This window comes from Tiliqua scincoides, chromosome 12, assembly GCF_035046505.1.
Source record: "Tiliqua scincoides isolate rTilSci1 chromosome 12, rTilSci1.hap2, whole genome shotgun sequence".
NCBI classification, from domain to species: Eukaryota; Metazoa; Chordata; class Lepidosauria; order Squamata; family Scincidae; genus Tiliqua; species Tiliqua scincoides.
Window position 1 is genome coordinate 1830729 of NC_089832.1, and position 140325 is coordinate 1971053.

At 49.8% G+C, this 140325-nt stretch overlaps 5 protein-coding genes and 3 pseudogenes across 9 annotated transcripts in view; 6 read left to right on the plus strand and 2 right to left on the minus strand.

Moving 5' to 3' along the window:
* The first annotated feature begins 3220 nt into the window (after positions 1–3220).
* Positions 3221–53283, plus strand: PLS3 (plastin 3). 2 transcript variants are annotated; one of them, XM_066640266.1, is made up of 17 exons: positions 3221–3296; positions 31364–31455; positions 36118–36205; positions 37444–37607; positions 37763–37892; positions 39063–39195; positions 40040–40121; positions 41078–41243; positions 42673–42815; positions 44868–44963; positions 47652–47847; positions 48767–48845; positions 49007–49121; positions 50373–50510; positions 50641–50760; positions 52132–52256; positions 53032–53283. In XM_066640266.1, the coding sequence occupies exons 3-17, from the start codon at positions 36139–36141 to the stop codon at positions 53162–53164; spliced, it is 1887 nt and encodes a 628-aa protein (XP_066496363.1). In that variant the 5' UTR covers positions 3221–3296; positions 31364–31455; positions 36118–36138; the 3' UTR covers positions 53165–53283. The 2 variants fall into 2 exon arrangements, with proteins under 2 accessions (XP_066496363.1, XP_066496364.1); XM_066640267.1 differs by lacking the exon at positions 3221–3296 and adding an exon at positions 14329–14348.
* Positions 21840–21959, plus strand: LOC136663387 (5S ribosomal RNA; annotated as a pseudogene).
* Positions 53284–56636: 3353 nt separating the features above from the next.
* On the minus strand, positions 56637–58479 carry LOC136663267 (nyctalopin-like). The gene has a single exon (XM_066640268.1). It carries the CDS (start codon positions 58401–58403, stop codon positions 57129–57131), a length of 1275 nt encoding a protein of 424 aa, XP_066496365.1. The 5' UTR covers positions 58404–58479; the 3' UTR covers positions 56637–57128.
* On the plus strand, positions 56841–72877 carry AGTR2 (angiotensin II receptor type 2). 4 transcript variants are annotated; one of them, XM_066640269.1, is made up of 2 exons: positions 56841–57182; positions 70530–72877. In XM_066640269.1, the coding sequence occupies exon 2, from the start codon at positions 70591–70593 to the stop codon at positions 71737–71739; it is 1149 nt and encodes a 382-aa protein (XP_066496366.1). In that variant the 5' UTR covers positions 56841–57182; positions 70530–70590; the 3' UTR covers positions 71740–72877. The 4 variants fall into 4 exon arrangements, with proteins under 4 accessions (XP_066496366.1, XP_066496368.1, XP_066496369.1 ...); XM_066640271.1 differs by lacking the exon at positions 56841–57182 and adding an exon at positions 57192–57371; XM_066640272.1 differs by lacking the exon at positions 56841–57182 and adding an exon at positions 57842–58055.
* Positions 72878–107629: 34752 nt separating this feature from the next.
* Positions 107630–124043, plus strand: SLC6A14 (solute carrier family 6 member 14). Its single transcript, XM_066640176.1, has 14 exons — positions 107630–107656; positions 107958–108120; positions 110684–110815; positions 112866–113030; positions 114267–114405; positions 114684–114816; positions 116849–116989; positions 117540–117768; positions 118755–118880; positions 119541–119659; positions 120783–120882; positions 121779–121888; positions 122595–122762; positions 123894–124043. The coding sequence occupies exons 1-14, from the start codon at positions 107630–107632 to the stop codon at positions 124041–124043; spliced, it is 1902 nt and encodes a 633-aa protein (XP_066496273.1).
* LOC136663512 (5S ribosomal RNA) lies at positions 120218–120340 on the plus strand (annotated as a pseudogene).
* An 8225-nt stretch (positions 124044–132268) lies between the features above and the next one.
* On the minus strand, positions 132269–132385 carry LOC136663299 (5S ribosomal RNA; annotated as a pseudogene).
* Positions 132386–139027: 6642 nt separating this feature from the next.
* The window catches only part of LOC136663193 (protein FAM162A-like), a 2502-nt gene continuing 1204 nt past the window's right edge, over positions 139028–140325 (plus strand). Inside the window, exons 1-2 of the mRNA XM_066640177.1 lie at positions 139028–139074; positions 139519–139617. Coding sequence (XP_066496274.1) covers positions 139028–139074; positions 139519–139617 — 146 coding nt within the window. The remainder of the gene's footprint in view (positions 139075–139518; positions 139618–140325) is intronic.

A 140325-nucleotide genomic window follows, 5' to 3' on the forward strand; every position in this document is an offset into this window, starting at 1 on the left:
ATTGCAGCACATCTGTAGAGCATAAGAACATGAGAACAGCCCAACTGGATCAGGCCATAGGCCCATCTAGTCCAGCTTCCTGTATCTCACAGCGGCCTACCAAATGCCCCAGGGAGCACACCAGATAACAAGAGACCTCATCCTGGTGCCCTCCCTTGCATCTGGCATAGCCCATTTCTAAAATCAGGAGGTTGCGCATACGCATCATGGCTTGTACCCCGTAATGGATTTTTCCTCCAGAAACTTGTCCAATCCCCTTTTAAAGGCGTCTAGGCTAGACACCAGCACCACATCCTGTGGCAAGGAGTTCCACAGACCGACCACACGCTGAGTAAAGAAATATTTTCTTTTGTCTGTCCTAACCCGCCCAACACTCAATTTTAGTGGATGTCCCCTGGTTCTGGTATTATGTGAGAGTGTAAAGAGCATCTCCCTATCCACTCTGTCCATCCCCTGCATAATTTTGTATGTCTCAATCATGTCCCCCCTCAGGCGTCTCTTTTCTAGGGTGAAGAGGCCCAAACGCCGTAGCCTTTCCTCATAAGGAAGGTGCCCCAGCCCCGTAATCATCTTAGTCGCTCTCTTTTGCACCTTTTCCATTTCCACTATGTCCTTTTTGAGATGTGGCGACCAGAACCAGATGCTAATTATGACATTCACATAATAATATTAGCCGTTTTGTTCTCAATACCCTTCCTAATGATCCCAAGCATAGAATTGGCCTTCTTCACTGCCGCTGCACATTGAGTCGACACTTTCATCGACTTGTCCACCACCACCCCAAGATCTCTCTCCTGATCTGTCACAGACAGCTCAGAACCCATCAGCCTATATGCGAAGTTTTGATTTTTTTGCCCTGACGTGCATGACTTTACACTTACTGACATTGAAACGCATCTGCCATTTTGCTGCCCATTCTGCCAGTCTGGAGAGATCCTTCTAGAGCTCCTCACAATCAAGTCTGGTCTTCACCACTCTGAAAAGTTTGGTGTCGTCTACAAACTTTGCCACTTCACTGCTCAGCCCTGTCTCCAGGTCATTTATGAAGAGGTTGAAAAGGTCCCAGGACAGATCCTTGGGGCACACCGCTTTTCACCTCTCCATTGTGAAAATTGCTCATTGACACCCACTCTCTGTTTTCTGATCTTCAACCAGGTCTCAATCCATGAGAGGACCTGTCCTCTAATTCCCTGACTGTGGAGTTTTTTCAGTAGCCTTTGGTGAGGGACCGTGTCAAATGCCTTCTGAAAGTCCAGATATATAATGTCCATGGGTTCTCCCGCATCCACATGCCTGTTGACCTTTTCAAAGAATTCTAAAAGGTTCGTGAGGCAAGACTTACTCTTACAGGAGCCATGCTGATACAGAAGCCAGCATGGGTGGGTGGAAAGACTACGGGCCCAATCCTATCCAGTTTTCCAGTGCTGGTGCAGCTGTGCCAGTGGGGTATGCATCCTGTGGTGGGGAGGTAGTCACAGAGGCCTCCTCAAGGTATGAGACCATTTGTTCCCTTAGGTCAGGACTGCACTGCGTCTCCACTGGTGCCGAAAAGTTGGATAGGATTGGGCCTTTAGGCTGCAATTCTAGCCACTTACCTGGGAGTAAGCTCCACTGAGTAAAATGGCACTTACTTCTAGAATTACACAGGTGTAGTGACACCTTTGCACTAGCAGTACAAGAGCGAAGGAAGCAGGTGACTAAATGCTGGTTGCTATAGAACCAGTTATGGCCTCCATGCCCCACCTGGGGCCTTCCTGTTGAGCCACCTGATTGGACGCTGGACAAGATGGACCCTTGGCCTGATCCAACAGGGGTCTTAGGGCCCAATGCTATCCAACTTTCCAGTGCTGATGCAGCCATGCCAACAGGACACGAGCTGCATCCTGCTTGGGGTGGGCAGTCACAGAGGCCTCATCAAGGGAAGGGAAGGTTTGTTCCCCTACCATGGGGCTGCATTGGTGCTGGGAAGTTGGACAGGATTGGGCCCTTACCTTCTCATCCTGCTACTTGCTTGGAGCTGTAATATGTGGCCATGAGTCTCAGCCACCTCTTACTTACTGTGGCCCATAATAAGGTGACTGTTGGCTGGGTTAGGGGGCTGTGAACGTCCAGCCATCCCTCATTTGCTGGGAAGGGAAACTGGACACTGTGAATGCGTTATTGGGTTGCAGCTGCCGTGTAGGTGATATGAGGGTTAAAGTGACAAATGGAAGGAGCTTAGGAGGAAGGCCCTGCAGTAAGTAAATAAATAAATAAGCAAGCAAGCAAGCTTGGTAAAGATTAGGAAGTGAAGGCAACAATTTTGCAAAGCAACAATGAAACACTGAACAAGGGGAAGACTTTGCTGGGGGGATGTGGAAAGTAAAAAAAAAAAAAAGCACACAAACCAGCAAGAATTCAGACTTCTGAATTTCCTGGCCTCTCAGAGCTGTAGTGGGGAGGAGGGGAAATGTAGTTCCTTCTCCCCCCCCCATCAACAGGGCAATTATATCCACTTCTACTTGCTATCCAGTAAGGGTTGCTGTAGGAAGGAGATTTGGGCCAGGCGGAGGAGGCAGGACTTCTTCACAAGGTGTCTAATTAGCCGTAGAATTCATTGCCACATGATTTGGAGTAAACCATGGAGGCCTTGAGGGGTGCCGCAGCAGGAGCCAGGGGTGCCTTTTTCTTTTCAGGCTTGCTGGTGGGGGGCTGAGCCAGAAGGACCCCCCTGGCCTGACCCAGCTCGATGTCCAAGCACAGTCAAAACATGAAAGCCCCAGAGAGGGGAAATCAAGGCAGCTGCTTGCTCCAGGCACGGGGGTCCAGCGCGTCCCTGGAGGAGGAGCGTCTCTTGGGTGCTGGGTGGGTGAGGGGCACCTCCGTCGGTGGCGTAGCCGGAGGGGGGAAAGGCCTCGCAGGGAAGCTCCCCTCCCCTTCGGAGCCAGGCGTTCGCCTCCAGATGGCCCCCCGCCATGAAGAGCTCCGAGGGGGAAGGGCCCCTTGCGCGCTTGCCCCCCTCCGGCTACGCCCCCGCCCGGGCGCACCAGCCGGAGCAGAGCCCCGCAGGGCGGGAGGGGGCGCGGGCGGGCAGCCGCTCGGCGCCCTGCTGGACGGGGCGCCCCGAGGCAGGGCTGGTGCCTGGGAGGGGCGCCCCGCGGTGAGTGGCGCCCCGCCGCCCAATGGCCTCCCTCCGCGGCCGGGCGGCGCGCAGCCGCGCCAATGGGCGGGCGGGCGCGGGGCGGGGACCGGCGAGTGCAGGGCGCGCCGTGCCAGCCGCGGGCAGAGCGCCGAGGAGCAGCAGCGGCAGCGCGGCGGTGAGTGGGGCGCGCTGCGTCGGGACCCCGCGGGGATGGGGAGGGGGCTGCGGCTCTGCCAGGGACGGGGCGGGGGGAAGCGCGGGCGCCCCCCTTTCGCAGCGCCCTGGAGGGGAGGCTCGGCCTCCCGAGAGGGCTGCGGGCTGGCGGAGGGGAAGCCCCGTCGAGGCCTTGCAGGTCTCCGCTCCCGAGGAGCTTGCAGGGCAAGGCAGACCGCGGGGGACCCAGCCGGAGAGCGGGGGGTGCGCGCCCTGCGGAGCCCTGCCCCCGGCTGGGTCCTGCCCAAGGTCTGCGGGCTGAGCGGTGCGTGCAGCACCTCGGGCTGTCTCGGGTGCAGCCAGCCTGGCTCCCCAGCCAGGCCCCCGCTCGGTGGGCACCCTCCTCTGGGAGGGAGGGCGGGGGCTGCCCCAGAGCCGCTGGCACCGCAGCCTCTGGGGGCTCGCTTGGGGTCACCCGCTGCTCCCCCCAGGCGGAACTGCCCTGCAGCTGGAGGCGAGAGGGAGCGGCTGGGCCTGCCCCGAGGTGAGTCAGTGTGCCAGGACAGCTCTGGCTCCTGCGATGGGGTGCTGCCTGGGAGGGAGCAGGCCAAGCCCAGCACGTGCCCACCAGCGGTTCTGAGCATGTTGTTTCAAGGAGACGGATGTGACTGCAGGCTTTCCAGTGTGCCGTGAGCCTGGCCGGGCCGGGCTTCTGTGACTCATGGGCGGGCTTCTCTCTCGGTGTGACCCATTCCAAAACTCCTTGGAGTTTTCCTCCTCCTCTTCCCCCACCCTGATGCCAAGTGACTCAGGATTACCCCTGGGCAGGGCCTGGGTGGGGAATGCGCAGGTCCTTGGCTGAGCCCCAGGCGGGGGCTGTCTCCCTGCTTCAGCCCCCAAGCCAGCCTTGCACCTCCTGCGCTTCCTTCCGGCTTGCTGGTTGACCAACCTCCCCCTTCGCTTCAGGACAGCATCTTGGAGGGAAGTGTTTGTCAGTTGAATGACTTGCCCTTGCCATTTCCATCTCTAGGTGGAGGCACTTGGGACTGCTCAGGTAGGAAAGAAGTTGATAAAAAAGACTAATCGGAAACATGATGTAGTTTTTGCAAAAATTGGGTCCCAAAAAGGAAATGGAAGTCAGCTGGACCCTTCCCACGCGCTGGAGCATCTGTCTTTCTGCATCTGTGGGAGGGAGTGACTGAAGCCCAGTGGCGGAGCACATGTATTGTAGAGAGTCTCCAGCCAGGCAGGTTGGGAGGAATGGCCTCCTTAGACACCACGGAGCTGCTGGACCCTCGCTTGACAGCAAAGCAGCTGTTTGTGTCCCCATGTCTTGACTGAGCTCTTGCTGAGCCCTCCCAGCAGGAGGGAAGACTCCAGGCACACAGCCAGCCCTTCTGAAGACCCCAGGAATCCTGCCCCACTCCCCTTCCTCTCAAGGCTTCTGTGCACATGGCTCTCATAAATTTCAAGGTGCTCCTTGTGTTTTAATTTGAAGAGCCTTCCTCATGAGGCGCCTTCTCTCCACTTTCTTCCTCAACGGGGGCCAGTGTTAACGTCTGCTCACTTTCTGCCACGGGGCTCTGTTGGGAGATGCTGAGCTTCAGCATCCATGGCGGTGCTGGAGAAGTCCTCTGTGAAAGGGCTGATTCATGAAGGGCTCTGTTCACAACTGGGCTGTTGCATGAGATTCCCCAGGGCAGTGGGCTCCAATAGATACTTGTGTGCAGAGTGGCTGCTGTGAAGGAGGTGAGAATGCTCCAGTCTGGAGGAAAGTGGAAGCACTTTTGGAAACTGTAGGGGGGTGGGTGGAGAGAATTCTGATTTCTCCAGCAGCTCAAAGGGTGGCAATTCTTTTCTTATTGGAAAGCAGCATGTGGCTACACCCAAGCTGTGGGGTGGCTGGAAGAAGTGCATTAGGCAGTTTCCCAGATGAGTGTGTCTGTCTCTGCATCCACACTCTTTTTAAGAAGCATCTGAAAGCCCAAATTGGCATTGATCCAAAGGCATTAGGTAGTTCAGGTTAGTAGCTGAGCATCAACTTCAGAGGCATCTGAAGGCAGACAAGTTTGTTCCTGAGAACAAGCTGGTGGGGCAGCCCATCTCGGAGCCTCTGTGGTCCCTTGAGGTGGGTGAAAACACTCTTAGGAACCTGTGATACCTGTGTGTTTAGTAGGTTCATCCTTTATTCTTTCTGTTCTCTCTCTCATGTTAGAGAATTATTGACATATCCCCGAGCAAAAGTGGCAGAGTTACAAAAGCAAGCTGCTGTTACATATTGCATAATCCCAGTGGAATGTGGGTGTGCAACCCAAACCGTGCTTCCTGTTTTTTTTTCTGTTTTCTGCAGTTAAAGACCACTAATTAGAATAGATTTTAAATCTATTTCACTAAATAGAATAGATTTTAACTTCTTGAAAGCAGTTTTATTAAGGAGAACCAAATCTGGATCCTCTCTTAAAAGGATAAGGTTCTATGCCCAGGGGAAACAGCCAGAGAGGTTGCTATGTAGACATTATTTTTAATATTATTAATTTGTTTCTCACTTCTCAACAAAAAAGTTCGTAAACAGTATACAATCAAATAACTAGATGGCTCCCTGTCCCCAAAGTGTCCCCAATGCAGAAGACACACCAGCAACAGCCACTGGAAAAGAAGCTCTGCAGGAGTAAAGAGGGATAGTTATTCTTCCCCTCCCCCATTAAGTATAAGAGGTGCACCACTTGGGAAAAGTGCCTCTTTGCCCCATTAGGGCTGTGTCGCTCAGTGCCAGTGTTTCAGTTTAGAGAAATGGTTAAGATCTGAATGAAGAGACTTGGCTCCAAAGGAACCAGTGTGTATGGTGTCGAAAAGAAGGACTGCAGCTTAAGGTGGAGCACATTTGCCTTTGGCATGCAGAAGGTCCAGGTTCAATCCCTGACATCTCCAGGTAGAGCAGAGAAAAATTCCTGTCTGAAATCAGGAGCTGGTGCTCAGCTTTGACAGTGCTGAGCTAGAGAGATGGATGGACTTCTCTGTGTAAGGCAGCTTACTTGGTTTCAGCTGCTTGTGGAGCTCTGCATGTATAAGAGTGCCTTCATTTCCTCCCTAGCAGCACTAAAATGCTCCATGCACACAGTGGGGAATCCCTAGCCACAGATCCTTCCCTCAGCAGACAGGCAGATGGGAGGGAATCCTGAGTGGAGAAGGGGGTTTTGAACTGTGCCCAAAGGCTCCAGCACTGTGCTCAGTTTGCATGTGTAAAGGGACTTGCCTGCAATTGACTGATGACAGGATTCTGCCCAGTATGCTTTGAATGTTAATGGGTGGAGGAAGCCTTGGTGCTTTGGGGAGGTCCTTCTGTCCTTGCTGTTGGATGTTGATGAGCAGCAGTTTTGCATAACTCACAGGAGGTTAGGAAAGGTACTTTTTACAGCTCAACCCAAAGCACACCTATCTGGGAGAAAACGCCATTGAACAGAGTGGAATTTACTTCTGAGTAAACACAAGCAGGATCCGCTGTTAGTTCCATCTCTGCAGCTAAGCAGGTTTGGGGCTGGTTTGTAACTGAAAGGGAGACTGCTTGGGAACCCTCCTGCATGAAGGGCATGAAGTAGGTGTGAAATTCCTAAAACTGTAGGAAAAACTGAGCCCTGAACCAGAATTCAGCCAGAAATCTTCTGCTGTCCATCTGCCCATCTCTATCTGATCTAGAAGCATAATCCTTCTCTGTAACAAATGGTCTTACAAGCTGACTAGAGATGGGAGCACCTTCCTTAAAAGAAAAAGCTAAAGCATTGCGCTTCTTTAGTTTAGAAAATCAGTGGTTTAAGACAGGGGGCATGATATAAGCCCAGAGAATGATAATAAGAGACAAAAAAGACATGTGTCATTATCATTCTAGACTTAGAACCTCATTGGGCCATCCAGTAAAATTACTGAGCAGGACAGAAAAGGAGAACTTCACACACATTTGATAAAATCTGCTGCCACATGCATCAGCAACTGTTACCCTGCACATGCCTGATCTCGTCTGATCTCAGAAGCTAAGCAGGGTCAGGCCTGGTTAGTACTTGGATGGGAGTTGTTGGTATCCTTCAGTCTCGGAAGACTATGGTGTCATGCTCTGAATTGTGGTTCTAGAACAGAGTGTCCTCTCCAGTGTGCGAAGCCTGGGTAAAGTAGATATGGAGGATAGACTGTTACCCATGCAGCAAATCCCCCCTCTCCACGTCGCTGAAATGGTCCAATGGAAAGGCAGAAGCCAATACGGTTGGTTCCAGCGGCGTCGCAGGAGTTGCCAGAACGTGACTGTGTTCAGCCATGAACTGCCTCAGGGACTCCGGCTCCGGATTTTGCCTGGAGGTTGACTCCTGAAGCCTTTTCCATAACTGGATGTAGCCACAAGGCAGTGGAGGTTTGGCATCAGAGTTTTCCTTCTCTCAGATGAGCTGCCTTCCCAAGCTGATGAGTCCCATCTACCCAGTTGGATGGGAGACCGCCTGGGAATACCAGGTGCTGTAGGCTTATACCATAGTCTTTCAAGACTGAAGGTTGCCAACCAACCATGCATGCTGCGGTGGTAGTCACTTGTTGAGACAGACCTGGAAAGGGGATTAGACAAGTTCATGGAGGGGGAGAAGTCTGTCAATGCCTGTTAGTCCTGATGGTTAAATTAGAACCTCCATATTCAGTGGCAGCCTAGCTTTTGGTGCTGGGCCAAATTAACCCATTTTGGTCTATCCAACAGGACTTTCCTAGGTGTGTGTGTGTGTGTTATAGACCAAATTCAACAGAAAATTGATCAGCTTTGCTGTTGTACAGTCTCCTAACTTAACTCATTTCTTCCCAGCCCACAAGTGTACACATTTGATTCCTGTTGTGTATATGCAACGTTGGGCAGAAATGGCTTAAATAACTTTGTTCTAGTTGCCAGTTGTTGAATTGCAAGTATGGCGGTTTGCTGCTTATAGGGTTTTTCTAGGGTAGAGTAGGGAGGAGGAAGGAGTGAAATTTCAAAGCACTTCCCCTCACTTGACTCCCCTTCTGGAACATCCAGTTTGGAGGCCTTATTAGAGGTTCCATCAGACGTAAGTTTATCATATGATGTACTCAGTGGCAGTTCCCATCTTTTGTAATTTCCTTCCTAGGAAGAATTGCCAGATCAGTGTTGTTGACATTTTATAGGTGTGCTTAGAGACTTTGTGACAGGCCTCTAAAATTGGTTTCTGCTGGTCTTCTGCTTCCTCCTGCTGGTGTATTTTTGGTTATGCCTGTCATTTAGAGTTGTTAATTTTCATAGCTGTTTAGTGATATTTTTAACTACCATTGACCACTTCAATGGGTCAAAAAAGGGACAAATTTAAATTAAATGTAAAATGAGACATTAAAATCCTGCACATTTTTGGTTGTTTAAAGTACTATTTCCCCCTTCTGCTAGAAGTATTAACTTTTAAAATTATTAATCACATCTCCCGTTGCATGAGGTTTTTTAAATTTAACTTGCGTACTTAAACTCACTGCTGGGGCTGACTGTGTCTGTTTTTGCTTTCAGAAAACTACATTTGCAATGAATTTTTCCCAGAATTGCTCTAGAAAAGTAAATGGACTTGGGTGGGTAGGAGTTTCTGTGATGCACTTAGTTGAGCCGGGATCATTGCAAAATTGGTTCCAACAAACTGTTCCTCATGCTCTGTTGGTCAAAAGCAGATGTGGAATACTGGATATGCAGTTAAACCTGAAATCCCATTTCTGAGTAATAATTCTGCACTGAACATTTGCGTGGCGCTTTTGGAGCGCCCAAAGTGCTTCAGACATCTTATCTTGATGTTGTCTTCAAGAGGATGCAGGCAAGCGTTATCATCACCGCATTGCAATGAAGTTGGTGGCTTGCTAACCCCACCCAGTGAAAATCCATGGGTGGAGGCCAGATTTGATAGGAGGTAGGGGGTCCTGACTTTTTGCTGTGGCACCACCATATCTGCCATCTGTGATCGTGGTGCTTCACGCAGATTGAGAGGACCAGTCCCTGCCTCAAGAGGTTTACGCTGTTGATGTACGCAAGGAAGGCATCTGAGGAATGGAAATGAAAACTGGGTAAGCAAGAACAATTATTTAAGCTAGGTGCACTGAGGCTTAGTGGCAGTATTGAGGAAGTTCTAAGGTGTTGGGCTGAAGCCTTCATGAAACAGGTGGGACTGGGAGAATGCACCCTGGAAGCTGGACTAGATGGGCCTATGGCCTGATCCAGTGGGGCTGTTCTTATGTTCTTATGTTCAGCGGGCAACTCCAGGCAAAAAGGGGAAGCATTATTACTATTTCTGTGTTGTTGATGTGTTGAGAACTTGTGGAGAAAATCTCCAGCTTATGCGTGTCTCGGAGTAGCTCTCTTTTACCTGGCTATCGCTGAACACTGTAGCACTTGCTTATTTCATACACAAAGGACAATATTTACTATTGGGTGCAAAATATTGTTTTAATGTTCCATCTCCTCAAGTACTCAACCTCTGGATTCTGTCCGTTTCTGCTTGTATTTGGCAAACCCCTGGCATGCTTGCACGTATAGTTGCCCCATAAGCCTGAATGGTTCAAAGTATGTTCCAGAACAGTCTTAACAAAGAGCAAGCAACTTACCCACGGATCAGTTGTCCCCTATAAGGAGCTGGCCAAAGAAAATCTGTTCCTTTACTTTGAGCCACAGCACAGTTTGCTCTCTTCTCTCTCCCCCCCCCCCTTGTTAAAAGCATCTTCTATTCTTAGCCCTGGGAGTTGCTGTGGTGCAGGTGGCTGCCGGAGTCTTTATAGAATGTGTACATTTTGCCGAGTTTTCCTGCAACGCTTTAACTGTTGATTCAACTGAGCATTTAATTTCCTCTGCCGGAGCTGAGGTGCTAATAAGAAGCGAGGTTATGCCATGTGTCTTTCAGCCTGCCTTCCTGTCAGCTCTTGACAGTTCGAGCTGCTGGGGCTGGTGGTTCTAACAGCAGCTGCCAGGAGCTAAGAAGAGCAAATGTGAACATTGCAGGCAGCTGTGTGTAGACAGAAGAACTTAGAGCTGGGAACTTCTGGGGAGCTGGAAGGGGCCCGAGGATTGGGGCAAATTCTCCTCCTCCCGGACAAGCCACTCTCTCAGCTGTAGGATGGGTGCAAGGCTAAGTTACCAGTTGGAGGGTATAATATCAATTTACCAATACATCAAATAGGGCTGCTGTCCAATTAAAGGTATCTTTGTTGATTAATCAAATGATGTTTGTTTGATTAAGAGCCCAATCCTGTGCATGTTTACTCAGAAGTAAATCCCATTATAGTGAATGGGGCTTACTCCCAGGTAAGTGTGGATATGATTTTAGCCTCTCTCTGCAAATGTTCGTACATGACTGAAATATAGGTGGGCCCCCGTATCCGTTCCAGACCCCTCCACAGATACTGCGAATCTGCAGATACTGGGGACCCACTTTAAAAAAGTTTAGAAAGTGGAAAAAAAGCCCTGAATAGCTTTTCTTATGGTTGTGCAGGAAGTCTGCTGAGTTTTGAGGACACGGGAATCATGGTGTGTTCTGGGGCGAGCCTGGGTGACGGGAGGGGCCTCTGCGTGACCCGGAACAGGCTGCAGGGAGTGTTTTAAAAGTTTTTAAAGTGGGTCTCTGGTATCCGTGGGAAATGCAGATAACAGAAACAGTAATGCTGTATCCATGATTACTGGGGCCCGCCTATAAACGTTTTGAAGAAAAATGCTGCTTGTGATGGTTCACCTGTGTATTCCACAGAGGGTGGTCTCTTGGTTGGAATGTTCCCTGTGTGAGAATTTAAAGGGGGGGGCTGAGGAATGCCAACTGCAGTTTTCATAGCGTGCATTACATTACTCTGGGGTGCCTCTGTGATCATTTAAGAATATTTTCGTTCTGTTAATTGATCTGATTAAAAGTTGCAGCCTGAAGATCAACAGCAAAACCACTGCGGCTTACCAGTCCTTGTTCAGTTTACTGGGATTTGTGCAGAAATAAAGTTTGGTGGATTTTCACACAGTGCACCTGCTTGAACAAGCGTTTCTCAGGTTCTGAAGTTCTTTCAGCCTTATGGAGTGCTATATGTAATGCATACTGGCTTCCCAGTCATATGCTTTATGAATTCTTGACACTAGAGCATGTGGATTTAACAAAGGTATCAGAGGTTGTCCTCCACCCCTTTCTAGTGTTCGGAGATGTTCTTTCCCTCCTACTCCGGTCCCTGAACAAATGTTGCCGACAGCTGCCTTGTAATATTCACATGCCCCCAAACCCACCACCTGTTACACAGTAGCAGATGCTAACCTGCATTCTTTGAGTACCATCTGAGCAGTGGCGTTAGTGAATTATTAATTTGGAAGATGTGAGACACTAAATTAGTCAGTGGCTCCAACTGTGACCAAACTCAACAAATGCAGGCGCATGAAAACTGGAGTTGGTTCCATGCCCCTAGGAAACAGCATCCCTGATCTAGCAAGCCTCTGTGGCTGCTTCTTGCATGCCTGGTGGTCTGTTTTGCTGCTTTGGATCAAGGCCATGGCTTAGTTTTAAATATTCTGGTTGGGAATAACGCCGCTGTCGAAGAAGAACTGTTCCACTCACATGCTGAAGATGGAAAAATGGCCGACTCTGAGACTAGATGTAGGATGGTGATTTTTGCAACCTCCTAAGATTTGACAACCGTCATTCGCTCTATTCCGGTGCATTTTAAAAGCAACTGCAGAGGTGGAATGCACAGCAGCCCATCTGATGGAGATGGGTTGTCTTATATTTTTTTCCTCGTTATTTAAATGTTGAAACTTAATGGTAATTAACAACAGAACTAAACAAGACATGAAATTCCCAGATAGAGGCCTGCGTCAGAGAAACAAACACACACCTTGAACCAGGAGGTGAATGAGTCCCCAAATGCACCCGAAATAGTTTTCACTTGCCACCAGAAGAGTAGAGCAACCGGGGAACAGATTACAGGGAGGGAATTCCCGAGCTTTGGTGCCACCATGAAGAAGTCTCCGTCCCAGGTAACCTCCTGCCCTTTCTCATATGAATGGGCAGGTTCATATGGGAAGCAGTGGTAGTTGGGTTGGCAGAACCCAGATGCTGTTGGGTGTTTGGAGCTTATTATACTAGTTCTCCAGGGCTCCTGTTGCCTGTTGGGAATCATTCACAGTTTGTTCCATAAATCCAAAATGGCTTGAGTATCTAGTGTGCTTTTACTGTGTTCCAGTTGGGGGAGGGGGTCTTTTCCCTGCCTGATCTAGCAGTATTGCTCTGTCCCATCTAAATGGGGAGGTCTTTTGGGGAACCATCCTTGGTGGCTGTTCCTCATCATTAGAACCTCCTTCTCTTGGAGCACTGTGGAGCTTGGAGCTTCACTCGTGGTGTGAGTGTCTTCCTGAAGTGTTGTAAACAAGTCTTATTGCCGGTGTTTTATACCACTTTTTCCAAAACCTCAAACAGAAAAAGGTGTCATATTTAAAAACAACACAAGCACCATACATAGCACCCCCCCCCCATTAAATGCAGTCAGAAGGGGCTTCCCTACAAACCGATGAACAGAACAGGGGAGAAAGATGATAGGTTTTTAAATATTTAGTATGAATGAGTTAATTTGTACTTGCTGTAGGCTGTGTTAAGCTTAACAGCTTGTGGCAAGGAGTATATTAATAAGAAAAATGAATGGTGACTTTTCATGGTTCGACAGAGGGTCAGCTAAACTTCCCACGTGCCAGCGGGGCTTTCATTTCATGCATGTCATTTCTCCTTCCCTGTAGAGTTAGCATCATGTGTTGGTTTCCTTGCATTTCAGTTCTCCGTAGTCACGATCACCAGACCTTTTGAATAAACAGGGACAATTCTATTTGCATTTCTTATTGCTGTCGCAGATTCTTATGCACAAACATCTCCTGTCAATGCATGGAAAACATGACTGTACAGATGCACCTGTCACATTTGCATAACTTCTCAGATAAGGTGTTCTGGGGTTAGATTTGTGCCTCTGCAGTGCTGAACTTTTACTTGTGGGCTGAGGTGGCTGCACACCCTCCGTGCAACCTGTTTGGGTCTGGCCTGTTTTCATGCAGGTGCCTTTCAGAACCAGATCACTCTGTTGCTTTAAACACCCAGATCCTACACATGGAAATATGTATTATTGATTTTAGTGGATTATGTCTCGAAGTATATTTGATTGTAATTTAATTCTCTCTTTGTGTAGAGCCAGGCTAGGAAAGTCATATCAGCCCAAGAGTGTGGATTCTGTGGGTGGTGGGTGTGTGAATGTGGAAATGGACAGACATGTCCTACAAGAAGACACACCATTTAATTTTTCCTGTGAAGACCTTGAGCGCATGCTTCTATCTTTCAAGAACCACAACATTCAGATGGATCTTTTGATCTGGTATCACATTCTGGCCTCTGATTTCCTCCCATGCAAGAAACAGCCAAAAGCTGTTGGCTCCCTGTGTTAATATATAATTTTGGTGGCCCCTCAGCTTTTGGAAGGGGAGAAACAAGATTATCTTTCAGTTTCCTGTAGCTGCTTTTGCCTGGTCGCTTAGATGAGATTCTTAGTGTCATCTGCCTGAGTGAAATTTGCAGGCCTGCTGTTCATAGGTTGTTTCAGCTCTGATTCAATAAGATAAGTTTGGTGTTTCTGTTCTGCTTTGTAAGGAATAGATTGTCCTGACCAGTTTTTAGTGCAGTGCCCATAACAAAATTTTCGAATTCCAAACTGTCTGCACCGCCCACCTTCCTGTAGCCAACAAATACAGAAGCTGAATGGATTTTCCTCCTTGTTGGTTCTTCTGCAGATGTTGTTGTATTTTAAAAACCTCAGAGGTGAGGTCACTTTCCCTAAATAACTGAAGATGTGGGTCTATAAATAAAGGTTGCCAGACGTTGGTCTTTCTGGAACATAATGGTTGTTTTGGCCTGGGCAGAGTCTGAGGCACACCCAGCCTTGTACATTGCAGAATAATATCCTTTCCCGTAAAGCCAGGGGCCATCAGTGCTCTGCTCCCACAGTGGGAGAGAATTCGGGACAGAGTGTATTGGAAACCATCCTGAAGAGCATTCAGCATTTCTAGGTGAAGGTAATGCAAGGAGACAAGTTAAACACTTGCTGTTCGGCTTTCCTTCGGAGTGTGTGCTTGGGGGGTGGGGAATCTAGATATTTCTGCCTTGATTAGTGCTTTCTTCTGCTTTGCCTCACCGTATCTTTCCTATTTCTTCCAAAAAGAGGAGTGTGGGTCTTAATTGTGCAGTTCTTAAATCGGTAGATGGGTTTGATGAATTTTGGCTTGCATCCTCATAAGGCAGGATGGTGAAAAATAGCCCTGCTGGGTCTCATACAGATCCATTTAGCCAACCTTTGGTTTCTCATAGTGGCCAACCAAATGCTTTTATGCTCCACTTGTCACCTGTACCTATATCTTCAAGGCCTCAGCATCTGTCCTCAGAGGTATCCTGAACACTGCTGAAACAAAGGGATTTTGTTTCCAAGTTGGGGAGGGGGATTGAATCTTGTAGGCAGATCAACAGGTTGATTGGGTGACCTTCCGTTAGTAGTATTTGTTTTTTAAGAAGTCCTTGGAACCTAGCTGTGCAATAATTCTAATTCTGAACAGGGTTTGCCTTCCTCGGATTGTTAGGTAGGGCAGCCAGGTTCCAAACACACCAGTTTTCAAAGAGGTTAATGCTTGGTTTTAAGCAGCTCAAGATATTACTCCAGACCCCTCCTTGTGGAGTTGGCTAGTCTGAATATTTACATTTAGGAAAGAAATTGTCATGGGCAGGATCTTTGCAGAGGCATCCTGAAGCAGACACACATTTGCTCCCTTTAACCTCTCTTCACAAAGAGGTCGGGTATCATTGCAGTTCTCTGTTTATGCAATGCAACAAATGCAGGGTAGGATGTCTGGGAGGGAAAGAGCTGAAAAAAAGACTCATTCGTTTTGACCTAGTACAATGGAGAAGAGAATTCTGTCTCAACTGTACCATTTCAAACTGCAGGTGGGGACTTGCATGATGGAATCTTTCCCCCATTGTGCATCCAGAGAAGGCAAAGCTAAAATCTTTCTTCTTGATGTGCTTGCTTTCCATGTGCAGGGATTTTTTATTTTTTTTTGGTACATGGAGGGGCCACACAAGTCACACAAGTCTGTGTGGAGGAGTGAAATTGACCAAACCAGATGGTCTGGTCAGTTTCATTCCTATGCTAATTTTGTGCCTGAGAAAGACAACACTGTGCAAAGAATTAAGAAAATGATTTCAAAACTGTTGGGTGCTGCTTTTTGGGAGTGAGTAGTTTTGCAGTGTGTTTGTGTGTGCATGTGTACAAGGTGAAGGAAGTGCTATGCAAGGTGAGCATGAATTGATAATTGTTGGTCTAGAGCAGGGGTGTCCAAAGTTTTTGGCAGGAGGGCCACATCATCTCTCTGACACTGTGTGGGGGGCCGGGGAAAAAAAGAATTAATTTACATTTCAAATTTGAATAAGTTTACGTAAGTTTACGTAAATGAATACATTAAAGATGAACTTATATGAATGAATGAAGGTCTTGCAATAGCTCAAGGCCTATAAAAGGCCATGCACAAAGCAAGGCCAGCCTTTCCTTTGCTGCCACTGCTGCATCACAGACGTGAAACAGCAAGCAGTGGAGGAAGCCCTCATCCCACAGCTCCTGCGAGAGGTTAAACAGTTGCCCTCACGCTGAAAGCAGTTGCGTCGGGCCAGTGCGGGCTCCAACAAATCTCCGGAGGGCCAGAGACTCATTGGAGACTGGGGGCTCCCTGAGGGCCGCTTTGGGTGTCCTCAAGGGCCGCAAGTGGCCCCAGGGCCGGGGTTTGGACACCCCTGGTCTAGAGCAGGGGCCTCCAAACTCCAGCCTGCAGGCTAGATCCAGTGTTCCAGAAACTCAGTTTGGGCGTGGCATTGGCAAAGTCTTACTGATCCACCCCATTGCCTCCTGCCTTGGTGCCCAGTCTTTACAGTAACTTGCGCTTTGCAGCCGCTTCCCCCAGGAAATCAGGTGCAGAGCCTTCTGGGGTGATGTGTAATGGGAGCAGCTCTCTGGAGTAAGTTTCTGAAAAGATCAGGCTTGGAGACTGGAGGCTGTTGGGTGGAATGGTAAGGCTTCGCTACTGCTTCCAACACACTCAGGTTGATAATCCCAGCATGCTTCAAGCCGGTTTGGAGACCGACAGTCTAGAGCAGCCATTTTCAACCACTGTGCCATGGCGCACTGGTGTGCCGCGAATGCTCCCCAGGTGTGCCACGGGAATTTGGGAGAGGGTAGTTTATCAATAAAACCATTGGGGGATGTGAGCCCCCACTGACAGCACGGTGTGCCTTGTCAATTGTCAAAAAGCTGATGGTGTGCCTTGACCATTTTAGTGCCTTGCCAGTGTGCCATGAGATGAAAAAGGTTGAAAATCACTGATCTAGAGGGTTAGTAGTTGGACCCCAAACAATCCACTGTGCCAGTGCACTTTTATTGGAATCAAGCTTAGTTTCCATCCCTTGTTCTTGAGAGCTTTTTGGGGATGGAGAGACTTGTGCCAATAAGTGGCAGGTTCCTGCTCGGGCAAGAAGCCTCTTGCCTGCCTCTTAGAAAGGTAAACATGCTGAAACAAGAGCATGGCACTCACCTTCTGCCTGGCCTATCATAGAAAGGTACAGTTATGAGATTCCCAACCATCATCCCTTGCATTGCGTAATTGGCCCCCTGTGGCAACTGTCCTTACTCATCCCAAGGAAGAGCTCCTGCACCTGGTCCTCGGCTTGAGGTGCTTAAACTCCTCTACTTTGTGCCCGGCAAGGTCACAGGGTTTTCTGCCACCCGGTCGTTCTCCTCCAAGTTCTTATGCTGATGTGCCACTATCAGGAAGTCTGATAATCTGCATGGGCATTTGCCCCCACTGGTGCTTGGAAAAGCAGTTTCAAAGTTTTCACACTGTAGGAAAACAAGATGTGTTTCCCTTGTCCCTCTTGGTGTGTAGCAGTAATTGAAAAGGAAGAAACCTGAAGGTCTTCGAAAGCAAAGCGTAGTCCACTGGAATGGAAGGCGAAACCTGGATGTCCTCTTTCTGCACCTGGTCCATCAAGTTCTGACTTGTCTGCCCTGTTTGGCAAGGTTCCCCAGGGCTTCGGGCTGAGACCAGTCTTTCCCAGAGCCTCCTGGAGATGCTGCCTCTTTGGCATGCAAAGAATGTGCTCCACCACTGTGTTCTGGCTCTTTTCCCTAATGCCAGGGTGCAAAACCTCACTCAGTTGCCACTCTCACCCTTGGCCATTAACCTGCTGTAGGGTTTCTTCCCTACAACCTGCTCCCTTCATATGCTGATTGAATTTTCCTGATTGTCCACTGCTAATTCCGCCCCAGTGTCTTATCAGTTCCTGCCTGTGACCAAAGACTCAGAAGTACAGAAGTCCACAGCCTGGGCCCCTGCCTGGTTTTTAAGGAGAAGCTTCAAACAAATTGAGGACCAGGAAAATAATGTCAGGGTGCCACCTCTGGACCCTGATTGCAGATGTCCCAGTTATGTGATCTGTCTTTTTATACTTTTCATCCTCTTGTGGATATTCTGCTGCAGTAATAGAAGCAGCAATTGCTAGAGAAGGAGAATTGTACTGACATCTCCACAGTTTGGAATGTGTGTGTTTCTTTTGAACTTTGGCTTCTTTTTATGGACACAAGAGAAATGCAGAATTGTAGACTGAAAGCATAATCTGAGCACAATGCAGACAAACGTTTCTTCTGGAGCCTTTAATAAGCTCCTTCTACCCATTCATTTCCTGATGCTGACGTGCCGAATAAAGCGGGAGATGGTTTAAATTTGGCTCTGCTGCTTTTACTATGTGACCGGACTTGGGGTGAGTGTGCAGAGAAGCAAAACCAAAAGTAGATCTGCTGTGGGTTTGTGGTCTTTTTGCGGGCTTCTGTGCCTCAGGAGAAAAAGGAGAGAGATCTTGGGACCCCCTTTCTAGCCTTGGGAGATGCACACGAGGGCTGCAGTTGACTGGGGTACCTAGTGGATTTGCAGAGAGTTGCCTTTTGACCGTCTGGCCCCAGTGCTACTTACCCTGACTAAAGATGGTATTCTGTGGTCTCCAGCAGATGCTTTCCTCAGTCTGTGGCTCCCCTTTGAAGGAGATCCTGGGGGGTTGACCTTGAGACCTTCTGTCTGCAGTGCATATGCTCTACCATTGAGCTACAGCCCCTCCCCAAAACTCTGGACAGCAAAGGCATTTAAGTCTTACTGGGGTTTATGCACCCCACTGACTCACAGATGCCAATTATGTTTGTGGCCCTATATGGTTCTAAGCAGACTGGCTGAGCCAGAGGCCTACAGGGAGAGCCACCAGTCACTCAGGGCCCAATCTTATCTAACTTTCCAGTGTTGATGCCGGGGGGGGGGCCATGGGTGTGTGGACCCCCCCCCCCACAAGCTGTCTACCAGCAGGGAAGGGCACCCACCAGTCTGGGGAACAAAATCGGGCACTAGCCCAGGTCTACCCACCTGGATGACGTGGACTCTGGAGTTGTTAGTGCTCGTTCCCCCCCCAGACACAAACACTGGATCCACCCTGGTTGATGCAGCTATGCCAGTGGGGCATGTGCTGCATCCTGCTGTGGAGGGACAGTCATGGAAGCCACCTCAAGGTAACGGAACGTTTGTTCCCTTACCTCAGGGCTGCATTGCAGTGGCATCAGCTCTGGGAAGTTGGATAGGATTGTGCCCTCAGTCTCTGCAGAAAAATGCTACCTTTTGCAGCTTCCTGACCCTGGGTATGTATACCCCCTGTGCACAGAACCCTGAGGTTTGAGTGGCTGTAAGAAATTATTAACCTCTTCACCTCTCCTCTCAAGTCTTTCTTGATGTTCTGTTTGGCTGCTTTGATCCTTTGCCTTCTTGTAGGTTAATTATTGCATCAGTTTTACTCTGTAACTTCTTTGTGGCATCTCTTTTTTTGTCCAGTCGTGAGTCTGTAGGCAAGGACCTGTTTTCGTCTTTAATTTCTGCGCAGCATCTAGCATGTGTCAGGTATTTTTTGTAAATATATGGTGGTTGTTCCGCTTTCTGTGTATGTGCTGGGACATTGTAGGTCTCCTTGCAATAACTTGCAGAGGGCTCTCATAATTGTTCCCCTGGGGTAGTTGTGCTGCAGTGGTGTGAGGGTGGTTATTGTTGGAGGAAAGCACGGTCTGCTGAATGTTGCCCTAAAGAGGCTCCCCTAGGGAGGGAGGGGGAACTTCCTCCCCCGGGAGGTCCACCTGGACCTCCAGTCACCTGATGTTACCTTGATCCTTTCTTGCCGCAAAGGGCTTTGGGGATTGAGGGTTCTTGTCCTGTTGCTGTCTTCGCTCCTTGTGGGTTTGGTTTCTACTGTCTTGTTCTCCTTGTCTTTTGTCCTGAACCCATTTCATTTTTGATTGCATTCTGTTCGTTTTCCTAATCTTGTAGGCAGCATTGGATGCTGTTTGTTAGCAGAAAAGCAGGGTCTGATCTTTAAAGTAAATGACAAAACCTCTAGGAGTGGGGCTGAATGCTGCCGCTTGGCCAAAAGGCCTTTGGTGACCGACCAAACACCTGAGCAAATCGGAAGGTGGCCCTGACATTGCCACCTGCATCTCTGGCTCCTGGAGGTGCGGTGTGGTTGGGAGTGGTGCGTGCAAACAGAGTGCAAAGCTGTGGTTCTCTTCCCTGCAAGAGAAGTTCAGCCTGCCCAGCCCTGCTCCAGAAAGTGCAGCCTGACACTCCCATCTCCTGTCAGTTCTCCTTCTCTGGGGTGTGGCTGGGAAAATGACGTGGGATGTTCAAGCTGGCAGTCTCTGCAAGCCCCGATGTTGGTTCCAGTGTGTCATTGCCTTTTGTGTCGGTGGTGCAGATAGACAACTGACTATCTCCTCTGTGGAGACTTTCCTTTGTCCCTTCCAAAGTGCCGATGTGTGTTCGGAGTCTTCCCTGTTCCTTCACTGCATGTTCTGGCCTTGCTGATTCTGAGCTTGGAGAACCTCCTTTGTGCCTCCAAGCCAGACTGCTGCTGATCTGACCATGTCCAGCTAGGGCTGAGCCCTTGAATTCTTTCATTGCCGAAATCTCATCAATGGCTGTGCCAAGCTCCTGCCAGTGCTTGGCTCCTCACAACTCTGATAGGTTTTTGTGCATCCAGGAAGGACTGGGTTGGCAGGGGGTCCCTCTCTCTTATGGTTCTATTAGAAGCTGAGTGTGGGGGAACTGGGATTTAGGTTGGGGGATTTAGGTTGGGGAGAGACCCCTTTCTCCTCTGGTCCTGCTTCGCAGCTCTGATTGATTTCCAAGCACCCTATGGCTGCATTCACGTACAAAGAAAGTCAAGCTGATTGTGGATCCCCTGTGTCATGTATGGTTTATTCATCAGAGGCAGAAGTTATCCATCAAGGGTGTTCTTAGCAGTTGTCTTGGAGGTGAAATCCACTGGGCAGCATCCTGATTACAGGAGCTCTGGCACTGTTTGAAAAGCCACATGGTACATCCACAGTAGATAGTCCCGTTATGGATGGCGTCTTCGCGAAGACCAGAAATGAATACAATTTGCAGATGTCTGACCTTGCTAGAGATCACCTCTGTTCTCGCTGCAGAGCCTAAAAACCAGCTCCAGTATTGATGGTGACCACAGTGGTGAGGCTTTGGGGTTGTAGGGAAAATACTGTGAATAAATCTTCAGAGTGTGCATGGCCTGTGTGTTCCAGGATAGGACAATGATTTTCAACCTTTTTCATCTCACGGCACACTGACAAGGCACTAAAATGGTCAAGGCACACCACCAGGTTTTTGACAACCGACAAGGCACACCATGCTGCCAGTGGGGGGCTCACATCTCCCATTGGCCCTATTAATAAATAACCTTCTCCCAAATTCCTGTGGTGCACCTGTGGACCACTCGCGGCGCACCAGTGTGCCACAGCACAGTGGTTGAAAATGGCTGGTATGGGAGAATGAATTGGCCAGCAACTTACTTACCCCTCCTGCAGAATTTTGAAAGCAGGGGAAAGGGAGTGGGTTGTTGTTGCCAGAGTGTAGATGCAAAATGCTTCCTGTTTATGGATTCTCTTATCTCAGATAGATGGCTGTAAAATGAGAATAGGTCCCTGCACCATGAGGAAACTGGCCTGGGTTTCCAGCCAGCGGTTTTTGCTTCCCATGGTGCACCTGCCCCTCTCCTTTTCTCTAGTCTAGTACACAGGCAGCCTCTCAGGTTCCATGTGTGGAATCGACCCTCTGGGGCTTGTTAATCAGCTGTACATCTGTCCTGGTTTTACCCCAGGGAGTTGGCCTTGTCCTCGGGTATAATGGCAGGGTAAATACACAAGCTGGTGGAAAATGCTCTTTGTAGAGAACCTGTTGGCTTTGGGCTCGACTGTCGGGTTTTTTAATTGGTTGTAGAACTTTGGTAGAACCAAAAGCAATTCCGGGGCGGTTTAAAAGGACCCAGATGGGAAAGGGGCCTCAAGGGGATGGATTTGGCCAACGGGCTTCCTCTCCTCCTAAACCCATTAACGGGATGCCTTTGCTGCAAGCTCCTTCTGCAAAGTCGAAGGTCTGTGCAGCAACTGTTACCCTGCACATGCCTGATCTCGTCTGATCTCAGAAGCTAAGCAGGGTCAGGTCTGGTTAGTACTTGGATGGGAGACTGCTTGGGAATACCAGGTGCTGTAGGCTTATACTATAGTCTTTCGAGACTGAAGGTTGCCAACCATCTGCCAGTGGGCTCTGCTGACCTTTTGTGATCATTGGCTTGGACTCAGAGCCCCCCTTGTCCAAGTAGAAGCAACTTCGCTTCTATGTGGGATGACAAGTTTCTGGAGGAAAAATCCATTACGGGGTACTAGCCATGATGCGTATGCGCAACCTCCTGATTTTAGAAATGAGCTATGTCAGAAGGCCAGATGCCAGGGAGGGCACCAGGAGGCAGGTCTCTTGTTATCTGGTGTGCTCCCTGGGGCATTTGGTAGGCCGATGTGAGATACAGGAAGCTGGACCAGGTGGGCCTATGGCCTGATCCAGTGGGGCTGTTCTTATGTTCCAGTTTCTCTTCTCCATGTCTGTGCCCCATTACCCTGTTACTGTACTGTTTGAGAGCATCTCCGGCATTCAAGAGAGGCTTTTTAGGGGGGCATGAGAGACTTCAGCAGGGAAGGGGGCAGAAAATCCCTGTTGCATCCCTGGTAATCTATGCCAAGTTCTTTGAGTCCAAGCCCTTCTGCTTAACGCTGCTGCCCCCCTCTCTTCCGAGCCACTTTGGCAAGCATCGACCTCATTTTTGGAAACAGGCTGCTGCAAGCTCCATTTCTAGGTCACAATGAAGGAATAAAAATCAGGAGGTGACTCACTTTCCTGGCTTCTAAGAGTCCTAATATTTTTTCCTTAAGAAAAATGCAGCAGGAGAATGTTTTGGCTGGATCCCTTTTGTCACCGCTACTTTTTAGCAGTGTGAAATCTTCAGTTGCTGGGGCGGTCTGGCGCCATCCTCCTGTGTAAACAATAGAAGCCCCAGTGCATTGCTCAGAACGGCTATTTTGTGTTCCCGCTTGAAGTTAGAAAGTGCAGCAAAGGTAAGGCCGTATTTTCTGTTCCTTGGAGTCATGTTTGGGAACAATGTAGATGAACGTAGTGAGATCCTAGGCTGGGCCCTCTCCTTGCAACCAGACTTTCCTTTCATAGAAACGTACAGTTTAACTCACAAAGCAAATCTCGCACAGCTGGCTTGGATTTGTGGACTGTCTGCATCAGGCTAAGGCAGGATGGATGAGGCTTTTTGGGTTGGAAGTTTTGCTGCGTAATGCAAGTTTCTGGAGGGAGGGAGGGAAAGGGGGAGGCATACTTCAAATGGCTCAGCCTGCTTGCATTTTCTAGCAGGAAGTGACTTACCACTTAGAATCACAATCGGGAATGCTGGGCTTCCAAATTAACTTTCTGGGCATGGGAGAGAGTTCTGCCTTGGGCCAGGGCTAGGCTGGTGGAGGGAGCAGGGTCTCTCCGAACCCAGGCAGGGCCAGGTAAGTGAATGAAGTGGGGGGGACTTAGACCTTCCGCTTATGGCTCGGCAAAGACCGCTCTGAGACGCCCCACGCTGCCAGATTCCTCTCCCTGATGCAGGGCTGTGTGTATTTTCCTGCCTGTTTTGGTTTTCCAGCAGTGGCTCTTCTTTTGATGATGTCGTGCAGGGCATGTGGGTTGCGTGGAAGAGAAACTCGAGAGTGGGGGGAGCCAGGCAGGTGAGGAGGTTGCCTTCGATCTGAGTGTTTGCCTCTGTCTGCTTTAGAGCAGGGCATGGCGGTGGGTGAGGAGTCTTGGGTTGCTTCCTAATGAATGTACTTCGGCTAATCTGTGTTTTCAGGGAGGGCAGCATTGTAGTTACCTATCAATAGGCTCAGTTAAAGTCGGGACTCTCCTAATCATCCTTCCACTTTATGATTGTTGGCTTTGGAGGAGAAACAGGGGAGGCCTTGCAGGCGCATGGGGGGGGGAAGAGAAACTAGAGGAGGGACTTCTTTGCATGACTTGCAGTTTTGAGGCTTCTTGTTGAACAGGAGGGTTGCAGCCCGGCCTGCTCGCATTCCAGTGGCTCCAGTGGGCTTTGAACTGCGCAGCTTGGCAGCCTGTATTTTGTGTGTCTCGTCCAGCATCAGGTGTCGTGGGGCCCACTCTTCTTCCACCAGAAGTTCAAGCTTGTTGTTATGAACCCCTCTATTCCTCTTCTCTTGTTTGCCCCATTAGCAACTAACGGTAGGTGAAAAATAAATGTAAATTATCCCGTTGCAAATGGAATGGGGATTTGAGCAGAAACAGTGTGCCCCAGAGAGCCACTTTCAGAGACCAAGAATTGAACTTTGTAGATTGGACAGCTTAATTTTTAAAAAAAATGTTGAGTGCCAATAACACCTCCTGGGACAGGAGACAGAGGCACTCCTCATCTACAAGCTGTTTTCTTTGCAGCTCCGTTCTTAAAAGACTTGAAACTGGAGCCGTCGGTCAGCTCTCCCCATGTCAGACCCAACAGATCTGTAATCTGGTTACAATATTTAGAACCCTCCTTTGTCTCTGGAGTGAGCTGGAATATGGGATCCAGCTTCATATGGGATTTTTCAAGATTCCCTTTTGGTTGTTTTTAAGTTTATGTTCCTGCCAAGATGTTCTGGTTTTAAAAAGAAACATATAGGGCTGTAAACGTGGCAATTCTCATGGTTTGAAAACAAAGCACAAAGGATTCTTTTTAACCCAGTCAGTAATAGGACTCATCCCAAGGGTTTGGGTAGGTTACACTGTATCCTTTTTGCTTTACCCTTTGATTCCACTTTGCTTGCTCGCAAGGTAGCTGAAGGGGAGGACGCAGTGAAATATAAAGCCCCTCTGGCAGGACTTTCAACCTGGGCCTCTTGTAACTAGACCCGGCACCTTCTCCTTCCCTTTGTGCTGTCTGGGTGAAGGCACCTTTTCTCCCAGGAGGTTCTCACAACATCACCCTGATGAATTATCCTGCTTGTCTGCCCCTGTCCCATTGGGATTCATGCTTCGGAGGCCAACTGCAGGTCAGTCACTGGGCTGCCTCTCTGCCTGTCCTTATTGCAGCCTTCCCCCAATCTGGCTTGCAAATAGCATACGATGTGGGTGCCAGGCAGTGTCCAAGACAGCTTGCTTGCTCTTTCTCTCGGGGCTATAGCAAGCCCTGGGCGGTGTGGGTGTGCCTCCTCTCTGCTAAGAATGCTTGTGCTGGACACTGGGAATTTCTCTTCTGTTAGAAAGTATTGTTTTTAATCTGTGTGGCATTTTGTGCCATCTCGCTCCTGTCCTTTGCGGTCTGAAGACTGCATCTGGCCGGTCCTTGGGTTGCTGGGATGACCTTGCTGTGCAAAAATGTTTCCAAACAACATTTGTGTTTTTTTGTTGGGGGGGGGTTGTTTTTGAGAGGCGATGCATCACCAGCAGTTTCCAGTAAAGTTGGAGGGGAAGCTGCGGGCTTCAGGTGCAAGAATGCACAACGTCTCAGTTTTTATAGTCTGAAGAAGCTTGTGTAAGCAGTGACCCCCTCCGCATGGTGTTTGCTGTGCCAACTCTTTTTAATCTGCCCTTGTTGCTGCTGTTAAAAGTTTTGACAGTTTGGGAGCTTAACTTTTTTGTCCTCTACTGGAAGAATCCAGACTCAGTTGATTGGCTTGCTGCTCTATATGGGGTCAGTTCACGTGACATCCCATATCTGCTGTGGAGAAGTCGGGGAGGAGCCGTAGCTGCAAGCAGACCTTAGTCCAGGATCAGTCCCAGGCCAGGTCTCCAACCTCTCTCTACCTGTGACCCTCCCTGCCGGCCAGCGTAGGCAGGACTAGGCTAGGTTTACCCCGGGTCTAATTCAGTGGAAGGCAGCTTAATAATACAGGGACAACAATGTTCAGGGACAACATCTGGATTCCAAGACTGTTCTTCCATGGTGAGCTTGTGCTATGCACCAAAAAGCCAGCCAGCCTCCCCCAAACCATTGCCGCAACATGTTGGAGATCACCATGTTTAGAAATGTCCTTGTACAATGACAATAAAGTATTTATCTTAACTTATTTATCTTATCTTATCTTAGAAGAAAAAACTAAGGCAGATTCTTCGAAAGCGATTAGGTGTGACAACAAAGAAAGAAACCTCCATTTACAGAGGCCAGAGGAGCAATGATAAAATGGTGATGCTTAGTATTTATTATTATTATTAACTTTGTTTTTACCCCACCTTTCTCCCCGGAGGGGCTCAAGGCAGCTTACAAACAAGGTTAAAACAAATTTAAAAATCTAATTTAAAAACAGATAAAAACATAACGACATATCATAAAAACAGTAGTCAGATAAAAAAGTAGTCAGGTAAAAGAGCATAGCGCAGCAAATTAGAAAAGAATCGGGCCTGTAACCGGATGTTAAAAAAGATATTAAAAGATGTTAAAAAGGCCAGGAACTCAGAAGGCTTGTCTAAACAGAAGGACCTTCAGGCCTCGCCAAAAGTTTCAAGAGAGGGAGCAGTTCTTAAGTCAAGGGGAAGGGAATTCTATAGTGTTGGTGCCACTACTGAGAAGGCCCTATTTCTTGCCGCTGCCCCAAGTACCTCCCTAGGCGGCGGCACTTGTAAAAAGGCATTCTCTGATGACCTGATTTATACTGTATAAATTGATTGTATTGTATTTTGATGACCTCTGATTTATATTGTAATCCTGTATGCTCAAACTGCTCTATGTACTTTTAATCAATGGACTTTGCAACAACCCTGCAAGGTAGACCATTTATGGTTTCCCTGTGACAGGTGGTGATAAAGGCTGAGCTAGTAAGGTAGCATCCAGCTGGTGACTGCTTTGGTGAGCTTGGGCTGTAGAAGTGCTGAGCCAGGGATGCTGTGGCTCTTAGCTCGCACCTTCACTTCCTCTCTGTTCACCTCCACTTCCATCATGGCCTTAATTTTTTTGTTGTGTTTTAATGAAGGGTGAGCTACCTTGTAAATATTTATAGTCAGGGTGAAGTATAAACTTTTAACAATGCCAGTTGTGCAAAGGCATCTAGCTAAAATAGGCAGTGCCGTGGACCATGGCTGTAAGCGCCTAAAAGCGATTTGGCTAATTGGCCTCTTCCAGCATCCTCTTTTCAACCACAGCTCAACTCTGGGAAGCTCAGGAGTGGGGCAGAAAGACAGTGGTTGCTTGCCCCACTGTTTGCCCCTAGCATCCGGCATCCAAAGATGTAGCCTCTGTATGTGGGAGTTCCAGTCAGCTCTCCTTGGTCTTTACATTTTTGTCTTGAAGCACCAAGACCCTGCTGGGCTACAGACTTAATTTTTTTAAAAAAATTATTGATAAAAGAACACAAACATATATAACCCCCCCCCCCCCCACACACACACACACACTCCGGTTGCTCACTCTTCAGCCATGTGACTTCTAACCGAACAATGTCTGTACACATACAACAATGCACACCTAGTTGCAAGCAGCTTTTAAAATGTGTTGCACCATCAGGACATGCATAAAATGAAAGCTGCAGCAAGCATTGCCAGAGCAGGGAAACTCCCTTTGCCTTTGATCATAATAGGGGCAATGAAAGCTCCTGTTCACAATGGATCTCCTTGCAGTTTGATGACCCATATTCAGTGGCGTAGCTAGAGGGGGTGCAGAGTGCTAAGTTTTGCAGGAAGCCTCACCACAGCTGCAAGGGCCCCTCCCCTTTGAAGCCATTTCAGGTGGGGGAAGCAAAATGTGTAATTTAAAGTTACTGTTGGCATCTTTCAGTCTCAGAAGACTATGGTGTCACGCTCTGAATGGTGGTTCTGGAACAGTGTCCTCTCCAGTGCGCGAAGCCTGGGTAAAGTAGGTATGGAGGATAGGCTGTTACCCATGCAGCAAATCCCCCCTCTCCACGTCGCTGAAATGGTCCAATGGAAAGGCAGAGGCCAATACGGTTGGTTCCAGCGGCCTCGCAGGAGTTGCCAGAACACGACTGTGTTCAGCCATGAACTGCCTCAGGGACTCCGGCTCCAGATTTTGCCTCGAGGTTGACTCCTGAAGCCTTTTCCATAACTGGATGTAGCCACAAGGCAGTGGAGGTTTGGGATCCGAGTTTTCCTTCTCTCAGATGAGCTGCCTTCCCAGGCTGACGAGTCCCATCTACCCGGTGGCTGTTTAGTCGCCTCTTACGACAAGTACAGCCAAACTGAGGGCTTTAAATTTAAATTTAAAGTAGAATGCAATTAAACAAACCGCTTCGAAACATCTCTGTTCTATCAAAAGGTATGACCAAAAAACCAGTGGGACGGGGCAATGGTGCATCACCACACTCACCACCCGGGTTTTTACCCCACTCAGTGCATGGGAGGAGGTCCATCTTGGGGGTGATGTGCTGGCTTCCCGCACCGGGTGTCCCGAACCTTAGTGACGCCACTGGTAAAGTTTCTGTAAATGTGAATTGTCTGGGAAAGTAGAGTTTCCCCACAGTAGCAGCTAGAAAGGTAAAGGATTTTGATGTGTAGGAATACTCTCTTGTGCATTAACCCATTTTTGCCCTGCCCACAGGTGTACACACTTGGTCCCTGTTGTGTATATGCATGTTGAGCAGAAATGGCTTAATGTGTCCCCATGTGCAGGATTGCTATCCCCCCCCCAGTCCAGGGCAAATTGTGATTGCTTGAAAAGAGTTTGTGGCACTGAAGACCATCTATCAGGGCCCTCAGCCATAAAATGTGGACTGCACTTCTTGCTCTTGAGACGTAGTGGGTAGAAACCAAAGCACTGGCAGTCGCAGCCTGTTTGGTGGGTGCCTTGGAGCGTCTTTTGGTCCACGCCCCATTAAGCAGGACAGCTACAGTGCCTTTTGCCTTGGTTTGGCAGGGCTGATGATTCGGGCCTGAGTCAGCACAATCTGATTGGGCTTGGCTGCCGTGGCCTCCAGTTGGGCGTTCCCTGACCTTGCGACTGACTCCTTCCCCTGGCAGCCGATTGCATCCAGCCAGTGAAAGCAAATGTTTGTTCACAAATGAGTTAAATACCTCCGTTGATTAAATAAATAGCAACTTTGTCAGTGAGACACGATGTTATCGCTCTGTCAACAGTCACCCTCCTTCCCATGGGTGGATTCTTCTCCGCCTGGCCAAAACTCTGCGGCACAGTCCTCAAGTGCCTTATTTTTCTTAAGGCAGGTTATGCCTCCAAATGCCTTCAGCATTTGCCCCGAGCAGTTCTATATTGTGAGATTTGTTGCTGGCAGAAAGACTTTGCAGTAGTGCCAAGACGTTTTTCCAGATACCTTGAGGGTTTCTGGGAGAAAGTCTGCTGTCTGATTAATTGGGAAACTTTTTAGTTGATCAGAATGTTTTCTTTAAGAGACTCGGGCAGTGTTTCTCAAAATGCGGGTCAGAACCCACTAGGTGGGTCGAGAGCCTATTTCAGGTGGGTCCCTATTCATTTCAATATTCTATTTTTAATATATTAGGCTTGATGCTACTGTGATATGTGACCGCATCTAGGGAAATGTTACAGCTCTGTACTTTGAACAGGCTACTATGTGTATGCTTTTAACAATGATAGTCAATGGGACTTACTCCTGGGTCAGTGTGTGTAGGATTGCAGCCTCGGATTGTTAAACGTTGTCCTGCTTGATGATGTCACTTCTGGTCATGACATCACTTCAGGTGGGTCCTGACAGATTCTCATTCTAAAAAGTGGGTCGCAGTGCTAAATGTGTGAGAACCACTGGACTAGGGTCATCGGACAAGCACCCTGTGCCCCTGTTGTTCACCGTTCCATGGTTAGATGTTTGGGAATGTACCAGTTTATGGTCTCTGGGGGGCCCTTGCAAAAGTAGGAAGAAGTGTGGATGGAATTGAAAGAAGCAGCACTGAGAGGAGATGGAGTGACAGCAGCAGGGAAATGAAATAAAAATTAAGGGATCAGGAAGCAGGCTGGGAAAGGGAAGGGCTGTTCTAGGTGAGGGGTTGAGGGAAGGGGTGCTGGAGCAAACCAGGACTCTTAATGGGGTGTGTGTGTGAGTCCACTAGAAGCCGGGTTCAGGCTCTAATGGTAGATGTCATCATGTCAGAGCGGGACTGCAGGACTCCCCTCAAGTCAGAGCTCAGCTAGTTAATGGGGTGGTCCTCTGTGTTCCGTTCTGTCCTCGGAGCTCCAATTTCTCCTTAAAGGAGAGGAAAAAACATGCCTCCAGCAGAGCATTTCAGAGTGGTACTGCAGCCACAAGCAGTGCCTCTGGCGTGGAAGGAATTTGGCAAACAAGGAAGCAGATCAGTTCTTGGGCCTGGAAGTGGTCCCAGCAGAGCTGGTTGCCCTGCAGATGCTCTTTTCTGCCTCGCTGGGCTTGGGGCACGCACCCTGCCCTGACACAAACTATGTGCAGTCAGGCTCTTCCCACCCAAAGGCTCCTTCGCACGTCCTGACCCAGAAGGGGGTCTCTCTGTGTGAGTGTGTGGTGCTCACTGAGTCCGAAATCTGGGTCTGGTGCACAGTGACAAGGCACGTACTTGACCCCAAGAAGCCGCTGCTGTGGCTCCCAAGTGGAAATGTTCCAGGGAAACACCGAGCATCTCATTCTCTGCAAAGGGAGGTAGAATCAGGTTTAGTTGTGACTTCGGAATGGGGCTGTTGTATCTCTGGAGTCTGGCCAAGGGAATGCTGCTGGACTGGATCTTCACTCCTTTGAGTTCAGGCTGGCCTTTGTCGCAGGGGGCCCTGGAACTCTGTTTCCCTTGGGGCATTGAGGAGGAGGCCTTATTCTTGGAGATAACATTGCTAAGCCAAGGAGGCCCTGTGCAAACCCCCAGGGCTGCTTTCAGTAGTCGCTTTGATTCTTAGAGACTCCAGGCCCTCCTGGGGGGTGGGCGGGCTGCTTTCAAACAGCCTAAAGCCCCCTTCTGTGGAGTTGGTGCCTCTAGGCCAGCCCTGTGTGCTGCCACCACCTCTCCAGGGCAGCCCTGCTCTTCTGGAGGTGGGAAGGATTGAACCTGGGATTTGTTTTGCATTTGGAGCAGAGGCTGTTCTCCAGAGTTGTTTGTCCTGAACTGGCTCAGGTCAGAACACTGGGCCAACGAGTCACGTCAGTCTTGCGTAGGTTCCTTCTGCGTCTTCTGCAACCCTGTGTAGGAGTGGGCTGTGCATGTGCTCTGCTTGGGGCTTCCTGGAGAGTTTTTACAGCCTCTGTGAGCTCGGAAGCAGGAGAGAGTGAGACCAGGAGCGTCTGGAGCTGCTGCAGAGGAGAGCCTCATGGCTGTACTTGGTTCTCATGGGGGGGGGTGTTCATCTGCAGCAGCCAAACCTTGGCGGAACCTCACGACAGAAATGGGGCTGTGGCGAATAACTTGTGTCCCACCCCATCGAGAGTGGAACTTGGTGGCCTTCAAGGTCCTGCCCGACGGCAGTCTTCCCCACCTGACCCCGTCCCACAAAGCCTCTTCCCGCCGTGTGTGAAAACAAGCAGGGTGGTTTTATGAGCGCACTGGGCTTCCAAAAGGAAAGCTGACCTCGCTGTTTTCCTGTGTTTTAATAGCGTCGGCCAGGACAGGCATTGTTAACGGGTGCTTCTGTCTCTCTCCACCCCTCCCAGGCCCTACAACCCTGCAGCCGGGATCTCTGGGTGTCGACAGCAGCTTCTATGTGTTCCTGATTCAACGAGTGACCCTGTTGCAGAACATATAGGTAAGGAGAGCCTTAGAGGTGCCTGTGGTGGCGTTCATGCTTGTATGATTTAATACCTTCTTAAAACCCACTCCCGTGGGGGCTGGGGATCAGAACAGACTCTCAGTTTGGCTGTACTTGTAGTAAGAGGAAGGCAGCTCATCTGAGAGAAGGAAAACTCTGATCCCAAACCTCCACTGCCTTGTGGCTACATCCAGTTGTGGAAAATGCTTCAGGAGTCAACCTCGAGGCAAAATCCGGAGCCGGAGTCCCTGAGGCAGTTCATGGCTGAACACAGTCACGTTCTGGCAACTCCTGCGACGCCGCTGGAACCAACCGTATTGGCCTCTGCCTTTCCATTGGACCATTTCAGCGACGTGGAGAGCAGGGATTTGCTGCATGGGTAACAGCCTATCCTCCATACCTACTTTATCCAGGCTTTGCGCACTGGAGAGGACACTCTGTTCCAGAACCACCATTCAGAGTGTGACACCATAGTCTTCCGAGGCTGAAGGATGCCAACAACAAAACCCACCCACCCCCCAGGAGCTCAGAGTGGTGTTCGTTGCTGTATCTCCCGTCTCCCTCCCCCAATTTCCTGCCCTGTTGCACAACTTCTCCTCCCCCTGGGTTGGCCTTGGGAGCTGCCTTGCCCCGAGTCAGCCCCTTGGTCCCTCACGTTCAGCACTGCTGATGCCGTCTGGCAGCGTCTCTCCAGGGTTTCAGGCAAGGGTCATTCCCAGCCCTCCCTGGCACACTGCCAGGGATTGAACCTGCATGACCACAAAACTTGGCCACAAGCTGGCAACTGGGAGTCAGAAATGATCCTGGCTCTAATCCACGACTCCCAGTTACTAACTGGTGGCCAACACATCTCTTACTTGGCCAGAGTCTGCCCTGGATTTCGGTTGTGAGCTGGGCTGCCTGGGCAATGAAACCGCAGCAGCAAGTAGGGCTTGCAAACTCTGAGCTGTCAGTCCCAGCGGCAGAGCCCTGTTCGACATCTCTGCAAAAAGCTCCCTGCGAGCTGTTTACCTGCAGTGTGCTGAGGCTTCCTCGGCCTCTCTCCCCTGGGCTGCTGCGTAACCTGTGTTTGAACTGTGGGTTGAACCGGTTTATTTTCTACAGCTGTATTACTGCTGTGCTGAGAGAAATACCACGTTAGTCCTTGGCGTATTCGCCTACATGCTCCCTCTTCCTTTAATTATGCACAGCCGTTGAATTGTCGGTTGCTAAATTGAGCTGTCCAGTTGACCAGCATCTTAACTGGGGCTGCTTGTGCCAGGATGAAGTGCAACCTCCATCCCCTACTCTTGCTCAACCACTTTTAATCTGTTAAACAGATAGATATTATCAGCTTTCACCAACAGTAGGAGCGTGAGGCCTGGCGGAAAATAAGTCTTCCTCTTCCCCCCAGCTTTCCTTTCGTGCAAATGTTGTGGTTTCACTTCACATTTGTGCGTGTGGGGAAACGATCCGCTTTTGTATTTTTGTGAGAAATCTCCTGGCCTTTGGTGAAGGAACTTTCATCTCTGCGTGTGGAGTCATTTCAGCCAGAGGAATTGAAACTGCCCTATATTTGTGTGTGTGTGTGGCCCTGTACACAGGGAGTGGCTTTCCAATCCAGTTGGAATCCAGATCAGGATGTGCAGGACATGCTGTTGGCCGTCCAAGCAAGATGGTGGAAGGAGAGTTCTGTTCTTTGATGTGATGGTGTGAGTTTCTGGTTGTCCCCATGTCAAAGGCATCCTGGAGCTGGAGAAGGGCACCCAGAGTAGGTCGAAGCCCTTTCCAGAAAAGAATGGCTGAAGCATTTGGGGGCTTTTTGATTTAGGGAAAAGAGGACTGCAGAGGGAGCAGGATGTGATGGGCCCTTGTACAGTCATGCTGGCTACAGCGAAAGTGAATATAGAAGCTGTTTCTCTCCGAGACTAGAACTCAGGGTTATCTTATCAAATTAACTGTAGATATAGGGCAGGTGAGGAAAAAGTGCTTCACACAACACAGAACTCATGGAATTTGCTATGTAAGGTCAGGTACTGGCATCTGGTTTGGATGACTTTAGACAAATTATTAGATTTTTAGAAACCACTTTTTGAAAACTTTACAAAGAGCCCTGTTAGCCAAGTTAGTAGGTGGAACCTCCAGCTCCAGAGGCAGTATACCATTTAATAATAATAATAGTAATAATAATAATAATAATAATAATAATAATACAGGTATTTCTATACCGCCTTTCTTGGTCCTCAGATTTCTCCTTAGACTTTATTCAAGGTGGTTTACATAGGCAGGCAAATTAAATCCCCGTAAGGATTTTTACAATTTGAAAGAAGGTTTCTATCTTTCAAGAAACCACAACATTCAGATGTTTCTTTCTTGATCTGGTTGCACATCCTGGCCTCCATCCTCCCACGCTCAGAGCAGATGGAATAGCTCAGCTCAGCTTGTCAGCTGCTTCAAGGTTTCACGGTGCCGGCCTCAAACTGGCGACCTTCGGATGTTATCTTCAGGCAAATGGAGGCTCAACCCTCTAGACCAGACCTCCTGCCCTGTAGGAGGTGCTGGTGCATTTAGTAGGTGCTGGTGCATTCAGCTCCTACTTGTAAGTTTCTTACTTGAGGTTCTTGGTGTTGGCCACTGTGAGAAGCAGGTTACTGGCCTTGATGGACCTTTGGCTTAAGGGAACAGGGCTCCTGACCTTGCTGTGATCGGCTGATATTCTGGGCCACCCTGGATTCAGCATGGCACACCAACCCACGAGGATGGAATGGCAAGACTCAGCATAAAAACTGCTTGTGAACAAAGCTGGAGACCTACAGCCAATGCTTTCCTGATGGAATAGAAGCACAGCTTTCCTTTTGTGAAATCGTCAGCATGGCAAGAGCCAGGGTGTTGACAGGTTTCTCCTCCCTTTCCCCCAGCCCAAAGGCAAGGGGTCGCACAGCCAGACTCTGAACCAGGCCACACTTTGAGAGTTCAAGGAGAGCAGCAAGGTTGATTGTCGTGCTGTGTGGACACTGCTAGGTTGCCCAGGAACAGCGGTCGCCAAACTTGCAACCATCATCTGACAAAAATGCGGTCCTTGTTCAGATTGGAGCTTACCGTTCTGCTTCTGTGCCTCATATGTGTCCAGTAGATCTGGGCATCAGGACGCTCTGGGCAGTTTGTCTATTGCCCGTTGTCCCAGAAGGCTGTGCAACTAGACATCTGTGCAGACACAGCTGCTCAGAGCGTCCCGGTACCCAGATCTACTGGAAATACATGTGGCGTGGAGGTGGAGTGATAAGCTTAGCTTATGGGGATTTCCCCAAACCCCGAATCCGGTCCCTGGGCCGGGGTTTGGAAAGCCCTGCTCAAGAATGTGAGCCATGCTGCAAGCAGTTGTTCACTCTAGCCACCTTCTAGTATGATCTGAGACTGAGAGGGGAATTCCCTCCTGACCTCACAGGAGAGCTCAACTCTTTCCGGGAAGCAAACCTGGCCCTGTGGCTTCCCCATATATAGTAACGTTTTTGCAGGCGGGACCAGACCTGCTTCTTGTACGTAGCCTTTTCTTGCTCAGTGTCTTTCTCATCCTTCCCCTGAGTCTGAAGTAGCTTCTTAAGCATACAACGAAGGATACCAAGCTTCATGTTTGCAATTCCTGGCAAATATGTATTCCAGGCATGTTTGCCAGTAAACAGGCTCTAAAGCTTGAATAGCAAAGGGAGCTTATTTAGTTGCTCTGCAAACACAGGCAGGGGAGTTTTCCTGGTGCCATTTCAAACAGAGGAATCTGGCAGGGAGCCGAAACTAGCCAGTGGATGGTCTTGGAGAGGCCCTGAGAGGCTCATTCCATAGTCAGCCTAATGCACATCCTCTTTTTAGTGGAGGATGTGCATTAGGGTGACTATGGAATGGGCCTCTCAAGGCCTCTCCAAGACCATCCACTGGTTAGTTTTGGCTCCTTGCCAGATTCCTGTGTTCCTTGGACACATCCAGTTCCTTACTCATAAATTCTGCTGTGGCAAATTCCTGTGTGGCTGCTGGGAGGGGGTGGGCAGCTAGCAGCAGGTCCTGCTAACAGCAGGTGTACACATTTGGGGAAAGGTGTCCTTATTTCCTTGGAGAAGAGAACAGGAAGGAGCAGGACAGGAAGGGAAGGTGAGCTGAACAGCAGGAGATGCCCGAGAGAGGAAAAGGTCGGGATTCCAAAGAGCTGTAAGAATTCAGGCCAGGTGTCTTGTCCAGTTTTAAGGGGCCAACATTACTGACTGCCTAGATTTCTTTGCACCCAAGTGCTACCTTTGGCCAGGCTTAGTGGCTGCAGCGGCACTGCTTTCGTTGCAAGGGAATATTTTGCAGGTTTCCTCTGCTGCTTTTCCTATGTCCAGTGCACGTGGCGACAAGATTCTGAAGGGCAGTCAGTCTCTGTTCATGTTGTTTTCTAGCAGCAACAGATGTGGCTAAATATTAACGATGTCCATGGCTTATCCGGCACGTGGGGGCAGCACGCCCCTTTTGCGGTTGAAGAAGCTCAGCACCGAGAGGTATATAGGGGGCAGCAGTAGCAGCAACTGAAGTTGGCCCTCTGTGGGTTGCATTGCAGAGTGTGTCCATTTTGTGAGGCTCTTTTAGACACTGGAGAATGTGCTCCCTATCCAATAATGCCTTGCTCTCTCTCTTGTCCCTCCACTTCTTCAGGTACTTATTTTAGTGCATGAGATGGCCAACGTCACCCAGATCTCCAAAGATGAGCTAGAAGAACTCAGAGAAGCTTTTGCCAAAGTCGGTAAGTGGTTTGGTGTCTGGGGGAGCTAGTGGTGTGTTTCCTGCCAGGCTTCTTCCTGGTTGTGCAGTAAAGAGGGCATTTTTGGGGGGTGTCAACTAGCATGTGTTTGCCCTGTTCTTCGGCTGTATTTACACAAGATATTTAAATGTCAGTTTAGGGACAGAGAGGAACTCTGGGGGGCTCTCCCCCACCCCACGTGGCATTCTTTTTGGTGGGGATCAGGTTTCTCTTGCGCTTGATCTGCACCATTGAGCTGTGGATAATATGCCCGCATCCAGTAATTGACCCTCTCCACTTCCCATTGTCTGGCACCCTGAAGTGTCCTGGTATACCTTGAACCAAGTCTTAGGCATCACCTCTGGGCTGTGATCTGACTCCAGAGCAGGCAGTTTCAGGGGTGGATGGATGGACAGTCAGTCAACCCAGGAGAGGCTCTCTGGCTGAGGCTGTTTCTTACAGTATACTACTTAATCCTTTGAACTGGAGAAACGAAGGATTACATTGGAGAGCTGGTGTATGCAAAGCAGGTGGGCCTTCCATGAAAGAGTAAACGGGCATTTCTGGGCCCCATCACTTGCTTTATACGAAATCAAGCCAGGAGGTCCATTGCACTCCATATTGTCTGCCCTCCACTGGCAGTAGCTCCGTTGGACAAAGAAGGGCCCTTCCCTTTATCTGCTGTCTGAACTTTTTAACTGCAGGTGTTGCAGGGGACGTAGTATAAGGCAGTTCATCTGTAGTGGAGGAGGGCATATGAAACTGTGAGGGGAGCTGCAAGGCCTAAGAGGTGGGACTGCACTGAGAGTGAGGTTGAGAGAGGTCTGCGCTCGGATGAGAGTTGACGTGAAAGAGAAGGGGGACTGTCTCAAGTGGAAGTTGGCTTGGTGACTGGATCTGGAAAGCTCTCCGGCGTGTGCTCTTGAGCATGAGCCTGCAACCTGAACAGGGTTTGCAGTGCCTCGGTCTGAGCTACCTGAGGGGAGCCAGTGGAATAAAACGGGTGATGGTGAAGTTTGATCCTCATCCTAAAGTGGCACCAAGATTGGAACTCTGAGGCTGCTGGATTGGCAAACGTGGCATTGGTTTGGAAGGAGATGATTGCTGGCCTTTGAGGGTGGGAAGGTGGTGTGGACCTATTGGGATCATCAAGTTGGAGAGGGCAGTGTTGCCAGGGCAATACTGGGCGAGTCTCAGTGTTCTGTGCTTTCCTCTCTCTGTTTCCGCCTTCCACATGGAAGATCTCAACAGCAATGGATTTATCTGTGACTACGAGTTGCATGAGCTCTTCAAGGAAGCCAACCTGCCTCTCCCTGGATACAGAGTGAGGGAGATCATTCAGAAGCTCATGATCGATGGGGACAAGAACAAAGATGGGAAGATCAGTTTCGAGGAATTTGTTTACGTGAGTAGTCGTTGTGCTTCTGAGGTGGCAAACCTCAGCACCCACCTCCAGATGACTCAGAAATGGCTGGAACCCCATTTTGGAAAACACACATTCTCACCATTTACTCAGATCCATCTCCAGTGCTAGACCCACAGTGTGTTTTCTGCTTGTAGATCTTTCAAGAGGTGAAAAGCAGCGACATCGCGAAAACCTTCAGGAAAGCCATCAACAGAAAAGAAGGGATTTGTGCCATCGGTGGGACGTCGGAGCTCTCCAGCGAAGGCACCCAGCACTCCTACTCAGGTACTCCAGGGACTTGCAAAGCTCAGGGTGTGCAGAACAGTCCCTGTATCAGATCTGAAACATTAGATAGTCCCCTGCCTGTTCTGCAGTCTGTATGGTACAGTCACATCCTACTCCTTTGCATACTTATTCTTAAGGAAGTCCTACAAAGTTCCGTGGGACACGCTTCCCAGAAAGTGTGCATAATCCTGCAGCCCAAATCTTGACATGATGGCTGGATGGAACCTCCAAGTTCAGGGGCAGTCTACCTCTGAGCAACAGTTGCTGACTCCTGGAGGTGTCCGTATGGCCACTGTGGGAAGTTGGATGCCGTGCTTGGTGGATCCACCTTGATTTGATCCAAAAAGGGCTTTTGCATTCTTGGGTCCCAGCTGTGTTTAAACTGCCAGTTCCCAGCTTGTGGCAGGCTCCCAAAGACTCTAAATCCCATGCAGTTGCCCCCTCTGTACCTTTCATTCTCAAGTGGTGCTGGGGGGAGACTGTCCCAAGGTGGTCTGGTGCTTGATGCTGTGCTGAGCTCTGGGAGTGGTAGGTTTTGGTATAGGATTGGGCTTTTGGTCACACTTTTTTTCTCAAATACACGAGCAGGCAATTGGCACTTCTCTCTCCTCTTCTCCCCCACCCTGCTCCCTCCGACAGGCACGTTCCCCCCAATCTCATAATTGCAGTTTATGAGATGAACACCTCTCTTACAGTCCCTGCCCTTGCTTGTCCCTGCGTTCCAAAGGTCCAGAATCACTTGCCTCACATTCTCTCTCTCTCTCTCTCTCTCTCTCTCTCTCTCTCTCCCCCACACCCCCAGTTAAATCCTGTACTTGTTTCAATCATTTCCCCTCACCCCACATTTCTCCTCTATGTGCTCAGTCTGACATCTCTTTGCCAACACTTTCTGGCATAACATTGTGATAACAAGTGGATCACCCTTCTTCAAAACATTTTTCCGCCTTTCCAGGAACAACATATACTTCCCTCTCCAAGCTTCTTGTGCATTTCTTTAATTGTCATGATTTAATTGTGTGACTTATATTAATTAAAAATTAATTGTAATGTAGTAATTCAATGTAAGTAAAAAACCTGGTAGTGTGCCCTGACCATTTTAGTGCCTTGTCAGTGTGCCGTGAGCTGAAAAAGGTTGCAAATGGCTTACTTACAGTCTCTCTTTTCTTTTAGAGGAAGAAAAATACGCCTTTGTGAACTGGATAAACAAAGCCTTAGAAAATGACCCCGACTGCAAGCATGTTATTCCAATGAACCCAAATACAGATGATCTCTTCAAAGCTGTGGGGGATGGGATTGTGCTCTGGTGAGTGGAGAGAGAGGTCTTTGTTCTGGCCAGGTTATGGCTGTAACTGGGGAGGAGAAAGAGGTCTGGAATTATTGCTGCACAAAATTGATCATAAGGTGCTTCATAGTGGATTTCTGCAAACCATTTTACAAGGAAACCTCACCGTGCGCTGAGCTCCCCTTCACTTCATGTTTTTATGCTCCAAATTCAGTCATGGGGGGGGTAGGGGCTGTTCTGGCCTCCCCTAGGAGTGTGGGCTTCTCCAAAGCGGCCCCAGTGTGGTGGAGATCTGCACAGGTGATGTTCCTGCAGCTCACCCACTGCTCGTTTTCTGCAAATGGGCAAAATATTTTTTCTTTTGGTTGACTTGAAAATTAATGGATTGTCCTTCTTCTGCCCTTAGATGGATTGATGTTTCTGTGCTGTTGCTTTCTTATCTTTGCCTGTTGGTTTATTTAGATTGCAGTTGTGTTCAGGATTTTTTTAAAAAATTGAACTGCTTATCAGATTAAAATAGGGCCGGATAAAGATGCAATCCATGTCACCTTCACTAGTTTAAAATAGTATGTGACATTTCAGTATATATCCTCTGCACCAAATGCAGCCATTTGCATGTCTTGTGGTTGACGTTTGATTTCATTTCCCACTAAACGGTCCTGAGGACGTGCTTCTGGCCTGCCACAGTAGAACCTAGATGTCTTGCATTGACCCTAGTGGTGAAAGTCCAATAATAGGTCTTAGTTAGTTTTAAAATATGGTGGGGAATGCATGTTCCTTCAGGAGAAGGGGCAGGAGTGCAAACTGTTACCAGGAACCTTGTTTAGCCTCCCTCTGGAACACTCTTCTTCATTTTCCCCCCCAGTAAGATGATCAACCTTTCTGTTCCCGACACAATTGATGAAAGAGCCATCAACAAGAAGAAGCTGACCCCATTCATCATTCAGGTGAGGCAATCTGCTCTTCCTCTCCTCTTTCCAGAGGCTTAAAATAACACTGGGATTTGTTCATTGATCCCAGGAAATTGCTCTGAGAGAGACGAGTTTTGTATGCTATCAGTTATTAAAGGGACTTTTGTACTGTCCTCCTTGTCTTCGATTGAGCCTCACTTTAAAGGGGCAGTGATCTGTAAACATAAAGCAAAGTGCAGGAAACTGATATGCAGCTGACTCCAGCTTCCTGTGAAGCTTATTGACGTGGACAATTGGTTTGGGACCCAACTTTGAGAGGGGATTTGCTGTGGGCTATCCTAAGCATTACATTAAACACATTTTCCATTTTGTGTTGTGTTCTGCAAGTATCTTTTCTGGAAATGGCCGAATTAGGTGTGCAGGAGGAGTTAACTCTATTCTCCCCCTTCCTTATGCCGTGGTCCTGATGAAAATTCAAACAGCACCTGGGGTGACTTTCTTTGGGGGGGGGGTGTTTGGGGGAGGGAATGCTGCACTCTCCCAGCATCAATTACTTGTAGTTGAGCTGCTCATGTATACAGGAGCATTCGACCTTGATGCCCCTGTCTGGAGTCTGGAGTGGCATGGTCCATTTTGCCGTCTCCTGGTTCCCTCTTCTGCAGGCCGGAATCTGGCTCAAGTCTGGCCACTGATTTTGGGAGAACATTGTGGGGTTTTAGTGCCAAGTTGCACACTCAGACTGGAACATGCATTCCCCCAAAGACTGAAGCATCAAAGTTGTCTGGTATTTCTGAGCTTCAGCAATCCACCCAATTTCAGAGATTGCTCATTTTGAGAGGGGAAGGATTCCTGGTCATTTTGGTGCGTGGTCCATAAGTGTGCCACGTATCCAGTCAGCAGAAGAGGGAGCCAGGCCACTGGCCAAGAGGCAGGTTCCAAGTCGGGAGTTCCCCACATGACACCCTCTTAACCGAGCCCCTCTGTCTCTGCAGGAAAACCTCAACCTGGCCCTGAACTCAGCCTCGGCTATCGGATGCCACGTGGTGAACATCGGCGCAGAGGACCTGAGGGAAGGGAAGCCCCACCTGGTCCTGGGCCTGCTGTGGCAGATCATCAAGATTGGCTTGTTTGCAGACATAGAGCTGAGCAGGAACGAAGGTGAGCCGACCTTGAGCACTTCCCGTCCAGCCTGCCACGCTGCTTGTGCTGTTCATTTGTGGAGCTGCACTCATGGCTTTTGTAAGGGTGGTGCACGGGGGAGAGAACCAGAGCGCTACAGCGCCCTGGACTGAGAATGGCGAGCAACCTACTTTGCCCGCAGAAGGCCCCCAGTTTGGGCCTGGCAGCATCTCCAGTTACACAAGGGGCTCTCCATGACTGGATGGTAGGGAAGACCCCTTCTGAGACCCTTCTAGTCAGGCCAGGAGATGCTGCACCAGATGAACCAGCAGTTCTCACACAGCCCACTTTCAGATGTCCACTCGGCCCCAAAGCCTTCAAGGCAGCTTCAATGGCACCTGAAAGGGTTGGTGACAAGGATAAAAAACTCGGCTCTTTGAAGAAACAGCGGGAAAAAGTTTAATGGATGGGTGGAGAAAGGAAAGTGCTTTGCAGCAGGTCACGGAACCTGGGTGTGGGTCTGTGTGTGTTGACTGAACTTGAGTTCATCCGGAAGCCGTACAAAGAACGTAGAACAGCTTACACGACTAGATTGGTAGTTCCCAAACTTTTTAGCACTGGGACCCGCTTTTTAAAATTGCACTTGATTGGGCCCTTCTAACTTTATGAGACATAAAAAAAGGGTTTCACCTTATTAGCTGCTAAAGCCTCTGTTTTTATCCTTTCTACTATGGTGGGGGGGCACATTCTAGAGTGTGTGTTTGAGCTTCATGTTCATCTGATCAAGACCATCCTGGTGCTTTTGCATTCCCCTTTGCCTGGGCCTTCAAAAGGAGCCCACGCATGTTCACTTACTCGTGAGGTAAATGTGCATGTGTGGCTCAGTTTCATGTTCCGCAGGGCTCAATACATTTTCCTTATCAGCTTGTTGGGGGGGGGCACTTCCTTCTCAAGAGATTTTGGGGCTTGCATTCATTGGATTGGGACCTTTCTGGTGGCATCACATTCCTTTCAGCCTGCCCTTCAAAATGAACCGAGGCACGCTTGCCTACTCAGAAGTAAACATGCACGTGTGGCTTAGTTTCACTTTCCATGGGGCTCAATAAATTTTCCTTCTCAGCTCTCAGCTTGTCATTTTCCTGACCCACCAACAATCAGGTCGTGACCCATTGGTAGGGCCTGACCCACAGTTTGGGAAACACTAGTCTAGGTATGTTCTTATTAGATAGAATAGCTAGAATGCATCTATTGTTGGTTTCACCAGAAAGTACTCATTTGTGATTTTTTAAGAGGACTTACACCAGGGAGTAGACCAGAGTTGAGAACTGTAAAGACTCCTCCCTCGCCCATTGCGGTATTTTTTGAGAGGAGGCCTGAGATTTTAAAAAAGGTGTCCCATCAGATTGACAGGACTGAAATGTGTAACGAACATCTTCATGTCTGTTTGCACTTTTTTCCCTGCTTTCAGCGTTGGCTGCTCTGCTTAGAGAGGGGGAGACGCTGGAGGACTTGATGAAATTGTCCCCAGAAGAGCTGCTCTTGAGGTGGGCCAACTTCCACCTGGAGAATGCAGGGTGGCACAAGATCAACAACTTCAGCTCGGAGATCAAGGTATTGTGAGACGTGTGGTGTTGTGGAAGGCGGGAAGGCTGGATTTATTCTGTGCCGAAATAAGCTAACAGCATACACTGAAGGAAGCTAGAGACGTAGTCTACCTTGTGCACTAATGCTCCAACATACTCTGATGCTTCTATGTGCCACTCTGGGTCCCCTGCCAAGGAGTTGCCTTTGATGTGTTTGCAGTCTGGTTGCATGGGCTTCATTGCCCATCCCTTTGCCGAGCAGAACCCCGGTCAGGCTGTCTTCCAGCCCGAGACCTAGACCATGTATGCAAACTGTGGTTCTGGAGGCGCCACCTTGTGGAGGCAGATTCCCTCCTGCAGCCACATCCGGGGATTGCCCTCTGATTTTGTGGTTTTGCATTGTCCTAGTGGAAAGTGGCAAGGAGCAGGTTTGGGTGAATGACCTTCCATGCAGCTTAGTTAGTATCCAGAGCTGGGCAGCCAGCGAGCAGGTGCAGGCTTTTATTTTGTGCCTTCTGGCTTGCATTGGAGCCCATGGTCCTGAAGTTCCCTCAGTACCACTGCAGGTGGCTGTGTTGATCCTCCACAAACAATCCTGAGTTGGGAAGCATCTTGCTGCAGAGCAGGGTGAGGACAGGACTGTGTGTGCTTCATTTCAAAAAGAAGAGTTGCATGCTGCATCGAGAAAAATGGAATAGAGGCCTATCTCAGTCGTAGCAAGGGGCAAGGAAGGGCAGCTAATGGGCATTCCCTTCCCCAGGCGCTAGGCATTTTATTCCACCATCTCTCTGGCTTTGGAGATTCAGCTGTTGGTGGCCCAGTGACAAGTAAGCGTGAGGTCTGGAGACGCTTGATATTTTGTGACTTTTGGAAAAAGAAAGCTGGAATTCTCATTGTGCACACACAGAGCTCTGGCTGTAGATGGCTCATATAAGCTTTAGTAAAGGATATTTAGTATTCCTCTTTCTAATTGTGTGGGTAGTTTCTGGCTTAGCTTAGTCATTGCTGTCTAGGACAGCTGGCTTTTTTATTTATTCTGTTCTGCATCTTTATCCCATCTTTCCTCTGAGGAGTTTGGGATTGCATGCAGACTTCGCTCCCATTCTTGCCGCTTTATCCTCCCAACAGCCCTGCAGGGTAGGTCAGTTTGAGGAGTGGCGATTGGTCCAAGTGAGCTTCATGACTGAGCAGGGATTTGAACCAGAGTTTCCCAGATGCCCTAACCCCTACACAGCACTGTCTCGCTGGCCTCAGTTATCATAGCAAGTTGGGGTGTCTGCAGGGAAGGCAAGGTATAAATGTATATTGCCTAGGATTTAAGTAGGGCTGTAGTGAGCATTTGAGAGGGAAGTGCTCAAAATGCCAACTCTCTTTTCCAATTCAGGCCCTTTTGTTTTGAGTTGGATAACTGGGCCCAACTTGAATTGGGCCCACCACCTGTTTTGCACCCTCCCCCAAACCAAAACAGGGCATCAAGCTTGGAATGTTGTTTCCAGCCAGGTGTTGTGGGGCTTGTAACTGTGTCACCCATTGTCCCTTCTCATTTGCCCATCTAAAACCCCTTACATGGGGGAAAGGTAGGACTGGTAGCTAACTTGGACTGTTGGAGAGTTTCAACTGGGCCCTAGAAAACCCCCAAGGACTCTGTTGCAGCACTCAAAGAGACACATTTGTGTGGTGGAGCCAGGCAAGAGCCCCCATTTTAACGTATTTGCTGCCTTGTGTGCAAGGGAGGTCATGTTGTGTTGACCGATGATACTGACGTCTTTTGCCTCAAACACAGCCATGAAATGTCTAACCGACTGTAATTCTCTTCTCTTCTTCTTTTTGTGCTTCCCGGATTTCTGCTGTTCCTCCTTTCGCTTGCCTGCCTTCCCCATTTCCTTGCTTTTGCATTTTTTGGTTTTGCAAAGCTTACTGACTTCAGTAACTCTGTCAAGGTACAGAAGCAATTAATTCTTCCACAGTTGTGGCTTGGCATTTTTTAAACATCAGCTGTTTGACTAAGTTTAATGGAATAAAGTACTGCGCTTGTGTCAGTGTTGTCACTTGTCTGTCCTCCTTGCTTCATTCACTCCAGGACTCCAGGGCCTATTTCCACCTCCTCAATCAGATTGCACCCAAAGGGCAGAAGGAAGGAGAGCCGCAGATTGACACCAATATGTCTGGTTTCAATGTAAGTAGCATCTTTGTTGAACTGCTGTGAACCTATCAATCAGTGCAGCAATTTTCAACGACTTTCTTCTCGTGGCACAGTGACCTCTATGGTCTTCACTTCTTGTGATGTCACTTCCAGCTTCCAGGAGACTTTTCTGGGTTCTGCAGCTCTGTTTCTAGGGCAATTGTCTGTAGTCATAAGAACATAAGAACAGCCCCACTGGATCAGGCCATAGGCCCATCTAGTCCAGCTTCCTGGATCTCACAGCGGCCCCACCAAATGCCCCAGGGAGCACACCAGATAACAAGAGACCTCATCCTGGTGCCCTCTCTTGCATCTGGCCTTCTGACATAGTCACAAATTGTCTGCCCCCTCTTCTTCCACCGGGCAATTTGTGACTACAGCCAGTTGCCCTAGAAACAGCTGCAGAACCCAGAAGAGTTTTTCATCGCTTTAGCTGTTGTGCTGCAAACTCCTGTGCTGCACCTGTGGCACACCTGTGGATCTTTTGCAGCACTCCAATGTGCCACAGCACACTGATTGAAAATCCCTGAAGTAGTGGAGCTTGGTGCTTTGTGCTAACTGGGGTATTTGGGAATGGTGACCTCTCATACTGCAAGAACATGGTTCATCTAGTGAAACCCACTGACTGGAATTGGCTCCTCTGAACTGTTTGAAAACCGTTAAAAGTTGAGGCAGACGAGAGAAGGGGCTCCTTCACACAGTGCCAAAATTGGTTTATGGCATTTAATGCCATGACATTTGATGATGGCCTTCAGCTAAGTCAGCTGTAAAAAAGGATTAGATGCATTCAAGGAGGAAGGGATCTCTCACTGGTTACTAGTCGTGATGGCTCATTGGAACCTCCATGTTCTGCTGCAGAATACCTCTGTATGCCAGGTGCTGGAGGTGCAACCCTGAACATAAGAACAGCCCCACTGGATCAGGCCATAGTCCCACCTAGTCCAGCTTCCTGTATCTCACAACGGCCCACCAAATGCCCCAGGGAGCACACCAGATAACAAGAGACCTGCAAGGCTTCCTGGGAATTGTAGTTAAGAACATAAGAACAGCCCCACTGGATCAGGCCATAGGCCCATCTAGTCCAGCTTCCTGTATCTCACAGCGGCCCACCAAATGCCCCAGGGAGCGCACCAGGTAACAAGAGACCTGCAAGGCTTCCTGGGAATTGTAGTTAAGAACATAAGAACAGCCCCACTGGATCAGGCCATAGGCCCATCTAGTCCAGCTTCCTGTATCTCACAGCGGCCCACCAAATGCCCCAGGGAGCACCCCAGATAACAAGAGACCTGCAAGGCTTCCTGGGAATTGTAGTTAAGATCATAAGAACAGCCCCACTGGGTCAGGCCATAGGCCCATCTAGTCCAGCTTCCTGTATCTCACAGCGGCCCACCAAATGCCCCAGGGAGCACACCAGACAACAAGAAGACCTGCAAGGCTTCCTGGGAATTGTAGTTAAGAACATAAGAACAGCCCCACTGGGTCAGGCCATAGGCCCATCTAGTCCAGCTTCCTGTATCTCACAGCGGCCCACCAAATGCCCCAGGGAGCGCACCAGGTAACAAGAGACCTGCAAGGCTTCCTGGGAATTGTAGTTAAGAACATAAGAACAGCCCCACTGGATCAGGCCATAGGCCCATCTAGTCCAGCTTCCTGTATCTCACAGCGGCCCACCAAATGCCCCAGGGAGCACCCCAGATAACAAGAGACCTGCAAGGCTTCCTGGGAATTGTAGTTAAGATCATAAGAACAGCCCCACTGGGTCAGGCCATAGGCCCATCTAGTCCAGCTTCCTGTATCTCACAGCGGCCCACCAAATGCCCCAGGGAGCACACCAGACAATAAGAAGACCTGCAAGGCTTCCTGGGAATTGTAGTTAAGATCATAAGAACAGCCCCACTGGGTCAGGCCATAGGCCCATCTAGTCCAGCTTCCTGTATCTCACAGCGGCCCACCAAATGCCCCAGGGAGCACACCAGATAACAAGAGACCTGCAAGGCTTCCTGGGAATTGTAGTTAAGAACATAAGAACAGCCCCACTGGAGCAGGCCATAGGCCCATCTAGTCCAGCTTCCTGTATCTCACAGCGGCCCACCAAATGCCCCAGGGAGCACCCCAGATAACAAGAGACCTGCAAGGCTTCCTGGGAATTGTAGTTAAGATCATAAGAACAGCCCCACTGGGTCAGGCCATAGGCCCATCTAGTCCAGCTTCCTGTATCTCACAGCGGCCCGCCAAATGCCCCAGGGAGCACACCAGATAACAAGAGACCTGCAAGGCTTCCTGGGAATTGTACTTAAGAACATAAGAACAGCCCCCCTGGGTCAGGCCATAGGCCCATCTAGTCCAGCTTCCTGTATCTCACAGCGGCCCACCAAATGCCCCAGGGAGCACACCAGATAACAAGAGATCTGCATCCTGGTCCTGAGATGATCCTGATTCTGATCCTGATGGATGGTCAGGATGGTCCTGATCCTTATCCTGGGATGAGGCTGCTGTCCTAATGCCCTGCTTCTAGACATCGTGGAGATCTCTATTGGCAGGCATGCTACCCCGGGAGCACTTGCCCACCCCCAGTACTCTAATGGAGGCAAGTCCCCTCCAAGCCAGGCCTGGAGTCCTGGTAGCAGCTCAGGTGGCTCTGGGCTCTGACAATGCTGTATCTGCCCCCCCCCCCGCCCACAGGAGAAGGACGACCTGAAGCGGGCGGAGTGCATGCTCCAGCAGGCCGACCGGTTGGGCTGCCGCCAGTTTGTGACCCCTGCAGATGTTGTCAGCGGCAACCCCAAGCTGAACCTGGCCTTTGTGGCCAACCTCTTCAACAAATACCCAGCACTCACCAAGCCTGAGAACCAGGACATTGACTGGACGCTGCTGGAAGGTGAGCAGGGTGCCAGGGAATGGCGGGAGGGAGGGGGTGGGTGGGTGCAGCCCTGTCTCAGGCTGTCCACAGGCGAATGGCTGCGAGACTCGTCTCCTGTCCTCCCCTCCGAAAGGACAGCATGTTCAGGTGCTTGTTGGTGACGGGCCTGCAGCTCCAGGGCCAAGCCTTTGCTGTGAGTGCAGAAGGCCCCCAGCATCCACCTCCAGGCTGGGCTGGGTTGGGCGCCTTGCCTGGGAACTGTGTTCCGGGCCAAGTGTGTCCCTGTCCTTGGCTGCATAAGACACCTTTGTACACCTCATTCCGTCAGGAATGGGGCAGGTGACCACTGACAGGGAGAGGATCTTTTCTGGTGGTTGCCCCCTGACCCTGACCCTGGAGGGAGGACCTGGAACCTCCCTCCTTTGTAAGCCCCCTCTCCAGCGTACTTGCCTGGTGTTTTCATGTCTGTCTCTGAGATGTCAGCCAGAGTCTCTCCCGTTGGACTAAGTGTTGAATACAGATTATGCTGTGTAACAAAACTTGGAACATTTTTGTGTTCATCTCAATATTTTGTTGTTTCTTTATTGATTTTTGGTGCAAGGATTTGAAAAAATGCCTCTATTTTTGGCATGGCATCAATATTTATGCTACTCTAAAATCTATGCAGTTGTATGATACTCGTTACAATGCATTAGGCTATAGGATTTTTAAAAAACTAAAATTTAAGATGACAAAGTTTTGCAAAAAACCTAAGGTTACTGTTTAAATCAGCGTCTCTGAATTGTATAAGAAACATCAACAATTTTTGTGTTGCACGTTGTTAAGTTTATTGGAATGTTTTGTCGGAGTATATAAATAGTAGTGTTTTGTGCAACATGTAAATCCCTTTTAAGTAAAAATAGGTTCCTCTTCACTCCCCCCCCCCCATCTTGTTTAGGCGAGACCCGAGAAGAGAGAACCTTCCGCAACTGGATGAATTCTCTGGGGGTCAGCCCCCACGTGAACCACCTCTATGCGTAAGTTTTGCGCTTGGTCAGACTGGCTTGCTGGAAAGGCAGTTCTTACTAAATCCTGAAAACTGACCCAGTTTCCTGTTGGCTTTTAAGAAAAGCAAAAAAAAACAAAAACAAAACACACTTATCCTCAGCAGTGCTAATTGAGGCTCTCTGTTTTTCAGTGACCTGCAAGATGCGCTAGTGATTTTACAGCTCTATGAAAAGATCAAAGTCCCTGTAGACTGGAATAAAGTCAACAAGCCCCCATACCCTAAATTGGGTGCAAACATGAAAAAGGTAAACATAGTTGGGTGTCCTTTCAAAGGCTTCAGGAGTCAACCTCAAGGCAAAATCCGGAGCCGGAGTCCCTGAGGCAGTTCATGGCTGAACACAGTCATGTTCTGGCAACTCCTGTGACACCGCTGGAACCAACCGTATTGGCTTCTGCCTTTCCATTGGACCATTTCAGTGACGTGGAGAGGGGGGATTTGCTGCATGGATAACAGCCTATCCTCCATACCTACTTTACCCAGGCTTCGTGCACTGGAGAGGACACTCTGTTCCAGAACCACCATTCAGAGCATGATACCATAGTCTTCCGAGACTGAAGGATGCCAACTAGCTTTCCTTTCCAGGGTTTTCAAATTTCCTTGTCCCTTGGAAACCTTGATACGCCTGGGGTCCATTTCATGCTTAAAGAACCACGAATCCATTGCTTAGTGTTATCAGCATGTGATATTCAAAGCTTCTGTTCCTCCCTTGGCATAAACTGCAGTTTCCTGTTTTCATCCAAGCTCTGGAAACTGTGGCTTTGTACAAACCACAGTTAATTTACAACCTCAGCTGTCAAACAAATTTGAATGAAATTAGAAAAAATGCAGTACACAACAAACTAGAAATGGAAGCTTTGTTTGCTCCCTTGGTGCACAGGACTTGACATTCATGTGTGCGTGTGCTTCTCATGCTAAATCATAGCTTGGTGTGTTGTCCAAAGCAAGGCTAGGTTTTTGTTTGCTGAGAAACCCTTTTGTGCACAGCAAAGGATTCTGTTCCTAAGGCAGGCTTCAGAATAGGAGCTCATGGTGGGACTGCCTGAAACTGTGGCCCCACCCTCAGCTCAGAACACCCAAATGCTCTCCTTTCGTTGCACAATGCAATGCTTGTTGTGCTTCCTTCTGGGAGTAGCTTATCCATGATTACTGATCTCACTGAGAAATCCTGATGGAAAAACCCCAGAGTTCCCTGTACACATTTGAAAATCATGGCTGTAATCTGTAACCAGGCCTTTGATAGAACTTTGATAGACTGAACGCCTCTGAATCTGTTTTCTGAACATCTAAGTAGCCTTGGAAAATCAGGAAGGACCCACAGTGTCGTAGACAGTGCATCAGGTTCATCTCCAGTTGAGAAGATTTGGGGCTGTAGGGAACCTCTGGGCTCCCAGACATCAAGCTGCTTGAACCAGTGCGATAGAAAGCATTCTCCTTTCACAGCACAAAATCTGACTGATTTCTCTCTTCCCCCAATTCCCCTTTTCTCTGTATCCAGCTAGAAAACTGCAATTACGCTGTTGACTTGGGGAAGCACCCAGCCAAATTCTCCCTGGTTGGCATCGGTGGGCAAGACCTCAATGATGGGAACCAGACGCTCACCCTGGCCATGATGTGGCAGCTGATGAGAAGGTACCTTTTTCTGGCTCTTGAGCTGCCACCTCCTCAGTGCTGAGCTTCAAACTGTGCAGTTTTATTCCCTGCAAAAGTTGTTCCCTGTTTTTGCCTGATAAGCATCACCGTCTCCCCTTTCCCTGCCCAGGCACACTCTGAACATCCTTGCGGATCTTGGAGATGGTCAGAAAGCGAATGATGACATCATAGTGAGCTGGGTCAACAGGACTTTGCAGGAAGCCGGGAAATCGAGTTCCATCCAGAGCTTTAAGGTCAGGACATGTGAGCCTTTTCCCTTCCTCTTTTAAAGGGTATGGGCTGGATTCCTAGCTATCATGCTTGTTAAAAGATGCCTGCAAATCTGCATGCTGGATCTGTGCAGTGAAGGTGTCCGTGACCATTCATAGTGGCCTCACATACGTTGCCAGCCTAAGAATTTGTCGACATTTGGATAGCAGGCAAAGGCTTTTCTCTCTTGGAATAGCATGTCCCCTATTGGCACCTCTACTGTGAACAGTTTGCCAAGTCCCAGAACCCATTAATGGTATAGGCCAAGTTCCACCTGTCTTTGTATCGCACCGCTTCAGATTGTGAGGAGAGGGCTGGAAGGTCCTTGCATGAGTGAATGCTCCTTCATACAAGGTCAAAAACAACCTCAGATCAGTTGGATAGCTACAATTTTAAGGGAGAGGACTGGCCTGTCTATCTTGGAGCAGTTCTAGCACAAAACGCTCCGTTGTGCAGTCTGGAATGGATCAGCCCACTCACAGTTGATTTGTCCTGACCATGATCTCACTGAGAAATTCTGATTAAAAACCCCTGAATGCATCTGAAAACCATCACTCTAGCCTTTGACCAGGCCCTTAATAGAACAAGTCTTTGAACTCCTCTGAATGTATCTGTACATCTAGTAACCTTGGAAAATCAGGAAAAAAAATCTGCACCATAGCATGGGTCATGACAATTATATTTCCAGAAAAACCAAAGACAGTATGTGGGTAAAATGACATAGGGCCCAATCCTATCCAGTTTTCCAGTGCCGGTGCAGCAGTGCCAGTGGGGCATGCACTACTACCTGTGGTGGGGGAGGCAGTCATGGTGGCTTCCTCAAGGTAAGGGGATGATTATTCCATTTTAGCAGGGGGAGAGTAACTGGCCCACCTCACCCCAGCAGTGTCTTTTCTAGTGGCTGTCTGCTGGGGTTCTTTTTGCATCTTTTTAGATTGTGAGCCCTTTTGGGACAGGGAGCCATTTGGTTGTTTGATTTTTCTCTGTAAACCGCTTTGTGAACGTTCAGTTGAAAAGCGGTATATAAATACTGTTAATAATGTTAATAATAATAATCTCAGCACTGAATTGTGGTTGCACCAGTGCTAGAAATTTGGATAGGATTGGGCCATACAGAGAGGAAGTTTTGCACATATGTAGCTGTGGACGTTCATCTCTTGAGCCATTGTCACAAGTAGTCTGGCTAAGGTCTAGAAGTAGTTTGAGCGCCTGTGTGAGATGTGGCTGAAGGAGACACCAGTTTGCACAGGCATGTATGTTCCTTAGTTCAGCACTAGAGGGCGTGAATGTACAGTTCTCCCTTCCATTCCTTTGGTGGATTTTTTTTTTTAACGTGTGGCCATCTCTCCCTCTAGGACAAGACTATCAGCAGCAGTTTGGCAGTCGTGGATTTAATTGATGCCATTCAACCTGGTTGTATAAATTATGACCTTGTGAAGACTGGAGATCTCTCAGAAGAAGACAAACACAGCAATGCCAAGTGAGCCTCCCTGCTTCTGTTGATATTGCGTGGGGGGGGGGAGGGAGGGAGCGAGGAAGTGTGGTGGAGAGGTGTGTGTTTTTCCCCCCATTTTATCAAAGTTGAATTTGAGCTGACCCAGTGAAGTGTCTTAAGTCTGCCTTTCTCTCCAGCCTGTGGGCTTTCCAGAGGCACCTGGTGAGACACTGTGGGTAGTGGGGGTCTGGCCTGGATGGACCCTTGTGGCCTGATTTAGCCAGGTCTCTCTTTTGGACAGTGGATTCTGAATGCTTGGCCCATGGCACAGTTAATTTGTGGAGTTTCGCTTCCCCAAGATGCAAGGACAACCACCGGTTTGGATGGCTTTAAAAGGGCATGAGACACACTCTGTGCCTACTAGTTGTGGCAGTGACAAGAAGCCTCCATGTTCCATGGCAGTGTACCTACTGCTGGAGAGCAATAGCTGGGCAGGGCTACGTTGCTTCATCTCATGCCTGGAGGTGACCTCACATTGGCTGTTCTGGAAAGGTGGATGGTGGGCTGGGGTGGAGCTTTGGTCTGATCCAGCAGGGTCCTTATATTCTTAACTGGACCTGGAGCATACAGGGTCATGTCCCACACTGACATTTGCCCTGTCCTAAATTGCAGCTTTGAGAGTCGAGACACAGATACTTGGGGCTCTAAATCAGGGCCCCAGATCCAGCATGCCCAGATAGTTGCCATGTCTCTTTTTTGCTTTGACTGCTCAGGAAAACCAGATATGAAAGCTTTGACTATCCCCTTGCTTTGTACACAGGTATGCTGTGTCCATGGCTAGAAGAATCGGAGCCCGTGTCTACGCTCTCCCAGAAGACCTGGTAGAGGTGAAACCCAAGATGGTCATGACAGTGTTTGCCTGCCTGATGGGCCGAGGAATGAAGAGGGTTTAAGAGCAGGCCGCAGACCAAGGCACCCGGTCGTCTCCCTCCCACCCCAGTCTGTGTCTTGCAAGATGAGCTGTGTCCAGACTGAAATGCTGTTGGCTTAACGAACTGCTGACGTGTGTGTGTGTGTTCTTAAAGAAGGACTCTCTGTTTTGCTTTGCAAGGTGAAAATGCTTGAGAATTCTCCAGGAGGGAAGCCTTAAACAACCAAACCACTCAGCCTCCCAGGAATTAAAAGGGTTTGTCTACTCAAGTGCCCAGGGAAGTGGCTTCCCAGAGCAGGCTGCCGGCACAGCGACTGGCCCGTTGCTCCCCCAAATGCCCAGTTCTTTGGCAGACTGCCAGAGGTGGTTGGCGTTGGTCTTAATAGTGACACATCTCGCTCTTCCGTCTTCTTAAACAAGCCTTGTTTTTAATTTTGCGGCTGGTGATCCATGCGTGTGACTGGCTGAGTTTTCATTGAACTTGCTGTAACCTCATTTGTTGCAAAGGCAGCAACCAGAGCTGCGGGTATTCTATGCATTTTTCATTTTAGAAAAAAGACTCATCACCTCCATGTTCTGGCTAAGATGATCTGAATTTTGCATTCTGTACACAAGTGATGCAAACGGGTGGATGTTGGAGAATTATGGTGGGCATCGCCTGCTCTGCAAGTTTAGAGGACTTTGCATCACTTGACACTGCATAATTCAGGCATGGGGTGGGAGGGAGAAGCCATACAGGCCCCCCCACATCCCATTGCGAGGGAAACCATGCTGTTCTCCTTCAACTGCCTTTATCCACACACTTTTCATGCATATCTTCGGGGCCTTAACTGTTGTTGTCTGTGTAGTTGTCCTCTTATTTTTTTCTTTTTTGAAAGCTTTGATTCTCAGGAAGCTCTGTTACATGCCCAGTACCGCAGGCTGTGCTTTATTTTCTGTGCTCCCTGAGGAATTGCAGCCCCCCCCCCCATGCAGCTCTTGCAACCTTTTGAAGGTAGGGTGAGGTGGGTGGAAACGGTACTTCCAAAGACGAGTCTTCCGGCAGTATTCGGCATACATGGTGCTGCTTTTTTTCCTTCCTGTACAACCAAAACTATTTTTTATCCCCTTTCCAAGACCAACGTGCATAGCATGTTTATTTTTGCTAGTGTTCTTTTTATACAAAGTTTTTCCCCCCATGAGAAGCACCACCTTTGAAAGCTTCTCTGTTGCCAATGGCGTGATTAAATCCGGATAACCAAAATGGGTGCATTTTTTTAATACTGTCATCTTGGTTCTGTTGTACTTGCCTAGACCACTTTTTTCCCCTCCCAGAATCTGCATGAGAAACTCCTTAACTTTTTAAAGAAATATTTAAGATGCTGTTAGATGTATGTTAAAACTGGGGCTGGGGGGGTGGGGGGCTGAATCAATGGGACCAGGGTCAATTCCACAAAATAGCAGGGACCAGTAACTTGAAGAGCGGAATGTGCCGAGATCTAAGAAACTATTTTTTTATAAATAAAAAGGAAACCTTGTCACCAAAGAGAAAAAAGGCATTTTATCCATAGGAGCAAACCTACTCCAGCTTAGGCGAGCTGTTAGCTGGTCCTCAAGGTCCTACCGCGATCCTTCGCTACTCAAAGCAATGTAATAATATTGGTGGCAAAGCAATAGATGAAATAAACTCATTTAAATACAGGCCCATCTGGTTTCTGTCGGCAAACTCATCACAATCTCTCTGGGGTGAGTCCTGGGTTCAGATCCCGACATAGCTGATGAGCAGCTTCAGTCCTGCCTCCAATCCCATATGGAATATGGGGAAGGCTACAGTTGGCCAAGATTTCTGTAAGGCTTGTTTTCAATCATATGTGTTATCTTTCATATGCGAACTCACTGTCTGCAAATCTGGGTATCCATGAGGGGCAGAATTGCTCCCTACCTGTCGTTACGCACAGACCCCTTAAAAATGGCTGGCAGAAGCCACTGGCCATCATTAAGGGGTCTGCACTGGTCACAGGCTCCATTCTGAAGGTCCCTGCAGCCTCAAGAAGGTCTCTCTGGCATTCAGAGACCTTCTTCCTGCTGCACTCTGCTGGCTTCCTGAGGGTCTCCACTGGATTCTTCTGATGGCAGGTAAGGTACCCCTTCCCCCTTAGGAATAGTCCTTGCACCGAACCCCATTAATCCCATAGTATCAGTCGTTCATTAGCTGCAAATTCACTAACTGCTAGGGCTTCCAAGAACCCGACCCTAGTGGACAAGAAGAACTGACTGTGTATGAAAAGTTGGAATCTCTTTGGAATGTGTTATCAGAAGGTGATGCTCAGAATGAGGGGCTGGAGTTTGATGTCAAGAGAGGGCGTGAATATAAGAACAGCCCCGCTGGATCAGGCCATAGGCCCATCTAGTCCAGCTTCCTGTATCTCACAGCAGCCCACCAAATGCCCCAAGGAGCACACCAGATCACAAGAGACCTGCAAGGCTTCCTGGGAATTGTAGTTAAGAACATAAGAACAGCCCCACTGGATCAGGCCATAGGCCCATCTAGTCCACCTTGCTGTATCTCTCACAGTGGCCCACCAAATGCCCAGGGAGCACACCAGATAACAAGAGACCTGCATCCTGGTGCCCTCCCTTGCATCTGGCATTCTGACGTAGCCCATTTCTAAAATCAGGAGGTTGTACATGCACATCATGGCTTGTACCCCGTAATGGATTTTTCCTCCAGAAACATGTCCAGTCCCCTTTTAAAGGCGTCCAGGCCTGTGGCAAAGAGTTCCACAGACCAACCACATACTGAGTAAAGAAGTCTTGTCAGCACTGACAAGAAGGACTGAGCAGGACGTCTCTTCTCTGAAGCCTTGGAGAGTCATTGCCAGTCACTACATCAACAGCAGTGATGTGTGGTCAGGTGAATGGCTGGAGAGGCACTTGCAGTCTGGAGGCTACTCAGAAGCTGCAGGGCAAGTGCACAAGCACAGGCGAGTCTGAGCTCTGGCAGCTGCAAGCTCTAGTCTCTAGTCTAGCGTAGTGTAGAGGCACATGCCTGTTAGTGTCTAGAGAGAGACTAGAGCTGTGGCAGATGAGAGCTCAGCTTCCCCTGTGGTTGCACAGTCACTCAGAAATGCAGTGTGATTGCACACACACTCCGCCCAGTTTCTGAGTTGTTGCGTAATCACAGGGGAGGCTGACTTCTTGCCACAGCTCCAGTCTCATGACAACAGCCCTCCCTCCCCCCATGATTGCGCAACCCCTCAGAAAATCATAGGGGACATGGAGGCTATTTCCTTGGCATGTGACCAGTGAAGCTCTGCCTTCTCTGACCACACATGTCCCTGATCACCAGTAGCGAGCTGGGTGAGCCAGTGGTCTCCCTTGATCAAAGGCAGCACTCTCTGCCCCTCCCATGCCAGGCTGCTGCTTTTGGAAGAAGAGAATGTTGCCATGTCTCAGGCCTGCCAGAGAATCTGCAACTTGGCCTTGGATTCAGGGAAAGGCCAGTGGGGGGGGGGGGGTGTGTGTGAGGATTGAGCTGTCAACACAGAGAAAACTAAATTCCTCAGTTGTTCATTTCTGGCTGTTGACATTGGAGGTGGTTGTTGCTGTTGGACCCCCCTCCGTGCCTTATCGCTGTTTCTTTTTTTGGATGGCATGTGCAGGAACTGAGTTATCTTGGCTGCTGAATGTGTATGGGGAGGAGGTCGGGTTCCCTGGCAGAACCAAGACTTGCAGCCAATCCAAACTGACTTTCCAGCACCAACAGGGCACATGCTGCATCCTGCAATTGGGGGGGGGGCAGTCACGGAGGCCTCCTCAGGGTACAGGGATGTTTGTGCCCTCATCTCAGAGCTGCGTTGGTGCTGGAAAATAGGCTTGGATTGGGCTGTTCGCTGGCTGACGACAGAGTTCATGAGCAGCTGCAGCGTATACAGAAGAAGAAGCCCGTCCCTTTTTTAATAGCCGCCTTGCAGCAAACCAAAGAACTGTTTTCCAACTGCAGCTGGTCACCCAAGCAAAGAAGGGGCAGCGAGGAGGCAGCCCCACCAGACCAACAGGAGGCAAAGCCCTTTCTCCAGAGCAAGCAGGGGGCAGGAAGCATTGCTTGGGTGCAGTCCGTTGCAGGCCTCCTCTGGCACAAGCCCTGGTGCCGGGGAGCAGCTGGACGAGGCGTCCTGGGCAAGGAGCGTGAGCAGCGACTGGTTGCGCACGGCGGGGATGGCGCAGTGCATGCCCTCTATCACGCCTCGGTAGGTCAGGATCCAGGCGGCGAACCACAGCATGCCACAGTCACACTGCCAGGGGTTGTGGGACAAGAAGACGTACCTCAGCTTGGGCAGCTCTGTGAGCAGGTGGCCCGAGAGGCGGCTCAGGTTGTTCCTGTTCAAGTGCAAGAAGCTCAGCTCCTGGAGGTGTGAGAAGGCAGAGCCCGCGATGGACCAGATCTGGTTGTTGTTCAGGTAGAGCTTCCTCAAGCTGTGCAGGCTGTTCAAGGAGCAGTTGATCTGGGTGAGCTGGTTGGCCTCCAGGTGCATGGTCCTGAGCTGGGTCAAGCTACTGAAAAGCTGATTAGGCAAATCGGAGAGGCGGTTGTGCCCTAAATTTAACATGCTCAGCCTGTCCAGTTGGAGGAAGGCTTCCTGCTGGATGGTCCAGAGGCGGTTCTTGCGGAGGTTCAAGTCCGTCAGGGCCCTCATGTCTTTCAGGGAATCTTTGCCAAGAGCTTCGATGTGGTTCTTCTCCAGGGAGAGCCGCGTGAGGCTGGTCAAGCTCCGGAAGGCTTGGGGGACGTGGCGCATGTTGTTGGCGGTCAGGTCGAGTGCCTCCAGGGAGCGCAGGTGGGAGAACACCATGGGGTGGATCTCAAAGAGGTTGCAGTGGGACAGATCCAAACTGATCAGGTTCTCCAAGCCCAGGAAGGTGTTGGCGTGAAGGTAGGTCAGCCTGGGGTTCCTGCTGAGATACAAGACCCTCAGGTTGCAGAGGGACTTGAAAGCCCCCGGGTAGAGGAAGGTCAGGTTGTTGCGATCCAACCAGAGGCTGTTCAGGAAGGTCAAGTTGCTGAAGGCGTCGGCAGTCAGGAGGCGCAGGAAGTTATTGGACAGGCTCAGGGAGACTGTGGAGGCTGCGATTTCCTTGGGCAGGCTTCTGAGTCCAGCTCTGTTACAGTAAATAGTGGCGTCGGGAGAACATTTACACATGGGAGGGCACACCGTGGCGCCTGTGCCCGGGCTGTGCCTCAGCGCACCACCGAGGACAGCAAGGAGAAGCACGCAGAGCATGTCCCGGCATGGGCCAAAAAGCTGCGCAGCTCTGTCCAAGAGAAACGGGACAGCACCGTAGGCAGCCCTGGTGGGAGTGAAGGAGCCCGGAGGAGATTAAGCCGTCCACAGGCCGGCCAGCAGGGATCAAGTTCTTAGTCAAATGAGAGCTAATGTGGTGCCTGTGTTTTGTGAGGCTGGGGCAGCTTCTGGGCCACAAGCAGTGGGGAGGGTAGTGCAGCTGCAAAAGCAAGGCAAGAGGTGGGAAAGGAGGGTGCGTGTCACGGAGGTCCCCAAAGCCTTTAGAGCCGGGCACCCTCTCCTTCCCCCAAAGCGACAGCCGCCCCTGCCCTTCCTTCCATCCTAATCCCTGTTTCAGCCGAGTGCTTACCTGCTCTCAAGCAACTCCCACAGCCTGACTTGAACTCTGGCTCAGCCTGCTGGTGGCAGCTTCATGCGCCTTAAGCCTGGATTTGCTGCGTAGGCGGCAGGAGGGGGGCAGCTTCAGGAGCAACAGTGAGGACTGTGGGACCAGTGGCGTAGCCAGTGGGGGTGCAAAGCACCACAGCGGGCAAGTGGCCCCTCTCCCTCCCCTTCAGAGCCATTCCGAGTGCTGGGAGCAAAAGGGAGGCATAAACACAATGGCTCCAAAGGGGAGAAAGAAGGGCGAGAGCTTTTGCTCTGGCTATGCCACTGCTGGGAACCTTCCTCTTCCTCCAGCCTGTGCCTTCACCTGCTATTGACCCAGTGGTGTTCCCCCCCATCCCAGCTCTGTTATGGGAAGTTAAGCCACTGAGCGACAGAGAGAAACATTTGGGTGACAGGGATGAAAATAGTGGGTGGAGGAGGGGTCAGTACCCCCCCCTTTTTTTTTTGCATTAAATCAGACCCCACCCCCTGGTTCCCACCTGCTGATGTGAACCCAGATCTGTGCCACACCCTTGAGAGCAAACAGCTCCTGGAGGACTTTAATTTGGCACTAATTCTGCAAGACTTGGCTCAGATTTGCAGTTATTTGCAGACTTGGCTCATTTGCATCTTGTGCATCTGCATTCATGTTCCAAACAGAACTGTGGTTTTGAGGAAGACACCAGAAGACTCCTGCTCGCTCCTAAAGGCCCTCTTAGTTTAGCATCCTGCTTCCCCCAAGGCCTGGGGGGCAGGGCACAAAGGCAACAGTTCTCCCTTAGTCTTACCCCCACTGAAATCCAAAGGTAGACTGCCTTGGAATTAGATGCTCTATTTATGTGTCATGGCAAATAGCTGCTGTGAAGTCTGTTCACCATGACTTTGCCAGTACAGTACTCATGGGCTCCTTCTTGTTAACCCTAAGTTGCTCCCCAAGCCCCCAGGCTCCTGTTTTGGGCTATGAAGTGGAGGACAGAGTGGCAGGTAGAACAAGCTGCTCTATCTGCCCCCCTCCTCTGCAGATAGACACAGTCCCCATATTTCACTGTCTGTACAAACTTTGTACCTAGTCCTGGAACAGGTGTAGGTTGGTTGGTCGACTGCCCACTTGCTTGGCTTCCTTCCAAACTCTGCAATGTGCTTAGCCTAGGGCAGTTCTGATGATCACAGGGAGACTCAGGAGCTAGGCTTGCATCACACCATGAAAGAACACAGAGGTGGGCATGAGGACAGGCTGCGAGGGAGGGAGGGAGGGGACAGGTGACAGTGGTGTGATCATCACATGAATGGCATTGATAGAGCTTTGCGGGCTGCAGCCATCTCTGCAGTGGGTGACCTGGCCCCTTGCTTGCCTAGGGTTGAGGTCTGGGTGCAGTAGGATCAGTTCTGCAGTCTGGTTCCCAGCAGTAAAGGGGGCCCATTGCTCCAGGAGAGAGCATCTCCTGGGATGCAGAGAAGGTCCCACTTCCAAGCCCTGATAGTATCTCCGAGTAGAGTCAAATTCTTGCACGAATCCCTGAAGAGCAGTCTTGACAATGCTGACCTAATGGTCTGATGCAGGAATGTAGAAAGCTGCTTCACGCACCCTCCCTCATAAATCAGTGAAGTACTGCCAAAAGCCCAACAAGCTCCACAGGGGTGGCTTAGTGAATCTCATTAAAATCTTGTGAATTTTTGACCTGGGGGGGGGGGAAGCTGAGCTGGCTCACCTACCCACACAAGCAACTTATTAAAGTATTGCCCAAACACAATCTCTGCACAGATTCGGATGGGCCTGAGGTCTGTTCATTCCTGCAAAGAGGTCAAACAGTCGCCCTCACTCTGAGAGCAGTTGCGTCCGGCCGTGTGGGCTCCAACAAATCTCCAGCGGGCCAGAGGCTAATTAGAGACTGGGGACTCCCTGAGGGCCGCATTGAGAGGCCTTGAGGGCCGCATGTGGCCCCAGGGCCGGGGTTTGGGCACCCCTGTGACCTAGGGTGAACGGTCCACTCTTCTTGCTGGCTGCATTCCTCCAGTGTATCTATATCCACCCCCTTTCTCTAGAGGACACTCTGCTCCCTGCACTCCAAGAATTCCACTCCACTTTTGCCTGCAGCAGGAGTGAAATGAGCTAAATTTAGCACAGATTCTAGAACTGTTCAAAATTTATTATGTTTCATTCTGATTTAGTTAGCCACTAAGGTCCAAAATGTCAAATTTATTTTTGTTTACGGGATTTTGGATGAGCAGCAAATCCACTTACAAGTTCAGAAACTAGGAATAAAATGCTCAGAACTGCCAACCAGTCCTCTATAACATTTAGCACTGGGACCCACTTTTTAGAATGAGAATCTATCGGGACCCACCAGAAGTGGTGTCATGATGGGAAGTGACATCATCAGGCAGGAAAAATTTTTAACTAGGCTGCAATCCTAGGCTGCAATCCTACCCACACTTACCCAGGAGTAAGTTCCATTGACTATCATTGTTAAAAGATTATACATAGTAGCTTGTTAAAAGTACAGGTCTGTAACATTTCCCCAAAAGCAGTCACATGCCATGGGACCATCAAGTCTAATATATTAAAAATAAAATATTGAAATGAATGGGGACCCAGCTGAAATTGGCTTGGGTCCCAACCCACAGTTTGAGAAACAGCTGTTTGGTTTAAGGGATTCTGGGTAAGTGGTAAATCCACTTACAAGTTCAGGGACTAGGAATAAAACGCTCAGAACTGCCAACCAGTCCTCTTTAGCAAGCCCTCTGCATGTGTATGTGGCAGATAAAACTGGAAGGAGAAAACCAGGAGGCTTTTCCAGGACAAACTGCTTTGTTGCAGGTCAGTTTCAGTAGACAGTGAACCAGACTGCCTCTGACATTTAGTCCAGCCCAGCCTGGCAGAATCGGCCTCTTTGCCGTCAGGAAGGAAACGCGGCAGTCCCCCGACAGCTGTACAGATGTAAACATGTTCCAATGACCTACATATTGCTCACTGAGGTCTTCAGGGTCTGGTAAATCTGACTTTTTCCCCCCAGCTCCCTAACAGTGAACTTGCAAATATGCTTTTGGCATCTGGATCCCACATGCAGGACTTGGCATGTCAGGGTATTTTTGAGCTCAAGGGTGCGATTTGGCAGTCTTGCTGGAACATTTTGAAATATTGCATTCTTTGGAATAATCTGTGGAAGAGAAATCGCACGGGTTGGGTGACCTCCCTGCTGGTGGCTGGAACTCCCTCCCTTCAAGTGTATTCTCTTAAGTTAGTGAAGGGCAGAAGAAGTTGGATCTCCAAACTGCATTGTAATTGAGGGTTAAGAACATAAGAAACATCCCCACTGGATCAGGCCATAGGCCCATCTAGTCCAGCTTCCTGTATCTCACAGCGGCCCACCAAATGCCCCAGGGAGCACACCAAATAACAAGAGACCTCATCCTGGTGCCCTCCCTTGCATCTGACATAGCCCATTTCTAAAATCAGGAGGTTGCACATACACATCATGGCTTGTAACCCATAATGGGTTTTTCCTCCAGAAACTTGTCCAATCCCCTTTTAAAGGCATCCAGGCCAGGTGCCATCACCACATCCTGCGGCAAGGAGTTCCACAGATCAACCGCATGCTGAGTAAAGAAATATTTTCTTTTGTCTGTCCTAACCCGCCCAACACTCAATTTTAGTGGATGTCCCCTGGTTCTGGTATTATGTGAGAGTGTAAAGAGCATCTCCCTATCCACTCTGTCCATCCCCTGCATAATTTTGTATGTCTCAATCATGTCCCCCCTCAGGCATCTCTTTTCTAGGCTGAAGAGGCCTAAACACCGTAGCCTTTCCTCAAAAGGAAGGTGCCCCAGCCCCGTAATCCAGTAAAAAGAGGGTTTTCTGAAAAGTCATGATTGAGCAACGTCTTTGAGCAAAACGGTACGTTTGGTTCTTCTGCCAGGCAGTTTTGTCCCTTTTTGGAAATGGAGACAATTCCCCCTCCTGACTCTGTCCCTCAAGCTCCTGGCATCTGAGCAAGTATGTCATGAAAGTGGCCCCTCCCACTCGCCCTTGGAGCCATTTTGGGCAGCGATGGCAACACACACGTTGTCATTGCTGCCCAGAAATGCTGTGACCACAAGTGGGAGGGCCGCTTACACAGCGCATTGCAGCACCTGCAATACTTACTGTGGTGCTGCCCCCTTGTAGCTGCGCTACTGCATTTTGCTTCCCAGTTTGAGTTGTTTACAGAAGCCTGTCATTTGCCAAAGTAAAGATAAGCAATGAGTCTCAGAGCACCTTAAAAAGAACCACGTTATCTGGATCCGCAGGGCATGCTATCCTCAGGTGGGAGGGAGCCGTATCGCACAATCTGTGTGTTGGGACCAAATTTCCCCATTTCTCTTGGGGCTGCCCTGGCTGCAGTAGCATAGCTACGGCGGGGGGGGGCTATGTTTTGCAGGGTGCACTAAGTTTTGCAGGGTGCTTCACCTTGGTGTACAAACTTTGCAGGGTGCCTCACAGCACTGTGCAAGCAGCCCCTCCACTCAGGGCCATTCCAGTTGTTAGAGCTAAACAGAGGCGTACACCCAGAAGGCCCCTCTGGAACACCTCCAGAAGGTGTATGCCTCCGTATTGCTCTAGAATGGCTCTGAAGGGGAGAGGCTGCTTGCACAGCATGGTGAGATGCCCTGCGGAACTTAGTGCTTTGCCCTCCCTGTAGCAACGCTACTGCCTGGTTGTGTTTCAGGGCTCAATTTGTGGTGCTCTTTCTTACCTTGAAAGCCCTACATGATTGGGACCCTGGAGACTCAAAGGACAAACTTCCTCCTTAAGTGTGTGCCTGGCCTTGTGCGTTCCCCGTTCAACAGCTCAGGCAAGTCCTTTGCCAAGTGAGATGCAGTAGCCACCTGCAAGGAGCTCAACCTCCTTGGCATTAGTGTTGTTTTGTCCCCATCCTTGTGCCCCTTCAGGAGCCAAGTGAGAATTCTGCTGTTTGGGAAGAGCCAAGGGCCTGCTGCACGTGGTCCTGGGTTCAGTCCTGAGTAACACCTTCAGGTAGCGCTGGACACCCTTTTTGTCTGCAGTTTTGCCAGGCAGCATCAACACTACTGACCCCACTGGCCCAACGGACTGACTCTGCAGAAAGCAGCTCTCTGTTCCAAGGTGGCATTTGTGTTGGCAGCTGTCCAATTTCATGACTGTTCTGCTGAGTTAGCTGCAAAAGGCTTTAGGTGCCCTTGTGGTTCTGTTTTTCCAGTAAATAAATAACTGCACCTGAATTCAAAGAGGATTGTAGAAAATGGTGAGTGGCACAACTCAAAGACCCTGAAACACAAGGGGCGGCATCTTGTCTGTGACATTTCTATGCAGTTCCTACATGTGTACAAGATTAAAACATCTTATAATAAATGAATATATAGAATCCCCCCCCCCTACAGAAAAAAAATGATTTATTCTTGTGGTAACTTAAAAGCATGAGAACAGGATTGCTCCAATAATTAGATCTCATCATTTTGAAAAAGGAATGCCCTATTTTTAACTCCATTTCACAGTGTTGGGGGGGTGAGTGGGGGGGGGAGGAAGAGGCAGCATATAATGTACTGAAAACATTTCCTGCTGCCACCCTTGGAAGGCAAATGTGTTCAAAAACTCTGTTGATGCTGACAGTCCAACATCCCACCCTGGCCTCCTGGAGAAGAAATGCTCCATGCTGCTCTCGGGTTCTCAGTGCGGATGGGAGGAGTTTTCTCCCTGACTGCAAAAACTCGTGCTGGTCCCAGCGCACAGGAAGCATTCTGGGGCACACAGAAAGCTGGGAGGGCATTCCCGCTGGATCGTGCCCCTTGGAGGAAAGGTGGCCTTTGATGCTGGGGAGACCCAAGCCAGAAAGGTGGTTGGCATCATTCCCAATATGTAGGAGAAGCCACATTGTTAGAGCGTGCAAATGGCCCTGCCATGTGTTATCTGTTTGGACCTCTGTTTCCCTTTGAACAGAACGGCCCCCCCCCCCCCCCGTGCAAGATCAATGCAAATTCCACACATTCATCATCCCTGCTGGGAGAACAAGAATCAACAAGAAATTGGCCTGATGCCCTCATCATTTCCCCATTAATCCTCCACTGCTTGGACTCCCTGCTGTGTTCGTTCTATCTCTCTCTCACCCTTCCAGTAACCAGTTGCCCCTTGCACAACTTCCTGCATGCTTTTGTTGATAAATGTATCCAGCTCCCCCAACTAATTGAGTAAAAAAGTGATTTTTTCAAGTAGTGCCTCTCCTCTTATATTTAGCAGTGGGAGGGGATCTGAGCCTCTTATGAGGAAGAGCCTTATATTATGAGGAAAGGCTACGGCGTTTGGGCCTCTTCAGCCTAGAAAAGAGACGCCTGAGGGGGGACATGATTGAGACATACAAAATTATGCAGGGGATGGACAGAGTGGATAGGGAGATGCTCTTTACACTCTCACATAACACCAGAACCAGGGGACATCCACTAAAATTGAGTGTTGGGAGAGTTAGAACAGACAAAAGAAAATATTTCTTTACTCAGCGTGTGGTTGGTCTGTGGAACTCCTTGCCACAGGATGTGGTGATGGCGACTGGCCTGGATGCCTTTAAAAGGGGATTGGACAAGTTTCTGAAGGAAAAATCCATTACGGGGTACAAGCCAAGATGTTTATGCGCAACCTCCTGATTATAGAAATGGGCTATGTCAGAATGCCAAATGCAAGGGAGGGCACCAGGATGAGGTCTCTTGTTGTCTGGTGTGCTCCCTGGGGCATTTGGTGGGCCGCTGTGAGATACAGGAAGCTGAACTAGATGGGCCTATGGCCTGATCCAGTGGGGCTGTTCTTATGAGCCAACTTTTTCAGAGCTGATGACCAGCCTCAATGCAGCCTTGATGTTAGTTAACAAATATTCTCTTGCTTCAATGAGGCCTCCGTGACTGCCCCACCACCGCAGGATGCAGTGCATGCCCCATTGGCATAGCTGCATCAATGCTGCAAAGTTGGATAGGGTTGGGCCAGCCTCACAGGTCCTCTTCACCACAGCGTCTTTTCTGGTGTCTCTTCTGCATCTTTTTAGACCAATGTTTCTCAGGCTGTGGGTTGGGACCCACTAGGTGGGTCATGAGTCAATTTCAGGAGGGTTCCCATTCATTTCAATATTTTATTTTTTAGTATACTAGACTTGATGCCAACATGGTATGTGACTACATTTGGAGGTGGGGGAATCTGTACTTTTAACAGGCTACAATGCATTTGCTTTTAACAATAATAGTCAGTGGGGCATACTCCTGGGTAAACGTGGGTAGGATTGCAGCCTGGGATTGTTAAAAAATTTTCCTGCTTGATGATGTTAGTTCCAGCCATGACATCACTACCAGGTTAATGACATCAGTTCCAGTGGGTCCCAATGTATTATAATTCTAAAAAGTGGGTCCTGGGTTAAAACGTTTGAGAACCACTGTAGACTGTGGGCACAATCCTAACCAGGTCTTCTTAGAAGTAAGTCCTAGAAGTAAGAAGTAAGTCCTATTTTGTTCAATGGGGCTTACTCTCTGGAAAGTGTGGTTAGGATTGCAGCCTGTAAGCCCTTTTGGGGCAGGGAGCCATTCAGTTATTTTGGTTTTCTCTTTAAACCACTAACGGTACCATCCTAACCCCTTCTGCCAGTGCTTTCCAGCAAGGGCATAGCGGTGCCAATGGGACGTGTGCCTCATCCTGCATTTGGGTGTCACTCACTGTGTTGGCTGAGTGAAGATTTTGCCCTAGGTCTCCTCTGAAGTAAGTCATATTGCATTCAATGGGACTTGTTCCCAGGTAAGTGTGTAGAGTACATAGGATTGTAGCCCAAGTGTGTTGGCATCCTTCAGTCTTGGAAGACTGGTAATCGCACTCTGAATGGTGGTTCTGGAACAGAGTGTCCTCTCCAGTGCGCGAGGCCTGGGTAAAGTAGATGAAGTCCTCCTCAAAGGAAGGGAATGTTTGTTCCCTGACCTTGGAGCTGCATTGCCCTTAGGTCAGTGCTGGAAAGCACCGACATAAGGGGTTAGGATTGTGCCCTTAGTGAACTTTGTTGTTGAAAAGCAGCAGACCATCATCATCATCTAGGCCAGTGTTCTTCAAGCTTGGGCTTGGGATCCCAATGGGGTTGTGAAGCCTCAGTTGTGGGGTTGTCCCAGTCCCAGTCCCAGTCCTGCTCAGGTTCTTAGCAATTGTGCTGAAATAGCTTTCACCAGTGCCTGGCTTCAGGGGCACTTTTTTGCTCTCTCTAATAAGAATATTTGGTGACAGTGAACAGTGCTGGGAGGGCGTTAATGGGGGGGTGAGGAGTGGGCGTCAGTGGGAGTAGGCAGTTAAGGTCATGGGAGGGGGGATAGCCAGTGAGGTCCTCAGTCTCATATTTTATTTATTTCTATAGTGGGGTTGTGGCACAAGAAAGGTGGAAGACCCGTGGCCGAGAGCACCACCAGGACAAGGGGGAGGCCCCCCTTCAGGAACCAGGGGAGGGGGTCCCAGTCCCACGCAATGGTGCTCAAAGAGCTTTCACTAGTGCCAGGCTTCAGGGTCACTGTTTTTCTCTCTGTAATCAGAATAGTGGGATACAGTCAAAGTCAAAATTGTTTATTGTATTAGCTAAAAGCCATCACAATAGAATAAGATAAGATAAAATATACGGATCCAGGTATACATCAAATACAAACCTTGATAAAATGAGGTCAAAATCAAGCACAAAGGCACCTACACCCATCGTATTAGGGAATCTCCTTTACAATCTACTGCTGTTTCCCCCAAGTAGCTGGCACAAATAGTTCTGGCAGCTTTGGCAAACAATGCCCCACAATAAGTGACGGATGGGTCACAATCAGAAAGCAACCAGCACACTTTCCTTAGTGTGTTCTCCCCTTGGAGGGTAGCCAATATAGGCTCCAAAAATCTTACCCTGGGGTTTCGATAAAGCTGGCAATGAAGCTGGTAATGTGCAGTAGCCTCCATCTGTCCTGCTCCACAAATACAAAGCCTCAGACGCCTGGGAATGGACGGAGTGGGATACAGTGAACAGGGCTGTGAGGGCATTAAGGGGGTGGCCGGGGTTGGAGGGCAGGATCCTGGGGGGGGGAATGAAAGGGGGCTCTCCAGACTCCCATTCCCACATTGGTTGACTGACGGGGTCCTGGCATGGAAAAGGTTGAAGACCACTGATGTGGGGGGGGCGCCCCCCCAGACCGAGACCCCCCCAGGCGCCCCCATCACGGGTCTCGCTCTGCAGCTGGGAGCGCCAGAGAGACGCCGCGGGGCCAACGCCAGGCGGGGAGGGGGCTCCGGGTCCTCCGCCCTCCGCTGGGAGGGCTGGCACTGGCCGGGGCGAGGCTGCCTCCTCCAGGCGTCCACTCGGAGCCCGGCAGCCGCGCCGTCCAGGAGGCTGCGCGCACCTTCGGGGCTGAGCGGGCCACTCGCTGCCCAGTCCGCACCGAGTGCAGGGGGCGCCTGCCTGGGGGGCCGTGGCGGAGGAGACCCCCCCACCCTGGTGCGCTGCCGAGGTAAGCCCGCTCGCCTGCCCTTCCCCTTCGCAGCCTCGCGCCCGCCCCCCCCCCACGACGAACGCCCCCTCGGCGCGCTTTTGCGTGGAGACCACCGAAAGCTGCCCAGCATGGGGGGGGGGAGAAGGCTGCTGGGATGCGGACTCGCCAGTCGAGTCACGGCCTGGGACTGCCGTCTGACCCAGCGGCGTAGCTAGAGGGGGGGCGAAGCCCTGAGTTTTGCAGGGCGCCTCACCCCGGGGTGCTTCAGCGGCCGGAATGGCTCCAAGGGAGGAAGGGGCTGCTTGCCTGGCACGCTGAGGTGCCCTGCAAGACTTGCACGTCGAGGTGGGGCGCCCTGCCAAACTTAGTGCTGCGCCCCCCTCTAGCTATGCTACTGGGTCTCACCACCTCTGTGTGTGGCCAGTCCCCCCCCCCCCCCGACAGCGGGCCCGGCTGGCTTTCGTGCCTTTGCGTGGAGTTTGCAAACTGCCAGGGCCATCAAGGCTGTGAACCTCCAAAGGATTGGGGGGTCCCATCCTTGTGGAGGAGCTGCTCTCAGATCAAGTCTAGGAAACTCTGAGCCGCTGGTGGTAGTGATGATTTGGTGGAGCTTCCATGTTCCGAGGCAGTGCGCACCACCGAGTGCTGGGATGTGCCTTTGTCTCCATACCACCGTCCCACTTAGGAGCTTTTTGAAGGCATCTGGGTGACTCTGCAAGGTGCTGGACTAGATAGACCCCCCCCCCCAGTCTGATCCAGCAGCAGAAGGATGTGTAGCCCAGAGGAGAGCCTTCCCAGGCAAGTATCGCTGTCTCTGCTTCTCACAAAGCTCAACCAAGTGGCCACCAAGGCCGAGCTTGGCATGAACAGCACTTCTCAGACCCTCCTTTCTCATTCAAGGGGTTCCACTCGTCATCGCATATCCTTGCCAGGTTGCACAGAGAACTGGAGGAATTAAGCCCCTGACTGAACAGAGCAACAGCCAAGGGGGTCCTTTCGCATTTGCTCAGTTAATTCTTGGCCTTCCTTTCCACTGGAATTATAAATTCCTTTTCACATGAACAAAAGGTACAGCGATAAATGTTAGCTGCGCAGGTGATCCTCACGGCACATCGTGAAGCTTGCACTTTCAGCCAGAGAAAAGTTGGAGCAGGAGTTGGAGCTGGCTTGGTTAAATCTCATGCCTCACTTTGGAGCCTGAGACAGGGTCTAATCTCTCTCCCCTCCCCCCACCCCCAGGGGGGGGATGAGGTCTGATGTGGGGCTTCCATGATTGCAGCCTTCACATCTTTTTCTTTTTAGGGGAGACTCCTTCCATGTGGGGCCCCTACGTAGGCATGAGGGGGTCTAACCCCTCACCCTGTATCAGTGTCTGATTAAAATGCTATTTACAGAGCCCCAACTGCTATGAACAGCAGAAGTGAACAATGAATGGGCATTTTGTGTCCATAAGTTTTCTCCTTTGCAGTTGTTGTTGGCATCCTTCAGTCTCAGAAGACTATGGTGTCACGCTCTGAATGGTGGTTCTGGAACAGAGTGTCCTCTCCAGTGCGCGAAGCCTGGGTAAAGTAGGTATGGAAGATAGGCTGTTACCCATGCAGCAAATCCCCCCTCTCCACGTCGCTGAAATGGTCCAATGGAAAGGCAGAGGCCAATACGGTTGGTTCCAGCGGCGTCGCAGGAGTTGCCAGAACGTGACTGTGTTCAGCCGTGAACTGCCTCAGGGACTCCGGCTCCGGATTTTGCCTCGAGGTTGACTCCTGAAGCCTTTTCCATGAATGGATGTAGCCACAAGGCAGTGGAAGTTTGGGGTCAGAGTTTTCCTTCTCTCAGATGAGCTGCCTTCCCAGGCTGACGAGTCCCATCTACCTGGTGGCTGTTTAGTCGCCTCTTACGACAAGTACAGCCAAACTGAGGGCCTATTCTTATCCCCAGCCCCCAGGGGAAATTCTTATTTCCCCAGGCCTATTCTTATCTCCAGCCCCCTTTGCAGTGACCAGTCGCGAAGTCACTATGGGACTTAGGGCCAAGGTATAGGGGGGAAAGTGTCAGCCCCCTTCCCCAGCACTTTGGCCCGACCCCAGATCCCTCTACCCACAATTCCACATTGAAAGGAAAAACAACAACATTCAGAGCCCCAAATATGGAGTTCCCACATCGCGTCTAGTTTTGCCCTCAGTGGCTCCCATCAGTGTACTTAAGAAACCAAGAATGGGCTTCATCGGGCAGCTCATCGTTTTAATGTTTCTCTTGCAGATGTTGAGTGTGATGTGAGAGGCCCCCCTCCTGGAGGTCCCTTTGCCTGCCTGCTGCCAACATGCACCCCAGCAACGCCTCAGCGGCTGTCGCCACAGAGTGGGCACTGCAAGGCCTCTCCTCGCCCCCGAGCAGCAGTCCCAGCACAGAGGCCGACCTCTGCTCCGTCAGCCTCTCCGGTTCCCAGATCAAGCTCATCCCAGTGCTCTACTGCGTCCTCTTTGTCCTGGGCCTGGTGGGGAACAGCCTGGTGATCATCGTGCTGTGGCAGCAGAGGAGCCTGAAGAACGTGCCCACTGTCTACATCCTCAACCTGGCTGTGGTGGACCTGCTGGCCCTGGCCACGCTCCCGCTCTGGGCGGTCTACTACGCCTACGGGTACAACTGGCTCTTTGGCTCCACCATGTGCAAAGTCTCGAGCTCGGTCCTGTCGCTGACCACCTTTGCCAGCATCTTCTTCATCACCTGCATGAGCTTGAACCGCCACCAGGCCATCCTCCACCCCTTCCAGTCTCAGCAAGGGACGCTGCAGAGGGCTTTTGCCACTGTGTTGCTGGTCTGGGGATTCGCCACCCTGACCTCCTTGCCCACCTTCTACTTTCGCGATACCCGAGACATCCCAAACCTGAACGTGACCGCCTGCGTCATGGCCTTCCCGGCTGAGACGTACTCCAGGTGGTCAGCTGGAATGGCCCTGATGAAGAGCACCGTGGGCTTCCTGATCCCCCTGGCCATCATAGTCACGTGCTACATCCGGATTGGGGTGCACTTGTTGCGGGCCCAGAGATTTGGGAGGAACAGGCAGCAAACAGACCGTGTGCTGAAGCTGGTTGCGGCAGTCGTGGTGGCCTTCCTGTCCTGCTGGCTCCCCTTCCATGTCCTGACCTTTCTGGACGCCCTGGTCTCGCTGGAGGTGATCAGGGACTGCTGGGTCACCTCCGTCATTGACGAAGCTCTGCCGTTTGGGCTCTTAATGGGGTTCACTAACAACTGCATCAACCCCTTATTGTACTATTTCATTGGCAGTCAGTTCCAGGAGAAGCTGCAGCGTTTGTTTAAGCTACGGCTCTATCAGTTCAAGAACACAAGGCAGAGCCTCTGCTCGGTCAAGACCAGCTTCTTCCAAGATGCTGAGACCCCAGTGGATGATGTGGCTCAAGGAGAAGAAGCTGTTGAAAGTTCACAGACCCACTCCCTGTGGGTTCCCTGAGCGGCAGCATCTGGAAGCTGTTAGGATCTCTCTCTCTCTCTCTCTCTCTGCTCACCAATAAACAACTGAGGACCCAAACCTATCCAGTTTTCTAGTGCTGGTGCAACTGTGCCAGTGGGGCATGTGGGGGGGGGGCTGTCACAGAGGCCTTCAAAAGGTAAGGGAATTTTGTTACCTTGGGGCTACATTGTGGCTGCACCAGTGCTGGAAAGCTGGATAGGGTTGGGCCCTGAGTCACATTACAAAACTCAGTGGCTTTTTGTGCTTAAGAGATTCTCGCTGTCTGTAATACATTCAGGGGAAAAGAATGGGCTCCAAAAAGCACACATTTGCACAACCATTTCCACACAGCTAAACCCCAGCATGGCCTTATGTTTTTAATGTGCTACAGCTTCCTCTCTGGGACAACTTGGGAGTGACACATCACAGAAATATAAGACAAAAGAGATACCTGATCACAGTTCAACTCTGTGGAAACCCTTTGCTGCCGCCCTCTTTGATGTGCTCCGTTTCCCACGCCGACACCCCCATGGCAGTGTCTACACTGGAGATTTAAAGACATGGGGGCGGGTTCCCATAGGAATGATCAGGGCTGCTCTGGGACTATATGTGCATGCAGGTATATGGCCTTCCCTCAACATGTGCCTTTGTGGGTCTTTGGCCATTGATTGAGGTGCTTGTGGTGTACTGGCAGGCAACAGAAGGGGGACCGGGAGGGGCTTTGTGCTGAGAAATGCTGAACAAGGTGGTGTTTATGGAGGGAAGCGACACAGCTGTGAAGGTTGGGAAAAATAGGGCCAGAATGTGAATGACTCGTTGCCTATTTGTGCTTCAGTTGAGGTGCTTCTCTTCCCTGTGTTCAGTGCTCCTGTTCAGGGCCACAGTGACCCTGAGGCCTGGGCCCTGAGATCCAACACCCTGGTCCTGTTGGACTGGTGTGTGTTGGCAACCTTCAGTCTCGAAAGACTCTGGTATCGCGCTCTGAATGGTGGTTCCAGCACAGCGTCTAGTGTGGCTGAAAAGGCCGATTCGGGAGTGACAGTCCCTTCCACGCTGGGAGCAAGTACAGTCTGTCCCTGGCCTGTCTCCCTGGCTATGGGCCTTCTTTCTTTGCCTCTTAGCCTCAGACTGTTGGCCAAGTGTCTCTTCAAACTGGGAAAGGCCATGTTGCACAGCCTGCCTCCAAGCAGGCTGCTCAGAGGCCAGGGTTTCCCACTTGTTGAGGTCCACTCCTAAGGCCTTCAGATCCCTCTTGCAGATGTCCTTGTATCGCAGCTGTGGTCTGCCTGTAGGGCGCTTTCCTTGCACGAGTTCTCCATAGAGGAGATCCTTTGGGATCATGACCGAGCCAACGCAGGCGTCTCTGTTTCAGCTGTGAATACATGCTAGGGATTCCAGCACGTTCCAGGACTGTGTTGTTTGGAACTTTGTCCTGCCAGGTGATGCTGAGGATGCGTCGGAGGTAGCGCATGTGGAAACGATGGGGAAAAACTCTGGATTGGTTTCAGAGCCCCCCCCCCCTTTTTCCCAGCAAAAAGAAGGAAGGAAGGCAGGGAGCTGTGCCAGTCATCTTCAGAGGATGCTTTTCAAGGGCAACTTGTCTGGATGGCCACATGCTCCTTCCAGGCTCAGAGGGGCCTCAGGATCACAGGGAGCAAGGGGTAGGAAGGGCTTGCCTCTTCCTCCTGATTCTGGCCTTTCCAGAGGCAATGGGGGGGGGCATCGTGGAAAACAGGATGTGGGACTAGACAGCCCCCATTTTAGCAGGGCTCATCTGGTGTCCTGGTGGCTGACAGCAGCTCTCTGGGAGTTTAGGCAGGAGCTGCTCCGCTTCCTCCCTGATGAGGATTGAACCCGGAGGCCAAGCAGGGGGAGTAAAGCCCCCTCCCCAATATTCAGGGATCAGGTGGTAAGTAAGAACTCAGCAGTGCTCAGGCCAGAACGGGCTTGTCGTCCAAGTTCAGCCTTTGCAGATTTGCATCCAAAGCCGAACTGAGAGGCCTCACTGAAGAATGATGTGGTCACCAGAAGAGAACCCTGCCAAGCAGCTGTGCGAATGCAGTTGGTCTTTTCACTGCTCTTCAAGAATGCACTAATGGGACGACCCAGCCAGAGCCTGTGTTAATGGGGGAGGTTCTGTGCAGTCAGCAAAGTTGCTCATCTCTTGGGTCTGCCCCCAGTAAACACAGCGAGGGACAGCATGTTCCCCTTGCCAAATATTGCAGCAGCCTCGGCAGAGCTTGGCTCTGCTCAGGCAGCCTGTTGACTGGCTCTGTCTGGATTGATGCATGGAGCAGTGAAGCCTAGGGGTGGGGGGTAAAATCCCCGGGTCCTGGGCTTCCAGGGGGCCTGCATCATAGCAAAACAAACTATGCACTACAAAACAAATTTATAACAACATGAATGTGGATACGTCAGTTCAAGCCTAGCTGGGGCTGCTGATTTAAACCACTTTCAATGCACTTGTATTACACCAATGCATTCTGGAGACTAGTTTGTTAAGGGTAGCTCTACCAGGTCTCAGATTCCTTAACAAACCATTGGTGGAATAGAAGTGCATTGACAGTGGATTAGGGCTGTAATGGAAGTGCGGCTTAGGTCCTCTCCAGAAGCACCAACACGGTTTAGCACAATTCGAACATGGGAAAGTGAAACCTACATCTTCAGACAAGAACTACTGGACCCCCACAGTTGGTCACCCAGTTCAGTTCACAGAATTCCTTGGCCCCAAAAGTAAGCTCCATCCCTTCTCCTAGTTTAATGTATGCCTAGAACAGTGGTTCCCAAGCTGGTGGGTCACGACCCACCAGGGGAACCAGAAGAAGGGCATTCCCCTTAAGTAGGGAGTGCCCTGCAGATGGTAGCGATGCAATCTCGAGGATTGTGAACACCTCTGCAGGGCTCCCCAAGCCTATGAAAATGTGAAAAAAGCGATCAGAAGCCACTTCTGATTTTCCATCACGATTAGGTGGTTCTCTACTCCCCTGTACGAGTTTGGGAACCACTGGTCTAGGTCACATGGCCTTGGATAAAGTCTACATGTGTTTTGACATTAACAGTATGGAGTACAGAAATAAGTCCGGAGCACAAAAAAGAAAAATAAATAAATAAAAAGGCCAGGCAAGTTTATTTCACGTGGGCTTTGTTTCAAAATCATCCCATAGTAATGAGGGAGAGAGTGCAAGCCAGTTGTGGATGCCCCTGCATCATTATTAGAAAAAAAAGCAAATGATAAGAACTTGACTGAGGTAGAAGAAAAGAAACACAACAGCACTACTCAGAGTAAGGAAATTATCCCATTCTGATAAATGCTTTCATTTCAATCTTCCTCATGCAAAGTTAAAACTATCCATTAAAAACTGGTTTTAAAAAAATGTAATAACATCAGGTTTGTAGGAAAATTTAGGAAGGGGGGGGTCCCAATCGGTCATCTTGCCCCGGTTCCAATGCCAGCTCTCAGCAGCCCTACATAGGAAGCCAGCTGGTCACTCTCTCTGTGACCTCCAAACACCACAGTCCACATTACAAGTGGTCTTTGTGTGGTACCGGCCACAGAATGGTCCCAACTACCTTGTAGTTTTTGGTGCTAACCCAAAACAGAAGCCCATGGATTCCAGTGAGGGTCTCAAATGTCTTGTTGCACCTGAAAGATGAACAAACTAACTGGAGCAGCAGAAGCTTTTGGGGGTCCCAAGTCCAGTTTATCAGATGCAGAAAGTGTAATGTGCGGACACAGTAAAAAAACAAACAAACAGACAGACATGTGAATGCTGGAATTGAATGGCTGTGAAAAGCAAGCAGCAGAACTGGAGACATGATGTGCAAAGCCGATAAGGAAGACAGCAACCCCCCACCCCCCAAAATGACTACTCATCACTTTGAATGTGCTTAAGCTTTGCAGAGACACACACACAGTCACAGGCTCCATTTCACGGCATTTTGGCCTCCTGGTTTGAGAGTCCATTTCTCGGCAGAGGATGAAGAGCAGACCCTGGTCCACACTCGGACTGGCAGGAAACCACTGGGAGGCAGTGAACCCCCCCCCCCCAAGGACTGGACACCTTTCCTAGAGCTGGATTGGCTGGAGAGGCCTCAGGCTGGGCGCCTGCAGAATCTCTCAATGCTTCTGCATCTCCAAAGCTTCTGCTCCCAACCCCGTTTCTCAAGCAAACTATCCTCAATGATTGCAAAAACCCCTGGGAATTTTGACCCCTGGCTGTGTTTGTCCTGGCAAGGAATAACCTGCCCAGATGTCCACATCAGGGTCAGTCGAACATGAGTCAAAGGCTGTCATGTGCAGCTTGCTGGCTCTGCTTCTGAACTCCAGCCTCAAAAGACCATCCCTTGAGGAGATCATGCATTTCTTTTCGCTTTCTTTCAGGGGAGCAGATTATTCTCCAGAACTAGGAGCTTGTTATTATTATTCTCCAGAACTAGGAAGCTGCCCCAGTTGTTTCCCCCCAGGATTTGCCAAGACCAGCTGGGCCAGTTTGCACATGGTTCTGGGTGGAATTGCTGCTGCTGCTGCCGCCACCAAGGGGCGCCACTTCTCAGCCTTGCACCAGCTCCTTCCAGAAGAAACTATTTAACTCCCTTGCAGTTGTCCCTGTGATGTTTAGACAGGCAATGCCAGGAGGGCCACTCTGTTCAAGCTGGCTGTTGGAAGTGGTTGGCTTGAGTGCCTGCTTGTGAGTAAACATGAACTTCCCCCAAATGCATTTCTTCCCCCCTCCCCACAGGCAAACAAGCCCTTGAAACAACCCAGCTAGAGGGCAATGCTGGGTCCTCTTCCATGTCCTGGAGCAAATCAGAAAACCTCTCGCCTGTTTGCACAGCCCTGTTTCTTTTTGAGTGCTTGTTACCTACTTCTGGAAGTTTTTCTCTGCTGGCTGTGCATTATGAACCTCTGCAACTGTCAGCCCTTAACTTGGTGGTCTTTGTCCAGCAGCAGCAGTAACCTACCTGGATCCCTCTCCGACCAGGTTCAAACCTCCCCCCCCCCCAGCTTGTTGTCTCAAGGCCCATGACTAGAGAGATGCTGTTCAGAGGCCAGCTGGGGACCCTGCCTCTCCAGAGGCCAATTGCCAGGGCAAGGAGAGCAGCGGGTCCAGGGTAAGAGTAGGGAGGGGCAGCCCCACATATTCTCGGTCCCCAGCTGTGGGCAGATGAGGTTGGGAGAGCAGGGTGCAGGGCTGGAAAATGGGGGCTGTGCAAACCTCTTTTCCTTTGCACTGAGGTGCTGGTGATGGGTCCTGGGCTGGCAGAGCCCTGGGGAGTGGGGATATTTTCATCCCCCCCTCCAGACCAAGGGGAAAGACTCTACACAAGTTCAAGCCATTCGATTAGGTGTGGTGTGAGTAGAGGAAAAAAAAACCCCTTGTCTCACCCCAACATTAGGCAGTGAGGGGAGGTCCTCTATTTGCAAAAAACTTGTATTTTTGGAACATGTTTCTTTTTTCTAAATTTCATTCATTTATAATAATAAAGAAAAAAGGAAGGACACGATAAAAAAGTAAAAACAAACAACAACATTAAAGATACATAAAAATAAAAAATTAAGTGCAAAGAATACTTCGAATAGTGTGGCATGGGTGAAGACAAATGTTCTAATTACTTACAGCTTTGTATATTAATAATCTAAATTTCCACCTATATATGTTATATCTCCAACAGTTCTTCTTATTTACTGGTTAGAAATATTCCATTTCAGATTATTATTCAGATTAATGTTCTCTGTTACTTTCAGTCTAATCTTCAAATCCACAGCTCAATAACTCATTATCCTCCCTCTTCTGCAGAGAGTCAGTAATTGATTTCCAGTTCATAAAATTTTATGTTGGTTTCTTTTTAAGTGAGGTTGTAGGTTTGTCCATTTCTGCAAAGTCCATTACTTTCGTCCACCGTTCTTCTATCGACAGAATGTCTGTAGTTTTCCAGCACTGTGCATGGAGTATTCTAGCTGCACTTAACATATACAAAAGCCCTGAATCATTTTTCATTTCATTTTATAAACCTTTATTGGCATTTGGAACAGTAAAATACACAAGATAGCTTGCCTTCATTTAACACATCCCAAAAGATGGTTCACGAGCGGCTACGTTTTTTGATAACAGCCAGCAGGAAATCTGCTACCAAGTTAGTAGTGACTTCGGAGCTATCCTCAAGGAGGATGCCCACATGACCTTCAGAGGGGCCAATAAAGCTCGACAAAATTGGCTCCAATAGGCTTTCACGGAGGTATTTATGAGCAGAGCAGTGGCACAAAATGTGAACGACAGTGTCGGGTTCCAAATGGAAAAATGCGCAAATTCTACCCTCAAATGGGATATTTTGAAACCTTCCAGAGAGAACTGAGGAAGGGAAAATATTAAGTCTTGCAAGCATAAAGGCTCGCTTCTTGCAAGGATTCAGTAACTTTCGGAAGTAGTTCAAACCATAACCAAAAGAGGGAGTCAGGACAAAATAACACGGGGGGCAGGTGGGATTAAGGTTACGAATAAGTAACTGAGATTCTTCCTCCCATAATTTGGTCCTTAAGGTTAAATACCCTTGATTAAGGTCAGTGTCTGCTAGAGATTCCAGAGAAAGGCCCATATTTTGAAGTTTAACTTCAAAAAGTCTATGCCAGGTGGAAATGTAAGGGTCCTTTAGAAGGTCAATAAGCAAGGAATCAGGGTGGATGTTAAGATGAAGACGCAGCCAAAATTTGAAGGCCAAAGACCATGCCATAGTCGAGGGAAGATGGATGCCCAAGGATCATCGTCGATAACCTAATCATATTAGGTACACCCAAAATGCGTCTTAGAAAGGAGGCCATCACCTGATCAAGCTCCCAATTTACAGCTTCAGTCCAGATCGGGGCCCTGTATAGTAACTGACTCATGATCTTAGCCTGGAGGATCTGCAGCGCTGCGGGAACATATTGATTACCACTGTTACAGTGGAAACGGGCAACTGCATTAAGTTGGAGTACAGCTGATGCTTTTGCCAGTTTCCTATGTAGGAGCCATTTAAGTCGGTGATGGAAAGTTATCCCCAAATATCTGAATGATCTTACTTGCTCAAAGGAGTTATTGCCAACGTTCCAGGGTACAGGTTTCCAAGACTTAGAGAAGACCAATATTTTAGTCTTCACTGTGTTAATTAACAGGTCGTTGGATTTACAGTAAGAATGGAACGCTATTAGTAACTGTCGCAGCCCAGTTCTAGAGACGGAGAGCAAAACAGCGTCATCCGCATAAAGCAGAATGGGTAAAGGAACATAATTCAGAGTAGGGGCAAATTTTTCACAATGAGTCAAATAGGGGTGCAGATCTGCCAAAAAAAGATTAAATAATAACAGGGCTAGAATGGAGCCCTGACGCACCCCCTTAGTTACTGATATCTTATCTGAAAGAGAACCACTTCTGTTAGTCCGAATCTGGCAGTAATTGGAAGAGTGAAGTTTATGAATTAAGAGAAGAAAACGAAGATCAATCCCCCAAGAAGCTAATTTGTTCCACAAAAGTTCTCTATTAACTGAGTCAAAAGCGCCCCATAAATCAATAAAGGCCATGCAGAGTTTGCCCTTAGAGTAGACTGAATATTTCTCAGCTAGAAAGGATAGTAAAAGCGCGTGATCAAGAGTGGACGAACCTGGGCGGAAGCCGATTTGTTCTCTACCAGGAAGGCGCTTTTCCTGGGCCCAATCTGTTAGACATTTTAACAGGTGTCTGGCATAAAGTTTCCCTATCGAAGAGAGCAAACTAATCTGCCTGTAATTTCCTGGAATAACAGGGTCATCTTTTTTAAATATAGGGACTAAGATCGAGGATAACCAGGAATCAGGTAAAATCCCAAATTGGTCAATCAGCGTTAAAAGATTGGCCAAAGGCTCTGCCCACCAACTGGGGTTATTAATTAAAAATTCGCACAAAATACCATCCGGCCCTGGGGCTTTCCCGATCTTCAGGGTACTTATTAGATCTGTAACTTCCTCCTTGGGAACGGGAGGCCAAGGTGGAAGATTGGGAAGCAGATGTACAACAGTAGGGGCCAAATCGGGGACGGTAAATATTTTGGAAAAGTGTACCATCCACTCAGTAGAGGAAATCGGGAATAGATCACTTTGCAAAGGAGTCAAATTAGAGTGGGAAACCAGGTGCTAGAAAGTCTTACTATTCTTAGAAAAAATAGCTTCAAGCAGCATGTACCATCTAGTCAAAGCAAAGTTATGTTTTTTCTCTTCCAGGAATTGTTGGCAGTTCTTTCTAGATGAGAAATAGAGGGCCAAAAGTTCAGGAGATGGACGGGACTGAAATAGATGGAACAATTGTCGTACCCTATATTTCATAGTCCAGCAGTCTGCATCCAACCAGGAGGCTGGACCTCCATTACTTTTCAAGGCCTGATTAGAATTGAGCATCTCAAGTAGAGCTTGAGAGATCGCACATAAACCAAGATTACAATTTCTGGAGAGTTGGTCAATCAAATAGTTTGTCTTAAATGTTCAATTTCTGGCAGTCATCGGCATTGTTCAAAGGCCAATGCAGTTCTAGATGACCATTTTGGGCACAAGAATGAATTTTGGGGGGGTCCTTGTGTGCTACCGTAGAAGAAGGATGTAAAATTGACAGCAAAACAGGAAGGTGGTCACTGTCAGCACAGGACCCAATCTCAAAATCAGAAATCCTAGGGATTAAAACATTGGAGACTAAAATATAATCGATCACACTCACCCCCTTAGGGGAAAAAAAAAGTAAAGTCACCAATTATATCACTCCCAAAGGATCCATTCAAAACATACAAACTGTAACTAGTGCACAGGTCTACCATTTGGGAAAGCCCTGAATCCATCTATTGCACCCAGCAAAAAGATTTCAGGTTTCATTTGTGTGTGTTGTGTTGGCAACCTTCAGTCTCGAAAGACTCTGGTATCGCGCTCTGAATGGTGGTTCTGGAACAGCATCTAGTGTGGCTGAAAAGGCCAATTTGGGCGTGACAATCCCTTCCACACTGGGAGCAAATGTAGTCTGTCCCTGGTGTGTCTCCCTGGCTACGGGCCTTCCTCCTTTGCCTCTTTGCCTCAGTCTGTTGGGCAAGTGCCTCTTCAAACTGGGAAAGGCCATGCTGCACAGCCTGTCTCCAAGCGGGCCGCTCAGAGGCCAGGGTTTCCCACCTGTTGAGGTCCACTCCTAAGGCCTTCAGATCCCTCTTGCAGATGTCCTTGTATCGCAGCTGTGATCTACCTGTAGGGCGCTTTCCTTGCACGCGTTCTCCATAGAGGAGATCCTTTGGGATCCAGCCATCATCCATTCTCTCGACATGACCGAGCCAATGCAGGCGTCTCTGTTTCAGCAGTGCATACATGCTAGGGATTCCAGCTCGTTCCAGGCAGGTTTCATTTGCACGTTTGCTTTTAAAATCAACTGCATCTGTGCATGAATGTATATACTTTTTGCTTTAGTACATGTCTGGCACATATGACAAAAAGATCCCTCCTGTTTTTTACGTTTCCAATCCTTATTTGACACATTTCCATATATTTTTGGGACATGCTTCCAAAGATTTATAAATACTGCACAGCTAGAAAAACAAGCAGGAAGGCCACAAGTGCCTCTCGGCCTTCTGTGACTTTTGCTCTTCTGTTTCCTCGACCTCCATCCAGTCAGTCCCAAGCCCTGCGCTGGACCGTCCTTGTGCCTGAGCTGAGATCTCCGTGGCTCTTTCCTTTACACCTCCATCAGGATGGAGCAGGGAGTCCAGTCTGAAATCTGCCACCAGAGGTCAGCCAAGTGCTGGCCACTGGCCCTCTCAGCACACCTGAGCACAGGAAGAAGAATGTTGTGTTATCAGCTCTAACAGTAACTTGTATTCATAGTTATCGGTGCAAGAACTTTTGCTTGTTTCCGTTTTCCCTGGTGGATCTAGATCAGTGATGGTGAACCTTTTGGGTTTGGCGTGTCAAACCAAACTTGACGCTGCAGGTGTGTCAGTCCACCCCCCATCCTGGTCAAAAGAGAAAAAATTCTTTAAATATTCATTTATTTTAAAAAAAATGTGGTCCAATCGTATGTGTTGCTGAAAAAAAAATCAAAATTTTTTTATATATATATGTATATGTAAAAAAAAAAATCAAAAAATTACAAAAATATACAAAAAATCAAATACACAATTAAAACACACTCAGAGTTGCTGTCAGTTGTTGGTGAACATTGGTGTGTCACCCAATACGTCATGGCATGTCACTTTGGACACGTGTGCCATAGGTTTGCCATCACTGATCTAGATTATTGTAAGAATGACTGGCTAAAGCAACTCATTGTTTTTTCCCCCTTCCTTCTGTCCCCTGACATCTGTGGCCCCTCCCCCCGGGGGCTTCTGTTCACCATGAAGTGGAAGAAAGGCCAGCTACTTACAGAGTGAAGCCATCCTACCCTCTAAGTAGGATGGAAATGGCATAGGTTTGACATCTGTTTTCTGCTCAGAAAACAAGGACTTTGGCTGGCTTGCAGTCAGCGTGTGTTCAAGCCACTCTCAGATCAGAGTCAGCCCTGTGCAGAGCCGGACCACTGGTCATCTTGCCCAGGGTTGCCCACTCTGACTGGGACCAGCTCTCCAGCAAGCTTCCCTTCCCCATCCTTTGTATCCGAGATGCATTATTAGCTGATGATGCTATTGGATGATGTTAAGATTTGAACCCTCAAGTTCAAAGCCTGAAGCCTGCAGTTCTGGGGCTTTGCCACTCGGCTGTGACCTCTCCCTTTCTCTCGCACTTTAGAATGGCGTTCTTCACCCTGTGTTGTCATCTAAGCAAGGTCAGAGTGGGCTGTTTGCAGGAGATACTATATTCATGCAGGCAATGCACAGTTACACTGACCCACAGTCTGACAGTACCAGGCAGTGCCTTGGTGCAAGACAGTTGCTTGGGCACCGCACACCTAGAAGTCACTTCCAGCTTGGAGCCCAAAGAATCACTGCTTGGAGCTCTGAAAGCATTTCCAATGGTTGGCAACCTTCAGTCTTGAAAGACTATGGTATAAGCCTACAGCACCCGATATTCCCAAGCAGTCTCCCATCCAAATACTAACCAGGCCTGACCCTGCTTAGCTTCCGAGATCAGACAGATCAGGCTTTCCATGACTTGCAGAAATAGCTTCTGTGTATTTTGTTCCAGGTGCAGTTTGTTGTTGTTTTTTTTTTTGCTGGGGCTTTTTGGATTTCTGTAACATAAGAATTTCCTTCTTATCTGAAGTACAGGCATGAGGAAAAGCTCCTCCAAGTTACCCTGAATAAGCTCCAAATCTCTCCAATAACACGGAGCTCTGCAATGTTGCAACCCTTCACCCAGGAGATTGACGTTAGTGGGGGGGGGCAGGGAACCTGAGCCCAGCTTCCACTGCAGGGACCGAAATGACAGTGTTGAAAAGTTTGCTACTGGTCACCTTTCCAACCCTTCCAGGAGATTATTTTGCAGCGGTTCAATGACACCCATTGTCTGTTTTGGTATGCGGAAAGAGAAGCATCTGAATTATTTCAGCAACTGTGTATTTTGTATCCTCAAGCCGGGTGACTCATGCTAGCAGCTTCTGGATCTTGTATTTTTAGGACCACTCATGAACTCAACTGGGGGGGGGGGAGGGCTCTCCTAAGCTGGCTGTGCCAGCCTTTCAATGAATGGACCACACTGGCAAGCATCTGCTGGGGATATCACTTGAGAAATCCCAGTGCCCCTCACTCCCTTGCCAAGGGGCAGTCTTCCTAGGACAGTGATGGCAAACCTTTTGGGCTCCACATGTCAAAGATTTGGAAAATACCTAACTTGACTCTGCCGGTGTGTCAACCCCCTCTGGACAAGTGAGAGACAATTATTCACATATTCATTTATTTTAAAAAATACAGTCTGATCACGTGCGGTGCTATGTATTATCTAAATGTCAAATCATTACCAAAATGAAATAGAGTAATCACATCTTTCTTGTATTTTTGCATATTAACTTTAGCAGGGAGAATGGTTTTTGTTGGGTGTTGGTGGATGCTGGTGTGTCACCCAAAACATTGTGACATGTCACTTTTGACACGCATGTCATAAGCTCACCATCATTGTCTTAGGGCTTAGGGCATCATTGTCTTTTCAGACTAGAGAGAAGGCTTCCCCATCTTGAATGTGGCACCCTAACTCTATGGGCAGGACGCATCCCTGACACTATTGCTCAGCACTCTCTTCTCCCCAAGGCCTCTTCTTCCAGTACAGTCCCCTTTTTCCTTTTGAAATTGTGGGAGGAGGAGGAGTACAAGGAACCATGGAGGCAGAGGGGTGTGCTACCAACTTGCTGTGTGAGGCCTCCTGAATGGGTCGGCCCTGTTGGCCTCCCTATTCATCTGTAGAAAATCCAGAGCAGTGTGCTGACTCCAGGATCTGCAAGCTTCATGTTGAATTTGTGACTCTAGACTTTCTATGGCAGCGATTTTCAATACTTTTCTGCTCATGGCACACTATGGTCTTCTCTATGGTCGCCATAATCTATGGATTGTAATCTATGTAATCTATGGATTGTAATCCATATGTATGGATTGTAATCTATGTAATTCCCCTGAGGGCTGGGGATAAGAATAGGCCCTCAGTTTGGCTGTACTTGTCGTAAGAGGTGACTGAACAGCCACCGGGTAGATGAGACTCCTTAGCCTGGGAAGGCAGCTCATCTGAGAGAAGGAAAACTCTGATCCCAAACCTCCACTGCCTTGTGGCTACATCCAGTTATGGAAAAGGCTTCAGGAGTCAACCTCCAGGCAAAATCCGGAGCCGGAGTCCCTGAGGCAGTTCATGGCTGAACACAGTCACGTTCTGGCAACTCCTGCAACGCCGCTGGAACCAACCGTATTGGCTTCTGCCTTTCCATTGGACCATTTCAGCGACATGAAGAGGGGGGATTTGCTGCATGGGTAACAGCCTATCCTCCATACCTACTTTACCCAGGCTTCGCGCACTGGAGAGGACACTCTGTTCCAGAACACTATTCAGAGTGCGATACCATAGTCTTCCGAGACTGAAGGATGCCAACAAGAATCTATGTAATCTATGGATTACAATTTAAACAATTAACAGGTACAATATTTAGGTGAAGGTGTGTATGGGAGTCTAGCTGCTGATGTACTAGCTGATGTTACAGATGCCAGTGCACAGAAGCCTCCCCTGTCTGCCCAACAGAGTATAAGTTCCAGGTTCCTCCCCAAGACATGGGGACAAAAGGAACTGCAGATGGACTAAGAAGAGGCTGCCTAATGTTAAAGATCCCAGCTAAGAGAGGCATATTACCCATTTTTCTGTATAGTCCTCAGGCACATCTCTTGAAGTTTTTCCCAAGGACTTTGATCCTCATTTTGTTTATCAGCACAAACAGGAAATAATTGTCTCATATCGAAAGTCATTCTGAAGTATCATTATCAGACTAATTGCTTAAACAATTCAAAGCAGCTGCTAGCATTATTAGAGCGCCCTCATTGTGCTGTCAGCACTCTTGATACAGCTATATGCTTCCTCCTTCATTCCCACTGTGTGGATTCCCTATGCAGCTCAGGGATGAATGAATCAGTTCAACGTTATTCCAAAATCCAAAGCCAAAATGTATATCTGAACATATCTTTGTAACTATCATTGCTTATCTGGAAAGGGTGTGTACACTAGAAAAAATAGTATGTGGGCCATTAAAGAGAGGTGAAAAATTAAGTAAGTTCTGCCAATCACATAAGTTGCTTATATTTAACCATACAAACCTATATTAGTCTAGGCTGTCAAATGAGTCCTTCCCCACACTTTAATCCAAAATGCAAGAAATTACACATAGAGCATTTCCTAAAGATTTATTTTCAAAATATATCACAATTTTGTAATGGTCAGAAATACATTAAGCCACTGGATCAAAGGAAATACCACACAGGGTGTAAACAGAATTAAGACATAGCAAAAGGTCTATCACAAGTGTCAGATTTATTTCAGACTATACAAGGCCACAAAAAAGCGTTCCCTGGGACAAAAAAAATCTCTCTCCTTAGCATTGTAGGAAAGTTGTTTGCCCGAGTTGCACTAAAGAGGCTCCAGATACTTGCAGGGAGTGTTTATCCAGAATCACAGTGCGGATTCCGAGCCAACAGGTCCACCACTGATATGGTATTCTCCCTTAGACAATCTCCCTTTTTAGATTGTGAGCCCTTTTGGGACAGGGAGCCATTAGCTATTTGATTTTCTCTGTAAACCACTTTGTGAACTTTTTGTTGAAAAGCGGTATATAAATACTGTTGTTGTTGTTGTTGTTAGACAATTGCAGGAGAAATGCAGGGAACAATGACAGCCACTCTTTATAGCCTTCATAGATCTCACAAAGGCCTTCGACCTGGTCAGCAGGGATGGCCTCTTCAAGATTCTCCCCAAGATTGGATGTCCACCCAGGCTCCTCAGCATCATCAGATCCCTCCACAAGGACATGAAGGGCACTGTTGTCTTCGATGGCTCCACATCAGACCCCTTTGACATCCGAAGCGGCATGAAGCAGGGCTGTGTTCTTGCACCAACCTTGTTTGGGGTTTTCTTTGCTGTTCTGCTGAAGCATGCCTTTGGAACTGCAACAGAAGGCATCTATCTCCGGACCAGATCAGATGGAAAGCTCTTCAACCTCTCCAGACTGAGAACAAAGTCCAAAGTTCAGCTGAAATGTCTGCATGACTTCCTCTTTGCCGATGATGCAGCTATCACTACCCATTCTGCCAAAGATCTCCAGCAGCTCATGGATCGTTTTAGCAAGGCCTGCCAAGATTTTGCACTGACGATCAGCCTGAAGAAAACACAGGTCATGGTTCAGGATGTGGACTCACCTCCCTGCATTACAATCTCTGCACATGAACTGGAGGTTCTCCATGACTTTGTGTACCTTGGCTCAACGATCTCCGACACTCTTTCTCTCGATACCGAGCTAAACAAATGCATCGGTAAAGCAGCTACCATGTTTTCCAGACTCACAAAGAGAGTCTGGTCCAACAAGAAGCTGGCGGAACATACCAAGATCTAGGTCTACAGAGCTTGCGTCCTGAGTACACTTCTGTACTGCAGCGAGTCCTCCAACACATTCTCGGCATCACCTGGCAGGGCAAAGTTCCAAACAACACAGTCCTGGAACGAGCTGCAATCCCTAGCATGTACGCATTGCTGAAACAGAGACGCCTGTGTTGGCTCGGTCATGTCCTGAGAATGGATGATGGCCGGATCCCAAAGGATCTCCTCTATGGAGAACTCATGCAAGGAAAGCGCCCTACAGGTAGACCACAGCTGCGATACAAGGACATCTGCAAGAGGGATCTGAAGGCCTTAGGAGTGGACCTCAACAGGTGGGAAACCCTGGCCTCTGAGTGGCCTGCTTGGAGGCAGGCTGTGCAGCATGGCCTTTCCCAGTTTGAAGAGACACTTGGCCAACAGTCTGAGGCTAAGAGGCAAAGAAGGAAGGCCCATAGCCAGGGAGACAGACCAGGGACAGACTGCACTTGCTCCCAGTGTGGAAGGGATTGTCACTCCCGAATTGGCCTTTTCAGCCACACTAGACGCTGTTCCAGAACCACCATTCAGAGCGCGATACCAGAGTCTTTCGAGACTGAAAGTTGCCAACTACTTATGGTCTTTGCCTCTTGTGATATCACTTCTGGGTTCCCACAGACACCTCTGAATTCCGCAGCTCTGTTTTTAGGGCAACTGTCCGGAGTAAAGAATTGTCTGTCCCTCTTCCTCCAGCAGATAGACAATTCATTACTACAGACAGCGGCCCTAGGAAAAGAGCTGCGGGATCTGGATGCACTGCAACACACCACACTCCTTTCGTGACACACCAATGTGCCATAGCACACGGGCTGAAAACTGCAGGTCTATAGACAGCCACAGAAAGCAGCTAAGGGGGTTTGCTTCCAGGGCCTGTCTGTGTGCTGAGAGACCCCAGGATCAAGCCTGGCAGCCAGCGGGCATCAGTGTCAGGTCAGCTGGGGATAGGGATGGAAGGAGGCACTCATGGTGCGTAAGGGAAAGGGGGATGAAGTGCTGCAAGGGAGAACACCCAGCTTGCACATACGCAAGGGCTGAAACCTGCAGCTTGGTGCTGCCCCAGTACATCCACGTTCATTTCTTGGTGACTGCAACCAGGAGCGACTCGGATTTATGAATGAGACATCCCTGGGACGTGGGTTGGATCTTTCGCCCCAGTGTGGCAAATACATGGAGGGAAGTGAGAGCACATATATCACCCACCCACCACAACTGCCTCACCAGAGCTTCCAGGGCAGCTCCTTGGATAGGGGAATAATCTTCAGAGACAGCCTCCCTGTGTAATATTCGCTTAAGTCAAACTCATGTGACCCATTACTGGAGTTTATTCACGAAATCAGTGGTGTAATTCTTGCCTTCTTGTGTTGGATTTCAAGCTCATAAGATGCATGATCATAGGATCTTAGTTCTTGCTTGGGTGTGCGGGGCCATTGGAATTGGGCATGTGCCCTGGGGGTGTGGGCTCATGGGGACTCTCATTTCCTGCCCCCTGCATGTGTGAGCTGTCTTGGGGAGAAGTCCAATCTGGCCCTCTTGAGAGTATTCAGATGTCACCCCACCTCAGAAATGTAACAAGTCACCCATTCGGCTCTCCCTTGTCAAAGGTGAACCAAGCCTGTGAGTTTGTGCATGTGTGAATTATGGCTGACAGTCAAAATTGAAACAGAAACAAAAACAGGGAGTGAAGTTTCACCATCCAGAGAACAAAAACTCTCTGCTTGTGTGGGAAGCTTCTGCAAGGTGAGTTTCCCAGAACTGTTCCAGATGGAGCTTGTCCAGGGCAGGAGGGTTGGACAAAAATTTAACAGGGAGGACAAGACAGACGCCACCAAAACAAGTCCCAGCAGCAGCACTGAGGAAGGGCCAGCTGTGCGCTCAGAAATCAATCAATCAACAGTATTTATATACCGCTTTTCAACTAAAAGTTCACAAAGCGGTTTACAGAGAAAAATCAAATAACTAAATGGCTCCCTGTCCCAAAAGGGCTCACAATCTAAAAAGATGCAAATGAATACCAGCAGACAGCCACTAGAACAGACAGTGCTGGGGTGAGGTGGGCCAGTTACTCTCCCCCTGCTAAAAAGAGGAGCACCCACTTGAAAAAGTGCCTCTTACCCAATTAGCAGGGGTTAAATCCGTGGGCTTCTGCTTCTTCAGTGTGTCTCTCCAGGGACCATCACATAACACCAGGACCAGGGGACATCTACTAAAATTGAGTGTTGGGTGAGTTAGAACAGACAAAAGAAAATATTTCTTTACTCAGCATGTGGTCGGTCTGTGGAACTCCTTGCCACAGGATGTGGTGCTGGCGTCTACCCTAAACGCCTTTAAAAGGGGATTGGACAAGTTTCTGGAGGAAAAATCCATTACGGGGTACAAGCCATGATGTGTATGCGCAACCTCCTGATTTTAGAAATGGGCTCTGTCAGAATGCCAGATGCAAGGGAGGGCACCAGGATGAGGTCTCTTGTTATCTGGTGTGCTCCCTGGGGCATTTGGTGGGCCGCTGTGAGATACAGGAAGCTGGACTAGATGGGCCTATGGCCTGATCCAGTGGGGCTGTTCTTATGTTCTTATGTTCTTATCCTGGACATTATGATCTGATTTGTGTGACAAGTCATAGGATGCCGACAATCCTGTGGTCGTAGGAGCCGTCACACTCTCTCACTGTGAGTGTGGTGCAGCTTTGGACGTTCTGCTTCCTGTTCTTCTCACACAGTCTGTTACTGAACTGGGAACCATGAGGTCCAGCTGGCAATGGGTAGCTAAGGAGACCGGAACACACGTCAGCCTTCCCAACTTGCTTGCATCGTCACAAGGCCTTCCTGGCCCGGAGTCTCTTTGGAACAGGCACATTGTGATCCTGGAGGGATTTATCTTTCAATCTGCTTATTGGCTTCAGATACTGATGCAATCTCAGCAACACACATAGAATAGAAGAAGAATATAAATTTATTTGTCATTGCACCCGTGTACACAAGTACAACGAAATTAGGTGCTTTCGTAAGACAAAAACAAGACATACGTACGTGGTTTTTGGAGTTTTGCTGTTGTCTTGACACAGCTGTTTGCACCTAGTCTAACCCTCTCACCCTTTCCTTCTTTTTGAAAAGAATCTCATGCCAAATTCCACCACATGAAGGGACATTAATATACTCCCTGTGCTCCTGAAGGGGCATCTGTTGGTTACCGCATTGCTTCAGTCCTGGTACTTGTCCTTCTATTCGCTGATTTAGTTCTGCAAGACAAACAACCGGCCGCCGTCCCTTTGCACAGTCCCCACTCGGGCTCCAAAGTCGTGACTCATGTGACACAAAGAGTGATCTATTGCTTGAGGCCTAGCTTTTTCTCAGTCTGGGGTCAATGGCTAAGACGGTGCTCATTGATTTGCATGTGTCCTGGCACACTTTCCATCCTTGCTACAGCCCAGCAGCATCTTCTGCAACCAGCTTTACACACACACACAGACTGACAGATCTCTCTCTCTCTCTCTCTCTCTCTCTCTCACCCACCCTATCACTGGCAGGAGATGAGAAAGAGAGAGAGAGAGAGAAATCTCCTGCCTGTGATCTATCTATCTATCTATCTATCTATCTATCTATCTATCTATCTATCTATCTATCTATCTATCTATCTATCTATCTATCTATCTATCTATCTATCTATCTGCTAGTGATGGGGTGGGCCCCCTATCATGAGGGTTGCTCATGCTCACAGTGATTGGCAGGCAGTGCACTTTGAGGCCACCACAGGCCCTGGCTCGACCTGGGCCCAGACTGCCAGGTGGTCTGCTGTTGCCTTCATGCACTGCAACCTGATCTGAAGCTGAGATTTGACAAAAGCACATTCATCTTCCTTCAGGGTCAGTTGCTGCATCTTTATGTTCAGAATGGGAGAGCCACTGGAGCTTGAGCTAAAGAGAAAGAGGCATATGTAATCCTAACCCTAACCCTTGCATTTATCTAATTAAAAAAAATACATATATGGGAACATAGCATGCATGTGCACATTTACATATATTTGGGACACAAATACCCAGAACACATGTGCACAGAAATGGATGCAAACGTTCAGGAACACCAATGATTGGAACTCTTTTGACTCAGTCACCCTGTCACTGTCACATCACAGTGTCACTGTCATCTTCCACAGTGCCTATGTAAGCATTTCCTTGACAAACAGGTTGAGGGTGAAATGGGTTCAGTAGAGATAGAAAGTTTGCAAATCACCAGCCTCATTGATGCTCTGGACTCCGGAGGAAGAACCAGCACCTGGCTAGTTCTGCGTGAGCCTGCATAATCTCTTGCTATAAACAGGCCCTTGCCGAGTCAGTGGCTACCAACAGAGAGAGTGACCTCATATTTCCAGGCATTTGGGGTTTCTCTTCACCTTGTTTATCCAGACTGAACCTCAAAAGTCCCAGGATGAAAGTGTAGGTGGTTTGGGCCAACCCGTGTTGAGTCATTTGTTTTGAAGCAATAATTGACGTACAGAGTGGATTAAACTGATATAATAGCAGCTTACCGAAACTTGACCACAGATGATCCAATGACTGTTCTCTAGCTGTTTTACTGGGATTGAGTATAATCCCCTCAGTTCACAAATAATTTCTCTGTAGCCTGGTGTGAAGCAGGTGTGAGCAACAGGTGTGAGCAACAATCTTCTGAGCAACAGAAGTAGCTTGGATAAACCTGAACCAAGATCTGTGGTTGCACACATCAAGACATATGCAGAGAGGAAGACCACAGAAGGAGAATCCTCACAGAGGCTGGCTGTGGACGGAACCAAAGGGGGGGTTGGAATGTAGGGATGGTAGGAGGATTTTTAAAAAATTCAGCATTCATTTCTTAGTGTCTGTTTTCTCCAAACAGAATATAGACAATGAGAGATAAAAGAGAGATGGCCAGAGCCAGTTTGGGGCCCAAGATGAAGAATCCATATGGCGCTCCTCCCCCACATTCATTGTTACAGTTGGCAACCTTCAGTCTCGGAAGACTCTGAAAGGTGGTTCTGGCACAGCATCTGGTGTGGCTGAAAAGGCCGATTCGGGAGTGACAATCCCTTCCACACCGGGAGCAAGTGCAGTCTGTCCCTGGTCTGTCTCCCTGGCTATGGGCCTTCCTTCTTTGCCTCTTTGCCTCAGACTGTTGGGCAAGTGTCTCTTCAAATTGGGAAAGGCCATGCTGCACAGCCTGCCTCCAAGCAGGCCGCTCAGAGGCCAGGGTTTCCCACCTGTTGAGGTCCATCCCTAAGGCCTTCAGATCCCTCTTGCAGATGTCCTTGTATCACATATTGTATCGCATATCGCATATGTATTGTATATAAAGTTATATATAAATATACAAATTTACAAAGTTACTGTGTGTACACACACAGTTCAATGTTCACTGTTCTTCACTGTTCTCTCTTTCTCTCTCTCTCTCTCTCTCTCTCTCTCTCTCTCTCTCTCTCTCTCACACACACACACACACACACACACACACACACACACACATTCATTTGTTGGCAACCTTCAGTCTCGAAAGACTATGGTATCGCGCTCTGAAAGGTGGTTCTGGAACAGCGTCTAGTGTGGCTGAAAAGGCCGATTCGGGAGTGACAATCCCTTCCACACCGGGAGCAAGTGCAGTCTGTCCCTGGTCTGTCTCCCTGGCTATGGGCCTTCCTTCTTTACCTCTTTGCCTCAGACTGTCGGCCAAGTGTCTCTTCAAACTGGGAAAGGCCATTCATTGTACAAGTTGAGTATCCCTTATCCGAAAATCCAAAATGGTTGGCAGAGACAGTAATGCATTCGCTTTCTGTTGGTTCAATGTACACAAACTTTGTGTCATACACAAAATGATTAGAAATACTGTGTAAAGTTACCTCCAAGTTATGCGTGTAAGGTGTATATGAAACATAAATGAGTTTTGAGTTTAGGCTTGGGTTCCGTCCCCAAGACATCTCATTAAGAATATGCAAATATTGAAAAATCTGAAAAAGTTCAAAATCCGAAACACCCAGCAGTTTGGATAAGGGATACTCAGCCTGCACGGACATAGCAGAGCATTAACATTAATCATGCACACCTTTTAGCAGCATCCAACTTGCCACATTCCTAAACAATTGGTTTGGACTGTGAATTAGTTGAGACTGCAGTGCTCATGAGGGCCAGTCCTCCCTTCCCAGGTTCTGCACGGGGACGAAGCCTACTTCCTTCCCTAGCTTTTCGTGCCCACGTTGGCTTCATGACCATCCATATTTTACCATTTCCCTGCCTGTCAGTGCTGCTTTGGAGTCTGAATATGCTCATTCTGAAGTCCATGTACTCATTTTTCTGTGCCTGGACTCTTTGTGCCCATCGATGGAGACCAGGAAGCCAAGTCTGGTGTGGTAACTTGGCTTTTCTGTACATTTCCTGTGTGGACGAAAGTGTGGGAGGGGGTGAAGAGGTGAGCGCATGTGAAGGTGCGTGTGGCAATTTGTCTCGGTGACTAACCCAGTGTTCTTTTGGGAAAGATAAATCTCCTCTGCTGCCCAGATGGGTGCTCGTGGATGCCTGCCCTGCACTTTTTGCCTTTTGAGCTGACAGGTGTGGACATATGGTGAGCAATTCCAGGGGTTGCCTCATTGGGCATTCCTGGTTTGACAGCCAGTTACGTAACCTCAGGTGTGAGTAGTGATCCTGGGCAATTCCAGGGGAAGTGAGATTTGTGCAATGTGGGAGAGAGCGAGAGAGAACACAAGGAAAGCAGGGTGCATTTCGACAGGGCCGGTGCACATGAGTTCTGACACCGCTTTCTGCAGAGGCTGTTCTCCCACAGAAACAGGCTGTTCCCGGAATGCCCAGTGCCCAGCTCTGAACAGAATATTTCAAACTGCCAGTCACTTGGCAGGAAACCAGTTAAGCTGACTGCGTAGCCTGTACCGGTATCCCAGAAACTCCCTTTCCCAGTCAGCCCCATGTGGGATTGGACCCTCGAGCCTTCTGGGGTTTGAGTAAACTTGATCTCCGTATGGATTTGCTGCGCCACCTGCCTTTCACCTGCAGGTCACCAGGCAACAAGAGGAAAGCAAAGTGAAAACAAGAAAATAAACGGATGGAGCTGCAATCAAGAAGATCTGAGAGGGGCTGCAGCTCCAATTTCTCTCCGTCTGGTCCAGCGACTCTCAGCAGGGCCTTCTTAAAAAATGGGAGGGAGGGGGCAGTGTGAGTCCATTGTGAGAGGGAGCACCAAGGCTGCCCTGCATGCTTGCCAATCAGGCCTCTGTCGAGGCAGGCATGCAGGGTGGAGCCTCCTCCAAAGGTCTCACTGGCTTCATTGACAAATATAGTTGTTGAAACTGTGCAGGCAGGAGTGTCCAAGTGTTGTTCACAGGGCCTCAGCTGAGAAGAAGCAGCAGGCTCAGTAGCAGGCCAACTGAGAAATCTGCCACGGGTCATAAGCACTGGTCTGTCCTGTCCACAGATGGGAAGTGAAGGGGCAGAAGGCTGGAAGGAGGGCTGTATCATGCCCCCAGGACGCGGAATAGGGCTTCCTCATTTCATGGGACAAAGAGCCCCAGGAGATAGATACAGAGCATGGAAGCACCTGGATCGAATTCTCACATCCTTTTTCTATTTCCATGGGACACTTTTGCTCCCACCTTTTGGGTTTTATACTATTGCAATCCACTCCGAGAGTTTGGAAATGACGACTTTCGGCGAAGGGCAAGTTTCCACGTAGAAGTCAATGTCAGGAGAAGAAAGTGCGCAAGGGAAGAAGTTTCCGGTGGATCTGTGGGTTCTCTGCTGCATGTGGCTGTGGGGACCTGGCTGTGGGAGGTTTGAGGTGGCTCCTGAACTTCCGAATGCCTCACTGCGCCACTGGCCTGTTCCAAACTGCAAACGTTCTTAACGCAACCTTTGTATCACTCCCCCTCCTCCGCCCCAGGCCTTGTAGCTGCTCAGGTGAGGTGAATTTGGATGACTGCCCCACTCCAAACCTTTCAGAGATCTCCCTGCACCAAGAAACCACCTTCCAGCAATCAGGGCTTGCAAAGACGCATTCGCTGACCCGACTTCAGGGAGCATTTAACCCTCTTCTCTGCAATCGCTGGCTCTGACCAGGCGTGGATGCGAAGGCAAAATCCAAGTGGTGATAGACCCATTCCTGACTACAAGACGACCAACCCTGATCTGCTGAGAGTGGTTTGCTTACCACAGGGAGGAGGGAGAGAGCAGTGGTGTAGCTAGCAGGGGTGCAAAGCACTAAGTTTTGCAGGGAGCCTCACTGCAGCATGCAAGGGACCCCTCCTCCCCCTTCGGAGCCATTCCAGGCAGGGGGAGCAAAACAGAGGCATAAACGGAATGGATCTGAAGAGGAGGGGGATGGGCCGCTTGCGCACTGCGGTGAGGCTTCCTGCAAAACTCAGGGTGCAATCCTAACCAATTTTCCTGCATTGGCATAGCTGTGCCAGTGGGGCATGTGCTGCATCTTGCAGTTGGAGGGCTGTCACGGAGGCCTCCTCAAGGTAAGGCAATGTTCGTTCCCTTAGCTCAGAGTCGCATTGCCCTTATGTCAGTGCTGGAAAGTGGGTTAAGATTGTGGCCTTAGTGCTTTGCACCCCCTCTAGCTACGGCGCTGGGAGAGAGAGCAGCCTAACAGCACAATCCTGCACATGTTGCCTTGGAACTAAGTCCCACTGCGTTTGATGGGACGCACTGTAAGGCACATGCGTGTCGGATTGAAAGTTGAACTCAATGTCTTGCGGAAAGGCCAGCTAGGACTGGGCTGGAGAGAGAGAACAGTCCAGAAGTCAGGACTGCTCATCTGCCAGGGTTATGGCAACTTTCATTGTTTGCTCATTTTGAGGTAGCAAATGAGGCAAATGCAGTGTCACAAAGCGGGAGGCTCCCCAAGACTCCCCAAGGAGGCCAGCCAGAGGAGCAATGGTGGACTGAGCCCGGGGTCACGGGTCAGAGGAAGCAGTTGACAGGGTGGCCACCTCCTATCTCTCACCTGGAAAAATAAATGTGAGGTTCACTGTCTTGGAGACAATCCTTGACTGTGGTCCAGGGACAACCATGTCTTTTGAGTCTGGTAGCACTTACAATGTCATTTATATTGCCCCAGAAAGTAGCAGGTGGGAATTTAGATTGTAAAACAGCAGCAGCGATGGCTAAACTGGACATACAGATGGGTCCAGATCACACCCAGGGGTCCTGAATAAAATTACCCAGACTCCTTTGCCCGAGACACTACCCTTTCTGGCTTACATCAGCCAGGGACTTTGCAACACTGTGAGAGCAACTGTCAAGATGTGGGTCCAGGGTTTACTGTGGACCCCCAGCCGCAGAGGACAGCAAGGGGACTCACCGAAGGGCGTAGGGACCAGGGCGAGTGAGCAGGCACCAGAGACCCAGGCACAGGACAAAGTAGGTGCTAGTTTTGTAGCCCTGTACGCACATGCTTCACACAGGAGCCAAGGCTGGTGTGTAATTAAGAGGGTGGAGCTGAGGGGAGATGAAAGTGTCCCTTCTGTCGGCAAACATGCTCGACCTGCTCCTTCTTCTTGGCTGAAACGAGCTGAGAGACACTCTCAGTAGGTGTTGAAATTCCAGTTGGGCACATGAAGTTCTACCACCCCAGTCCTGAGCACTGGCAAGTGAGAGGCCTGGTTCTTCTTCCTGAAGATCTATTCTGAAGTACTAAGCCATAAAACAAACAGCCAGCGCATGACTCAGAGTGGCTCTGTTGTACGGTGTATCAAAGCCACCGCCGTAAAGGTCACTGAGTCCCTTAGCTAGTCCCTTAGCTAGGTCCAGAAGGTATTGCTCACCTGCCCCAAGACTTCCACAGGGTACATCGCCGGTATTGGCGGGGGTGAGGGCATCTTTGGTACAGAACACGGGAAAGTACTGCTGGATCCAGCTGCATCAGAGGCCCTTCTAGTTCAGCATTTCTCAGTGGTTGTCCCTACTGGAAGTTCCACTGGAAGTGGAATGATGTCATTGCCAGTTACTTCCGGATTGGGAGGCCAGGTGTGATGCAACAAACATTGGTCAGAGGCTCAGAGCAGATGGGAGGGCTTTTAAGAGTGCGCAAAAGCACGAGCAGGAGCTCTGCCTGCCAAGCTGAGCCTCCTGTCACTGTTTCTCTCACTGCTGGCCTTGCTGCCAGGGGGTGGGGGGTCTTGGGGTCCTGCACATATCACCGGGCACCACCTCAAGTATCACCGGTGGTGTGAGCACCACTAGCTGAGAAACGCAGGTTCATCACTTCATTTCCCACAGTGACCTGACCCACCAGCTGCCTCTGAGAACCCACTGGCAGGAGAGAAAAGCGACACCCCTCTCTGGCCAGGGCTCTCCTGCAATTGGCGTTCAGAGGCAGACTGCTGTTGGACCTGGGATAGCACATCATTAGCAGTGAGTGATGGACCTCTGGTCCTCCACGAATTGATCCAACCTGCCCCCCCTTTGAATACCATCCAAGCAGTGCCATCATCAAATCTTGTGGCAACAAATTCCAGAGATGAACTATGCTCTGTAAGAAGGCACAGCTCTTGTTGTCCACCCCACATCTCCTGCTGGTTTCACTGGGCTTCCTAGTAGAGGGAGGAGGGTTCCAGCAGTCTTGGTCACAAGGCGATGAATGGGACCTCCGAGGCCTATTGAAATAGGCAGCCTCAGCTGTTGGATCAAATGACCATGAGCTCAGCTGAGCACATAAGAACATAAGAACACAAGAACAGCCCCACTGGATCAGGCCATAGGCCCATCTAGTCCAGCTTCCTGTATGTCACAGCGGCCCACCAAATGCCCCAGGGAGCACACCAGATAACAAGAGACCTCATCCTGGTGCCCTCCCTTGCATCTGGCATTCTGACATAGCCCATTTCTAAAACCAGGAGGCTGCGCATACACACTATGGCTTGTACCCCGTAATGGATTTTTCCTCCAGAAACTTGTCCAATCCCCTTTTAAAGGTGTCCAGGCCAGTTGCCATCACCACATCCTGTGGCAAGGAGTTCCACAGACCAACCACATGCTGAGTAAAGAAATATTTTCTTTTGTCTGCTCTAACTCTCCCAACACTCAATTTTAGTGGATGTCCCCTGGTTCTGGTGTTATGTGAGAGTGTAAAGAGCATCTCCCTATCCACTCTATCCATTCCCTGTATAATTTTGTATGTCTCAATCATGTCCCCCCTCAAGCGTCTCTTTTCTAGGCTGAAGAGGCCCAAACGCCGTAGCCTTTCCTCATAAGGAAGGTGACCCAGCCCCGTAATCATCTTAGTCGCTCTCTTTTGCACCTTTTCCATTTCCACTATGTCTTTTTTGAGATGTACCTTTTTCAGAGAAAGCCCAGTGGAAACAAGGAGCAGTTGCACAAGAGGAAGTATGGCCTTTTTGCGCACCACAGGAGAGTAGCTGGCTGGGGATTTTCATTTTGAAGCCAACACCAGTGCTTATGTAATATGAAGGTGACCACATCTCACGTTGCGACAAAGCATTCTCTTCTGAATCCAGAAAGAGGTTGTGAGTCACTCGGGAAGCATCACAGGCTTTGAGTCAGGATGGTTGCCTCCATGCAGCGTGTGTTGAGTTTTGCAATGCTCTTCCTCCAAATGAGCTCCTAAGGGCTTAGATGAGGGTTCCCAAGATTGGTCTGTCTGTCTGTCTGTCTGCAACACAGGCTGCTAAGAGCTTCCTAGAACTGGCGTCATGTTCCGTCGGGCCATTGCTTGGGCTGATTTCATGTGATGATGTTGTCCAAGCCTATGGTTTGCTAGGCTACAAATGCAGAAGTAGACACAAAACAGGGACAGTAATTTACCAAGGATGGGGACCAGGAAAGAGGGGCGCTCACTGGTAAACAGGGACAGATACAGCATATAGCAGACACATGTGGATGTGCTGTCATGTCAGAGATATACATAGATGTCTCATGCTGGATACGGCCATGTGTCTAGGACCAAGGCTTAGCTGAGTGGAAGAGCCTCTAGTTTGCTTGCAGAAGGCTTCAGATTCGATCCCTACCAGCTTGTCCAAGTAGGGTTGAGAACGATTCCTCTCCGGAGAGTCACTGCCACTCAGTGCCTGCAACACAGAGCCAGGCGGACCAGAGGCCTGACTTGGTGGAAGGTGGTTTCCGTTGCTCTAAGACTGGTTTTAACTGCTTTTTATTTGGGGTGTTGTGGCTGCCTTTGCAGTGGCGGCACCAGCGATGTGTCTCTATCTGTGTTGCGTATTTGCGGTCATTGAGTTTGTGCCGTAAATCCTGGTGCTTGCATAAGGGTGGAGAGAACTGACACTTGACAACTGGTATGCAGGAGCCAGGCATCAGTTACCTGGAAAAGGCCTTCACACTCGATTGCATAAGAGCAACACATCCCGGCATTCCAGCTGAGAGGGCTGGTCAACCTCAGACACAAGCAAGCACCCATCTTTTCACCAGCAGATGATCTGGCAGGATATAGTATCCACGGCTGTATATCCTCAGTTTCTACCACACACGGGCTGCATTCCTGGGAAAGGCTTGCATGCGCAAGATAGCGCAAGACCTGCAAATCGGGTTTAGGCTGATTAGAAAGCACTTGTTACATCACTAGAGAAACAACCACACAACAAACTGGAGGATGCTAGAGAGGCATGAGAAGGAACTTGGAAGACTTTCAAGACCAAAAAGTTTGTGGTTTGTGTGCAAAGGTCCTCAGTTCAGGCTCCGGTGACAAAGTGATCTCAGGTCACGAGGCTGCAGAAGGCCCTTCCCGGCAGGATATCCTGTCAGAATTGTCAGTCCCGGGCTAGTGATCTCTCTTGGGGGATGTGTTCACTTTGAACTCCAGCAGAATCAAGCCCCAGCCAAATTCCAGCTACTTTTGGTTGGACTGCAGTGTGTGTCATTTTCTCTAGCTTGCATTTGAGTGCCGTTGCTGAGGTTCAGCAGGATTTGACGGCAGGTAAATGAGAGGACCTTATATACATTGAGCTAGTTAGAAGATTTATATCCTGCTTGTCTCATAAAGGTTCAAAGCAACTTACAATGCATAGAGAACTTCTGTTGCCAATTGAAACACTCCATACTGTGCGTGCTTCTTTTGGGGACTCTTGACCGCTACACTTGCATGTCCCCAGATACCCCACTCTGAATATCTCAGATGGTTGCATGCATGAAGCTGCCTTCTGCCAAGTCAGGATTTTGTCCCTTCTAGCTCTGAATTGCCAGCAGCTCTCTGGGGCTTCAGGGTCAGGGGGCTTTCCCAGCCAGACCTGAAGGTGTTGCCAAGGATTGAACCCCAGGCAGTCTGCAAAGCAGGAGCTCCACACTGGATTGACAACTGCTTGCCTCCCAATACTCTTGGAACACGGAGTTCCAGTGGGTAGTTTGGAACTGGACAGAACTGGGTTTGTTGTGGACCTCTGTGGCAGGAAGGCAGCTGACCTCCTTATCCCAGACACTGCCCCCTGCCAGGATCAAAGCAAATGGGCAACTCTGATCTTCTTGGTAGCTACAAAAGGGGATGTGCTGAGGGGCAGCAGAGTCTCAGGTCCTCACCCCACGTTTCCTCTTGGTATAGCCCAACGCACCACATGTGCTTGCAAGAGGACTCCTATTTGAACACCACCGCATGAATGCTGAACATCTTGCCTCTCTGAAATGGTTTGTTCTGAATGGTGTACATGGAGGGGAGGCTGAATCCACCAGACTTCCAAGGAATCCAGATGTCTTTAGTAGCAGGCCCGCTAGAACCGGAGGCAGTGTGCCAAAAGCGGCCCTCCCTTATCTGGCAATGGGCCAGCTTCTGCTTCTCACACTTCCTAGACTGGAAAAGAATTGTGGAAAAGGAAGGATGTGGAAAGGATGAGGAAGGAAGGATGTGGAAGAAATGATGAGGAAGGAGGAGGAAGGAATGTGGAAAAGGAATGGATGCAGATGGATACCCCCTGCCAACCTATTGCCAGAGGCAACCGCTTCAGTTGACCTCATAGATGTACCAACCCTGCTGAGTCGACGCCTCTTTTTGCGTTCACGGCAGCCTCTTGACACTCTTCCCATACTTGTCATGCCTGCCAGACCCAGAGGGGTGGCCTTGTTTTGCCTGTTGTGCCGGTATTTATTAGAAACTGAAGATAATTAGCCTGGCACGCTGGTGACTGCGACACCCAGGGAAACTTACCTATGACCACCTTGCGATGAGTCTGCCTGGACGGCTCTTTGGAGAACAGCGTCAGGAGCAAGGAAAAGCTTCCAGGTTTGCAAGACGCGTCAGCCAAAAACCTGAAATCACCTGGAGCTCCTAATGAGTGATTCAAAGAATCATCACAGTGCCAACGTCACTCAGCTCTAGGAATCTGGGGGCGGGAATGAGACAGGCGGCAGTGGCCCACAGGATTCTCCCCAGCCATCAATGCTCTGTAGGGACCGCGAGCCAAATCAGCAGCTAAACCCAGCAAATGTGGACAGAAGGCGAAGTGGCTGCTTCCCTTCTGGGATCCGTTTAGCTCCACTTGTGCTGGCTTAGAAGGAAGTCCCACCAAACTGGGTGGGCGTGAGGCACAAGGCAGCTTGCCTGGGATGCAGGCCTCAGGGATTTTGCAGGCAAGGCTGAAATCTGTGGAGCTGCTTTCCTATCCCATGCCATTTCTCTGATTTGCTTGTATGGAAGAGGAGGGGTGCAGGTGAGGTATTTGCAATGCAAATTAGCATTGTGGTTAGTGGAGGTTTTGTATTTGCTTTCCAGGTGGAGATCAGCCAAATTCAGGGAGCACCAGGGGCCTACCATTGGTTACTGGCCAGATTTATTTCTGAGTCCTGTTGTGAAAAGAGGTGACAGGATATTGTTTGCGAAAGGCAAAGTGAATTCCTTAGAAGGGCATCCTCCACATTCTTTAGCTCACTGCAGAAACACATGAGGTGGGAAAGCTGATTGCATCCAAGGACATGATTGCATGAGGAGTCATGACAGCCCACAGTTGGAGCAGATATAGAACCGTCACCCTGAATGGAAAGCTGAATGAACTCAAAGCCCCATGTCATTCTCCCACAGCACACGACCACTGAGCATGTGGCATCTGTTTTGCCTCCTAAACCCTGACGAAGGGACCCCAGCCTCCAGTGCTCAGGTCAGCCTCCTCAGGTCCAGGGCAGAGAGGGTATAGGAGGCTGGTGGCTGGGTGTTCATAAAGGAACAGTGCGCATTCGTCTTCCTGTGCCTGGAAGTAGCCACAGGACATGTGCTTTCAAACCCAGCCTCCGGAAAGCCGGTTGCGTGAATGACCATTGTCTTAACATCAGAAGCTGGTGCAGCCAGCCTGTGTCTCTCAGGTTCAAAGGGCTGCCAAGGAGAGCCTAAGCCTATACATGTTTACTCATTAGTAAATCTCATCATAGTCAATGGGGCTTACTCCCAGGAAAGCGTGGATAGGATTGTAGCCTGAAATGCGTATTAGAAAAAGGAAGATTGCTTGATTTAAGAATGAGAGGTGAGTAAAAGCACATGCTTAATGCATGCGCACTGATGGAAAGAATGGTTTCGTACACAAGTGATGCACCTGCTAATGAGAGTTCACAAACAACATCAACAGCATTAGAAGACTCATAGCTCGCACTGTGCAACTGTTGTTACCGTTCTTGGGGGCTCCCCAAATGGGAGCATTTGTTTTAGTAAATACGGCTAGTGGACTGTGCCATGCGCAACAAATGCCGTGACCTGCTTTGGTTGGCTGTCTGATTTTTTACCTCTGCAACAAATCTGTCCCACATACATTTCAACTAGCCCTGTTTACCAGGGATAAATTCTACCTTCCCCGCCCTCAGCCTGGTCTATAACTATATTTGGACCATTGTTTTGGCATCTGGGGATGCTTTCTTCAACTTGTGTGACCAAGAGGACAGCATTGCTGTCATCGTTCAGGGTTCAGTTCCCACCTCAGGATTTCCAGCAGTTAAATCTCTCTGGATGGGTGTGTTGGATCTCTCTTTAGTGTGCACTCCTGTAAACACTGCACACCAAGACTTGCCGTTTCACACCCTACAGCTGCTTCAAATTTTGAACACTTGCTTTGAACTGTTGCTGACCAAATGTCCAACAAGGATATTTTTTCTACTGATACTTTCCACCAAAAGTACCTCTTGGTGTTTCAGTTTGCAAAAGATGGGAAATTTCCAAGTAAATGAACAAAGTAGGCAGAAGGCAGAGTCAGGCCCTCCGCAGCATGAATTTTTGCACACGCTTGCCCTGTGACATAGATGTTGTCATTTAAAACGTGATGGGCATCTCATAATTCTTCTGCATGCGTATTTTGCCTGGCTCAAATAGTCCTCTTGATCCCACAAAACGGTTCCTGATTGCTCTCCTATCCAAAAACCATAGAGCTGAGCTGGGCTCACAAGTCCCTTTGCACAGTCCCTTTCCAGCTCTCCCGTCAGCAGAGTGTGCTGGTCATCACACAGTACCCAACATGGGATGAAAAGAGAGTTGGTTGTTTATACCCTGCACCAATGTGATATTTTTACAGCACGGGAACTTATTTAAATATCACCCTTTCTTCCCACCAAATGGCCAGGTTTAAACCTATTTGCCTCTACAGCTGCTTTGTTTTCCAGTCTGCTGGAGTTTGCGCATTAACAGAAATGCCACAATAGCGCAACCTCATTCCATTACAGCATGCATTTACTCCCCCTCAGCAGGGAGGGCCGTCACCACAAATGGCCGTCTGTTTGCACGGGGCTTTGTAAGCAGGTAAATATGGATTAACAAGGATGGGCCTCACCAGTCCTTAAGCAGAACAGAACACAAAGGGCCAGGTCTTCCCAGCACCTCCGGCAGCGTCCTAATGGCTGTGTGGAAGAAGGGCGAGAGTGGCACATCACTCATCATGCAATGGGTTGTGTTCAACAGCATCCTTCAGGACTGGACTGTGCAAAGAGCCTCTCTTGCAGCCAGGAAGTGATCACCTCCTGTGCTTCTGGGCCAAAGGGCATGAATCCCTTTTGGGGAAGCCCTGCTGCTGATCCTGCGGCGTGGGAAATCAAGACGGTGCCAAGGGCCCTTTGGCCACAGTTACCACAATGCCCTGGGCAGGGCTAACCTGGGAAACTCACCAGATACTTTTTGCTGCCTAGTTAGAGCCTTCCCACTGCACCTGTATTCTCTCAGCCTGTTTTCATCTACTCTCATCTGTTTGTTTTTTTAAAAAAAAATGTATATATATTCCACCCTCTCTCCCTTGACTGGGAAGAACAGTTGCTGGGCCTGCATTTGTGCATGTTGTATGTACATATAGCTGTATGCATATGTTTCTCGAGGTCACACCAGGCATTAATCTGACTTAACTGTAAGTAGCATGGAGGGCTTCGACACACAAAAAATGCTCAGACTGGGGCAATGACATGGGGATGCTAGTACTTTACCCCTGCTGTGGCTCTAATCCAGTGGATGCTCCCCGCCCCCCCACTCTGTTTTTAAAGGACAAAAATCTACATTGAAAGAGAATGAGGCTGTCTGCCTTGCAACTGGAGACTGATGTGTCTTGGCTTCCCAGAGTCCCACCATCAGTACAGCATTTAAATTGGCCTTTGGCAACCCTGGCCATTGGCCCATGAAACCTGCCCTTCCCATCCTCTATGTCTTGTGTTCGGATAAACCAGCAGCATGCTTGGCACCTCAATCTTGGCTTCGTTTGTGCAAGTGCTGTGCCTGTGTGTCGAGACTCGTGGAGCATTGTTTTGTCTCAGATTTACTTTTGCGTTATTACCCCCTCCATAAAAGCGATCCTTAGCTGCACCTTCGACTCCCCCTCCTTCTTCATGCCATTCCACTGAACGGAGCCATCAGCCATCCTGCTTGGTCCTTGCCACAGATTTCCCATGTGAGCGCATTAGGGCTGTCTCAAAAGCAGTTCTGTTAACAAAGCCCCCGCACCCCACAGTCGTTTCGGCATGCTTTGTGTGTCCCCAACGTCCTATTTATTCAAACACAAGCCCCACAGCAAAGCAACCTGTTTAGATTGATGCCTGGGTTGACCCTCATTCATCTGCTGCAGGGAAACATCCAACAGCCTCAGGGCACCCCACAGACAAGCAAACTGTTTGTCAGAAGCTGGGATGGATTCACACCTCCATAGCTTGTACCCCAAGATGCTTGTCAGTCTTCAGGCTGCTGCATCATTCTCATGGTGTAATTTCTTGTGCATCTTTTTAAAAAAAAAAAAAAAAACCTATAAAGAGCCTTGAGTGAATTGCTATCCCAGAAAAGAGATGTGGATGGTCTAAAAATAAGTTCTTCAGAAGAGGAGACTGGCCACGTTGGTCCAAAGTCCAGCTAGTCCAGCCTCCCCTTTCTAACAACGGCCAGTCCAGTTGGGTGCTTCCAGGAAGTTCCCAAGCAGGGTCTAAAGACAACAGTCTTTTCTTGCCCCCCCACCCCCTTTCAGCACCAGTTATTCAAAAACAGGATTGCATGGTAGGTGGGGAGACAGGTGAGGCAGAGCCTCCCCACTGGAGTTCTTTGAAAAGGGCTGCCGCCCTGTGAGGTGCTCAAGCGCACTCAACCCATGTGCAAGCAAGCACGCAAGCATGTGGGCTGAGTGTGCTTTTCCAAGGACTCCAGTGGGGAGGCTGTGCCTCACCTGCCTCCCCACCCCACCCCAAGACATGCTGCCACTGAACCTGGAAGTTCAATTTTGCAACCACAGCTGCGCCATTGATTCTCTGCCATGGGTGGGATGGACTGTGGCTTCTCCCTTCTTGAACCCCAGACCCTTTCTTGCAGGGAAGGGAAGAACCTGATGCCTGATGGGGGGGGAGCAGCATCCTTGCCTCTGCTGCACTTTCCAGCCCCACCGTCTCCAGCCCTGCAGGCAGGAACAGAACATGGGCCAGGAGGGAGTCTGTCCAGCAGGAGGAGTGACCGCGGCTGCCCCCAGCCAAGCCCTCCGGAGACGCGCTGAAGGAAGCGGGGACTCCCCGCAGCCTTCCTCCAGCGGTGACCCATCGCAAGAAGGGAGGTGGGGCAGGCGATGGGGCAAGCCCGGAGTTTCTCTCGCGGCAGCCTGTTGCATCTCTGAGCGGATCTGCCCGCCGCTGGACCTGCTGAACCCTGAAGCGCCCCGGAGCAGTGGCGTAGCTGGGGGGGGCGAAGCAGTTTCTCAGCCTCCTGAACGCGGAAGCCTCGGGAATGGCTCCAACGGGGGGGAGGGGGGGTCTGCTGTCAGGGCGAGTTCAGGTACTTTGCACCCCCCCCGCTACGCCACTGCTCCGGAGATGCCCAGCAAAGGCAGGCTGAACGAGTCCCCCTCCCTCGCCCCGCCTGCCCCCGTCGGGCTCAGGCCGTCGAGGTGTGTTCTTCTTCAGGGCCATTCCCAGAGAGGGTCGCGGCCCCGTCTTCCGCGTGGGCACCCTGGGGAGGGAGCGGGCTGCGCTGCCGGAGGGGGCGGGCGTCAGGAAGCGGAGCTGGCCAGGTCCAGAGAGGGGCTGTGGCGGGAGGGTCGGTGGGGAAGCCTCGGGGAGCGCTCGCTGCTCTGCCGCCACGTCCAGCAAGGGGCACCTGCTCCTCCCGGGGGGCAGGCTGTGCACCTGAGGGGGGGGCGAGGCTAGAGAGGAGGGGGCCTGGGCGACAGGTGGACGGGGATGGTCCCTGGCTGGGCTGGGCTGGGAGGGGGCCAGCGGGGCCGGGGGTGCGGGCGGGACACTCGGCCCTGCCCGCGGGGGAGGGATCCGCCGCCCCCTCCCCGCTCCCGCTCTCGCTGCCTCCGCCGCCGGGGCTCCTCCCTCCCGCGGGCTCCACCTGGCCGGGCAGGTCCCTCCCGGGCGCGGAGGAGGAGGAGGAGGACGCGCCCGCGGCCCATAAAGGCTGCCCCGACGGGGAGGACGCGCTCAGTCGGCGCAGAGACCAGGCGGCGCACCGATGGGGAGGCTCACCTGGCCGGGCTGGCTGCGCTGCGGCGGAAAGCAGGTGAGGGGCCTGGAGGGGTCGAGCGTGGGCCAGAGGGACCGGCCCTTCCGGGGGGCCCGTCCCAGAAACGCGGGGAACCGATCCCCAGGCTGCCCTCCGCCGGCGCGCTCCCCGCAGTTCGACTGGAAGCTCCTCGTGGGCAGGGACCTGCCGCCTCCAAGGGACGCCAGAGCGGCCTGAGCCCGAAGGGCGGGCGGGGACCGAGGCGAGGCGGATTCCCCTCCGGCGCTGGAGGGCTTCTCCAGCACTCGCAGCATCCTCCGGCTGGCCACTGCGGGACGCTGGGCCAGGTGGACCAGCAGGGCCAGTCTCCCCTTCACAGCCCAGTGGAGCCTGCCTGTTCGGGGCCAGTCTACCCCTGAGGACCGGGACAAAGACTGGGGGAGGGGGCTTCAGCTTCTGGCTCCTCCCCTGAGCCCCGGGTCTTCTCCAGGAGGGCCCTTCTTACGTTCTCATTAGTGGTTTGAAATGGAGCCTCCAGCTCCAGGAGCAGCACACCTCTGCCTGCCAGGTGCTGGGGGGCAAACGGGGGGAGGGGCTGTTTCCTTCAAGTCCTGCTTTGCAGTCTTCCTGGAAGCATCTGGCCAGCCCCCGTGAGGAAGAGGAGGGCCCAGGACTGGAGGAACATTTGGGCACTGGTGACTGTGTCCTACCTGGAGCTCTCTGGCTAGCCGCTGTGCTGTGTAGGATGACCTTTAGGTCTTTGGCCTGACCCAAGTCCTTGGGGCCCAAGTGCTGTGACCAGAGCAGCTGCTTCTCTGAGTGGGGCTTGTGGCCATGATCGGTGGTTTTGTAAACCGCTTTGTGAACTTTTTGTTGAAAAGCGGTATATAAATACTGTTAATAATAATAATAATAATTTTGTTGGAAAGCTGCTGTTGATTCCTCAGATTGTCCTGTTATGGGCGTCATGACTGGTGATTATGCCATCAAGGGGGTCTTATGTTTTATTCTCTTTCTCTCATGAATCTCCTTAATGCAGTGGTGTAGCTAGAGGGGGTGCAAAGCAAATGCCTTCCTTCTGCTCCCCCTGCCCAGAATAGCTTTGAAGGTGAAGGGGAGGGGCCACTTGCATGCTGCGGTGAGCCTCCCTGCAAAACTTAGCGCTTTGCACCCCCTCTAGCTACACCACCTGCCTTAATGATCTCTTTGCAGACTGATAAGTGAGAGACAAATAGTTTAATTAGTGAATTCATTATCTAACCTCTGTTTTTCTCACCCCTTCTCCCTCTCCCCAGGAAATCACATTATCCACTGAGAAAATCGCAGACGAAGATGACACCAACACTGAGCGAGAAAACTGGGGCAGCAAAGGGGACTATCTCCTCTCCATGGTCGGCTACGCGGTCGGTCTGGGGAACGTGTGGCGGTTTCCCTACCTGACCTATCAGAACGGAGGAGGTAGGACCCCCCCCTCACTTTCTCCCATAGCAATTAGGCTTTCCTGGCCTGGAAGGTGGGGGCATAACTTACAGCACTGAACGGACAAACTCCATACCAAGTCATGTCACATCACGTATGTGAAACTGGCTTACCAACAGCAGGTGGCCAGTTCCCCTCGGGCAGGGGTCACCTAACTTTTTGACCAGAGGACCACATCAAATATCTGGTGTGGTGTTGAGGGCCAGAAAAAAATTTAAATATAAAATTTAAATAAATAAATTAGAGATGGAACTTAGATGAGTGAATAAGTGAATGAATGAGTGGGCTAGGGCTGGAATCCCTAGCATGCATGCACTGCTGAAACAGAGACGCCTGCGTTGGCTCGGTCATGTCGTGAGAATGGATGATGGCCGGATCCCAAAGGATCTCCTCTATGGAGAACTCGTGCAAGGAAAGCGCCCTACAGGTAGACCACCGCTGTGAGACAAGGACATCTGCAAGAGGGATCTGAAGGCCTTAGGAATGGACCTCAACAGGTGGGAAACCCTGGCTTCTGAGCGGCCCGCTTGGAGGCAGGCTGTGCAGCATGGCCTTTCCCAGTTTGAAGAGACACTTGGCCAACAGTCTGAGGCAAAGAAGGAAGGCCCATAGCCAGGGAGACAGGCCAGGGACAGACTGCACTTGCTCCCGGTGTGGAAGGGATTGTCACTCCCGAATCGGCCTTTTCAGCCACACCAGACGCTGTGCCAGAACCACCTTTCAGAGCGCGATACCATAGTCTTTCAAGACTGAAGGTTGCCAACAACAACAACCAGAGTGGGCTCATTCATTCAACCTCTCTGGCACTCAGAACACCCTCCAGACACAATCAGAGCACAGTTCTGGTCATGTTCAGTTGAGTGGGCCAGAGGCTTTCAGGGACAAGAGGTTGACTGCTGGCCGGATAGAGGCTTGCCACGGGCCGCATCTGGCCCCCGGGCCGGGGTTTGAAGACCCCTGCCCTAGGGTGAGCCAAAAGTGCTTCTAGGTGACCAGCCAAGGCACATGGGCACCAAAGAAGACCCCTGCTGGATCAGGCTAATGGTGGGGGGGGCCCCTTTAGACCAGTATCCTGCTTCCAACAGTGGCCCACCAGCTGCCTCTGGGAAGCCCACAAGGAGGAAAAAAAGACAGGCTTCTCTCCTGCTATTTGTATCCAGACGAGGAAGCTCTGCTAATGTTAGTTTGACCCTCCCTCGAGCTTAGGACTTTATTGACTATTGTGGCAGGCTGGAAATCATTTCTGTGGGCAGTTGACTTTATGTAGTTATGAGCTGGCTGGGATCGTTGCCCCAAATCCTCTGGACCGCAGCCACCAGTTAACACATTGATTATTTTTGCTTTATTTTATAACAAAAATTAACTATGCAATCAAGCTTAGCAAACAAGGCCCCTTTCTGTTCTTATGGCAGGTTAATGCAGACACCAGTGTCCCACAAAAGAGATCCATTTTTTTCCTGCCAGTTTGATCAGTGGTCTCCTTCCTGACCATCCCTCTATTTTGTTCATGAATCAGTCCATGTGTCCTATATCCAGTGCTGAATTAACCATCCATTGACAGAGGAGACAAGTCCCTCCCCCCCAATATCTCTTGCTATATTTGCCTTCATAAAAAAAAATCTTGAGATATGCAGTATGTTGTCCCCAAAGATATTGATACTGGAATCTTAGACACATTTTTCTTAGAGTAAGCCCCACTGGACGCAGTGCGACTTACTTCTGAGTAGACATGCATAGGCTTGCACGGTGAGTCGCAGAATTGGTTTCTGCCTCTGCTGTGTCGTAGCCTTTTGTTTTATGCCTTGCTTTGGCACTGGTACAAATTTGGATTTTAAATCTGACAGACCTTTTGGAGATTCACTTCCTTATAGCAAATGTTACCCTGCACATGCCTGATCTTGGAAGCTAAGCAGGGTCAGGCCTGGTTAGTACTTGGATGGGAGACCACAGGTGCTGTAGGATTATACCATAGTCTTTCGAGACTGAAGGTTGCCAACTATTTGGTTCAAAGGGCAGGGACTGATAAGAGGGCACAGCTTGTCACTTCCAGACCATCTCAGTTCCCTCTTAGCCACGAGGAATTTGCTGCAAGTGGGACTTCAACAAGGCAGATGGAGTAGGCCTGCTTCACCCTGGCAACACGCATTTCTAGGTGTGGGGTGTTCACTGAACTTCAGCTGTTGTGTGTGTGCTGGCTAGATTCAGTATGGAAAATTTCCCCACTGAAGACGGGGTAGGGCTGCGGGGACGGACAGACACCTCTAGCCCTGCGGGTCTTTTCCGTGTGTTGTGCCAACTTCTCCTGGTTTAAGAATATGCAACTTTAGAGTTCAGCAACCTCTCAGGCAGATGCAGTGTTGTGCCCATAACAAGTGGTCCTGTTCCAGATGCCAGCCAAACTCTTCTTTGTAACTTTTTGCCTTTATACCCATCACAACGTCTGCTAATCCCTTTGCTTTCTGCACGTTTCAAGGTCTCGTGCTTTGTTGCCAGTTTGAGTTTGTACCTACAGCGTCAGGCCGAATTCTTTGCTTTCTTGCAGGGGCCTTCTTGATACCCTACACCATCATGTTGGCGCTTGCGGGCTTGCCTTTGTTCTTCCTGGAATGCTCCCTTGGGCAGTTTGCCAGCCAAGGACCCATTTCGGTGTGGCGGATTCTACCCCTTTTTAAAGGTTGGTCCTATTACTCTGCCAGATCAATTTGCACCTTTTTAGCATGACAAACACAACCTGGAGAAATGAACTCCCTGGGAAGGTTTCTCCTTACAACATTCTAGCCTAAAGTCTGGGACAGCCTGAGCACACTGGGATGGAAGGGCTGGGAGACTGAATTGTGCCGCTGTGGCCTGGCACTATGTGCCACACGTAATTAACCTATTGAATTGGTTGCCCCGAGCTGTGGCCATAGATGCCAGCAGAACTCTTCTTATCGAGTCCAAACAATGCCTATTGGTTATGGTGTTTACGCAGAACTTCCAGGTTCAGGGGCAGTTTATCTGTGAAAACTTGTTGCTGGGTCACAGCAGTAGGGAAGAGTTTTTGCACTATGCTCCACTTATGAGTGTCTTGGGTTGGCCACAAGATTCTGGACTAGATGGGTCTTTGGTCCGATCTACCGGAACTTGTCTGGTCCTAGAACACAAGGGACATTGCCCTGGACCTCTAGTGAGGCACATGAACCTTGTTGTGGAGCCTCAGACCAATCATTGTTTCTAAGCGTAAGCTTGTCTTGCTGGATTCTTGGAGGATAAAATGAGACAAACCCACATACACTATACTGAGTTCCTTAGAGGAAGAGTGAGAGCCCAATCCTTAGAGTCCTTAGAGTCCAGTCCTCTCCAGCTTTCCAGCTCAGTGCAGCCACAATACAACCCCAAGATAAGGAAACAAATATTCTTTCCCCTTGAGGAGGCCTCCATTACTGCCCCCCACCCCGATGTGGCACTTGCCCTGTTGGCACGGCTGCATCAGTATTGGAAAGCTGGAGAGGACTGGGCCCTGAGAGAGGGAGAAGCCACATTTTAAATTACTAGTGTTAGAGAGCAAAGAGAGGGGAAGAGGAGTTGGTGGAGGTGGGAAGGAGGAGCATTTGCCTGGCATAGTAAATCTTCCCAGCCATGTTCTGCATTCCTGATTCAGCGGCAAATGAGACACAGAGTAGGAATTCTGTGCTCCGACCTCCCAATACCTTTAAAGCACTGTAGAGAGGAGGTGAACTGGATCAGGACTCTGGCACTGGGAAAGGGGAGGGGGCTGTCAGCCCTGCCTGTTTACTCCCTTCCCATGTGAAACCCCATCCCGCTTCCCACGCTGCCAGGTAGAGCCAAGCCGGAGAAGAAGCAACCGCCTTGTCCTGAATTGTTTCTCCGTGAGTGCATCAGGGGAGTGCCTTTCTGACTCTCAAGTTAGGGATTAAGAGGAGGAACAAGGAAACGTCATTTTCAGATTTAAGAGCTTACTTCAGCTGTGCCTTGCTGCATCGTCCTAACCAAAGAGAACAAAGGGATTAGTGTATCAAAATGATTTGTCAGTCTGATCAACATTCATCACTGGCTTCATTTTTGGACAGAAGCAGTTGAGGATTGCAAAGATTTGACTGGCTTTCCGCCCCTCTGTTTTGTATTTTGCAAAAATCATAATTCTTCGGTGAGAAAACTTTCCACTCACTGCCGTTGTACCGAAGAGGGCCAATGACTGCCTGTGTTGATAGGTGCAGGTGTCCTGAGGTGGAGTCGCGTGGCTGGATAGCAACCACAAAAGAGAACGGGCACCGAGGAGGACAATTAAAATGCAGGGAGGGTTCTCTAAAAAATTTTAAGCATAGTAGCCTCAACAGGGATTTAAATTTGGGAAATAGAAGAGAAGGGGAAGGGTTAATCCCCCTTCCCTGGTGCAAGGACTCTGGTACAAATCGCCATTGCACTTGACGATGCAACTCTTTTTAACCCAAGAAAAAGACGCTGGGAAATGCAGTCATGAATTTTCTGCCTCTAGTCTTGGGCCTGGAGGTTCTTCTAATCTCGTGGATGTTGCAATAGTACTTGAAGTGCCATTTTGAGCAAGAAGGCCGGGAAAGGGAGTTCAGACCACCAGCCTGATTTTGCCTGGGCTACAGATCTCTCTCTTGGTGATCCTGAGTACCACCTATGGGGAATGTCCCTAACAGCGAGTAGGAGCAATTGTCTGCCATAATGCTGAGTTGTCTTCTCTTTTCCCCCTGCAGGTGTTGGAATCACCATGGTGATCATCTCCTCGTTTGTCTCCATTTATTACAACGTCATCATCAGCTATGCCCTCTACTATTTCTTTGCTTCCTTCCAAAAAATCCTCCCCTGGTCATTCTGTAGCTCACCGTGGGCTGACGAGGCATGCAGCAAACTTCCAAAAAGTACGCTCTCTTTAGCCACATGGCTCTTCTGGTCATAGCCAAAAACGCTTCCGTGCTGCTACTACCATTAAATCGGATCCACTGCCCCACTTGCCACTGATCTTGTCGTGGCTGTGGCTCAGTTGTAACTTCTTCAGAAACTTGGCACTGGATTAGGATGGGGCTATTTTCCAAGTGATTGGAAACAGTGGTTTTTATTACAAGTGGGAAACCCTGGCCTCTGAGCGGCCCACTTGGAGGCAGGCTGTGCAGCATGGCCTTTCCCAGTTTGAAGAGACACTTGGCCAACAGACTGAGGCAAAGAGGCAAAGGAGGAAGGCCCACAGCCAGGGAGACAGACCAGGGACAGACTGCACTTGCTCCCGGTGTGGAAGGGATTGTCACTCCCGAATCGGCCTTTTCAGCCACACTAGACGCTGTGCCAGAACCACCATTCAGAGCGCGATACCAGAGTCTTTCGAGACTGAAGGTTGCCTACTACTACATCCACCCCTCCCCGCCATATTAGTGCTCATCAGGATCAAAGCATGAATTTGGCTCTCTGTAGCCATAATGTTGCCAGGGGCAGCTGTCACCCTTTGAGCCTCTGAGAAAAGGCAAACTGTTGCATTGGGGGATGTTGTTTTAATGCAGGCAAAGTGGGCTCTTGGCTCCCCTGTTTCCAGCCCACAGTGATCAGGAGGCCTCAGGGCTCATAATGCAGTGGCATCACTGGGGGGGTGATGCATAGAGGGGGGGCGACATCACTACAGGCCAAAATTTTTAAAATCTTGGTATTTTCGATTAATACCATCATGTTACGTATCATTCGATGTGTGATTTCATGCAGAATGCAGTGAAACAAACCATGTTGTAATATCTCTATTCTATCAAAAGTGATAGCCAAAAAAAAAAAAAAAACACAGTGGGGGCAGGGCACTGGTGCGTCACCATGTCCACTGTCTAGGGTGTTGCTCTGCCCCCTGCATGGGAGGAGATCCATCATGGGGGGAAGCCGGCCTCCCACACCAGGTGACGCAAGCCCTAGCGACACCATTGGCGTAATGTGCTTCTTTGTGCAGAGTGGGGGTCCCTGCAAAGTAAAGGCCGTCCGCCCACAGGCCTGGACCCCCGTCCTCTCATTCTCAGAAGCATTTTGCTCGCAGTGCATAAACATGAGTTGCAACCACAACGGTGTGCAATAAATACCTGCCTTTCTGCCTCTGACTCCTTTACCGCCACCTTGTGTTCTTGCAGTTTCCGCTTGCAACGTGACGACATGGGACGGCGGCGTTATCCGTGCCAACTACTCTTGGGTCAAGGACGAGAATCTCACTTGCATCAACGACACCCAGTCGTATCAAAACACCCAGGTTCCCAGTGAACAGTACTGGAAGTGAGTAGTGGGCTTCTCACTCTTCGTCACTCACCCTGCAGTCCTGTGCAGAAGTGAGTCCCATTGCGCCCCACAGGGCTCGCTCCCAAGGAAGCGTGTATAGGATTGCAGCCCTATTGAGTCATTCTCATTTGCAAAGGGCTTGTGGGTTATTTTTATTAGGCACTTTTGCGATCCTCTTGGAGGATGGGGAAAGGCCTCCTTCCACAGTGTTGTCTGGCCCTGATAGCCTGTTCCAGAGACATCCTGCTGATGCCTTGCCCATCTCATTCTTCCAGCAAAGTGGTCCTTCAGCGGTCACCTGGCTTTGGTGAAACGGGAACAATCGTGTGGTACTTGGCCCTCTGTCTTCTCCTTTCCTGGTTGATCGTAGGAGCAGCGTTGTTCAAAGGGATAAAGTCTTCAGGAAAGGTGAGTCCATCCAACCAGAGTGTTTAGAAGGTGTGGGGGGGGGCAGAGGCTGGAATTGGCTGCAAGACCTTCACAGTCCAGTGTGAGGCTGGAGCATCAGTCTGCCAACCCACCGCTCCCTTCCCCCTCTTCTCGATCACCTGTGCTATCCAGACAAGTTCCAAGTCCATGGAGGGGTGGGGGTTAATTCAGGAAGAAGATTGCTAAGGAGGGACATGATAGAACTTCACAGAATGGTGCATAGTGTGGAGACAATGGCAAGGGGTGCTTTTTACTTTCTCTCTGATAGCACTAGAACTGTCATAGTACTAGAATCTAATGAAACCGATGCACAATAAGCATGCATAGCGGTACGTCAAAAAGCTATGCTGAGTCCCTCCTGGTGGGGAGTGATGAGGAGGTCTTTGCAAAGAGATTCCAGAGGACTGAGATGGTCCCCAGGAACGCAGAGGGCTCAGATCAGCAGAGCTGCACCTGAAGTGTGGAAGAGCACCCATTCCGCTCTTTGAAAGACAGACCAGCTGTGCTGGCACCAGGTTGCTGGGAAGCTCAGCTCTGGGGACCCCCAAGGCGCCCTCTGAAGACATACTGGTTGCAGCCATGGCTACCACTGCAGAGGATTTGGGACCGGCCTGTTCAGGCAGGTCTAATGCCTGCCCTGGACATGCCATTGAACCTTCTCCAGGTTCCTCCTCAAGAAGTTCCTATCTGTCTGCACTGCTGCATGAAAGATGCCCCTTCTCTCCTGCTGCTTGCTATTATAAGGCATGGCACCTCACTCCATTGTGAGATATTAAGGTTCACTCATTTGTTATACTTGTTTGTTTATGATATTGTTACACTTTCCTTTCCAGAAAGATCAAAGAGGTTAATAGTTAAAAGAACAACAACAAAAAAATGAAAAGAAAAATTACAATGGTGCAAAGTGCATTCAAAAACATTCATCTTGTGACCCACTGTAAAGCAAGAGATGTGGGAATTCCTTGCTTTGGGATTCTCAAAACAGAGGGCAGCTGCAGTGGCATAGCTTGAGGGGGGTGAAAGGCACTAAATTTTGCAGGGAGCCTCACTGCAGCATGCAAGGGCCCCTCCCCCTCCCCTTTGGAGTCAATCCAGGTGGGGGAAACAAAACAGAAACATGCCTGGCTCCAAAGGGAAGGGTAGAGGCCCCTTGCATGCTGCAGTGAGACTCCCTGCAAAACTTAGTGCTTTTCACCCCCTCTCGCTATACCACAGTGTGTAGCAAGATGGTGAAACAACAGGAGACAATGGACTGTGTGTGGCAGAGGGAGAACCAGCCAGACTGGATTGGTGACAGTTTATGAGAGTGCAATGATTATCCAAAGTGCTAAGCAGAGGGTCCAACTCCCTTCTGCAACCACTCAGAAATAATTCCAGGGTGTCTCCATTAAAGACACTCAGTGTGGAAACTCAGAGCTAATTGGTGTGGTGCTGGGTGCTTCTCTGATGACTTTCAGGGGTGAGTCCACGAGCACGTGGAAGTGGAGGTTTCATTGAGACGGATCTCTGATCTCTGCAACTCATCAGGAGATGACCATAGGGCAGGATCAAAGTTTCCAGAGGAATCTGAACTCTGGGAACATCCCCGGCCAAACTGAAAACATGCAGATGGCCTACTTACTCTGTTGCATCACAAGGCAGAACACCGTTCCCAAAGTGTGCCAGGATATTTGGCCTGATGGGCAGTATTTAGGAAGCGGGTAGAGCCATCATGGAGACTCCTCAGATTGCAGTCCTTGTTGATTTGCACCCAAATGGTGACAAACCAGGGAGAGATCACAGTGAGAAGATTATCCATGTCAACTGTACTTGGATCCAAGGTCTCCACCTAGGGCCGATTTAGAAGCTCCCCCTTGTCCGCCTGGCCCACAATTGTCACCCCTGACTCTCCAGGGCCTCAGGCAGTGAGCCCTTCCCTGGTCCCTGAGCTGGAGGTGGTGACATTCTGTGGGGGCTCCTCTGCCCTCTACCAAACATCTCAAGGCCCCTTTTCTCTCCTACCTCTTTCCAGGTGGTCTACTTCACTGCCATCTTCCCCTACGTTGTGTTGGTGATCCTGCTGATACGAGGGGCCACCCTGGATGGGGCTGGAGAAGGCATCGCGTACTACATTGGGAGCCAGTCCAACATCACCAAGCTGATGGAGGGAGAGGTGGGTACCCAGGTTCTTGCACAGATAACCGTGTTTGGAGGTGGCTGCCTCGGGCGACTTGGCCGGGCACCTGCCACTCCCCCTGCCATCCTTGCTCCCCCTCCCTCTTTTCTAAAGGAAGGGGAAGAAACATAGTGGAGTCAGGGGGTCAAGAGCTGTAGATGCTCCTCTCGCCTGCATTTCTGCAGTTCCCCTCTTCCTTCTCAAGGACAAGAGTAAGAGGAGCAGCTGAATATACAGGGGGGGGTGACATCCAGCATGGGGGGGCGTCCTGGACTAGACCTGCAAAAGAGGCTGAAAAGGAAGGATTCTGGAGCAACTTTTGCAGTTCTGGGTCTGTGCCTGGAACCTTGGGCATTCGCTTCAGCTTGGCACCCCCTCGAGCTATGCCATTTCAGGAACGCAAAGCATTTTTTATTGCCTTATTGTTACCTACCTACATCTTTGTTTGCGGAGGTGGGCAGGCAATCATTGTAAGAGGGCTGAAAATACATCCAAAGCCGCAGAGTTGCTCAATGCCAACCTCTGTCTCGTTCCTTTCTTTCCCCAGGTCTGGAAGGACGCGGCAACCCAGATCTTCTTCTCCCTCTCCGTGGCGTGGGGCGGGTTGGTGGCCCTCTCTTCGTACAACAAGTTCCACAACAACTGCTTCACGGACGCCATCTTTGTCTGCGTGGTGAACTGCCTCACCAGCGTGTTTGCCGGCTTCGCAATCTTCTCGATCTTGGGGCACATGGCGTTCCGGGCAGGCAAGAAGGTCTCAGAGGTGGTGGATTCAGGTGGGTTGGACCAAGGTGGCTTCAGTCAGTGGGAGGCTGTGGTGGAGTTGTGGTCTGATGCTGCTTGAGTGCAGTGCAGGATGCATTTGCTGGCAACATTGCAGAGGTAGAGAGATAATTGAGAGTAGAATATCAGCTGTGGAGGGAGTCCTAAGCAGAGGCTGATGTGAGAGCAGCAGAGGAAGCCAATGCCATTCAGAGTTTGCGTTGTCCTCCCCTGAGGTTCAGAAGCTCCATGCCTCCGAATGGCTCAGGGCAAACAGCCAGGCAAGGCACTGACTCTTCCTGGCCCTGCTGGTCAGTTTCCAGTAGCGCCTGGTGCGAAAGAAGGGCGCTAGACTAGCTTGATCTTTGGCTTGATCCAGCCAGGCATGATCACGTTAGAAATGTGTTAGACAACCCACAGAGGAGAAACCTATCAGTGGCTAGTAGCCGTGATTACTAGATGGAGCCCTCATGCCCAAAAGTAGTGTGCCCTCTGATATCAGCTGCTAGGGACCACCAGCAGAAAAGGTTGGCACCTTCATATCCTCCATGTGGGCTTCCTAGAGGTCTCTGGTTGTGGCTTGTGCAGGAAACTGGATGCTGGACTAGGTTATTTCACTTTGGTCTGAGTCAGCAGGGATCTTTTGATGTCTTCTGAATCTGATGGGGCACTAGCATTATGAATTGAGTGTGAAGGCTGGTTGTGCCTTCACACAATTCACACCCAGTTGGTTGTGGGAGACTGGAAGCTGCCCTTGGGCCTCCAGGTGGCCATCCCTAGTCTAAGCCTTGAAGGGACATGCAGTGAGGTCCAAGGCTGGGGAGGCAGACCAGGAAGTAGAGTATGATGTAATGACCTCACATGAGGCTCTGGGGCTATTTTCATTGGAAGAGCCCCTGACTGCACATCCCTGAAGCCAGGCCAGCTGCTTTGCACAGGTTGGACAGAAAACTGCTTCTCTTGCCATCTTAACACCACAATTTTTTCCTCTGCATTGCAGGCTTCGACTTGGCCTTTGTCGCTTACCCAGAGGCTCTGTCCCAGTTGCCAGTCGCTCCTCTCTGGTCCTTTCTGTTCTTCTTCATGCTTCTTCTCTTGGGCCTCGACTCCCAGTTTGCTACCATCGGTGAGTAGTGGTCAAACCAACCTCTTCCCCCCTCCAGCTGCTGCTGGCCTCGATCCTCGTGCAAATATTGAGGCTGGTTTCACACTACATGGCCACTGAGATACGCTGGGCCTTTGTGAGATGACTCTTGATCAAGATACTGTGGAGAACGGACACAAAAATGAGTTGTTTTGAAAACAAATGCAAGAGAAACAGGCGCATGAAAACCCAAATGTGCTTTTAACAGATTAATAATGGAACAAACCAGCTTTTCAACAACTCAAATGAACGGAGTAGCAGCTCAATCTGGTGGGCTACTGGGAAAAACTGGATGCCAGCATCCAGGACTCAGGGGGCCTGGGGCCTGATCCTGTGGGCCTTTTCTTTTGGCCGAGGATTGGGGACAGGGATCATTCAAAGGCATTTTGGGAATGTGAGTTTGGAGGGTGGCATGGAAGGAGAAGGGAACCAGAGAAGACAGCACTGGCCTGGGTGAATGGGTTGACTCCAGATCCCTCCAAGGCCTGAGCTCTGAAGGCAGGGCAGGGGAAAGGATGGGGAACACGGACCTTGGATCCTGGGCTGAGCCAGGCAGGCAGAGGGAAGCTGGGGTCACCCCAGAGAGCAACCTCCACAGCCTTCTGGCAGCACCAACACCCTCCATGCCCTTTTGCCCTGCAGAAACCATCACAACCACTATCCAAGACAGCTACCCCAAGCTGATGAAGAGGATGAGGGTGCCACTCACCCTTGGCTTGTGCCTGCTGCTGTTCCTGCTGGGGCTCGTCTGCGTCACACAGGTAGGGCACGAAGCCTTCGCCCGCCAGGCAGGCAGGCAATGAATGAGCAAGAAAGGCTGGGCATGTGCACCTATGAAGGGAAGGCTGGTGTATTTGGATCTCAGTGCTGCCATTGCTGGGGGTACAGACCTCACCAGGTGACACCTTGGGGGGTGGCACCACTAACGGCCAAAATTTTTGGAAAATTTTTATTTCTGAATAGTACCATCATGTTATATATGATTGGAAAGGTAATTTCATGAAGCATGTAATGAAACAAACTGTACCAAAATAGCTGTATTCTATCAAAAGATATGGCCAATTAACAAGAAAAAGGAAACGCAACTGCCTTATATCACAAAAAGTGGATTTCTTTAATTCTAAATGGACCAATAAGACTGATTGCTCCAAGAACCAACCAGGTGTTTGTAAGCGCAGCAGCTGTTGCCCTGCACATGCCCAATCTCGTCTGATCTCAGAAGCTAAGCAGGGTCGGGCCTGGTTAGTACTTGAATGGGAGACCGGCTGGGAATACCGGGCGCTGTAGGCTTCTACCATAGTCTTTCGAGACTGAAGGTTGCCAACCATCTCCCTATACTGAACACTATCTCCCGATCTTGTCTGACCTCGGAAGCTAAGCAGGGTCGGGCCTGGTTAGTACTTGGATGGGAGACCGCCTGGGAATACCGGGTGCTGTAGGCTTATACCATAGTCTTTCCAGACTGAAGGTTGCCAACCATAAGTCAGCTCTCATTTCCATGTATCAGAGCTAATACCAGACCTCTCATTCAGTTGTGGGAGTGTCCTCAAGCCGGCCACTGGTTTTTTGTTGGTCACTGATTTGTTGGTTGACCTGTACTGTGATATATTTAAATGAATGAATAGAATTAATGCGGGTGACATCAACCCTAGTGATGCCACTGCATTTAGGCATTTAGGACAGTAATTTATTCTGTATGGTCTGGTGTGGTAGGAGGTCCATCACAGAGATGATGCTGTGAGCTCTTGCTCCGGGTTGCACAAACCGTAGTGAGTGTTGTTACCTGCCTTATAGAGCTTTTCAGCAAAAACATTGGATAAGAATGTTTGAATACATAAACTAGGAAACCCGTACGGAACACCCCTGACTTCTCTGTTTCTACAGGCAGGGATCTACTGGGTCAACTTGATAGACCATTTCTGTGCTGGCTGGGGAATCCTTTTTGCGGCTGTCCTTGAGATCGTGGGAATCATCTGGATTTATGGTGCGTGGCTTTTACGCTGGGGCACCAGCTACGGACCCCTCCAACCAACACCAACTTTGATTATTAGAAAGTCTTAAGAATTAACCTCAGTCTTAAACCTTGCTGATAAAATTGGTGGCAAGAATTGAAATCTTCCAACCCGAATGCTTTTTCTACAGCAGGGGTGTCCAAAGTTTTTGGCAGGAGGGCCACATCATCTCTCTGACACTGTGTCAGGGGCCAGGGGAAAAAAAAAGAATTAATTTACATTTAAAATTTAAATAAATTTACAGAAGTTTACATAAATAAATATATTAAAGATGAACTTATACGAATGAATGAAGGTCTTGCAGTAACTCAAGGCCTATAAAAGGCCTTGCACAAAGCAAGGCTGGCTTTTCCTTTGCTGCCGCTACTGCATCACAGACATGAAACAAGAAGCAGTGCAGGGAGCTCTCATCCCACAGCTCATGCGAGAGTTCAAAGTTGCCCTCACACTGAGAGCAGTTGCGTTGGGCCAGTGTGGACTCCAACAAATCTCCGGAGGGCCAGAGGCTCATTGGAAACTGGGGGCTCCCTGAGGGCCGCATTGAGAGGCCTTGAGGGCCGCAAGTGGCCCCAGGGCTGGGGTTTGGGCACCCCTGTTCTACAGTGACTTCATCTAATGTGCCCATTGTTTGGAATCAACCAGTTAGAAGCACACGATTCTCTTTCCTTTCCACCCAAGCTTCATTTGGGAGGATATTTTCTCCTTCTGTCCCATCCCCCGCCCTGATTCTGATGAGACACCAGTACTGAGCTGGCCACCCATCAGGCAAACTGTGTGAAGTGTGTGGGACGCTCCCTGTCTGAAGGTCTTTTGCACTCACTGTTGCCAGCTAACCTCATGCTGTACTACTGTGTGTTCCTGAATACAGGAGGAAACCGATTTATCCAAGATATCGAAATGATGATTGGGAAGAAAAGCTGCTGGTTCTGGCTGTGGTGGAGGGCCTGTTGGTTTGTCATCACACCTTGCCTCCTACTCGTAAGTAACCAGGCACCATTTCAGATCCCTAGCAACGGAGCTCAGTAGTTTTGGAGCAAAAGATTCAGCAGTGCCTAAATGTATTCTACAAATTATTCCACTCTTCTGCCAAGGCGCCTAGGGCTCCCCCAGTCCAATAGAGACAGGTCAGGTTGCAAGTGTGGCTGGCCTGAGGTTATCAAAGGGAGATGCAGGGCTCAGTGAGGATTTGAACCCAGGTCCTGCAAGCAGGGCATGAACAGACGTCCTCGATTTTCTGTTCCCAGCATCTTGTACGACTGCTGCTGATCTGATCAGCCTTACAGGAGCCCTTTTGAATTTGGCCATTGGTCCATCTAGTCTAGCGTCCTGCTTCCCACAGCTCATGTCCTTCTGCTGCCTTCCTGGGGCACCCCATTGAGTTCCTGCTGCCAGGGACATTTTCCAGGCCAGCTGCCTTGGAAAGGCAACCAGCGCAGGGCGACAAGGCCTTGAAGGTTCAGAAAAGGTGGCAGAAAGCAGTGGTTTGGGGACAGGGAACCTCAGCACCCTTTCTGATCCATTTTGGGGAATGAGAATCCATGTCCTGGGTGGATCTAGTGCAAGTTCTTTCAGGCTTTCCCCAAAAGCCTACACACAACCTGGGCCTGCCTTGTCCAGCACAGCTGGTGCCTATTTGACTCTCATGTTGTCTGTCTGTCCTCTTCTCTCCCCCCTCCCCCAACAGGCAATTCTGATCTGGTCTCTGATCTCATTTACAACCCCTACCTACGGCTCTGTGCAGTACCCTGTCTGGGGGTCCATCGTGGGCTGGTGCCTTATCTCCTTCTGCCTGATCTGGATCCCTCTCATGGCGATTTACAAGATAGCAACAGCCAAGGGGAACTTGTGGCAGGTAAGCGTCCCAAGGCAGTGGCTGCACCAAAACACTTGCTGGCTTAAAACTTCACTGAGCTCATTGGCAAGAACATAAGTTCTCAACAATACAGTAGTGACTTCCCAAGAAACCTGGAACCTCCTTGCAGAGCCACAAACTTTGTCACTGGACAAAAGTCCGTTAAAACTAAGTCCGTTATTCGGCAGAAATAGTCCGGATCTTACAGATTAATTACTCTGTAAAAACATCTGTATATACCAGGGATATGCGGTAGGCAGAGAGGCCAGTGAGGCACACCCTCCCCACTGGAGTCCTTTGAAAAGCACCGCCCCCCATGTGAGGCGCACAAGCAGTCACAACCCATGTGCAGCGCACGTGAATTCTGAGTGCTTGAGTGCCTCACAGGGCAGTGGTGCTTTTCAAAGGACTCCAGTGGGGAGGCTCTGCCTCACCTGCCTCCCCACCGCATGTCCCTGGTAGCTACCAGGGGTGGCCAAACTGATAAATTGTAAGAGCCACAAGTGATAAATTTCAAATGTTTGAGAGCCACAGTATTTAAGAAGCATTTCAATTCTTAAATATATTTACTCACCATGAACATTAAACTTATGTTTTAATCTGGTGGACTCTCAGCTTATATTTGGTAAATAATTATAAAACTGGAAAAATTTCTTATTTGCCCTTTTCATTAATTGTGATGCAAAAAGGAGCTCAAGCCAGCACATTTCTGAGAATTGCACATTATATGTCAAAGAAGAGCCTCGTGTGACTAGTGAGCCATGGTTTGGCCTCCCTTGGTATATATATGATGAATAATCCGTATGTTTCGCTCCATAAGATGTTATGCCTTAAGACCAGGCATAAAGTCTGGAAGGGTTTGCTTATAACAAGATTCTGTCCGGCACTCCAATCCATTTTCTGCTTTTATAGTATTGCCACTCTTAAGGTATCATTTTAAAACTATGGTTCTACACTAGATCCTCAAGAAGTGGCAGATAGTATTGAAATATTTATGTTGAATTAAATCAAAGCCTTCCCTTTTCAAACCATCAGCAACCTTCCTACAACCATTCCAGCCCCTCCTCCCTGCACAATTCTACCGCAGTGACCCCCTTGGGCTAAGTCTCATGTCCTCTCTCCCCTTTCCAGCGCATTGTCACCTGTTGTAAGCCAGAGGACACCTGGGGACCTTACCTGGTGCGCCATCGTGGAGAAAGGTACTCCCACATGACGGACCCTTCCATGGAAAAAGACTTTGAGATTCCCACCGTAGATGGCAACATCCGCAGGCTGGACTGAAAGGGACCTCGGGACGCAGGCATCGTTCCCAGACACGACACCCAGAGTGCAAAGCGCTTGGGCAAATGGACTTCCTTTATTCTGAGAACTTGTACATTCTATTACAAAGCAGGAGAGAATAAGCCCATGAAGCTTGGAGGCAGGTTCTTCAGCTCTAGTGGGTGTTGCACCCCAAGCTCCCCGGCTGTCAGAAATGGTGAGGATAGGGGCCAGGTCTCCACCTCATGGCTAGTGCTTAAATTGGGCCCACAGTGTGGTTGGGGAGAGCAGGGAGGGGACTCCAGAGCCTGGGATTCCAGAACAGCTGCTCTGGTTCCCAGGTGGATTCTAGCGCAGCCTATGCATCAAAGAACAGAAGGACCTTGTAGAAGTCCCCCCTAGAAACTTCAGCCTCTGCCTAAAAAAATAAGGGCCAACAGCCCTTTCCTACCTCACAGGGGTGTAGTGTTCGTGAATGCACTTCAATAATACTGTGATCAGAAGCGTTACAAGTGCCTAAGGCTACAGTCCGTCCCCCCCATCTTGACCTGGATGTAAATACCTCTGAAGTCAGTGGGACTGACACCTGAGTAGGCATGCATAGGCTTGGGCTGCTCAGTGGTTCAGGAACCAGCATCAAGATTCCTTTCTCTCTTCTTGTTACCAGAGCTGTCCATGCAGCGCACGACACAGATTTCCGGTCCCAATTTGGCACTAGGCAACCCAGCCGACTGCATAATTTATCACGCGTTACATAATGTATTCGTGAATTTTAATTATTTTGCATAATTTATTCTGGGTGTTGCAATCGTGGGAGGTGCTAGAACTCTAATCCAGCCAGTCTCTGGCACCTGAGATTTCAGCAGTCCTCCTCCACCAACCTGGAAAGGAGATCTGCACGGCCAGGAGGGGCGGCTGCCGTTTTGTGCTTGTCCTAAGGAAGGTTCTTGAGAAGGGGGATGGCCAGTGTATCGTCACAGCCCCAAGGCTAGTAATTGTGGCATTTTGTTTCTTGCATGTAAAGTTGACATTCTACGGAAGCAAATCTTGCACCCCAAAACAGTGAACCCCTTGGGCTAAGTCTAATATCCACTGACCCTCTCTCCCCTTTCCAGTGCATTATCACCTGTTGTAAGCCAGCGCTCACCTGGGGACCTTCCTTGCTCCCTGGCTGGCCACGCTGGCAGCTGCCTTCAGTCATGCTGTGATTTTGCACAGGCTTCGGTTTGGGTGCATGAACTGGTAGTAATGGCAGTGTGCTCCTGATGAACACTATCTTTCCACAAATTGGCAATTGTTCATACTGAAATTTCCAGTGGGGGGGTGGGGTGGTAGACAGGGGACTGTCCCGTTTCTTCAGAATATCGCACAAAAACCAGCACCTGCTGCCAACCCACTTTGTGGAATCCTTTCAACCAATACTAGCTCCTCCCAGAAATATCTTTGCCTCTTGGTGTTCTATTCCATGGAATTCTCATGCCATGTTCTGCCCTGCACATATTCAGCATGTTTTCTGCAGTGGCCGGGCACAAGCAGATGTTCAGAGCCTCCAGGGTGATGAAGATCTGAGAGGAAACAGCCTTGGGCCCTGAGTGGTGGTGGGGTGAAGCTCTCCTCAGTCCGAGAGGACAAATGTGGAGTTCCTTCCTCACTCTGAGGGGGCCACAAGATTCCTACAGAATCCCTCCCAGTCTTGGCTCCAAACTTCTGGCTAGGGGCAGATTGCGCTAAAATCTTCCTTACAGCTTGTCAGGACGGCACAGACAACCGCCTCATCAAGGGGTCACACACTGCAGTGTCACCACCTCATCTGTGCCCATCCCACCTCCATTTCAGTGTGTCCTGTCACATGAAGGGTGGTGTCCCAGATTCTCTCCGAGGAGCACTCAGGCTTTGTGCCTCACGGAAGGGCAGATCCTCCTCACTTGGGAAAATGCACTTTCAGCCCCTTTCCATTTCATTTAAGCTGTGTTTTCTGGAAGGGCAGAGACTGGGTCTCTGTTACGTGTGACTGGCCTGTGGAGGGGACTGTTTTTCCTGGATAGCTTTTTTTTACTGGGATTTTGTGTGTGTGTGTGTTTGTTTATTAAATTAACATGTTACTGTCTAAAATCAATAAAGTGCAAAGTTTTTCATTGTTGTTTGAAACCGGTAATCCAAAGCCACTCCCATTATTTCCCAAATGGCACCAGTGCAAATGGGAGCACTGATTTCTCCAGGGATCAAAGCTGCAAGCATGTGGTTGGTCTGTGGAACTCCTTGCCACAGGATGTGGTGATGGCGACTGGCCTGGACACCTTTAAAAGGGGATTGGACAAGTTTCTGGAGGAAAAATCCATTACGGGTTACAAGCCACGATGTGTATGCGCAACCTCCTGATTTTAGAAATCAGAAGGCCATGTCAGAAGGCCAGATGCAAGGGAGGGCACCAGGATGAGGTCTCTTGTTATCTGGTGTGCTCCCTGGGGCATTTGGTGGGCCGCTGTGAGATACAGGAAGCTGGACTAGATGGGCCTATGGCCTGATCCAATGGGGCTGTTCTTATGTTCTTATGTTCTTATGCAAGGATGTGCAAAGAGTGAAAGAAAAGAGCAGGCGAGCCCCTCCCCCGACCCTCACTCAGCATCTTTATTTATTCTTAAGGATGCAACCTTCAGTGGATGAACTGAATAAGCTGTTCTGTTTAAAACCATAGCATTGAATTAAAAGGCCTCCCTGATTCATTAGTGACACCTGCAGGGCTATGTGACAAATGGGGCAGTTTGCCAAAGGGAATTCTGGGTAGAAAAGACCCTGGGGGGCAGTGACCAGTGAACTCCAGAAAATCACCAACAGACCCCTGTCCAAACAGGACAACAATCACCTGCAAATAGGACAGTAAACTGGGGGGTGGGCATTTTGGCTCTGCACTCTTTTTTTAACAGTGTTTAAAAAATGATACCTTCAATTCCTTTCTATCATTTCATTCTGCTGCATGAGGGCCCATTCTCAGTTCCTAAAGCCTGGGCGGTGCCTTATGTGATGTCGACCTAGAACATGTCCCAGCATCCCCTGGAACATGCAGGAGCTCCATGAAAGGCACCCCAGTATAGAAAGTATCCCCTGAACATATGCAGAAAGTTGGCTAAGCCCAAGGAAGTGTCTGTGCTCTTGCCTGGAAGCATGTTGGACACTAGAGGGCGGCCTCTGCCTTCTCCATCCTTGGATCTCAGGCTTCCCAGCTCTGACAAGCTGAGTCAGATCCTTTCATCTCCGTGGAGCTGAACAAACCCAGAGCCACCAGGTGACGCTATGTGTTTTGAAGTGAGCGCAGAGGCTGTCAGCCAAGGAGTGGATCCCCAGCAGGTGCCCAGGTGGGCCTGCCCTCTGCAATCAGCTCTTTATTCCTTCATAGCTCGGGCATGCCAGACACCCCTAGGAAACCTAGAGACAGGGCAGGTGGAGGCATCCATGGCTGTTTGTCCTCAGTGTCAGGCACTCAGCTATATTCCGCATCCCACCTCTGCACCCAGCAGGTCCATCTTCATTATCACAACTCATGGAACCACCCAGGCTAGACCCTGTCCAAAGCCGTCTGTGCAAACACTTCAACACCTCCCTAAATCACCCAGAATTGAACTTCCCACATCAGTAGCCATTTTAAGCAGAATCGTGAGCGCGACGGCTAAATACAAAAATCAAGTCATATTAATTAACACCAAGGGTTTTATAAAGGAAAAACAGCAAGCCAGTGCTATATTTGGAGAAAGTTTTGTAGAGCATTTGCTGTGCAGGAATTCCAGCCTCCAGTGAGCTCAAGCGGTTGCTTCACCATCAGCATAGGAAGCTCTTTGGTGCTCCACATGGGGTTGCATTGCCCCCTACTGGTCAGCATCCATGACGCTGCCAGCTTGCACTCAAGCCAATTAACCTGTCGGGAAAATGAGGCAAGGCCTCATTAGTGTGAGGCCACCCTGCTGCTTAGCCTAGGGGGCAATCCTAACCCCTTAGGTCAGTACTTTCCAGCACTGACTTAAGGACAATGCAGCTCTGAGGCAAGGGAACAAATATTCCCTTCCTTTGAGGAGGCCTCCATGAGTGCTGCCCAACTGCAGGATGCAGCACATGTCCCACTGGCACCGCTATGCCAGTGCTGGAAAGCACTGACATAAGGGGTTAGGATTGCGCCCCTAGTGTCCTTGGCAGCTGGGAGGAAATGGCTCATCCAGAGCTTCCACTGCCTTCTGACAGCTGATGGTTCAATTGTCACTGTGGTCTCCATTCCTGGGAAAATGATTTTATTTTTGTAGTTTGCAGTGCTCAGTGGCATTTTCTTGGAACTTTGCATTCCTTTCACCTTCTCTGCCATGTCATAAGCTGCTTTCGAAGTTGCAACGTTTCAGAAACACCACACTTTGTGGGAACGTATGGGTGCAAACACAGTTCACTTTTCTCCCTTCTCCTTCCCTCTTTCCAACTTGCTTGTCCACATGAGGATCCAACTGCAAGCAGTTCACAGCAAAACAGAGACTGTCAGATGGCCAAAAAATAGCACTCAGGTCATAGCTTAAATATATCAACATTGTCCAAGCCACAGCAAAACATTACACATTCAGACCAGTAACACAGACTGAAATGGTTCAGGAATTATAAGTTCAGATCATCAAGCAAAAGACACCAAAAGCATATTGGAAAAGCCAAGTTTTGTTGCCTGCTGAAAGGCCGGCAGAACCGGAGCCCAAGACTTTAGAAGGATGTGCCACAGTCTGGGTGCCACCACTGAAAAGCCCCTTTCTCTCCCCTTTCTCTCATGCCCACCTGCAACACCGGTGGGCCTCTGATTGCTGATTTCCACACTCAGGGAAGTTCATACGATGTGGGTTGCTTTCATATTGGCTGTTTTCTCTGTTGCCACCCTGGCATCCCAATGCTATCCTTGGTGGCTCCACTGGATGCAGCGGTGCCAAATGGCTACCGCTGCATCCTGTGGCACCGCTGGGAAAGCCAGAGGCTTCCTCGGGGGAAGGGGACTTTCATCCCCTTTCCCCAAGTAAGGGCGCAGGGGCAGCAATGGGTCTCCTCCATTCTGCACCAGCTATTTGCCGGCACAGGCTGGAGGAGCTCCGTGTTGGGCTTTTCAGTCCGAAACAGAGCATAGGCTGCAAGAGAGCTGGGCTCTGCTGGTCCCAGCCCCTCCCACCTTGGCTGATGGCTCATGTTGCCTTCCTGCTTTTCATCAGACCTGATTTGTGGCTCACTCTTCTCTCTTGGTTGTACCAGATAACCCAGTTGCAGTGCCAGCCTGTTCGGCCTGAGCAGGGAAAACACTGTCAAGACTTTCAGGGTTCTTGTTCCTTAAATCAGAGGCTTCCGGTTTGCAGGGTTCCTGTTTCCCGTTCGTTGTGGCTGGGGATGAATTGCGCCCCAAACTGGGCCATTTCAGTTCCCCGTAGGGGGCTGGGAGTGGAGCTAAATTCCTGGTTTCCTTTCATGACTTCAGAGAAGCACCACCTCTAAATGGCTATGGTGTGAGTGTTTTCCAAAGGGCTCCACCTCAAGGCGTGGGAATCTGCCCATTGAGCAGTAGCGTAGCTAGAGGGGGTGCAAAGCATTAAGTTTTGCAGGGAGCCTCACTGCAGCGGAAGCCTCTGTTTTGCTTTCACTGCCTGAAAGGGCTATGTGTGGGAGGGGCCGCTTGCACGCCACGGTGAGGCTCCCTGCAAAGTGCTTTGCACCCCCTCTAGCTACGCTACTACCCTTGAGATATGCAAGGGGGGGTTCCTCCCTAGAGGCTGGGTTTGTTCGGGGAACAAACAAGGCAGCCTGACATAGCCCTGGCCACGTTATGGTTTGCAATGCAGCCCCCAGCCCAAGCTTGCTGGGAGTTTTGCCTCAACATCCATGCCTGCCTGGCCCCTTGGAGTCAAGTCTGCCTTCACTTTGATTAAAATGCAGACTAATGGATGTCTACAAAGCTAACCTTTCACTCCAAAATGTTCAATTAGTTTGATTCCAAACGAACAGCTCATATTAATTAGGAGCTGGAGTCGGGCTCTTGCTAAACCGTGACGCCAGGCAGAGGCTCTCCAAGGGTTAGGAGACGGCAGGCAGGCGCTTGGAAGAGGATCGTCACTTGGGATCTGCAGTCATGGGAATAGCTCTTTCCCAGGCCCCTTTGGGGCACTTACCCAGACGTTCCCCTGGACAAATGAGAGGGGCACTTGGGAGATGATATTCCTGCCTGCAAATGCACTTAGGGCACAATCCGGAAATGATGATGGGAAGGCATTTGGGGGCAGGGCGGTGAGTGGTGGGCAGGCCTAAGGGTCTGTGGCTAGTGAGCAGGGGGTGGGGCCAGGATCCTGCACTTCTGCTGGATCCTATCCCTGGCTCCCAGCAGCCCAGAGCAGCTCCGAGCTGCTCAGATATAAGCCACTCTTAAGGTGGTGCAGATCCGATTAGCCCCATTGGGGCTGCTGTGGCTTTACCCGGCGATTCCCCTTGCCTCTGGCTGAACCACTTTTGACCCCAACGATGCTCTGGATGCGGGCAGGCCTGCCTGCTCCAGGGCAGGTCAGGATTGAACTGCCCCATTCACTGGATTTTAAATCTGAGCCTCTTTCGGTTTCAAAGCCCTGCAGGCCTTGAGTCCCTGAAAGAGCACCAGCTCCCACCTGTTCACCGTCAGCAGGTGGGCAGAACCGTGGCCCATCTCGCTTGGTATTGTCCACTCTGAGCAGCACCCATCTTGCCTGGCACCCTCTGCTAGAAGTCCTGCTGTGGGTGCTCCTTGGTGAGGTGGGTGTTGAATGGGGAAAAGGTCTTCTCAGTCAACCCCCCTCCCCACATGGTATCTCTGTGGGTAACTCTCAGCATTATCTATACAACTGTCTAATCCACCTGGCAGGACAAAGCTCCAAACAACACAGTCCTGGAACGTGCTGGAATCCCTAGCACGTATGCACTGCTGAAACAGAGACGCCTGCGTTGGCTCGGTCATGTCGTGAGAATGGATGATGGCCGGATCCCAAAGGATCTCCTCTATGGAGAACTCGTGCAAGGAAAGCGCCCTACAGGTAGACTACAGCTGTGATACAAGGACATCTGCAAGAGGGATCTGAAGGCCTTAGGAGTGGACCTCAACAGGTGGGAAACCCTGGCCTCTGAGCGGCCCGCTTGGAGGCAGGCTGTGCAGCATGGCCTTTCCCAGTTTGAAGAGACACTTGGCCAACAGTCTGAGGCAAAGAAGGAAGGCCCATAGCCAGGGAGACAGACCAGGGACAGACTGCACTTGCTCCCAGTGTGGAAGGGATTGTCACTCCCGAATCGGCCTTTTCAGCCACACTAGACGCTGTTCCAGAACCACCATTCAGAGCACAATACCAGAGTCTTTTGAGACTGAAGGTTGCCAACAACCTAATCCAACTAGATTCATCTCCTGGTAGTCTGAGTATCTGTTGGTACGTCCCTCGTACTCATGGGCCCCAGGAAAGTCCTTGGAGCAGGCCAACCAGTTCCCTCTTGCTTGGGCACAACAACCTGCAATGTGAGACGCAGGCACCAGTGTTTGGTCCTTGACTCTTGGCACGCATACGTGTGTGCGCTTCTCCATTTGTGGTGTCAGGAGCAACACACATGGAGAGGCTGCTGAGTTGATTTGCTTCCCTTTCCGAGGAGACCAGAGACTTTGCCAAAAGCCAGGAGAAGCGACAGCCCTGCACAGTGCTAAAGATAATCAGAGCCTGCCAGAGCAGGTGGGGAGGGAAGTGGGAAGCATAGAAGGACACCCAGAGCTGTGAGGCTGGTGGGTGTGCTCTGCAAGGAGGCGACAGGGGACAGATGGGGGAGAGCTGAATCACTGGTGCTACTGACGTCACCGTCTCCTGCTAGGCCAGGAGGCAGGCGGTGCTCTGCCATCAACAAGCAGGTTTGATCTTCTGGAGAATGCCGGGGAAGGAGCTTCAGGAAATGGATGCAACACAGCATTGCAAATGGTGACTGGAAAGTGCCTGGGTATGTCCGGCCCGGAAGGGCAGCCGGCACCAGGGGCAGGGGGACAAACTGGCAACTGCCCAGGAGGCCACAGAGTGCCAGCCCATTGGCCTTCCTGAACAGCAAGTTACCTGCAGTGAGGGCACCCCTAGATGTTCTGGGGGAGGCTCCTTCACGGAGACTAGTTTAGACCATTTCCTTCTCCAAGTAGCAGCCATGGAAGGGGCTGGATCAAGACTGGTTGGCAACCTTCAGTCTCAAAAGACTATGGTATAAGCCTACAGCACCCGGGATTCCCAGGCGGTCTCCCATCCAAGTACTGACCAGGCCTGACCCTGCTTAGCTTCCAAGATCAGACGAGATCGGGCATGTGCAGGGTAACAGTTGCAAGACCGCAGTGTGGGGAAGGGTAACTGAAACCTACCTCTTTGCTGCAGCCCTTATCCAAATTCATCCCCCCTCTGCATGCCCAAAGCAGATAGTATCCACGATGGAGAAAAACAAGCAAAGAGCACACTTTGTTTGCATACGTGTGGAGGCGGCCCTGGGAAAAAAAGTGGGTATAGGCACAGAGGAGACATGGTCTGTGATGTTGTGAGGGGGTGTGGGCCACACCAGGTCACATGCATGGGGGGGGCTGACACTGCTATTGGCCAAAATTTTTAAAATCTTGATATTTTCAAGTAATACTATCATGCGGTATATCATTTGCTTTGTGATTTCATGCAGAATGCAATGAAAAAAAACCGCATTGAAATATCTCTATTCTATCAAAAGTTCTGGTACACAAAAAAAATAGGGGTGAGATGATAGCACATCACCATGCTCACTGCTCAGGGCATTGCCCTGCCCACTGCATGGGAGGAGGTCCTTCGGGGTGGGGGGGGGTGATGTGATGGCCTCCTGCAGCAGGTGATGCAAACTCTAGCAAGGTGCATTTTCGGTTGGGGCGAACTTCGTCCCACATGCCTGGAAGAAAAAGAGCATCATATTTTGCATTAATCCCCCCCTCTTTATTTTCTCAGAAGTAAATGCTTCTGCTTTTTGATGGAACTACTTTTCAAGGAGGCCTGCTTGGCATTTGAAACCTATTTTAAAAAACCCCAGTTTAGGAGACAGTTCTAATTCCCAGCTGCTGGCAGAATTGCAGTTGTCTTGTGTATTCCCTAACCCCTGGGGGCTGGGGGCTAAGAATAGTCCCTCAGTTTGGCTGTACTTGTCGTAAGAGGCGACTAAACAGCCACCGGGTAGACGGGACTCGTCAGCCTGGGAAGGCAGCTCATCTGAGAGAAGGAAAACTCTGATCCCAAAACTCCGCTGCCTTGTGGCTACATCCAGTTATGGAAGAGGCTTCAGGAGTCAACCTCGAGGCAAAATCCGGAGCCGGAGTCCCTGAGGCAGTTCGTGGCTGAACACAGTCACGTTCTGGCAACTCCTGCGACGCCACTGGAACCAACCGTATTGGCCTCTGCCTTTCCATTGGACCATTTCAGCGACGTGGAGAGGGGGGATTTGCTGCATGGGAAACAGTCTGTCCTCCATATCTACCTTACCCAGGCTTCACACACTGGAGAGGACACTGTTCCAGAACCACCATTCAGAGTGCGATACCATAGTTTTCTGAGACTGAAGGATGCCAACTGAAGTGTGTATTCCCTGAAGCATTTGGTGGGCCGCTGTGAGATACAGGAAGATGGACTAGATAGGCCTTTGGCCTGATCCAACAGGGCTCTTCTTATGCTCTTAATGTGATGGTCAGAAGTTGGCAGTAAGAAAGGAAAGCACTCTGAGGCTGTGCAAAAAGCCTTCCTGTCAAGTGACCACAAGCTGCCCAGCCATGGGGGAAGCAGGGGGAGGATGAACCCTGGGGGGCACTGACCCCACCCCACATGCCCCCCCTCCTCTGGTGCTACTTATGGCTCTGGGGAGAACTGTCTTGCTTGCCTGTGCCTGGAATTTCCACAGAGGTGAGGTTTTCATGCCCAGGGCTCAGTCATTTCTCTGCTTTCACAGCTCCAGAGACAACTCAGGCCCATGTGGCATAGTTAAAGTTCACTGATCCAGAACACTCAGGGGCTGAGACTGCACCCAACAGTGGCATTTTCCTCCAGTACCGATGCAGCTGTGATTCTTGCATCCTTTCTTGAATAATTGTGAGTTCCAGCTACACAAAGCCTTGTTGACCTAAAAGGAAAGTGATTGTATTCAGGTTATAGATTTTCAGCCCCTGACACAACAGAATTCATCGCAGGGTTTTTGCTCACAATGTGAGCCCAGCTTCAGAATCTGAATGACATTTCAATCAATCAATCAACAGTATTTATATACCGCTTTTCAACTAAAGTTCACAAAGCGGTTTACAGAGAAAAATCAAATAACTAAATGGCTCCCTGTCCCAAAAGGGCTCACAATCTAAAAAGATGCAAATGAATACCAGCAGACAGCCACTAGAACAGACAGTGCTGGGGTGAGGTGGGCCAGTTACTCTCCCCCTGCTAAAAGGAGGAGCACCCACTTGAAAAAGTGCCTCTTACCCAATTAGCAGGGGCTAATTTTATCAAGTTCAACACTGGGTTAGCGATCAGTTGTGCCCTTCCTTCACAGGGAACTGCCTGCTTTCCCCCCCAAAACAAATATTAATTGCAATGTATTCACATTTCTATTTCAGCCTTCTCTCCTCCTCTTTCTTAACATTTCTGAAACATTGCAAAACTGCTCCAGGGGTTGTAGGGAGAAGCGTCACTGGTGCTAGCCAATCAGCACTAGATGCTGCTGGCTTTTAGGCTGCAACATTTAGTGCTTGCGGGGGGGGGGGAGGATTCAAGCTCAGCCCTGGAAAGGTATACTCAGTGGCGTAGCTAATGACTGTGCAGTCCGGTGCCAAGCTCAAAATGTTGCCCCAGAATTGATGTCACAACTGGAAGTGACATCACACCCAGGCTTTTTAAAAAGTGAAAATTGGGAGGAACCCACCTCCTCCCTCCAGCAGTTCACCACCTACTTGCTCTGCTGCTTCCCCCCAGTTAGTGGCATAACTAAGGCATTTATCTGCAACCTGGGGTCAAAGAAGATTTTGTAGCCCCCCTGCATGACAAAATCAAATTTAATTAAGTAAATAAATTGATTCCATGCTGAATCATAATAACATCTCATTGGCACGCAGAACAAACAGTCTCATAGGTCAGTTTGGAGTTAAGCAAATCCACTTTTTGTTCCACAAGTCAGTTGTGTTTTCATTTTCTGGTTAATTGGCCTTAACTTTTGATAGAAAACAGATATTCCAGTGCCGTTTGTTTCATTGCATTCTGCATTAAATTACCTTTCCAATGATATATAACATGATGGCATTATTCATACATACCAAGATTTTCACAATTTTCGTCACTAGTGTTAAGCTCAGCTTGTTGCCCCTCTAAAGCTTGATGCCCGGTGCAACTGCTACCCCCTGCACCCCCTTAGCTATGCCACTGGGCACACTGGGCTGAACGCTATGAGGTTCTTCAAAGGCAGCTCCACTGCTCAACAGTCTGCCGTCGCCCTCAGAAAGCAAGGCCATGGTTTATACAAGGAAGTTTATACAGAATCCTTGTATTCGTGTTGTCACTGTGACTCAGGATTTCTGACTGGGGGAAGGTTCACCACAGCATTGCATCAACGCCTTTTCTACAGGAAGCCGTTTCCGCTTATGGGCTCACAGATATCTCTGTGAATTCTCTGAGTTACCTTGGAAGGTGTGGCCGCTTCCACACTGATTTGCTGGAACCACAATCATTGCAGTGCCAGCGACCTGCTAGAACTCACAGGTAGGCCCTGGGGCAGGCACACCACGCGATGCTCATGAGAATGGCTGTGTGCAGGCTTCTTGCAACTACACGGAGCGCAGGAGCTCTCCAGAGAAGCTACAGCTTTGCTCATCCAGGAATATCAGCACATGCCAGACAAGCGTCTTCCAGCAAGACAGGAGCCTCTCTGAACAGCAGGCCAGCTCCTCAAAGAGCATCCTCAGGTGGGTAGAGCAGTCCTCTCTGGCTTTAACATTTCCTGAAAGGCAATGTGGCAGGGCAATGGAGAGGACTGTCTGAAGGGGAGCATGCTCAGTATGTGAGAGAGGTATTTGGCCAAGGGGGGGCTGGGGGCTAAGAATAGGCCCTCAGTTTGGCTGTACTTGTCGTAAGAGGCGACTAAACAGCCACCGGGTAGATGGGACTCGTCAGCCTAGGAAGGCAGCTCATCTGAGAGAAGGAAACTCTGACCTCAAACCTCCACTGCCTTGTGGCTACATCCAGTTCTGGAAAAGGCTTCAGGAGTCAACCTCGAGGCAAAATCAGGAGCCGGAGTCCCTGCGGCAGTTCATGGCTGAACACAGTCACGTTCTGGCAACTCCTGCGACGCCGCTGGAACCAACCGTATTGGCTTCTGCCTTTCCATTGGACCATTCCAGCGACGTGGAGAGGGGGGATTTGCTGCATGGGTAACAGCCTATCCTCCATACCTTCTTTACCCAGGCTTCGCGCACTGGAGAGGACACTCCAACTTCGCCATACGGCGTCGGCACAACACGGGAAGCAGCAGTTTACCGGTTATAAGTCTTTGCTCGATTGGCGTAGAGCATGACACCAGGGGCTGCTTCCGACGGTGGGAGAGATCATTGCATCTCATTGGGCAGCTACCGCCCGCCTTAAGCTGGGCAGTCCCCAGCCAGTAAGGTGTTGCCTCGCCACGGTCCGTTAACCTCATGGGGTGCGTGGGGTTTAGGGTGAAAACCGACAAGCGGATCGACAACTCTGCACCATGCAACAGAAAACAGAAGGGATTGTCACTCCCGGATTGGCCTTTTCAGCCACACTAGACGCTGTGCCAGAACCACCTTTCAGAGCGCGATACCATAGTCTTTCGAGACTGAAGGTTGCCAATATATATATATATTTGGCCAAGGGAACCAGAGCTCTGTGAAGGCGCATACACTCACTCTTCAGGTCCCTGGCTGAGCCCCTTCCATCTCCTGTCTAAAGATCTGGCAAGCTGCTGTCAGTCAGAATCGGCAGTCCTGAGCCCACCACTATTCCTCAGGGGCTCTGTTTCACACTGGTGGGTGACTAGCTTCATCTCTCACATGCGCAGAAAGACCCTCTGATGCACTCAGCATATTTCTACCTTGCACGTCTTTCAAGCAGAGCTGGTGTCGGGGACTGGGAGAGCCACACAGCTGATGGATGTTATGGTTGGGAGGGATTCTTTCCTTGGCGTCCCAGCTGGTATTTGGGGAGCCAACTGGGTTGGCCACAGTCAGGTGGAGCTGAAGGATTCTCAAAGGAGTGGGCAGCAGGGCTGGTTGTAGCCATGCGCAGTGGAAGAACCTCAGCCCCAAACTCTTGCCTTTTGGGAAGCGTTCTGCATTCCTGATCTCGTGTCCAAACTTTCCTGGCACCCTTCTGCAATAAGGTGATCTCTGATGGTTCCTAGCTGCCACCACTTCCCCCAAGCCACCCTGGCCACAAATCTTTGAGCCTCTAGAGCCAGTGAGGATTTAAGCCAGGTTGAATATCCACCACACAGCCTCTCCTGTTCAAATGCACCTTTTTGTGAGATGATGATAAACATAATAATAATATACGTACAATTAGATGATGGGTGATTTTAGGACACCTGTGAGTTTTTCTTTTGCATTTCTTTCCTTGCGAAAGGTAGTCTGGGACAGAAAGGGAGGGCGGGACCCCCATCTTTTCTTCTTTCTAAATGATCCAACTTGTGCAGTGCTCGCGCGCGCGCGCGGGGTGGGGGGGTTCAGCATCTGTGCTGTAACTTCCAGACTTGGCAATGTATTCTCGGTGCGTTCTGCCCACAAACTATAAATCATTTAGAGGCTATTTTCATTGCAAAGCTTGTTCTGAGAGCAACGTGTTTTATCGATTTCAGTGGAGGGAATTGCTAGAGGGAGATGAGACATTTGCCATTTCCATCTGGGAGCTGCTGTTTTTCTAAAAGCAACCCCCAAAAAAACCCCACTTCCCAACATCCTTTAATGAAAGTTTACTGGAGAGAAAAAATCGGGTCACCTTGAAATGTACTTAGTGCTTCCACCCTGACTAAGGACACACTGAGAAGGCTTTAAGTGGCAAGCAAGAGGGTTTGTGATTTAGAGATATTCCCTTGTATGGGATACCTGACAACAAAATGAAGGAAATGGGGCAATGGGGCTCTAAGGCCAGATGGGGGTTACAGCAAAGGCTACGGCTTTGGGCCTCTTCAGCCTAGAAAAGAGACGCCTGAGGGGGGGCATGATTGAGACATACAAAATTATGCAGGGGATGGACAGAGTGGATAGGGAGATGCTCCTTACACTCTCACATAACACCAGAACCAGGGGACATCCACTAAAATTGAGTGTTGGGTGGGTTAGGACAGACAAAAGAAAATATTTCTCTACTCAGCGTGTGATCGGTCTGTGGAACTCTTTGCCACAGGATGTGGTGATGGCGACTGGCCTGGACGCCTTTAAAAGGGGATTGGACAAGTTTCTGGAGGAAAAATCCATTACGGGGTACAAGCCATGATGTGTATGTGCAACATCCTGATTTTAGAAATGGGCTATGTCAGAAGGCCAGATGCAAGGGAGGGCACCAGGATGCAGGTCTCTTGTTGTCAGGTGTGCTCCCTGGGGCATTTGGTGGGCCGCTGTGAGATACAGGAAGCTGGACTAGATGGGCCTATGGCCTGATCCAGTGGGGCTGTTCTTATATTCTTATGGGGCTGTCAGCACAGAGGAAGGCTTGAGACAGCTGCCCAGATTGTCGGATCACCCTGGAAGTGAACATTGTGTTTTAAGTCAGTGCTCACTCTGTGGCCTTCGTCTATGGATCCCAAAACACAACATGGTGTCAGTGGTGGGATAACTTTGAGAGGGACCTTTGTGTTCACAAAAGCAACAGCCTTGTGGTATCATAAAGAGAGCCAGGATGGTGTTGGGGTCCAGGAGTTGGACTTAAGAGCAGCAAGATCCAGGTTCAAGTCCCTGCTCAGCTTCCTGGGTGACCATGGGCCAGTCACTCTATCGCAGCCTCACCTTCCTCGCAGAGCTGTTGTGAGGACAAAAAGACTATGTACACAAACCTGAACTCCTTGGAGGAAGGACGGGATAAAAATGTGAAAAATAAACAAAGACTAGCACATTTATTCTAGCATTTCATGAACCAGAGCCTGCTTCATCAGATGCATATGGAGGGTCAGTTCTCAGGCACAGATATATTGGGGGGGGGGTGGATGAAGGAAAAGGGAAAAAATGAGGACATATAAACAGTGTGGTCAGAGGGTTACAGAATGCAAGAGGCACTATCTATGGCCACTTTTAAGTGTAATATTAGCAGTTTTCACACAGGGTTTAGGAAGGGCAGAAAGCAGGGCTGTGTGTGGGTGTCCCTTAGCTATTATCTGTGTCCACTTTATGCATATTGAAATGTCTTACCAGCACTCTCCTTTTTTAAGTCCGGCCGGTGATGACCTATTGATTCTATTTTAAAGGCCACAGTGCGTTCAGGAACGAGAAAAGACCAACAGAGTTTGACAAAAAGGTCTTGCTGTGGACAGGGCGCTTTCGGAAAGAGGAAGACATCCCACCGCTCTTGTCGTAAGTAACCACCGCTGTTGGGCTTCTGTTGCAACCTCCTTGGAAGAGTGACGGGGGCTGGAGGGAGCTGGTGTGGCACCACAGCCTCTCTGGTGCCCATGCACCCCTCTGACGCCCCTCTGTGTTTTGTAGCATGTATTGAGAAAGCTGCGGAAGCCTTTTAGCCAAATAGGACAGCAGAACAAAAGACACGAGTGTGCAGTCCTGATAGGGGACAGTTAAAGGTCTACCAGAACCCCGCCTGTCACGCAAGACCTTGTCAGCCAGTGAGAGTGAAATCCCAGCTCTATCTCCCCACTGCACACCCACACAGCCATTATTTCCCATGTCACCCAAAATACACCAGCGTGGCAAGCGAGCTTCCTCTGAAGGAACGACACCAGGGCTGTGTGATGTGGGAAGTGAAGGGCGTGGGTGGCTGTTCATTCTCTCCGTCCCAAAATAAACCAAACCAATTTGGGAACATTCATTTCTCCCCTTCCCTTGGGAAGGAGCTTTGGAAAGCAGGCAGACTGCAGCACCCGACAACTTCCGCCGCAAGAACAAACAAGAGCCCTGACAGCTTTTTTTTATTACTGTTTCTTCATCATGACACCCGATAACTATCTGATCACACAGGACAGAAGGCAAAGCTTGGAGCGGAAATGAATGTGCCTCCTGCCAAAACCCCCCCCCCCGGCATTTCCCTTCAAGATCCTTCTCCCAATT

Bases quoted from the DNA above. Each gene is read 5' to 3' on its own strand.
- PLS3 (XM_066640266.1), top strand. From the start codon at position 36,139: ATGGCCAACGTCACCCAGATCTCCAAAGATGAGCTAGAAGAACTCAGA. The intron at 41,244-42,672 runs GTGAGCCGACCT...CCCTGCTTTCAG, and splicing joins AGAGCTGAGCAGGAACGAAG to CGTTGGCTGCTCTGCTTAGA. The intron at 50,761-52,131 runs GTCAGGACATGT...CTCTCCCTCTAG, and splicing joins GTTCCATCCAGAGCTTTAAG to GACAAGACTATCAGCAGCAG.
- LOC136663267 (XM_066640268.1), bottom strand. From the start codon at position 58,403: ATGCTCTGCGTGCTTCTCCTTGCTGTCCTCGGTGGTGCGCTGAGGCAC.
- AGTR2 (XM_066640269.1), top strand. From the start codon at position 70,591: ATGCACCCCAGCAACGCCTCAGCGGCTGTCGCCACAGAGTGGGCACTG.
- SLC6A14 (XM_066640176.1), top strand. From the start codon at position 107,630: ATGACTGGTGATTATGCCATCAAGGGG. The intron at 108,121-110,683 runs GTAGGACCCCCC...GCTTTCTTGCAG, and splicing joins GACCTATCAGAACGGAGGAG to GGGCCTTCTTGATACCCTAC. The intron at 113,031-114,266 runs GTACGCTCTCTT...GTGTTCTTGCAG, and splicing joins ATGCAGCAAACTTCCAAAAA to TTTCCGCTTGCAACGTGACG.